Raw genomic sequence first — 144,179 nt, 5'->3', positions numbered from 1 at the left:
GTACCTGAAGTCACCGTAGCTCAGGTGCGAAGGCGGCCTGCGTTACCAATTCCGCCAAAGCACAGATCTCTGTGGAACACTTCAGGGTTTCGGTAGATGCACAGGACCCTGCGAGACCTAGGGCACTCTGTGGTCCCGGCAGTTCGCTACACGCAGAACGTCCTGTGTAGGAAAGTTGAATCAGGGAAGAGCCAAGTATGTCGCTAGGTCTCTTTTGACTGGACAGAAACCACAGACACGTACGCTGCGTGTCTTCCTGGAGCTGCGGCCTGATGGGACTGGCCTTGTTTTGGCACCTTGAAAGGTCCTGTTATGCGCCTTGCAGCTCCCTGGAAAACACTGCTGTTGTCGGGCCTCCTCTCACGGCAGGCATGGCTGCGAGAGGGAAAAGACGGTTTCACGAGGAACCGGGGCATTCCAGTTTCTCGGTCAGAGCTCATCCTGTCCTGTTCGGTAGCTAAGGGGAAGCTCCAAGTGAGGCCTAGCTTCGAAGGAGGGCCCTGATATGCCGTGCAGCAGGGTAGGAGTGCAGCAGCTCCCAGGAGGCCTTAGCTCTCTCTTCTGCTTTAGTGGAACGGTAGTAAGCTTTTCGGGTCTCCTGGACTCCTGGCGGCAGCACCCGTTTCCGTACAAGGACACTGAGGACCCCCGGGCTCTCCTGAGCTCAAGAGCCACATTCACACCCCTAGACGCTTCGGAATACCCGTGTGCGTGCCGAGTGAAGGGCAGCAGCTTTCACGCTGCCTCTGGGGAGCCAGATCGCCTCAGCTCACCAACAGCCTCAGGAACGTATTTGTAGCTCTAGTTGCAGAAGGCCATGGAAGTGTGCCTCATTACCGTAGTCAGAGCTGTACTGAGAGAAGCACTTTGCTTACAGTTCCCTCCAGGACCTCATACCTGAAGTCAACCTAACTCAAGGAGACTGTCGGCTTGGGGAGGGCGCGGGGGGTGGGGGGGTGGGGAGGATTCCAAGTGCAACCAGAGCACAGTTTCTGGTGTAAAGCCGCAGGCTTTGGGACGATTCGCAGGACCCAAGAAACCTAGCGCATTCTTTCGTTCAGGCCGTTCACCTCAGGAAGAATACCCTGCATAGAAAAGTTGATTGTGGAAGGACTCCGTGAGAAGCTAGGTCTCTTTGACTTGGTAGAAACCACGGAAGAGTCTGCCCCATGTCAACCTGGAAATGGCCGTTTGAGACAAGCCTTGCTTTCCCGCCTTGAAAGCTGCATTTATGCGGCCTCGAAGCTACCTGGAAAGCACTGATGTGGCCCGGATTCTCATCCGTGCAGGCGTGGCTCTGAGAAGAGAAAGAGTTTCCATGAAAGAAACAGGGTGCCTTCCCGTTCCTGTTTGGGAGCTCATCCTCCCTGCCCTGTAGTTACCATAAAACTCCACTGAGCAGAAGCCTCAAATGAAGGCCCTGAATTGCATGCAGAATGGTAGGCGCGCAGCAGTTTCCATGAGGCAGTCGTCGGTGCCCTTCCTTAGTGTAACGCTGCTACGTGATTCAAACCAATAAGATGCAAAAATCTTTCCCATAAGAGGATGGGGGAGAATGCCTCCTTTATAAGAAAGCTTACTCCCAAAAATTGATCTCCCAGAGATCAATTTTCCAAACACATACAGACACAAACAGAACACTCTAGGAAGATCATCATGTAGAACATTTACATCTCAAAGACACAGAAAGAGAAATGTAAGTTCCCCCTTGAAGGCCTTCGTTTAAAATCAGAATTTTGCAAAGATATTTTTATCAAGCCAGCTTATTAAACTTGATTTAATTTAACTTAACTGTGTATGAAATAAAAGAGGCCCCTCATTTTTAGAGTGAGGTTTCCTTTAATTTCCAACTAAGTAAGTACTTGTAAGTGTAAGTTTTGTACATACATAAACCTGACTGGGGTGTTAGTCGGAGGCTGGCAATCTGTTCTTTCTTTTTGTTTTTCTCTGAAAACTTTTATACCCCATTCAGAGGTTGGTTTGTTGAATTACCATCACTAGTATAGCCAATTCAAGGAAAAACAACAGGCCAGTCTTCCCACTAATTACCCAGTTCAACACCACTCAGCCTTTAACTGAGCAAAGTCTTCCCAGTCTTTCAACTGAGGATAAACCACTCAGTGTCTAAACTGAGTAAAACCTTCCCAGTGCCTTTCACTGAGGATAACCCACTCAGTGTCTAAACTAAGCAAAAATCTTCCCGTTGTCTCTTACACTGAGGATAATCCAGGTACCTCTTCTTGACACTAAGTTTCAAGGAAGACCTACTCCTCCAGAGAGGAGTTTAACATAACTGAATAAAACTTAAGATCATCACCTAGATCTAGGAGATCCTAGAACCCGGAAAGATTCACCCAAATTCGTGGAAGGAAGTGGATGGGCCTAAGAGGCCTCTGCTGGTACCAAGGCTCTGGATCCTCATAGAGTTCAGGCAAAGGAGAGAAGTCTGCTCTGGTCCCTTCATGGTTGCCAAAATACCAGAACTGTCAACTGAAAAAAAAAGCACAACCTAAAAGTTGAGGGTTATGTTTTATTCAGGAGACATTCTTAGGACTTCAAGCCCTGAAGAGAGCCTCTCAGATAAATGCTGAGAAAACTGTTCTGAAGAGGAAGGCGGGGAGGCCAGAATATATAGGAGTTTTTGCAACAATACCACATAGAACAAAATGTTACTGTTAATAAAACAAAACTAGATATCTCAAGTTAAAGAATTTTTTGCTTTTCTATGTATGAGAAGATGCAAGAGTCTAGATTCACTGAAGTCATTCCCTTGATATGCACCTCAGCTATCTGGGGCCAGTATCCTGAGTTTTCTCATCCTGAGTTTCCTCAGGCTGCACTATCAGGGGTGGCTGCAGTCTGATGACTGCAAGATGGTGGGCATTCCTTTTTGCCATCCTGAACTCCCTCAGAGCCCACTGTTTTGGGTGGTTGCAATTGCTGCAACATCCTTTGTTTACTGATATGGCAGGCAATATTTCATTTATCATTTTTATTAGATGAGATTAAGAATATTAATGATTTCCTTTCAAAACTTCAGCATTGTCATTTCTTTTTTCCACTGCATAATAGAATTCCTTGTAACAAGTGACCCACTTTTGTTGAAAAGATGTTTCCATACCCCATTTCTGGTCATAACTGCAGTGCTATGTGGGAAGAACAGTTCTGCTTAGAAGCCACTTACAGTTTGTAACTCAGACAGTTTTACTTCCTCAGAAACTTCACAGAATCAATAAGCAGCTTATCTAAGAATGACTTTTAGTGATCTGCATATGAAATTGCGACCAGGATTGATTGCAGCATCAGGAAGAAGTTTCCCTGCCTCTGCAGAGTTAGGCAATGCAAAGGGTGTGGAGAGGCTAGTGTCTTGGGCCTCCAACTCAACAGGTTTCTCTGGGTCCCAGTTCTGTGAGCTTCACCAGTATCTAAGGTAACAAAGGCTGTAACAGAGGACAATATGATACAGTCTAAAATATATTTGGAGTTGGCTTTGTTTCCCTAGTAATCAGGCTCATTATCCAGGATTGTGGGCTTACCATCTAGCTAATATTTGTGGATGGTTAGACTGTATTTCCTAGCCACTCTCAGAAGAAGTCAGGGCAACCAAGACTTCTGTGGAAAAGGAGGGGGACTCTACTAAGACTCTGTCTTGTCTTAAGATTTTATGAATGAAAGGAAAATTTTTCTCCTTTTATCAGACCTTGTGGAGACACTTGGAAAGTCTGGACTCCTGAGGAGGAACATGCGGTTGAAGATCTCCTTTAAATTAAAGGGAGATCCTGGGTCTAGTATGCAGAATATATAAAGAACTCTTACAGGACAGAACAGTGGCTGCCAGGGTCAAGGGGTGTGGGAAATGGGGAGAGTTTGTCAAAATGCATAAACTTCCATTTATAAGATGAGTAAATTCTGGGGATGTAATATAAAGCATGATGATACAGTTAATAATACCACTTTATGTACATGAAGTTGCTAATAGAGTAAATTTTAAATGCTCTCACCAAAAAAAGGTAATTATGTGAGGTGATGGAGATGTTAACTAATCCAGTAAAATGGCAATTATTTTGCAGTACATACAGGCATCAAATCATCACCTTAAATTTACACAATATATATGTCAATTCTGGAAAAATCATATTTTAAGAATTAGAAAAAGAAAACTTTTACAACTCAACAACAAAAAGACAAGCAACTTAATCAAAATATGGGCCAAGGACTTGGATAGATATTTCTCCAAAGAAGATTACAGCCAATAAACACTAAAAGATGCTCAACATCATTAGTTGTTAAGGAAACTCAAGTCAAAACCTCAATGAGGTACCATCTCACACCCAAGATGATAACTATGACAAAACAAAGCAAAAATAGAAAATAAGTGTTGGCAAGGATGTGGAGAAATTGAAACCTTCCTACATTGCTGGTGGAAATGTAAAAATGGTCTCACCACTGGGGAAAACAGTATGAGAGTTTCTCAAAAAGTTACACATAGAATTATGATGCAGCAATTGAACTCCTAGGTATAAAGTCAAAAGAATTGAAAAGTGTTCCAATAATTTGTACACAAATATTCATAGCAGCATTATTTATAACAATCAAAAGGTAGAAACAACCCAAATGCCCATCAAATGATGAACAGATAAATAAATGTAGGGTATACATACAATATTATTCAGTTAAAAAAAGAAGAAAATTCTGCAATATGCTACAGCACAGATGAATCTTGAGGATATTAAGCTAAGTGAAATAAACCAGTCACACAAAAAAAAATACTGTATGATTCCACTTACGTGAGGTTCCTAGAGTAGTCAAATTGATAGAGACAGAAAGTAGAATGGTGGTTGTCAGGGACTGGGGTGAGGAAGAAGTAAGGAGTTATTGTTTAGTGGATTCAGAGTTTCAGTTTCATCTTTCATTGGGAAGATGAAAAAGTTCTGGAGATGGATGGTGGTGATGGTTGTACAGAAATGCTAAAATACTTAATGGTGCAGAACTGTAAACATAGTTAAAATGATAAAATTTTATTTCATGTATCTTTTATCACAGTTTAAAAAAAAGAAATGAAGTATGCTACATACTACAATGTTGATGAACCTCGAAAATGTTATGACAAGTGAAAGAAGTCAATCATAAAAGGTCATATGTTGCATAATTCCATTTATATGCAATATCAAGTCGGTATAGCCACAGAAACAGAAAGCAGATTTGTGATTGCCAGAAGCTGGGGAGGAGGGATTGGGGAGTGACTGCTTGATGGATATGGGGGTCTCCTTTGGTGTGATAAACAATGTTTTTGAAATAGATAGAGATGATGGTTGCACAACCTTGTGAATGTTCTAAATGCCACTGAACTGTATGCTTTAAAATTGTTAATTTATGTTACGTGAATTTCACCTCAATTTTTTTTTAAATGCAGGTGAGGCACCTTCAGGGTTAGCAAAGCCCTGTAGACCAGTGTGCAGATCATGAAAAAGAGGGAAAAAAAGAGACTTTCAATGCAATGCAAGTGATGCAGGTGTACAGGCTAGGAGCTTGACCGGCCAGCCTCCCTTAATAGCACAGTTATTGACCATGTCATCCTTATCCGAAACCCTGGTTTTATTTTGTTATTTTCTTATCATAAGTACCGGTGTTACCTGCAAGCCTATACTAATGTTTTCTTAAATACTGCAACCAATATATTACCTTCAGAACCAAAATCCTTAGAAAACCACAGCAAGGAACTGTGTGTTGCAAACAGCATCAGACTGGAGAATAGGGAGCAAGAAGTGATATGCAGCAAATGGAGCAAGAGTTGAGAGAAAGAATGCAGAGCAAAAGAGAGCTTAGGCAACCTTCAGGAAAGACCTGTGGGACAAGCACAATTTCAGAGGCCTGATAAAGGGCTAGACTTCCAGCATTCACTCAAGGGGGCTAGACTCTTCTTATATAGAAATTAAAGACTAGAGAAGCTTAGGTAATCTGGTTTATACTGAAAAACATATACAATGCCGAGGACCAGCCAGAGAAAGAGGATTTCACCGCCCAGGGTCAGAAGAGAAGGGGTAAGGAACTGAAATAGCACCGACAAGTGGGGTCAGAAGGACCAAGACAACTGATGGTTGCAAGGCAAATTTTATTATGCTACAGTTGCAGATTATATAGACTAGAAAAAGGAGGGTTGCCAGATGGTGGTTTACATTATCTACAGACTGTCTCGGCTCAAGGTTAACTTCCCTGGGAGAAAACCCATAAACCCAGAATCATTCAAAATAACCTGCACGTGCAGGGGGGAGACAGCTTTGCTTGTCTCATTTTACATTCTTTCTGATCTCTGGGCCCTGGTAATTTATCTCCCATGGAATGAAACAAGGAGAGGAACAAGTAGGCACAGTCCCTTCGAGCAGCGGTGGTATGCCTGGCATGTCCACAGCTTGCTCTCAAGGCTGACCGTTTCCCACAATACAGAAGTTTTCCTGTGAAGTGGAATTCTGGAAAAGATCATGGCCCAAAACATAATGCATGCTCCCAGGCACAGCACCTGCCAATCCTGAAAGAGTGTCAATTCTCTATCTAGGCAAGGACTCTCCCATAACACCCAGGGAAGGGAATTCACATAAAGGTCAGACCAACTTCTCCAAATCTGCCTTAACCATCCTTGTCTATTGATGGTACTTGTGGGTACAAGGTGAAATCCTAAAAGTTGCAGGGAAAATGGTACAAAAAGTGTCACAACAGGAGTTTCCTGGGAAGGTTGGGGCTTGGTATAAACTGTCATTTGTTCTGGTTGGAGGCAAGTATGGGATGACAGCTTGTCCCAGCACCAGGCACATGAAACTCTCCAGTGCCTGAAACCAAGCAGGACCCTGTGGGTCCCTCATGGATACAAAAGCCTTTATGTTTCCCCCATTTCTTGTTTGTAGCAAAAGGTCTGTCAGCCTCCTAGACCTTCCCTGAGTTCCAAAGGGCAGATTCAAACAGTTACCAATTAGCGAAGTTTGGGCTTTTTGAGCATGAGCTGCCTGTTCTCTTTGCTTGGCCCTTGAAATAAAACTTTTTCTGCTCCAAATGTCGGTGTTTCCGTTTGGTATCACTCCACGTGGGGCACACAATCTTGGGTTTGACAACATGTCCAGGACTTCTGATGATGACTCCAAAGCACAGTTGGGGAGGCACATGAAATGCAGACCCCATGTGGATAGGTCATTGGCTTTGTTCATGGCAGTGTTCCTAGTGCTGAGAACACTATCTGGCACATAGTAGCTGAAAAAAATAATTGTATGTACCTGAATGAGTGAGAGGTAGGGAAGAGGAATTGATCCCAGCTAGAAACTAAAAGACCTCATTTAAAAAAAAAAAAAAACCTCCTGTGTAGAAACACTAAAAAGAAAGCTCCTAAGTCAGAAAGAACCCAACTCCATCTCAACACAAAATGGGGATCATCACTGCAGTCCCTTCACTTAAGTTGTTTTGGATTGCTTTGTATGTAATACCTCTGTTTTAAGATAGAAATCTCTCAAAATTCAGATTCAGTTTGTCATTTAAGTCCATAAAAATTCCTCTCACACAAAAAATATAGGAATCAGAAAAATATGGCTTAAGGAGTTTTACTTTGTGTGTCCCCTTCTAGCAGTTTCTAGTATACTCCACAAGGTGCAAAAACAGTTTACTTTAAATGTTGGATAAATTCCAGCTGTGGGATTGACTGGCCACACACCATGAAGGCGAAAGTGTGACAGAATGTTCTCAGTAGGTACCAAGTGCTATGAGCATAGTACAACCCCATAGGATTAGCCCTAATTTTCACATGAAGGGGATCTTCAAGGAGGTTGAGAAATTCCTTTAAATAGTATGAAGGAGCTAAGTCCTCTTTGATGTCAAAGGTGAAACTCATGCACCAGGCAGTGTGGTGTGTCAGCTTCTAGTATCCAAAGATATGGGATTCTGTGTCATACTCTGCTCCAAAACATCCTCTGCTCCCTTCTCAGCCAAAATATCTATATTTTTATTATTAAACATTGTACATAGAATATTGGTAAGTCCATAAGATTTCCATGACTATATTTTTGGAAGGTAACTTGACACTGTTAATTAATTATAACTGATAACATAACCTTATACTCAGCCATCCATTTCAGGCACTCTAAAAATGTATGTGCAGCCTTACTGATTATGTCCTTCCCCCTCCACAAAAAAAAACCAAAAATAAAAATGAAAAACAAATTGAAAATAAGTTAATGCCTACCCACAGGAGAAAGATGAGTCAGTCATGATTTATGCAGACTATGAGATATGTGGAGGCTCCCAAGAATGGGTTGGGGCCATGTTGGCTGCCCAACGCTTGCTGTTGAAAGTGTAATGACTTCACCAGGCTTTCAGATGACTTGGTGCTTGCTTCCTTGCTGAGACCATCCTGCTCTGACCTCCAGACTGTCCCTCATGTCCTGCTCACCTTTGTCATATCACAGGATCCCAGTATCCTCATACAACCCATATCCACATGCTCTGTTCATGTACTCTGCTTTGTTCTGTCTCAGCCTTATATCCCATCCATCAAACTTTTCTTCCACAACACTTCAGAATTCAGCCACTCACAATCCCCATTACCACTTCTCATCTGGACTCTGGCAACAGCCTCCTAAGTGGTCTCAGTGTGTCCACTCTGGCCCCTACACTCTATTCACTATACTAGAATTGGAGAAATCATTGCAAAACAAAAATCATTGTGTCGCTCTTGAAACATTTGATGGCCTCCAGCACATTTGGACATTGACATTGCCTCATGGAGGCTACACCTCTTGGCTTCATCTTTCTCTCTATTGCTCTTAGTTATGATGCTCCAGTCACACTGGCCTTTGTCTCTCAACCACCATAAACTCATTTCATTTCTGGGCCTTTTACACAGGCTGTTTCTCCTGTTCTGACTGCTTGCCTCTCAGATCTCCCCATTGCTGCTTCCTCATCATCATTCAGATCTTAACTAAAATGTCTGCTTTTCAGAGAGGATACCTCAAACATCAGGCAAAACCACGCTCATAAATTCTCTACTTTATCTTTTCCATGGTAATTATCAATATCCTTAATGATCTTATTTGTTTGTTAAAATGTTTATTCCCTATCTTTTTGGCACAATATAGGCAGGACTCTGGCTTATGATTAGAACAATACCCAGCTCACAATAGGGAATCAATACACGGAGGAAGAAAAAAAGATAACACACCAAAGTGATCAAATTGGTCTCCCTGAGCACAGAGTGGGCAGGAGAGATAAGGGGGGAAAAGGACTGTAAAATAAAAAGAAAAATGTCCATTATAAGAATGCACACATAGTGAAAAATGTTTTTCACATGCATAAAACTGAGCATGTGTGAGTTTGCGTGTGTGCGTGTGTGTGTGTTATTAAAGAAAAAAATATTTATGACACTTGTTAAAGATAGTAGGGAAGACTTTATTCAAGGGGTCTACTACAATGAGGTTTTTTTTTATACATCTTTATTGGAGTATAATTGCTTTACAATGGTGTGTTAGTTTCTGCTTTATAACAACGTGAATCAGTTATACATATACATATGTTCTCATATCTCTTCCCTCTTGCATCTCCCTCCCTCCCACCCTCCCTATTACACCTCTCCAGGTGGTCACAAAGCACCAAGCTGATCTCCCTGCGCTATGCGGCTGATTCCCACTAGCTATCTACCTTATGTTTGGTAGTGTATATATGTCCATGACACTCTCTCACTTTGTCACAGCTTACCCTTCCCCCTCCCTATATCCTCAAGTCCATTCTCTAGTAGGTCTGTGTCTTTATTCCTGTCTTATCCCTAGGTTCTTCAAGACATTTTTTTCCTTATATTCCATATATATGTGTTAGCATATGGTATTTGTCTTTCTCTTTCTGACTTACTTCACTCTGTATGACAGACTAGGTCAATCTACCTCATTACAAATAGCTCAATTTCGTTTCTTTCTATGGCTGAGTAATATTCCATTGTATATATGTGCCACATCTTCTTTATCCATTCATCCAATGATGGACCCTTAGGTTGTTTCCATCTCTGGGCTATTGTAAGTAGACCTGCAATGAACATTTTGGTACCTGATTCTTTATGAATTATGGTTTTCTCAGGGTATATGCTCAGTAGTGGGATTGCTGGGTCATATGGTAGTTCTATTTGTAGTTCTTTAAGGAACCTCCATACTGTTCTCCATAGTGGCTGTACCAATTCACATTCCCACCAGCAGTGCAAGAGTGTTCCCTTTACTCCACACCCTCTCCAGCATTTATTTTTTCTAGATTTTTTGATGATGGCCATTCTGACCGGTGTGAGATGATATCTCATTGTAGTTTTGATTTGCATTTCTCTAATGATTAATGATGTTGAGCATTCTTTCACGTGTTTGTTGGCAGTCTGTATATCTTCTGTGGAGAAATGTCTATTTAGGTCTTCTTCCATTTTTGGATTGGATTGTTTATTTTTTTGTTATTGAGCTGCATGAACTGCTTATAAATTTTGGAGATTAATCCTTTGTCAGTTGCTTCATTTGCAAATATTTTTTCCCATTCTGAGGGTTGTCTTTAGGTCTTGTTTATGGTTTCCTTTGCTGTGCAAAAGCTTTGAAGTTTCATTAGGTCCCGTTTGTTTATTTTTGTTTGTTTGTTTTTTAACATCTTTATTGGGGTATAATTGCTTTACAATGGTGTGTTAGTTTCTGCTTTATAACAAAGTGAATCAGTTATACATATGTTCCCATATCTCTTCCCTCTTGCATCTCCCTCCCTCCCACCCTCCCTATCCCACCTCTCCAGGTGGTCACAAAGCGCCGAGCTGATACCCCTGTGCTATGCGGCTGCTTCCCACTAGCTATCTACCTTACTTTTGGTAGTGTATATATGTCCATGCCTCTCTCTTGCCTTGTCACAGCTCACCCTTCCCCCTCCCCATATCCTCAAGTCCGTTCTCCAGTAGGTCTGTGTTTTTATTCCTGTCTTACCCCTAGGTTCTTCATGACATTTTATTTTCTTAAATTCCATATATATGTGTTAGCATACGGTATTTGTCTTTCTCTTTCTGACTTACTTCACTCTGTATGACAGACTCTAGGTCCATCCATCTCATTACAAAGAGCTCAATTTCGTTTCTTTCTATGGCTGAGTAATATTCCATTGTATATATGTGCCACATCTTCTTTATCCATTCATCTGATGATGGGCACGTAGGTTGTCTCCATCTCCGGGCTATCGTAAATAGAGCTGCGATGAACATTTTGGTACATGACTCTTTATGAATTATGGTTTTCTCAGGGTATATGCCCAGTAGTGGGATTGCTGGGTCATATGGTAGTTCTATTTGTAGTTTTTTAAGGAACCTCCATATTGTTCTCCATAGTGGCTGTACCAATTCACATTCCCACCAGTAGTGCAAGAGTGTTCCCTTTTCTCCACACCCTCTCCAGCATTTATTGTTTCTAGATTTTTTTTATGGTGGCCATTCTGACCGGTGTGAGATGATATCTCATTGTGGTTTTGATTTGCATTTCTCTAGTGATTAATGATGTTGAGCATTCTTTCATGTGTTTGTTCACACTCTATATATCTTCTTTGGAGAAATGTCTATTTAGATCTTCTGCCCATTTTTGGATTGGGTTGTTTGATTTTTTGTTATTGAGCTGCATGAGCTGCTTGTAAATTTTGAAAATTAATCTTTTGTCAGTTGCTTCATTTGCAAATATTTTCTCCATTCTGAGGTTGTTTTTGGTCTCATTTATGGCTTCCTTTGCTGTGCAAAGCTTTGAAGTTTCATTTGGTCCCATTTGGGGTTTTTTTGTTTGTTTTTATTTCCATTTCTCTACGAGGTGGGTCAAAAAGCGTCTTGCTGTGATTTATGTCATAGAGTGTTCTGTCTATGTTTTCCTCTAAGAGTTTGATAGTTTCTGGCCTTACATTTAGGTCTTTAATCCATTTTGAGCTTATTTTTTTGTATGGTGTTGGGGAGTGCTCTACTCCCATACTTTTACATGTAGCTGTCCAGTTTTCCCAGCACCACTTATTGAAGAGGCTGTCCTTTCTCCATTGTGCATTCCTAACTCCTTTATCAAAGATAAGGTGACCATATGTGCGTGGGTTTATCTCTGAGCTTTCTATCCTGTTCCATTGAGCTATCTTTCTGTTTTTGTGCCAGTACCATACTGTCTTGATTACTGCAGCTTTGTAGTATAGTCTGAAGTCAGGGAGCCTGCTTCCTCCAGCTGCGTTTTTCATTCTCAAGATTGCTTTGGCTATTCAGGGTCTTTTGTGTTTCCATACAAATTGTGAAATTTTTTGTTCTAATTCTGTGAAAAATGCCAGTGGTAGTTTGATAGGGATTGCATTCAATCTGTAGATAGCTTTGGGTAGTAGAGCCATTTTCACAATGTTGATTCTTCCAATCCAAGAACATGGTATATCTCGCCATCTATTTGTATCATCTTTAATTTCTTTCATCAGTGTCTTATAATTTTCTGCATACAGGTCTTTGGTCTCTTTAGGTGGGTTTATTCCTAGATATTTTATTCTTTTTGTTGCAATGGTAAATGGGAGTGTTTTCTTGATTTCACTTTCAGATTTTTCATCATTAGTGTATAGGAATGCGAGAGATTTCTGTGCATTAATTTTGTATCCTGCAACTTTGCCAAATTCATTGATTAGCTCTAGTAGTTTTCTGGTAGCATCTTTAGGATACTCTATGTATACTATCATGTCATCTGCAAATAGTGACAGGTTTACTTCTTCTTTTCTGATTTGGATTCCTTTAATTTCCTTTTCTTCTCTGATTGCTGTGGCTAAAACTTCCAAAATTATATTGAATAAGAGTGGTGAGAGTGGGCAACCTTGTCTTGTTCCTGAGCTTAGTGGAAATGCTTTCAGTTTTTCACCATTGAGGATGATGTTGGTTGTGTGTTTGTCATATATGGCCTTTATTATGTTGAGGAAAGTTCCCTCTATGCCTACTTTCTGCAGGGTTTTTATCATAAATGGGTGTTGAATTTTGTAAAAAGCTTTCTCTGCATCTACTGAGATGATCATATGGTTTTTCTCCTTCAATTTGTTAATATGGTGTATCACATTGATTGATTTGCATATATTGAAGAATCCTTGCATTCCTGGAATAAACCCCACTTGATCATGGTGTATGATCCTTTCAATATGCTGTTGGATTCTGTTTGCTAGTATTTTGTTGAGGATTTTTGCATCTATGTTCATCAGTGATATTGGCCTGTAGTTTTCTTTCTTTGTGACATCCTTGTCTGGTTTTGGTATCAAGGTGATGGTGGCCTCGTAGAATGAATTTGGGAGTGTTCCTCGCTCTGCTATATTTTGGAAGAGTTTGAGAAGGATAGGTGTTAGCTCTTCTCTAAATGTTTGATAGAATTCACCTGTGAAGCCATCTGATCCTGGACTTTTGTTTTGTTGGAAGATTTTTAATCACAGTTTCAATTTCAGTGCTTGTGATTGGTCTGTTCATATTTTCTATTTCTTCCTGATTCAGTCTTGGCAGGTTGTGCATTTCTAAGAACTTGTCCATTTCTTCCAGGTTGTCCATTTTGTTGGCATAGAGTTGCTTGTAGTAATCTCTCATGATCTTTTGTATTTCTGCAGTGTCAGTTTTTACTTCTCCTTTTTCATTTCTAATTCTATTGATTTGAGACTTCTTCCTTTTTTTCTTGATGAGTCTGGCTAATGGTTTATCTATTTTGTTTATCTTCTCAAAGAACCAGCTTTTAGTTTTATTGATCTTTGCTATTATTTCCTTCATTTCATTTTCATTTATTTCTGATCTGATCTTTAAATTTCTTTCCTTCTGCTAACTTGGGGTTTTTTGTTCTTCTTTCTCTTATTGCTTTAGGTGCAAGGTTAGGTTGTTTATTCAAAATGTTTCCTGTTTCTTAAGGTAGGATTGTATTGCTATAAACTTCCCTCTAAGAACTGCTTTTGCTGTAACCCATAGGTTTTGGATCGTCGTGTTTTCATTGTCATTTGTTTCTAGGTATCTTTTATTTCCTCTTTGATTTCTTCAGTGATCACTTCGTTATTAAGTAGTGTATTGTTTAGCCTCCATGTGTTTGTATTTTTTTTACAGATATTTTCCTGTAATGGATATCTAGTCTCATAGTGTTTTGGTCAGAAAAGATACTTGATAAAATTTCAATTTTCTTAAATTTACCAAGACTTGATTTGTGACCCAAGATATGATATATCCTGGAGAATGTTCCATGAGCATTTGAGAAAATTGTGTATTCTGTTGTTTTTGGATGGAATGTCCTATAAATATCAATTAAGTCCATCTTGTTTAATGTATCATTTAAAGCTTGTGTTTCCTTATTTATTTTCATTTTAGATGATTTGTCCATTCATGAAAGTGGGGTGTTAATGTCCCCTACTAGGAATGTGTTACTGTCGATTTCCCCTTTTATGGGTGTTACTATTTGCCTTATGTATTGTGGTGCTCCTATGTTGGGTGCATAAATATTTACAATTGTTATATCTTCTTCTTGGATCGATCCCTTGATCATTATGTAGTGTTCTTCTTGGTGTTTTGTAATAGTCTTTATTTTAAAGTCTATTTTGTCTGACCTGAGAATTGCAACTCCAGCTTTCTTTTGGTTTCCATTTGCATGGAATATCTTTTTCCATCCCCTCACTTTCTGTGTGTATGTGTCTCTAGGTCTGAAGTGGGTCTCTTGTAGACAGCATATATATGGGTTTTGTTTTTGTATCCATTCAGCCAATCTGTGTCTTTTGGTGGGAGCATTTAGTCCATTTACATTTAAGGTAATTATCGATATGTATGTTCCTATTCCCCTTTTCTTAATTGTTTTGGGTTCGTTATTGTAGGTCTTTTCCTTCTCTTGTGTTTCTTGCCTAGAAAAGTTCCTTTAGCATTTGTTGTAAAGCTGGTTTGGTGGTGCTGAACTCTCTCAGCTTTTGCTTGTCTGTAAAGGTTTTAATTTCTCCATCAAATCTGAATGATATCCTTGCTGGGTAGAGTAATCTTGGTTGTAGGTTTTTCTCCTTCATCACTTTAAATATGTCCTGCCAGTCCCTTCTGGCTTGCAGAGTTTCTGCTGAAAGATCAGCTGTTAACCTGATGGGGATTCCCTTGTCTGTTTGTTATTTTTCCCTTGCTGCTTTTAATATGTTTACTTTGTATTTAATTTTTGACAGTTTGTTTAATATGTGTCTTGGCGTATTTCTCCTTGTACTTATCCTGTATGGGACTCTCTGTGCTTCCTGAACTTCATTAACTATTTCCTTTCCCATATTAGGGAAGTTTTCAACTATAATCTCTTCAAATATTTTCTCAGTCCCTTTCTTTTTCTCTTCTTCTTCTGGAACCCCTATAATTCGAATGTTGGTGCGTTTAATGTTGTCCCAGAGGTCTCTGAGACTGTCCTCAGTTCTTTTCATTCTTTTTTCTTTATTCTGCTCTGCAGTAGTTACTTCCACTATTTTATCTTCCAGGTCACTTATCCATTCTTCTGCCTCAGTTATTCTGCTATTGATCCCATCTAGAGTATTTTAAATTTCATTTATTGTGTTGTTCATCGTTGCTTGTTTCCTCTTTAGTTCTTCTAGGTCCTTGTTAAATGTTTCTTGCATTTTCTCTATTCTATTTCCAAGATTTTGGATCATCTTTACTATCATTATTCTGAATTCTTTTTCAGGTAGACTGCCTATTTCCTCTTCATTTTTTAAGTCTGGTGCATCTTTATCTTGCTCCTTCATCTGCTGTGTGTTTTTCTGTCTTCTCATTTTGCTTATCTTACTGTGTTTGGAGTCTCCTTTTTGCACGCTGCAGGTTTGTAGTTCCAATTGTTTTTGGTGTCTGTCCCCAGTGGCTAAAGTTGGTTTAGTGTGTTGTGTAGGCTTCCTGTTGGAGGGGACTAGTGCCTGTGTTCTGGTGGATGAGGCTGGATCTTGTCTTTCTGGTGGGCAGGTCCATGTCTGGTGGTATGTTTTGGGGTGTCTGTGGACTTACTTTGATTTTAGGCAGCCTCTCTGCTAATGGGTGGGGTTGTGTTGCTGTCATGCTAGTTGTTTGGCATAGGGTGTCCAGCACTGTAGCTTACTGGTTGTTGAGTGAAGCTGGGTGTTGGTGTTGAGATGGAGATCTCTGGGAGATTTTCACCATTTTATATTACGTGGAGCTGTGATGTCTCTTGTGGACCAGTGTCCTGAAGTTGGCTCTCCCACCTCAGAGGCAGAGCACTGACTCCTGGCTGCAGCACTATGAGCCTTTCATCCACACAGTTCAGAATAAAAGTGAGGAAAAAGTAAAAAGAAAGAAAGAAAGAAAAAACGGAAGAAAGAAAGAGGATAAAGAAACTAAATAAAGTAAGGTAAAATATAATAAAGTTATTAAAATAAAAAATAATTAAGAAAAAAATTTTTTTTAAAGTTAAAAAAAAAATAACAGACGGATAGAACCCTAGGACAAATGGTGAAAGCAAAGCTATACAGACAAAATCTCACACAGAAGCATACACATACACACTCACAAAAAGAGGAAAAGGGGAAAAAATGATAAATCTTGCTCTCAAAGTCCACCTCCTAAATTTGGGATGATTCGTTGTCTATGCAGGTTTTCAACAGATGCAGGGTACATCAAGTTGATTGCGGAGATTTAATCCACTGCTCCTGAGGCTGCTGCGAGAGATTTCCCTTTCTCTTCTTTGTTCCCACAGCTCCCGGGGTTCAGCTTTGGATGTGGCCCTGCCTCTGCCTGTAGGTCACCGGAGGGCGTCTGTTTTTTGCTCAGACAGGATGGGGTTAAAGGAGCCGCTGATTCGGGGGCTCTGGCTCACTCTGGCTGGGGGGAGGGAGGGGTATGGAATGCGGGGCGAGCCTGCAGCGGCAGAGGTCAGCATGACGTTGCACCAGCCTGAGGCATGCCTTGCCTTCTCCTGAGGAAGTTGTCCCTGGATCCTGGGACCGTAGCAGTGGCGGGCTGCACAGGCTCCTGGGAGGGGATGTGTGGATAGCGCCCTGTGCTCGCACACAGGCTTCTTGGTGGCAGCAGCAGCAGCCTTAGCGTCTCATGCCCATCTCTGGGGTCCATGTTTTTAGCTGCGGCTTGTGCCTGTCTCTGGAACTCCTTTAAGCAGTGCTCTTAATTCCGTCTCATTGTGCACCAGGATACAAAGAGGGAAGAAAAAGTCTCTTGCCTCTTCGGCAGGTCCAGACTTTTTCCTGGACTCCCTTCCAGCTAGCCCTGGTGCACCCACCCCTTCAGGCTGTGTTTACACTGCCAGTTGTCTCCCTGGGCTCTGAGCCTCAGCTCCCAGCCCCACCTGACCCGGCGGATGAGCAGACAAGCCTCTTGGGCTGGTGAGTGCTGGTCAGCACCAATCCTCTGTGCAGGAATCTCTCCGCTTTGCCGTCCGCACCACTGTGGCTGCACTCACCTCCACGGCTGCGAAGCTCCCCCCCTTTGCCACCCGCAGTCTCCTCCCGTGAAGGGGCTTCTAGTGTGTGGAAACATTTCCTCCTTCATGGCTCCCTCCCACTGGTGCAGGTCCCATCCCTATTCTTTTGTCTCTGTTTATTCTTTTGCGCTACCCAGGTACGTGGGGAGTTTCTTGCCTTTTGGGAGGTCTGAGGTCTTCTGCCAGCGTTCAGTAGGTGTTCTGTAGGAGTTGTTCCACGTGTAGATGCATTTCTGATGTATCTGTGGGGAGGAAAGTGATCTCCACGTCTTATTCTTCCGCCATCTTCCCCCTCTCAACACAAAGTATTTTTTTCAAAAATATAAAAGTCTACAAAGAAAGAGAGGCTGTTTGGTACAAAAATAATTGTAATAAGGATAATAAAAAAGAAGTGTGCACAAGGAAAAAGGTAGCAGACACAGGGAAATTGGCCAGGAAATCTAAATTTTATGTCAATAGTAATATAATCCAAGCTACCTTGGTTGACCTGCACTTCCCAAACACATACCACAGGAAGCCAGGATGAGATCAGGTTTTAGGACCTTTCCACCCATTCAACTAGAGGCGTTAAGTAATGGGGACAGATATGTGAGTTTTGAGCGAACTTTCAGAGTGCTAAAATCAAATCAGTGGAAAAAAGATCAGCTGACCAGGCTGAAGGGAGAGGCAACACAAAACTAGTGAGGCACCACAATGCTCAGCATGTCAACAACAAAAAGATGAGGGTGTTGACTGTGGCTTCAACTGGAGTTCAGATGTCCAGAATTTTCTTCCTAGGCAGTTGTCTTCATTTTTTTGCTTGTTGCCTCTTAAAGCAATATTAAACAAACAAACAAATAAAACCTATTCAACCTCACATACATTTTTAGGTTGACATTTCAATTGCTTTATCATTAGTTTACGGATACAAAGGATGTATTTTCCAGGATATTGCAGACAGGATTTTAAAATTTTTTGTAAAATTCTTGGGGTCAATTTGGCTTTTTCACTTTATGGAAAATAAACACCCTTTGACTTATTTGCCAAAACTAATCATCATTGTCAAATAAGTCAGCCAAATCCAACTCACATTCTGACAGAAATGTTCTCATTTTATTGTTTAATCCAAATAAACATGGTGTTAGTAGTCTCTGTGACTGGAGACTTGGCAAGAGCCTGTTGCTTAAATGAAATGTCACTCTCAGGGATGAAGCTTTCTCAAACTGTCCCCTTGTTTGGCCCTTGGAAGTATTTAAAACCAGGGTCTGTGATCAGATTTGGAATGGGTGGAGAGGCTTTAGTGAAGTGGGTGAAGGATGACTATGGAAGGGGATGTGGGAAAGAAGAATATGCAAAGCAGTGACACTTTTTGGAGCAAGGTATCTGTAGTAACGAGTACCTGCCTAAGGTGAGAATCTGGAAATTAGGTATTTAAAACTATCAATGGCCATATAACCCCTGGAAAGTCTTCTCATATCCCAAGGGGTACACATATCCTAGTCTGAATAACAATAATCTAAGTTCCCTCAAGTTCAGTGTGTGCCAGGATTGAATGAACTAAAAAGTACACTATCAAGGTAGTCAATAACAGTACTAATAAAAATTACTCCAATCTTGGAAATAAAGCAAGGAGATGCCATATCAATACATCATGCTAGAAGACAATTGTTGAAAAAGTCCATCTAAGGGTCATCTGACTCTTTAGGGAAAAGTTTGATTATTTATTTTTAACTATGTATTATTGACTAAGCCCAGATGTTTTACAGCCCTGAAAAGTTAGAAGTTATCCCATAAGAAACTGATGAGATGATTTTCTTTATAATGGTGGGAAAATAAGCCCAAATGTTACATTTAATTACCCTATAGGACATAAAGTAGGGCTGCATCTAATTTAGCAGTCTTAATTCATTATTCCTTTTTGTTCTCATTCATTGTAACAATCAGTTTTTCAAATTCTCTTTGAACTCATTTTATGGGTTCCCTTAATAATGAGATAATGAAACATTGGCATGAGAATTATGTTTTAACATTTAGAGAATTACATGTTGACAGAAAAAGTATACACAAAGTACAAACAAGTTGCAAGGAAAGTGTATGTGATACAGAAGAAGACATATGAGGAAGACCTGGTAGAGATGATACCTGAGTTGAGGGAGAAAAGGAGGCTCTTCTACACAGGAAGAGCCTCAGGTTTGGGAGCACAGTGGCATGGTTGTAGGATGTACTAGAGGCTGAGAGGTGGGAAAAAGTTATCCTGGCATATCATGCTAATGTGTTGGAGACTTGTCTTGCATAAAAACAGGAGACCTTGAATAATTTTTAGCAACAAAGTGACATAAGATGGATTTGTATTATAAAGACCAATTCTGTTTGAGGAGAGCATGCATAGGTGGAAATAAACCCAAAGATAAAGACACTAAACTACTGAGAGATGAGAAGTTTATGAACTATGGCAGTGTCAGTAGGAATGAGCAGGTACAGAATAAATAGGACACAATCGTTGCTTCAATGTGGGGATGGGGAAAGAGAGATAGGAGGTGAGAAAATGCATAAGTATAAGTAACATTTGATAATTGATTATGAGGGGGTGCCAAGGAGCAGGAGGAGCTGACATATCCTGACATATCCATATCAGCAATAATTACTGCTTGAGGCATAGAATTGTATCAGGTGGCAGGAACACAAATATCTAGCATGTGAAACATATAGAAGTAGGGCAAGGGGAAAAGGCTTTAAATTTCTAACTTTTTGCATAGTTCATATACATTGTAGAATAAACTCTTTTTCTGCCTGGATTACTCAAAATTCCATCCCTCCTTATGGAATGTTTGCTTAATTGATGTGATTCTGAATCATCTCAGTATGCATAACAGTATAACTTTTTTTTTTTCAGAAGGTAAGTCACATTTGCCTTTTAGCCAAATTTGTCAAATAGAATGCTTTGCTGGATGGAATGTAAGGAATTGAAAAGATTAAGTAAGTATAGTCCTCCATGAGAAAAAAAGCCAACTAAAGTGAATCCTTTCAAACAAATATAAAAATATAGATTTGTGTATAAATTAAATGACCTAAAAGGATTGACACCTCAGTGACAATGAGCACACCCACCACCCAAATCTTGGTTTCTAAGAATCATTCTGTAATAAAAGAAACCAGAAATGGCTGATCCTAAGGCTGGGCTGAGAAAATACTAAATGAACCTGGAGCATCCTGTAGTGTCAGAAAGTAACAAAGTTCTAAAGAAAAAAAAAATTCTCAAAAGGACACAGGAGAAAAACTGAAAGAGCTCCCAATGGCCAAAGATGGAACAATTTGAACAACAAAATAAATAATGATAGAATTCTAGGGTGAGGTTGACTTTTTTTCTTCTTTCAGTACTCTACAGATGTTGCTCCACTGTCTTCTACCTTGCATTGTTCCCAGTGAAAAATATGGTCTCTTTCTTAACTTTGTTCCTCTGTACATAATTGTACATAATGTGTTTCTTTACTTGGCCTGATTTTAAGATTTTCTGTTTACAATTAATTTTAAACAATTTGATTATGACATACTTTGGTGTTTTCTTCATGTTACTTGTGCTTATGTATTATTGAGCTTCTTGGATCTATGGGTTTATAGGTTCATTAAATTTATACAATTTTGGTCATTATTTTTTCAAATACTTTCTATGCCCCTCCCTATTCTCCTTTGGGGACTCAAACTATAAATTAGACCAGTGTGTGTGAAGTTGTCACACAGTGAGGCACTCTTTATTTATTTCCAATCTTTTTTTCACATGGTATTTCATTTTGCATAGCTTCTATTGCTGTTTTCAAGTTCACTAATCTTTTCTGCCAGGTCTAAACTGTCATTAATCCCATACAGTGTACTTTTTATCTTAGATATTGTATTATATTACTAACTCCATTAAAAACCACACCAGCATCCCTATCAAATTACCAATGGTATATTTTACAGAACTAGAACAAAAAATCTTAAAATTTGTATGGAGACACAAAAGACACAAATAGCCAAAGCAATCTTGAGGGAAAAAAATGGAGCTGGAGGAATCAGACTCAAATATAGACTTCAAACTACACTACAAAGCTACAGTAATCAAAGCTATGGTACTGGCACAAAAACAGAAATATAGATCAATGGAACAGGATAGAAACCCAGAGATAAACCCACGGATCTATGGTCAACTAATCTATGACAAAGGAGGCAAGGACATAGAATGGAGAAAAGACAGTCTCTTCAATAAGTGGTGCTAGGAAAACTGAACAGCTACATGTAAAAGAATGAAATTAGAACACTCTCTAACACCATACACAAAAACAAACTCCAAATGGATCAAAGACCTAAATGTAAGATCAGACACTATAAAACTCTTAGAGGAAAACATAATTTGACATAAATCACAGCAAGATCTTTTTTGACCCACCTCCTAGAGAAATGGAAATAAAAACAGAAATAAACAAATGGGACCTAATGAAACGTCAAAGCTTTTGCACAGCCAAGGAAACCATAAACAAGACAAAAAGACAACCCTCAGAATGGGAGAAAATATTTGCAAATGAATCAACGGACAAAGGATTAATCTCCACAATATACAAGCAGCTCATGCAGCTCAATATCACAAAAACAAACAATGCAATCCAAAAATGGACAGAACACTGCAATAGACATTTCTCCAAAGAAGACATACAGATGGCCAAGAGGCACATGAAAAGCTGCTCAACAACACTAATTATTAGAGAAATGCAAATCAAAACTACAATGAGGTATCATCTCACACCAGTTAGAATGGGCATCATCAGAAATTCTACAAACAACAAATGCTGGAGAGGGTGTGGAGAAACGGGACCCCTCTTGCACTGTTGGTGAGAATGTAAACTGATACAGCCACTATGGAGAACAGTATGGAAGCTCCTTAAAAAAACTAAGAATTATCATATGACCCAGCAATCCCACTACTGGGCATATATCCAGAGAAAACCATAATTCAAAAAGACACATGCACCCCAATGTTCATTGCAACACTATTTACAATAGCCAGGTCATGGACTCAACCTAAATGTCCACTGACAGACAAATGGATAAAGAAGATATGGTACATACATACAGTGGAATATTACTCAGCCATAAAAGGGAAGGAAATTGGATCATTTGTAGAGACATGGATGGACTTAGAGACTGTCATACAGAGTGAAGTAAGTCAGAAGGAGAAAAACAAATATCATATATTAACTAATATACGTGGAATCTAGAAAAATGGTACAGATGAACTGGTTTGCAAGGCAGAAATAGACACAGATGTAGAGACCAAATGTATGGACACCAAGGAGGGGAAGTGGGGGGGGGGTTGGTGGGATGAACTGGGAGATTGGGATTGACATACATACACTAATATGTATAAAATAGATAACTAAGAACCTGCAGTATAAAAAATAAATAAAATAAAATTCAAATAAAAAGAGAGCTATTAAGCCACAAAAAAATAAAATGTTACTGCTACTTGCAAACCAACCAATGTTTGAAGTTTGAGGAATGTTAATTCTGTATGAGAATAGATCTATATTCAATAATAATCCTTTGTACCTCTAAAAAAAAAAAAAAACCAAAGCAGGATTTCTTTGTGTAACTTGGATGGCTGATTCTATAATTCTTCTTAGAAGAGATGTGGTAGATATGACAAATTTCTTTACCACTGGTGTTTTACCGGGATCCTTGTCTTTGAATAGCTCTTCTAGGAGCTGCCTAGAAGGAATACTGCAGGTCTGTGTATGTGGTTGAAGAAGTTCTTTTGGACATATGTATATTTATGTGTGTGTTAAGGGGAATGTAATGGGGAGTGGGAAGGAATGCTGGGATATCAAAGTAAGTAAGGCTTACACTGGTAGTGGAATCCTAGTATGTTTCACTCCTGCACTTCAAAGTACAGTTCCTTTTACTTTTTGTTTTCTTAGTGTCTGCCATGGCACTTCACTCACAGAACTTCCACAGTTTCTCTATTTCTCTTTCAAGCCCCATGAATCTACCAGGAGCACCAGTGTTTTTAGTAAACAGTTCACAGACTTTAGCCTCAGTGAAAATTTCACCATTCTAGGTGTTCCACTTCTACATAGAGAGCTGAGCAATCTGACTGTTTTAAGTGCACTTTATTAACTGCTCCCACATCCAGTCCATAAGCAAGGCCTTTTGGTCCTGTTTCCAATCCATCCTTTTCTCTCCATCCCCATTGCCATCACCCTATTCAAGTCACCACCATATATTACCTGGACTATTGAAGTAGCCCTGTACCTGGTTCTCTTCCTTCTGTTTTTGCCTACAAAGCTACCAAAAGATTTTTTATCCATTTGTTTAATTATTGACTTTTGGCAGATTCTACAAATTGTTAAACTTGTAGAATAGGTAGGTCAAAGGAATATTTATGTAAAAATTTGCTCATATTGTCTAATTCATTACCTCCAAAAAGTTGAACTAATTTACACTTCACCAGTATTTACACATTCACCAACTTTGAATATTATTATTCTGTTTAATCTTTGCTGTTCTTAAAATGGAAAGTGATGTTTCATTATTCTAATTTACATTTCTTTGGTTACTAATCAGAATGAATATATCTTTTTATGTTTTTTAACAGTTTGTATTTCTTATTTTGAAATTGCCCTGTTCATGATTCTTTGCTCATTTGGGGGGAAGAGAAGATTATGTGTCTTTTTAAAATTGATATATAGAACTCTTAGTAAAATACAGATACTAACCTTTTCACTGCCCTCTATGTTACATATTTTCTCCCCCAAATATATTTTATTGCTGCCTTTATTTATTATTTTTTAAACTAAGGATCCAATAAAGGTTGTTTATATTTGGTTGTTAGGTACCTTTAGTTTCTTTTTAATATAGAAGAGTCTCTCAAAAATTTTTGTATGCATATAGTCTCTTACTTCTCTCTGTTGCATAGTGTTCTATAGTATGCATCTGTCACATTAAATTTATCCAGCCATGGAGGCCTAGATTTTCTCCAACACCCTCATCCCACAAATAATGGTACAATAAAAATTCCTGCCACTATCCTTTTATGTGTTGATGTGAGAATTTCTCTGAGATACACAAGTATGGTTTGTTTGGTTGCTGAGCAATGCATATTAACATCAATAAGAATTACCTGATTTCTTTCCAGAAAGGCCTTACCAGCCTAAATTCCCACCAGCATTAGACTACCAAGACTTGTATCTTGTTTAACCATTTACTGGCAGCAAAGCAAAGGTAAATTTCTAAATATATCTCATTTGGTTTTATCCATATGTAAATGAAGATTAAAATGCCTACCTTATAAAGTTAAGATGAAGATGAAAGGTAATATATAAATCACTTATCACCAATCACTCACTAAATGGTAGCCAGTGTTATTATCACGTCTCTTCTGTTAGACTGTCCGCTCTTTGATAGCATGCATAAGTCTTCAGCTATTTCTGCCTGTCTCTCTTCCCCCATTCCAAATTCTCTGAGTTACAAATTGTGATGGGGGTATCCTTATTAACCTGACAATTTACTTCTAGAAGTCACAAATTGAGTAGCAAGAGTCTAGGCTCTAGCACACATTATAAAACATTTTGCTTTGGAGAAATCACATTTAAGTTGTTTATTTTATTAGATTGTGTTCAGTGAAGGACTAACTCAGCAGGCCTGGCTCACCTAAAGCCTACATATTCCAAACAAAGGTTTGGCCTGGAGGAGCTTCAAGATGGCAGAAGAGTAAGACATGGAGATCACCTTCATCTCCACAAATACATCAGAAATACATCTACATGTGGAACAACCCCTATAAAACACCTACTGAATGTTGGCAGAAGAACTCAGACCTCTCAAAAGGCAAGAAGCTCCCCACATACCTGGGTAGGGCAAAAGAAAAAGAAAAAACAGAGACAAAAGAATAGGGACGGGACCTGCACCAGTGGGAGGGAGCTGTGAAGGAGGAAAAGTTTCCACACACTAGGTAGCTGTGGGTGGCAGAGGGAGGAAACTTCAGAGCCATGGAGGACAGCATAGCAACAGGGGTGCGGAGGGCAAAGCGGAGAGATTCCCGCACAGAGGATTGGTGCGGACCAGCACTCACCAGCTTGAGAGACTTGTCTGCTCACCCACTGGGGTGGGCGGTGGCTGGGAGCTGAGGTTCGGGCTTCGGAGGTCAGATGCCAGGGAGAGGACTGGGGTTGGCTGCATGAACATGGCCTGAAGGGGGCTAGTGTGCCACAGCTAGCCGGGAGGGAGTCCGGGAAAAGGTCTGGAGCTGCCGATGAGACAAGAGACTTTTTCTTGCCTCTTTGTTTCCTGATGCGTGAGGAGACAGGAATAAGAACACCACTCAAAGGAGCTCCAGAGACGGGCGTGAGCCACGGCTATCAGCGTGGACCCCAGAGACGGGCATGAGACACTAAGGCTGCTGCTGCAGCGACCAAGAAGCCTGTGTGCAAGCACAGGTCACTATCCACACCTCCACTCCCGGGAGCCTGTGCAGCCTGCCACTGCCAGGGTGCCGTGATCCAGGGACAACTTCCCTGGGAGAACACACGGTGCGCCTCAGGCTGGCAAGGTCATGCCAGCCTCTGCCTCTGCAGACTCATCCTGAACTCCGTATCCCTCCCTCCCCCCAGCCAGAGTGAGCCAGAGCCCCCGAATCAGCGGCTCTTTTAACCTGAAGAACAGACGTCCTCTGGCAACCTACATGCAGAGGCGGGGCCAAATCCAAAGCTGAACCCCAGGAGCTGCGCGAACAAAGAAGAGAAAGGGAAATTTCTCCAAGCAGCCTCAGGGGCAGCGGATTAAATCTCCACAGACAACTTGATGTACACTGCATCTGTGGAATACCTGAATAGACAACGAATCATCTCAAATTGAGGAGGTGGACTTTGAGAGCAAGATTTATTATTTTTCCCCCTTTTCCTCTTTTTGTGAGTGTGTATGTGTATGCTTCTGTGTGAGATTTTGTCTGAGATAGCTTTGCTTTCACCATTTGTCCCAGGGTTCTGTCTATCCATTTTATTTTTTATTTTCCTATTATAATTTTTAGCACTTGTTATCATTGGTGGATTTGTTTTTTGGTTTGGTTGTTCTCTTCTTTCTTTCATTTTTTCTTTTTTTAATTACTTGAAAATTTTTTTAATAATTATTTTTTATTTTAATAACTTTGTTTCATTTTATTTTACTTTACCTTATTTTATCTTCGTTCGTTCTTTCTTTCTTTTCTTCCTTTATTGTGAGCCGTGTGGATGACAGGCTCTTTGTACTCCAGCCAGGTGTCAGGGCTGAGCCTCTGAGGTGGGAGAGCCAAATTCAAGACACTGGTCCACAAGAGACCTCCCAGCTCCACATAATATCAAACGGTGAAAATCTTCCAGATATCTCCATCTCAATGCCAAGACTCAGCTCCACTCAACGACCAGCAAGCTACAGTACTGGACACCCTATGACAAACAACTAGCAAGACAGGAACACAACCCAATCCATTAGCACAGAGGCTGCCTAAAATCATAATAAGGACACAGACACCCCAAAAGCTACCACAAGAAGTGGACCTGTCCACTGGAAAGGCAAGATCCAGCCTCATCCACCAGAACACAGGCACTAGTCCCCTCTACCAGGAACCCAGCACAACCCACTGAACCAACCTTAGCCACTGGGGACAGACACCAAAAACAATGGGAACTACGAACCTGCAGCCTGTGAAAAGCAGACCCCACATGCAGTAAGTTAAGCAAACTGAGATGACAGAGAAACACACAGTGGATGAAGGAGCAAGGAAAAAACTGACCAGATCTAACAAATGAAGAGGGAATAGGCAGTCTACCTGAAAAAGAATTCAGAATAATGATAGTAAAGATGATCCAAAATCTTGGAAATAGAATGGACAAAATACAAGAAACGTTTAACAAGGAACTAGAAGAACTAAAGTGCAAAGAAACAGTGATGAACAACACAATAAATGAAACTAAAAATTCTCTAGAAGGAATCAATAGCAGAATAACTGAGGCAGAACGGGTAAGTGACCTGGAAGATAAAATAGTGGAAATAACTACTGCAGAGCAGAATAAAGAAAAAAGAATGAAAAGAATTGAGGACAGTCTTAGATATCTCTGGGACAACATTAAATGCACCAACATTCGCATTATAGGGGTCCCAGAAGAAGAAGAGAAAAAGAAAGGGACTGAGAAAATATTTGAAGAGATCATAGTTGAAAACTTCCTAATGTGGGAAGGGAAATAGTTAACGAAGTCCAGGAAGCACAGAGAGCCCCATACAGGATAAATCCAAGGAGAAACATGCCAAGACACATATTAATCAAAGTATCAAAAATTAAATACAAAGAAAAAATATTAAAAGCAGCAAGGGAAAAATAAATAAATACACCCAGGAATCCCCATAAGGTTAACAGGTGATCTTTCAGCAGAAACTCTGTAAGGCAGAAGGGAATGGCAGGACATATTTAAAGTGATGAAGGAGAAAAACCTAAAACCAAGATTACTCTACCCAGCAAGGATCTCATTCAGATTTGACAGAGAAATGAAAACCTTTACAGACAAGCAAAAGCTAAGACAATTCAGCACCACGAATCCAACTTAACAACAAATGCTAAGGGAACTGCTCTAGGCAGGAAAAACAAGAGAAGGAAAAGACCTACAATAACAAACACAAAACAATTAAGAAAATGGCAATAGGAACATACATATCAATAATTACCTTAAATGTAAATGGATTAAATGTTCCAACCGAAAGACATAGACTGGCTGAATGGATACAAAAACAAGAGCCGTATATACGCTGTCTACAGGTGACCCACTTCAGACCTAGGGACACATAAAGACTGAAAGTGAGGGGATGTAAAAAAATATTCCATGCAAATGGAAATCAAAAGAAAGCTGGAGTAGCAATTCTCATATCAGACACAATGTACTTTAAAACAAAGACTATTACAAGAAACAAAGAAGGACACTACACAATGATTAAGGGATCAATCCAAGAAAAAGATATAACAATTGTAAATATTTATGCACCCAAGATAGGAGCACCTCAATACATAAGGCAAATAGTAACACCCATAAAAGGTGTAACGACAGTAACACAATCACAGTAGGGGACTTTAACACCACACTTTCACAAATGGACAGACCATCCAAAATGAAAATAAATGAAAATAAATAAGGAAACACAAGCTTTAAATGATACATTAAATAAGATGGACTTAATTGCCATTTACAGGACATTGCATCAAAAAACAACAGAGTACACATTCTTCTCAGGTGCTCATGTAACATTCTCTAGGATAGATCATATCTTGGGTCACAAATCAAGCCTTGGTAAATTTAACAAAACTGAAATTGTGAGAGGCCCGTGTACCACAAAAAAAAGAAAAAAATTCAACATGCATTTATGACAAAAAAAAAAAAAACACTCCAGACAGTAGGCATTAGAGGGAACCTACCTCAACATAATAAAGCCCACATATGACAAACCCACAATCAACATTGTCCTCAATGGTGAAAAACTAAAACCATTTCCACTAAGATCAGGAACAAGACAATGTTGCCCACTCTAACCGCTATTATTTACATTGTTTTGGAAGTTTTAGCCACAGCAATCAGAGAAGAAAAAGAAATAAAAGGAATCCAAATGGGAAAAGAAGAAGTAAAACTGTCACTGTTTGCAGATGACATGATACTCTACATAGAGAATCCTAAAGATGCTACCAGAAAACTACTAGAGCTAATCAATGAATTTGGTAAAGTAGTAGGATAGAAAATTAATGCACAGAAATCTCTAGTATTCCTATACACTAATGATGAAAAATCTGAAAGTGAAATTAAGGAAAGACTTGCATTTACCTTTGCAACAAAAAGAATAAAATACCTAGGAATAAACCTACTAAGGAGACAAAAGACTTGTATGCAGAAAACTATAAGACACTGATGAAAGAAATTAAAGATGATACAAATAGATGGAGAGATATACCATGTTCTTGTATTGGGAGAATCAACATTGTGAAAATGACTATACTACCCAAGACAATCTGCAGATTAAATGCAATACCTATCAAACTACCACTGGCATTTTTCATAGAAGTAGAACAAAATAGTTCACAATTTGTATGGAAACACAAAAGACCCCGAATAGCCAAAGCAATCTTGAGAAGGAGCTGGAGGAATCAGCCTCCCTGACTTCCAACTATACTACAATGCTACAGTAATCAAGACAGCATGGTACTGGCACAAAAACAGAAATATAGATCAATGGAACAGGAATGAAAGCCCAGAGATAAACCCATGCCCATATGGCCAACTTATCATTGATAAAGGAGGCAAGAATATACAGTGGAGAAAAGAGAGCCTCTTCAATAAGTGGTGCTGGGAAAACTGGACAGCTACATCTAAAAGAATGAAATTAGAACACTCCCTAACACCATACACAAAATAAAGTCAAAATGGATTAAAGACCTAAATGTAAGGCCAGACATTATAAAATTCTTAGAGGAAAACAGAGACAGAACACTCTATGACATAAATCACAGCAAGATCCTTTTTGACCCACCTCCTAGAGTAATGGAAATAAAAACAAAAAGAAACAAATGGGACCTAATGAAACTTAAAAGCTTTGCACAGCAAAGGAAACAATAAAGAATACAAAAAGACAACCCTCAGCATGGGAGAAAATATTTGCAAATGAAGCTACTGACAAAGGATTAATCTCCAAAACATACAAGCAGCTCATGCAGCTCAGTATCAAAAAAACAAACAACCCAATCGAAAAATGGGCAGAATACCTAAATAGACATTTCTCCAAAGAAGATATACAGATTGCCAACAAACACATGAAAGAATGCTCAACATCATTAATCATTAGAGAAATGCAAATCAAAACTACAATGAAAAAAAAAATAAAAAATAAAAAAAAATTAAAAAATAAAAAAAAAACTACAATGAGATATCATCTCACACCAGTCAGAATGGCCATCATCAAAAATGCTGGAGAGGGTTTGGAGAAAATGGAACCCTCTTGCACTGTTGGTGGGAATGTACATTGATATAGCCACTGTGCAGGACAGTATGGAGGTTCCTTGAAAACCTAAAAATAGAACTACCATACGACCCGGCAATCCCACTACTGGGCATATACCCTGAGAAAACCATAATTCAAAAAGAGTCATGTACCACAATGTTCATTGTAGCTCTATTTACAATAGCCAGGACATGGTAGCAACCTAAGTGTCCACCGGCAGATGAATGGATCAAGATGTGGCACATCTTGTTACAATGGAATATTACTCAGCCATAAAAAGAAACGAAATTGAGTTATTTGTAGTGATGTGGATGGACCTAGAATTTGTTATACATAGTGAAGTAAGTCAGAAAGAGAAAAACAAATACCGTACGCTAACACATTTATATGGAATCTAGAAAAAAAGGTCATAAAGAATCTAGGGGAAGGATGGAAATAAAGATACAAACCTACTAGAGAATGGACTTGAGGACATGGGGAGGGGGAAGGTTAAGCTGAGACAAAGTGAGAGAGTGGCATGGACATAGATACACTACCATATGTAAAACCGATAGCTAGTGGGACGCAGCCGCATAGCACAGGGAGTTCAGCTGGGTGCTTTGCGACCACCTAGAGGGGTGGGATGGTGGGGCAAGGGAGATGCAAGAGGGAAGAGATATGGGGATATATTTATATGCATAGCTGATTCACTTTGTTATAAGGCAGAAACTAACACACCCTTGTAAAGCAATTATACTCCAATATAGATGAAAAAAAACACCCCAAGAAACAAAGGTTTGGCCCGTGACTGTCTTCTGGGAGATAACCTCTAAGCCCTTGGAATTTCCCTATAAGCCTGATAATAATGGCTTTGTTTACCTGGGGCCTTGGAGTATGCTAGGAAGCTTATGCTAACCATGTGATTTATGATGGGGTCTTTGGGCCACTTGGTATCAATATCATCTCTGGAGGGGCTGAGGACTGAGTACCTAAGGTCAGTCACTTGGTGCTCCATGCTATGTGACTGACCCCCAATAAACACCTTGGATACCAAGGCTTAGGTAAGCTTCTTGGGCTTCATGCATATTGTCACACATCATTGCTGGGGTAATTAAACGATATCCATAGCCTCCACTCAGAGAAGACAACTGGAAACTTGTTGCATGGTCTCTCCTGGACTCTGCCCTATGTGCCCTTTAACTTTTCTGATTTCAATCTGCATCCTTTCACTGTAATAAACCATACCATGAGTTTAAAGGCTTTTCCTTTTCTTAATTAAAATGTTTATTAAATTATTTTTTATTAATTATTGCTCCAGCTTTATTGAGGTATAATCAATAAAAACTGAAAAAATTTATGGTGTTCAGTTGATGTTTTGATATTCATATAGACTATGAAATAGTCACTCCAACCAAGCTATTAACATATCTGTCACTTCACAGTTGCCATTTTCTTTCGTTTTTCTTTTTGTAATGAGAACACTTAGGATCAACCCTCTTAGCAAATTTCAAGAACACAATACAGTACTGATAATGACAGTCACACTGCTGTACATTAGGTCTTCAGAACTTATTTTGCATAACTGAAATTATATACTCATTGACAAACATCTCCCATTTCTCTCTTCCTCAAACCCCTGGAAACCACCATTCTACTCCACTGCTTCTAGGAGTTTGGCTATTTTAGATTCCACATGTAAGTGACATCATGCAATACTTGTCTTTCTGTATTTGGCTTATTTCATTTAGCATAATGTCCTCCAGGCTCATCCATGTTGTCACAAATGGCCATATTTACATCGTTTAAAATGATGAATTATATAATATTGCAATATACATATATATATATCACATTTTCTTTAAACAATCATCTGAAGATAAATATTTATGTTGTTTCCATATCTTGCCAACTGTGAATAATGCTGCAATAAACATGGGAGTGCAGATATCTCTTTGAGATTCTGATTTTATTTCTTCTGGATATATACCCAGAAGTGGGATCGCTGGATCATACGGTAATTTTGTTTTTTTACATTTGGGGAGAAGCTCTATACTGTTTTCCACATTGTCTGTACCAATTTACATTCCCACCAGCAGTGTACACATGTTCACTTTTATCAAAATTCTTGCAACACTTGTTATTTTTTGTCTTTTTTATAACAGCCATTCTAACAGATTTGAGGTGGTATCTCACTGTGGTTTTGATTTGCATTTCCTTGATGATTAGTGAAGTTGAGCATCTTTTCATATACCTGTTGGTCATTTGCACGTCTTCTTTTGAGAAATGTCTATTTAGGTCTTTTGCCCATGTGGTTTTTTTGGGTTTCTTTGCGGTACGCGGGCCTCTCACTGTTGTGGCCTCTCCCTTTGCGGAGCACAGGTTCCGGACGCGCAGGCTCAGTGGCCATAGCTCACGGACCCAGCCACTCCGCGGGACGTGGGATCTTCCCGGACCTGGGCACGAACCCGTGTCCCCTGCATCGGCAGGCGGACTCTCAACCACTGTGCCACCAGGGAAGCCCTTGCCCATGTTTTAATCAGGCTATTTATTTATCTATTTGCTATTAAGTTGCATGAGTTCCATATATATTTTAGATATTAACCCCTTATTGGATATATAATTTGAAAATATTTTCTCCCATTCAGTAGGTTGCTTTTTCATTTTGTTGATTATTTCCTTTGCTGTACAAAAGCTTTATATGCAATCTCACTTGTCTAATTTTGCTTTGTAGCCTGTGCTTTTGGTGTCATATCAAAAAAATATTTGTCCAGTCAGATTTTTTCCGTTTTCCTTCAGTAGTTTTAGAGTTTCAGGTCTTATGTTTGAGAATTTCATCCACTTTGAGTGATGTATGGTGTAAGACAAGGGTCCAAGTTCATGGATTGCATATGGATGTCCAATTTTCCAAATACCATAACACACGTATCCTTCAGTGAGTGCCATTATTTTCCTAGAGCCTAGGATGTTGAATTAAATTATGTGGAATCCCAGGTCTTTGACATTGATTAGTGCAGAATTAATTAGAAGGTAAGAATAAGGGTCTATTTAATTCCTATGGTATAACTATCAACACAATGCAATAAATAATTCATCTCCTAAAATTTACTTTTATGACTCTGCAAATCAAGGGACCAGACCTCACAGTGCCATCATCAAATATTACTTCCAGTGTTACATTTCTGGCAATGCATTTTAATTGGGATTTTCACAAACTGGTATGTATTTAGAATATAATCAAGAAAGATGACAAGTTCATTTTGGCATTTCAAACAAATGGAATTAGACATGTTTGTACAGATATAGAAGGCAGAACCAGAATCAAAGTATGGATGAAATAGTTTTTGGCTTAATAAAAAGGACATAATTCCAAAATATGATAGCTATCCATAAATGGATTGGGCCTATTTAACATATCTTCTTTTCTGGCTATATTTAAGAATAGGATAGGGGACAACTGGTCTGAGGTATCGTTGGGGGAATTTCCTACTCACAGTTCAAGGCTGGTGGCTTCTAAAATCCTGTCAGTTTCCTAGTGCCGACTAAAAAGCCTTCAGTCAAGGATAAGTAGCAGTAAAGTCCCTGATAGAAGGGGCAGTCTAGGTAGATGACCGGAGCTCAATACAAGAATTTCTATGTTCTTTCAGGAAAAACTGATTTTGGACATCAATATGCTTTGGGAAGCAATGTCTGATCAGTGAGTGTAAATGAAGCTATAACTCAGTACACCAAGTGCTATGGACTCAAGCCCTGGAAGGGACCTAAGCCAATGGATACACAATAGCAAATCAAACAAAAATCTTTAGGATTGTACAAGACCCATTTAAAACAACAACAATAATACAAGATGCAAATCAATAGTGAAATGACTGGACTTACTCCATTTTTCAGTTAAGTCCACCTGGGTCTCTTTAATAAGGAGGAAGACATAAGTTCTTCAGAGTTTCAGTGTTTGTCTTCTTTCAAATAGGCATCGAATTCTCAAACACCTAATAAAAAATATTCTGACTATATTTGTTCCCCAAATTCGTGGAGCAGGTCCTATCTATCACATTAACTCTTTAACTAGCCAAGCCACTTTACTTTTGGAGCTTAGGTTGGCATCTGCAAAGTAGGAATATCTCACAAGGTCCTTTCCAGACAGTAATCATAACATTTATAGAGCCACAATTAGTGTTAGCTGATTTCTGTACATCAGCACTTTACCCAAACATGATCTGAGACTTTGAGTAATCAGTTCATATACACCACGTTGGTACCATCAAGTAGCTCTGGATTGGAACAGGAATCTGTATGTTTCCTAAGACTGTCCTTCTCATGAATCCCACAGCCCAGGTAAGCTCTCTGTCAGCTTCTTTATAGACTTTGAAGAGGAACAGAATATCGTAGTTATAGCATACGGCACTTCCCCGGTTCGGGATTCCAGATCCCGGGGCTCTGTATCCGTGTCTGAACGTGCCCATCCATATACTTGTTGGCGGCACCAAACCAAGACCAGAAGTGCAGTCACTAACAAAACCCCCTGCACCTGACACCCTCAGCTCGCCAGGTCCGGTTCTGTCTCAGGAAAAAGAAACTACTCTTGGGGACCTTGGGAGATGACGCATTTCCGGCGTGCTGCGGAGTCCTGACGCCAAGGAGGCCCGGAAACGTGGAGGCGGGGCCTGAGGTGGGCGGGCGCTGCTGAGGCTTTGGGCGCAGGCGACGAACTTGTGGCGGGAGCTGAGATCCGGGGCGGGGCTTCCTGCCCCTCCCGGCTTGTGGGGAAGCGGAGCGGGGCTACCTCGGCCGCTGGAGACGCTGTTGGCAGCTCTCTGAGTTGAGTTCTGTTCGTGGCTGTGGCTTGTGCCCGCTTTTAGCTGCTCTTCTCGCCTCGTTTCTCTTGCTGCTCCGGCCTCGGCAGCGCTCACAGCCCTCGGAGTCGCCACTGGCGCCGCCGCCTGAACCGCAGGCCGCTTTGGGCCGCGGAGCCCATGAGAGCGCGGGCCCCGCCGCCGCATTTGCGGCGTAGCTGTAGTCCCGGAACACCCCTAGCCGGCGCGGGCATGGCAGCGGCATGAACGCGGAATCTCCACTGGAGAGGGAGGAGAAGGCGGCGTCGGAGCCCGAGGCGGGAGCCATGGTGGAGAAGCGCGCGAGCGCGCGGGCCGCGAGTGGCAGCTCGGTGAGCGCGGGCTCGGAGTTCGGACGCTTTACTCAGCCCGAAGCCCCAAGCCAGGGGAGGTTGGGCGGCGTCGCGGCCGGAGTCCGGGGACGCCTGATGCGGGGCTGGGGCCTGGGTCGCCTGGGGATGAGGATATACTGATCCTCCGCGTCGGCTCGAGGGGCTCTGGCTGTCGGAAAGCCTGTCCTTTTCCGTGTCAGCCAGCCGAATTCATCACTGCTAGGCTTTCCTAGCACTGCTCATCGCTAGACAAAAATGTAGGCGACTTGGTTATTGATTTAAAAGACACCCGACGTGGGACCGTGAATATAAGTAATTTGGTTCTTTCAGAGTTCTCCATACACGTGACAGTGGATACTATTTTCATGGTGCACTTTCTGGCTTGAGCCTACTTAGAAGATGTATGGAGAACCTTTAGAACCGGCATTGGGCCCTGGACCGGGAAGCTGGCGGTGGAGGCTGGGCAGCGCCTTCCTGTTCCTTCATGGTTCTCTAGGCGGTCGCAGAAGCGGTTGGTGAGCAGGATTTCAGAGGAAGCTGCCTATCCCAGGGCCCAACTGAGGAGCGTATTCAGGCTAATCTCTTTTAACAGTTTCACATGAGATTCAGATGGCTTCCGAAGCACTGGTTTAATTGGCCTGGATTCAGCAGAACAGGCTGTCAGTGGCGCTTAAGTGTCTGACGTTGGAACTCTAAGCATAGAGTGTCATTTCTCAAAGATATATTTTTTTCTATTTAGGACAGGAAATATAGAAACAGTACAATGAATAGAAACTAATGCCAAGGAGACTTTTCCCAAAGAAAATAGAAATTTTAGGGAAATTAAATTATATGCAGTCGGCTTCAGATTTAATTTGCTTTTAAAGAATGCTAAATGATGTTGAAGGCCCCTTCCTGCCCAAGTGTCTTCTTATTTTTGAGAAAAAAAATTAGGAGTTCTTCATTTCGAAGATAAGATTTCTGGAAAGTGGGAAAGTGTTTTTGGTAGGAGGAGGGAAATTCTATAGAATTGGTTTTTCTCGTTTTGTTTTTGATTACATAAAATGTAGACTTATCTTCCTGCCGACTAAGGGAAATGAAACTGCCAGCTCCTCCTCCTGTCTTTGAATTGATAGACCATAATTACCAGTGGCCAAGCTAGTAACCTGAGAGGTAGACTCCATCCTTTCCCATCCCTTCATCCAATAAGTTAGTAAGTCTAGCTAAGTTTACCAGGTAAAGATTTTAGGTTTTTTATCCTTTCTGCATTCCTGTGGTTCAGTTCCTTAGCATTTTTGACCTAGATTTTGACTATCTCTTGAGACCCTTGCTTACTTCATCATCATGCTGCTCTCCATAGTATTGATTAGTGTAATCTAACGTGTAAATATGATCATTACTGCTGTCCTTAAATATTTTCATTGGCTCTCTTTGGCTTATAGGATAAAAAAAATAACCTGGCAGGTTGAAGCATTAAAGCATAGTGATTAGGTGAGCATGCTTGGAATCCCAGTTCCCACTTTTTATTACCTGTATAACTTTGGGCAAGTTATATAACCTCTCCACATTAATGATAGTGTTTACCTCAGAGAATTGTGAGGGTTACTACAACCTGGCACCTGGTAAGTCCTCAATAAATATTAGCTTTTATTATTATTATTTCTCAATATTTTAAGCATGAATGATTGGTCAGAATGTATGGTGATCCTTGTCTGATAAAAAGCATTCATTTCTCTCCCATTTACTAATCTATAGAGGAACTAGACCCCAACCTAAAAGTTAAAGTTGCTGATTTTATATGCTTAGAACAGGAGTTTTTGAGGAATGTGTACTCAAAGAAACTGAGACAGTTTATTCCCTGATTGCTTTCCCTGTGAGTTGATGCTAATTTAGGCACAAACAGATGCCTGTCCAGTCTTTCCTTACCTCTTAGGGTGTGTCTAGTCAGTATTGATAAATTGCAGTGAATTCTGACAGTGAGTTTTGGTGCTTGCTCTACTTAGATGACTATAGCATGGGTAGGTAGCAGGGTTCAGCCACTGGTGCTTTTTGTAATGTGTGTTGCCTGGGAAAGCAGTGAATGTCTTTAATCATATATGTTCGTGTCATATGCCAGTACCCCCAAATTATACATCTTTCCTGTTTGCAGTTTCTTTCTAGTATTGCTTCCAGGTGCTACATTCTTTGGCCTCCAAGACTTGACTTCATTTTAATGTGTTGGAATTTCCTTATAGCTTGATTCTAGTGTATTCATGGTTTCAGTTTCGATGCCAGAAGCACAAGCAAGACTGCCCACATACAGGAAATCAGCTGAAACTTTTCTACCTTGTTTGGCAAAGAGATGTATTGACCTGAATAATAGAAGGGAATCACATATTTATTCTAAGAGACGATTGCAATCTAGAAAAGGGAGTTTTGTATAGTAAATAAGTTCTTGTTTTATTGTCCTTTCTTTGCCCTATCCCTTCCTAATTGTGCGTGTACATACACCTTGAAATGTTGTGTCAGAATTATTTGCATTATCATTGAATGCATATCCTTTTGGAATCATTTACCTTTGAGCATCTGAAGAGAATTAAGGATTTTCTGCAAAGAAAACACAACTGAGTTTAGCATACTGTGTATTTCAGAATGTTCATTGACTCCAAAAAGCCAGTACTTAGATACCAGTTAAGATCTCTGATGTAGGGCCTCTCAGGATCAATGCCATTCAGGTGACATTTGATGTGTTTTTAGTTGATTTTCCTCAGACCGTTTCAGAGGGGCTCCTGTAAAGACTAATTTTGATTTATAAGGACAAGAATATTATATACTTTATAGGCAAAATGGAAATAGTACTCAAGGGCAGTTTGTTACCCCACAAAAAAAGGCTAAAATGACTAGATATGTTTTGTTTGTAAAGAGGTGAAAGAGGGGACTTCCCTGGCGGTCCAGTGGTTAAGACTCCACGCTTCCACTGCAGCAGGGCACGGGTTCCATCCCTGGTCAGGGAACTAAGATCCCACATCCCATGGGTGGCACGGCCAAAAAAAAAAAAAAAAAAAAAAAAGTGAGAGCAGACCTAGGGACATTTTAGGGGAATTTTTTTTTAATTAGCTTTCAATTCTTAACACTGTTAGGAATCAGTATGATCATTTTAGTAATAAAATAGTACTGGGACATTAGCACAACCAAACTCTGTTAAGTAAATTATAGCAGATAAAAGAAATGAAAAGCATTTGTGAGCGGTTGATCTATCGCAATTCATAAAAGTAAATGCATTGTGCTTTCATAGCAGAAACATTTATATTTCATATTAAGAATTATGCAGATCTCTAGTCAACTTTCAAGCCTTTATCAGAACACAGACGTTGTTGCTGCTGTTATGTTGTTCTTAGGCCTAGTATAGGCAGGATTTTGTAAAACTTGCTTCTTAGGATATCTGAGCATCCTTTCCCACTGGTTTTCTTACTAGATTAAGTCTTTGAAGACAGGAACTACAGCTGTGTATATTTTAATCTAAAATAGTCCTTTAATCTAAAATAGTCTAAAATGAATGTGTGTTAGAGAAGTAAATTAGTCTAGTTTAAACCAGTAATTATGCTTATCAATGAAATTAGCTTGTTGCTTTTATATAAGTTTTGGTTGGACTTATAAAACAGATTGGAGAGTCTGTTTTATTCTCTGAAGAGTTTGTGTAAGATGGTAATACAGTTGTAGAACTTTGTGGTTCTTCAGTTTTTTTGGCTAATGTAGTTCTAGAACAATGTAGATTTTCCGTTTGATTTTCTGTTTCTTTCTGTCAATTTTAGTAAGTTGTATTTTCCTAGGAATTTGTCCACTTCATCTAAAATTTCAAATTAATTGGCATAAAGTTGTTCCTAACAGCCTCTTAGGCTCTTTTTAATTACTGTAGGATCTTTAGTCTATTTTTTTTTTATTGCTGACATTGGTAATTTTTACCTTATCTTTAAAAAATATTCTTTAGGGTCTTCTGGATAAATATTCACGAATTTTTCAAGTGGCATTAATTTCATGTCTTATTTCTGTATTATATGAACTATATCCAGGAAAATGTTCAGTAGTAATTGTAAAAGTGCACAGCCTTCTCTGCATACCAGGAATATATACTTTTTCCACTGTCAAGAATGATGTTAGCTATACAGGTGAGATAAACATGCTTTATTACACTATGGAAGCGTCTTTTTATTCCTCATTCTCCTTCTTGCTGGTGTTTTCTCTCTCCTTTCCCCCTTCTTTCTCTTTCCTTCCTTCCCTCTCTCCCTCCTTCTAGTGTAGTGTCTCATAGAACCTTCACAAGTGGTTTATGAAATCTGAGATGTGCCCTGGGGAAAGAGGTTGTGGCGTAGCAAGGGCATTGTTATATGAAAATTGGAAGAGAAATTTGTCCTTAGTATCTGTAATCAATTATAAAAAATAAGAGTTTTTAACCCTGCAAAAAACATCATATTTGTGAAGTTTGGTCAATTTCCTATCTAGATGCCTGACTTTTTTATATGTAGCTTTGTATTTGCTTGTCTTTTAAAAACAGCTTTATTGAAATGTAATTATAAAAACTATATATGTTTACAGTGTACAGATTTGTGTTTTGACACTTGTGAAATCGTTACTGCAATCAACATAGTGAACATATCCATCACCCCTAAAAGTTTCCTTGTGCCCATTTGTACATCCTCTATCCACCTCCACCTTCCCAGGCAAGCATTTATCTACTTTCTGTTACTATATATTAGTTTTAATTATTTTAAGTTTTATATAAATGGGCTCATACAGAATATATTCTTTTTGGTCTGGCTTTTTTCAACTCAGATAAATTATTTTGAGATTTATTCATGTTGTTGTATAAATCAGTAGTGCATTCCTTTTTGTTGCTGAGTAGTGTTCAGTTGTATGGATGTATCAGTTTGTTTATCCATTCATCTCTTGGTGAACATTTGGTTTATCACCAGTTTTTGGCGGTTACAAATAAAGCGGCGATGAGCATTCATGAACCAGTCTTTGTATGGAGTATACTTTATTTTCTTTTAAGTAAATAAGTGGAATGGCTGGATCATATGGTAGGTGTATTGTTTAACTTTTTAAGAAACTGCCCAGCTGTTTTGAAAATTTTTAAATTTTAATTTTGCATTGGCACTAGCACTATGAGAGTTCATCTACATCCTCATCAACACTTGGTCAGTCAATTTTAGCCCTACCTACTAGAAGTAGGTCTGTAGTGGTATCTTACCATGCTTTTATTTTGCATCTCCCTATGGCTAATTATGTTCAACATCTTTCCGTAAACTTACTTGCCATTTGTATATCCTCTTGGTGAAGTGTCTGTTCACATCTTTTGCCTATTTATTTGTTGTTGTTGGGTCGTTTATTATCTTATAATTGAGTTTTAAGAGTTCTTTATATATTGGGGTTGTAAGTCTTTTATCAGATATATGTTTGCAAATATTTTCTTCTCAGCAGAAGTTTTAATGAAATTTAATTTTATCAATATGCTCTTTAGGGATTGTGTTTTTGGTTTCATATCCAAGAAATCCTAACTCAGTATCACAATAATTTCCTTTTATATTTTTAGAATGTTTTTAAATTTTACAATTAGGTTTATGACCCATTTTGAATTAATTTTTTATATGGTGTACAGTATTAGTGGCAGTTCTTTTTTTGCATATGGTAACGTGAATTGTTGCCTCTTCTGTTGAAAAGACTTATTCACTGAATTGCCTTTGCACCTTTGTCAAAATTCAGTTATCCATGTATGTGTCAGTCTATTCTGGATTCTTTATTTTGTTTCATTGATCTGTTTGTTTATCTTTACATCAGTACCATTCAATCGCTATTACTGGAGATTCATAGTAAGATTTGGAACGAATAGAGTTTGTCCTACAACCTTGTTCTTCTCTTTTAAAACTGTTTTGGCTATTCTGGGTCCTTTGCATTTTAGAATTATAGAATCAGCTTGTCAATTTCTACAAAAAAGCCTGCTGATACTTTCATTGGGCTTTTGTTGATCCAGAAGATCAGTTTAGGAAGAATTGAAAACAGTATAGTCTTCTGATCCATAAATGAGGTATTTCTCCATTTATTTTAGATCTTTAATTTCTTTCAACTGTGCTTTATAAGTTTCAACAGGTCTTTTGTGTCATTTGTCACATTTTCCCTATATCACATGTTTTAGGTGCTATTGAACATGTAAATGTAATATAAATGTAAATTATTAAGAAATTTTAAATTCACAACTGTTTGTTGCCAATATATAGAAATACAGTTGATTTAAGAAAAAATTTTAATTGTGATATAATATACAAAATCGTAAATTGTAACAAAATTTACAATTTAATTATTTTTATGTGTATAGTTCAGTAGTGTTAAGTATATTCACATTGTTGTGCAACCAATCTCCAGAACTTTTTCATCTTCTAAAACTGAAACTCTATATCCATTAAAGAGCAACTTCCCATTTACTCCAGCTCCTGGTAACCACCATTCTGCCTTCAGTTTCTGAGTATTGACTACTCTAGATACCTCATATAAGTGGAGTCATATACATAATTTGTCATTTTCTGACTGGCTTATTTCACTTAGCATAATGTCCTCAAGACATGTTGTCTTCAAGATTGTTGAAGGCATGTATGGCATGTGTCAGGATTTCCATTTTTTTAAAAAATAAATTATTTATTTATTTATTTTTGTTGCTCCGTGCTTTTGGCTGCGTTGGGTCCTCATTTCTGCTCACGGGCTTTCTTTAGTTGAGGCAAGTGGGGGCTACTCTTCTTTGCGGCACATGGCTTCTCATTACTGTGACTTCTCTTGTTGCAGAGCACGGGCTCTAGGCACGCGGTATTCAGTAGTTGTGGCACACAAGCTCTAGAGTGCAGACTCAGTAGTTGTGGTGCATGGGCTTAGTTGCTCCTCGGCATGTGGGATCTTCTTGGACCAGGGCTCGAACCCATGTCCCCTGTGTTGGCAGGTAGATTCTTAACCACTGTGCCACCAGGGAAGGCCTTTCCTTCCTTTAAGGCTGAATAATATTCCATTTTCTGTATGTGCCACATTTTCTCTATTTATCTTTTGATGAGCACTTAGGTTGTTTCTATCTTTTGGCTATTGTGAATAATGCCACTGAACATGAATGTACAAATATTGGGTTGACCAAATTGTTAACATATTATGGAAAAACCCGAACAAACTTTTTTGCCAACCCAATATTTCTTTGAGATCCAACTTTCAGTTCTTTTGCATATCTACCCAGAAGTGGAATTGCTAGATCATTGGATAATTCTATTTTTATTTATTTATTTTTTTTTGGCAGTACGCGGGCCTCTCACTGTTGTGGCCTCTCCCGTTGTGGAGCACAGGCTCCGGACGCGCAGGCTCAGCGGCCATGGCTCACGGGCCCAGCCGCTCCGCAGCATGCGGGATCCTCCCGAGCTGGGGCATGAACCCGTGTCCCCTGCATCGGCAGGCGGACTCTCAACCACTGCGCCACCAGGGAAGCCCTATTTTTAATTTTTTAAGGAACCATTATACTGTTTCCCATAGTGGCTGCACCATTTTACATTCCCACCAACAGTGCACAAGGGTTCTAGTTTCTCAGGTGGAGAAACTCCTCATCAACACTTGTCATTTTCTTTCTTTCTTTTTTTTTACAATACAGAATACAGTTAACTTTTATTTTTTTAATAAATTTATTTATTTATTTTTTACTGCATTGGGTCTTCGTTGCTGCACATGGGCCTCCTCCACTTGTGGCGAGCAGGGGCTACTCTTCATTGCAGTGTGTGGGCCTCTCACTGCGGTGGCCTCTCCTGTTGCGGAGCACGGGCTCTAGGCACGTGGGCTTCAGTAGTTGTGGTGCATGGGCTTAGTTGCTCCACGGCATGTGGGATCTTCGTGGACCAGAGCTCGAACCCGTGTCCCCTGCATTGGCAGGAGAATTCTTAACCACTGTGCCACCAGGGAAGCCCAACACTTGTCATTTTCTGTTTTGTTTTTGTTGTGGATAGTAGCCATCCTGATGTGTATGAAGTGATATCTCATTTTGATTTTGCATTTTCCTAATGATTAGCATGTTGAACATCTTCTCATGTGCTTGTTTGGCCATTTGTATATTTTCATTAGATTTTGAATTGGATTATTTGGATTAACTCCTTATCAGATACATGTTTTGCAGATATTTTCTCCATAGGTTGCCTTTTCACTCTGTTGATTCTGTCCGTTGATGCACAAGTTTTAAATTTTTATAAAGTCCAGTTTATCTATTTTTACTTTTGTTGCCTGTGTGTTTTGGTGTCATTGCCAAGAAATCATTGTCAAATCTAATGTTGTGAAGCTTTTCCCCTATGTTGTCATCTAAGAGTTTTAGAGTTTTAGGTCTTATGTTTAGGTCTATTTTTTTCCCCGCTAATCCCAAACTCTTAATTTATCCCTCCCCATAGGTCTTTGGTTTATTTTAAAAGTTTGTAATTTTGTTGAAGCTCGATATATGTTGTTTCTTTTGTTGCTTGTCATTTTGGAGTCATGTCTAAGAATCCATTACTAAATCTAAGATTTATCTCTGTGTTTTCTTCTAGGAGTTTTATGGCTTTTAGCTTAGTTCATTCATCTGTTTTGAGTTAATTTTTGTGTGTGGTGTGAGGTAGGGTTCCACCTTCATTCTTTATATGTGGAAATTGAGTTGTCTTAGCATCATTTGTTGGAGAGACTGTTGTTTGCTCATTGATTGAATGGGTTTGGCACTGTTGGCAAAAATCAGTTGGACATAGATATATGGATTTCTTTGTGGGCTTTCAGTTTTATTCAGTTGGTATATATGATAGACTCTCTCTTGCTTCTATGTCGACAAGTCACTGGTGTTTACTGTGTACTGTCATCCTTGAGTTGGGGGTTATGTGGGGGACAAAGGGAGTAGCTTTCAACCTTATCTTTTTCCAGTTGGCAGCAGATGACCTGATTGACAAAAGCCAGATGTCCTAGTTCATCTGGACTTTTCAGGTCATGTTGAGAAAGCAGGTGAAGGGGTTGGTGAAGATTGTCCTTTGCCTAGATACACACTATCCAGGCCAGACTTCTTAGTGTGGGTAAGGGATAGGTGGGTAAGTAAAGGTCTGTGCTTTACTTTGCCTGAGACTCCTATTACCACTTAACTCAGGTTGCTGCAGTCCAGGCTACCTACCATATGTATGTGCTGATTCTATTTGTGGAGAAATTCGGGCTCTCTAAGAAAGGCATTGTAAGTAATACAAGTGGTTAGTAGCACATACTCTGGAGGTATGTGACTCCCTGGATGTAATACCAGCTTTGCCACTTACTAATCACTTGAATCAGGCAAGTACTTAAGCTCTGTGCATCTGAGTTTTGTCATCTATAAAGTGGGGATAATAATAGTTCCTGTGTCAAAAGATTGTAGTGAGGATAAAATGATAGTAATGTGCTTTGATCAGGGCTTGGCATGGTGTCTATTGCTGCTGCTGTAAAAGGATAATTTTTGCCTGTGTGTATCTCAGAATCCTTTGTAATAAACTGTCCCTCACCTGTGTCCTTGTCCTTCAGAGTGTTTATTTCCATATTAAATTTTACATTTCATGAAGTGGGAGCCGGGATAGTTTCTTCTATTGCTGCCATGGTTCCCAGCATCTAGCTGACATATGGTAGAGCTCAACAAATATGTGTTGAATGAATTGATCCCTTGGAGTTTAATTTTTTTTTTTTTTTTTTGGGCTGCGCCACATAGCTTGCGGGATCCTAATTCCCAGACCAGGGATTGAACCCGGGCCACAGCAGTGAAAGCGCCAAGTCCTAACCACAGGACCACCAGGGAACGCCCTGGAGTTGAGTATTTTTATTGTTAAAGAATGTTGATAGAAATAGGAATATTTACAAAGACAGTTCTTGGGATCTTAGTTTGCTTTAAGATGGTTGGTAGTTGATAAATTAAGTTTGAAAACTTGAGTGAGGGAAAAGCATTTCTTTTACAAATATTTAATGAATGCTTGGTCTGTCCTACATGATAGCCATGTCATTTATTCAGCTATTTAATGTGAGACTGACAAATTTTTTTTTTTTTTTTTTGCGGTACGCGGGCCTCTCACTGTTGTGGCCTCTCCCGTTGTGGAGCACAGGCTCCAGACGCGCAGGCTTAGCGGCCATGGCTCACGGGTCCAGCCGCTCCGCGGTATGTGGGATCCTCCCGGACCGGAGCACGAACCTGTGTCCCCTGCATCGGCAGGTGAACTCTCAACCACTGCGCCACCAGGAAAGCCCGAGACTGACAATTTTTTTTAAAGTTTTGCGAAAAAGTCATTTCATCTGGAGAAATAAGCAGTAAAATTGTTTTTCTGACTTGCATTCCAATATTATTAGGTAGGAGGAAGAAAAGCAAAGCCTTTAGGTATAGTCATTTATTCGCTTTTTAAAACCATTTGTGTTCTCCTCGTGTTTATATTTAAAAGCTTTCTAGTAAAAAATTTATTTTTGATGGAGCATTTTACTAACCAGGTATATATGATATAAGCAGAAAGTACCATAAGTATGAATTATTAAAATATTGAGGGCTAATAGTGAAACATACTTTTCCTACATGTCTTTTATAGTAAAGCAGAGATGACTGACTGAATCTTGTGGCAGTACTTTCCAACTATGGAGTACCAATTTTCAATTAGAATGTATTTTAAAATAATTTTTTTTCTGTCCAGAAGTATGATGGAGCCAACAGTTTACATAGTTATAGACTTGGTTCCTTAAAATATCAAACTCAAATATTTCATTTTAACGTTGTGCATGACATAATAATGTATTTGATAAAGAGATTTATTATTGTACATAAGAAATCTAGAAATAGTGTGCTGTGCTTAGCAGTTTAATATTACCAAGGACCTGGTGGGCTCATTACATTCATAAGCTTCACTCTTCTCAATATGTTGGCTTTTGGTCTTTAGGATTGATCCCTTGTGGTCTCTTAAGTTCAAGTGCATTTTAACAACCCTGCATTTTTAGTCCTGCCACCCCACATTTACTGTTTTTGACATTCTATTTTACATCTTTTTGTTTTGCGTATCCCTTAACTGCTTATTGCAGATATAGATGATTTTGCTACTTCTTTCTTTACACTTTCCCTACTAGCTTTATACATGGCTGATTTATTACCTTTACTGTATATTTGCCTTTACCAATGAGATTTTTCCTTTTATAATTTTCATGTTTCTAGTTGTGGCCCTTTTCTTTTTTTTTCCTCTTAGAAAAGTTCCTTTTAACATTTCTTGTAAAGTTGGTTTGATGGTGCTGAACTCTTAGCTTGCTTGTCTGTGAAACTTTTGATCTCTCCATCAAATCTGAATGAAATTCTTTGTTGTAGGTTTTCCCCTTTCATCACTTTAAATATCATGTCCCTTCCTTCTGGTCTGCTGAGTTTATGCTGAAAAGTCAGCTGATATTCATGGGAATTCCCTTGAATGTAACTTGTTGCTTTTATTCTCTCTTTATCTTTTATTTTTGCCATTTTAATTACTGTTTATCTCGGTGTGGTTCTCTTTAGGTTGATTCTGTTTGGGATATCTGTGATTCCTGGACCTGGAGGTCTGTGTTTCCTTTCCCCAGTTAAGGAAATTTTCAGCTATTATGTCTTAAAATATGTTTTCTCTCTCTTCTCCTTCTGGGACCCCTATAATGCAAATGTAGTATGCTTGATGTTGTTCTAAAGGTCTCTTAGGCTGTCCTCCTTTCTTTCTTTTCCTTTTGTCTGTTCTGCTACAGTGATTTCTACTCTGTCTTCCAGCTTGCTGATCCATTCCCTTGTATCATTCAGTTTGTTGTTGATTCCTTCTAGTGTATTTTTCATTTCACTTATTGTATTCTTTGTCTCTGTTTGGTTCTTCTTTATATTTGCTTGTTATATGTATTATATACGCACAAAAGTTTAACTCTTTGTTAAACACGAGTTTTTAACTGTAATAGAGTCCAACATAACTTTTTCTTGCATAGGTGGTGACAATAGTGTTGTGTATACAAACTCATCATGAAACTAAGGGACCTAATTTTGGGGTCTGTGATCTGTTTTGAGTTGCTTGTTTTTTAGTGTAGCAATATATACATAACATAAAATTTATCATCTTAGACATTTTTAAGTTCATAGTTCAGTGGCATTTAAGTATATTAAAGTTGTTGTGCAACCATTACCATTGTCCATCTCCAGAACTTATTCATTATCCCAAACTGAATTCGGTACCCATTAAACTATAACTCCCCAATTCCCTCTCCTCCCAGCCCCTGGCAACCACCATCTACAATCTATCTCTATGAGTCTGACTACTCTAGGTACCTCGTATAAATTGAATTATACAGCAACTGTCCTTTTATGACTGGCTTATTTCACTTAGCATATTGTCTTCAAGGTTTATCTGTGTTGTAACATGTCAGAATGTCCTGTCTTTTGTACTGCTGAAAACTATTCCCTTGCATGCATATACCATATTTTGTTCATACATTCTCCACCAATGGACACTTGGGTGGCTTCTACCTTTTGGCTGTTGTGAATAATGCTGCTGTGAACGTGGGTGTAGATACCTCTTGGAGACCCTGCATTCAATTCTTTTGGGTATATACCCAAAAGCAGAATTGCTGGACCTCTAGGTAATTCTATTTTTAATTTTTTTTTAGGAACCCCATACTGTTTTTCACAGTGGTTGTAGCATATTACATTCCCATTAACGGTGCACCAGGGTTCCAGTTTCTCTAAATCTTTGTTAACACTTGTTTTTTCTGATTTTAATTTTTTTTTTAGTCATGGCCATCCTAATGAGCACAGGTAATATCTCATTTTGCTTTTGATTTTCATTCCCCTAATGCTTAGTGATGTTCAGTGTCTTTTCATGTATTTATTTGTTCTTTGCCCAATTTTTTTTTGTCCTTGAGTTGTAGGACTTTTAAAAAATATACTCTGTATGTTAATTTCTTATCAGATATGTGATTTGCAAATGTTTTCTTCTATGCGTTGTCTTTTTACTCTGTTGGTAATGTCCTTTAATGCACAAAAGCTTTCTATTTTGATCAAGTCCAATTTATCTATTTTTTTATTTTGTTGCTTTTTCTTTTGGTGTTATATCCAAGAAATCGTTGCCAAGTCCAGTGTCATGAAGCTTTTCCCCTATGTTGTCATCTAAGAGTTTTATAGTTTTAGCTCTTATGTTCAGGGCTTTAATCCATTCTGAGTTAATTTTTTGTGCATGATGTAAGGTAGAAAAGGTCTACATGTGAATATCCAACTTCCCCAGCACGTTTGTTGAAGAGACTGTCCTTTCTTCATTAAATGGCCTTAGCACCCTTGTTGCAAATGATTTGACCATTATGCAAGTGTTCATTTCTGGATTCTATTATACTCCTTAGGTCTATATGTCTGTCTTTATGCCAGTACCACACTGTTTTGATTAGCTTTGTACTATGTTTTGAAATCAGGAAGTGTGAGAACTACAGTTTTGTTCTTCTTTTTCAAGATTGTTTTGGCTATTCAGGATTCCTTGAGATTCCATGTAAGATCATGATATCCTCAAACAAATAATTTTACTTCTTCCTTTCCAGTTTGGATGTCTTTTATTTCTTTTTTTCCCTAATTAGTCTGGCTAGAACTTCCACTACTGTGTTGAATAGAAACTGAAAGCGGGCATCTTTTTCTTCTTCCTGGTCTTAGAGGAAAAGTTTTTTCAGCCATTGACTATTTTGACATTAGGTGTGGATTTTTCATATGTGGCCTTTATATTGAGATAAGATAATTTCCTTCAATGCTAGTTTTTTGGAACTTTTTTTTTATCATAAAAGGGTGTTAATTTTCTCAAATGCTTTTTCTGCATCAGTTGAGATGGAGCAGGGTTTTTATCCCCCTTCATTTTAATGTGGTGTATTCCATTGGTTGATATTTATATGTGAACTATTCTTAACATTCCATGAATAAATCTCACTTGGTCATGGTGTATAACCCTTTTCATATACTGCTGCATTTGGTTTGCTGGCGTATTGTTAAGAACTGTTGCATCAACAGCATAAGGAAAATTAGTCTCTAGTTGTCTTTTCTGGTAGGGTCTTTGTCTGGCTTTATACAGGTAATGCGGTTTTCATAGAGAATGTTGATAAAATGTGGTCAGTTGTGAGAAGAGTTTGAGAGGGATTGGTGTTCTTTAAATGTTTGCTTTAAAGTGAAGCCATCAGGTTCAGGGCTTTTCTTTGTCAGGAGGTTTTTGATCACTGATTCAATCTCTTTATTAGTTCTAGGTCTGTTCATATGTTCTGCTTCTTTATGATTCAGCCTTAGTAGATTTCTAGGAATTTGTCTCTTTCATCCAGTTAATCCAACTTATTGGCTTACACATGTCCAAGTACTGCCTTATAACCTTTCTTTCATTTCTGATTTTAGCAATTTAAGTCTTCCTCTAGTTTTTTTTGGTTTTCCAAAGATTTGTCAATTTTTTCATATTTTCATAAATATCAACTTCATTTTGTTGATTTTCTGTGTTGCTTTTCTGTATTGCATTTATTTCTGCTTTAATCTACTGTTTCCTTTTTCTTGCTTTGTGTTTAGTTTTCTCTTTTCTAGTTTCTTACAGGGAAAAGTTAGATTGTTGATGTCAGATCTTCTGTAATAATCAGGCATTTACAGCTGTAAGTTTCTCTCTAAGCACTGCTTTAGCTGCATTTAACAAGCTTTGATATGCTGTGTTTTCCTTTTCCTTCATCTGAAAGTTTTGTAACTTTCTGTGTGGTTTCTTTTTTGACACATGGCTATTTAGGAGTATGTTGAATAATGTTCATATTTATGAATTTTCCAAATTTTCTTATGTTACTGATTCCTAGCTGCATTGTGTTCAAGAACATAGTGTGATTTTTAATTCTTTTTTCTTTTTTTTTTTTTTTTTTTTTGCGGTACGCGGGCCTCTCACTGTTGTGGCCTCCTGCATTGCGGAACACAGGCCCCGGACGAGCAGGCTCAGTGGCCATGGCTCACGGGCCCAGCCACTCCGCGGCCTGTGGGATCTTCCTGGACCAGGGCACGAGCCTGTGTCCCCTGCATCGGCAGGCGGACTCTCAACCACTGTGCCACCAGGGAAGCCCCACCTCATTGTGGTTTTGATTTGCATTTCTCTAATGATTAATGATGTTGAGCATCCGTTCATGTGTTTGTTGGCAATCTGTATATCTTTGAAGAAATGTCTGTTTAGGTGTGCTGCCCATTTTTGGATTGCGTTGTTTGTTTTTTAGATATTGAGCTGCATGAACTGCTTGTACATTTTGGAGATTAATCCTTTGTCAGTTGCTTCATTTGCAAATATTTTCTCCCATTCTGAGGGTTGTCTTTTCATCTTGTTTATGGTTTCCTTTGCTGTGCAAAGGCTTTTAAGTTTTCTTAGGTCCCACTTGTTTATTTTTGTTTTTATTTCCATTACTCTAGGAGGTGGGTCAAAAAGGATCTTACTGTGATTTATGTCATAGAGTGTTCTGCCTATGTTTTCCTCTAAGAGTTTTATAGCATCTGGCCTTATATTTAGGTCTTTGATCCGTTTTGAGTTTATTTTTGTGTATGGTGTTAGGAAGTGTTCAAATTGCATTCTTTTCCATGTAGTTGTCCAGTTTTCCCAGCACGATTTATTGAAGAGACTGTCTTTTCTCCATCGCATATTCTTGCCTACTTTGTCAAAGCTAAGGTGACCATGTGTGCATGGGTTTATCTCTGGGCATTCTATCCTGTTCCATTGATCTATATTTCTCTGTACCAGTACCATACTGTCTTGATTACTGTAGTTCTGTAGCATAACTTGAAGTCAGGGAGGCTGATTCCTCCAGCTCTGTTTTTCTTAAGATTACATTAGCTCTTTGGGGTCTTTTCTGTTTCCATACAAATTGTGAAATTTTTTGTTCTAGTTCTGTGAAAAATGCCATTTTTAGTTTGATAGGGATTGCATTGAATCTGTAGTTTGCTTTGGGTAGTATAGTCATTTTCACAGTGTTGATTCTTCCAATTTAAAAACATGGTGTATCTCTCCATCTGTTTGTATCATCTTTAATTTCTTTCATCAGTGTCTTATAGTTCTCTGCATACAGGTCTTTTGTCTGCTTAGGTAGGTTTATTCCTAGGTATTTAATTCTTTTTGTTGCAGTGGTAATGGGAGTGTTTCCTTAATTTCTCTTTCAGATTTTTCGTCGTTAGTGTATAGGAATGCAAGAGATTTCTGTGCATTAATATTGTATTTTGCTACTCTACCAAATTCACTGATTAGCTCTAGTAGTTTTCTTGTAGCATCTTTAGGATTCTCTATGTATAGTGTCATGTCATCTGTAACAGTGACAGTTTTACTTCTTCTTTTCCAATTTGGATTCTTTTTATTTCTTTTTCTTCTCTGATTGCTGTGGCTAAAACTTCCAAAACAATGTTGAATAATAGTGGTGAGACTGGTCAACCTTGTCTTGTTCCTGATCTTAGAGGAAATGGTTTCAGTTTTTCACCATGGAGAATGATGTTGGCTCTGGGTTTGTCATATATGGCCTTTATTATGTTGAGGTAGGTTCCCTCTGTGCCTACTTTCTGGAGGGTTTTTATCATAAATAGGTATTGAATTTTGTCAAAAGCTTTTTCTGAATCTATTGAGATGATCATATGGTTTTTCTCTTTGAATTTGTTAATATGGTTTATTACATTGAATGATTTGTGTATATTGAAGAATCCTTGCATTCCTGGGATAAAACTCGCTTGATCATGGTGTATGATCCTTTTAATGTGCTGCTGGATTCTGTTTGCTAGTATTTTGTTGAGGATTTTTGCATCTGTGTTCATCAGTGATATTGGCCTGTAGTTTTCTTTCTTTGTGACATCTTTGTCTGGTTTTGGTATCAGGGTGATGGTGGCCTTGTAGAATAAGTTTGGGAGTGCTTCTCCCTCTGCAGTATTTTGGAAGAGTTTGAGAGGGTTTGGTGTTAGCTTTTCTCTAAATGTTTAATAGAATTTGCCTGTGAAGCCATCTGATCCTGGGCTTTTGTTTGTTGGAAGATTTTTAATCAGTTTCAATTTCAGTGCTTGTTCTGTTTATACTTTCTATTTCTTCCTGGTTCTGTCTTGGAAGGTTGTGCTTTTCTAAGAAGTTGTCGATTTTTGTCCATTTTATTGGCATATAGTTGCTTGTAGTAATCTCTCATGATCCTTTGTATTTCTGCAGTGTCAGTTGTTACTTCTCCTTTTCATTTCTAATTCTGTTGATTTGAGTCTTCTCCCTGCTTTTCTTGATGAGTCTGGCTAATGGTTTAACAATTTTGCATATCTTCTCAAAGAACCAGCTTTTAGTTTTATTGATCTTTGGTATCCTTTCCTTCATTTCTGATCTGATATTTATGATTTCTTTCCTTCTGCTAAATTTGAGTTTTGTTTGTTCTTCTTTCTCAAATTGCTTTAGGTGTAAGGTCAGGTTGTTTATTTGAGATTTTTCTTGTTTCTTGAGGTAGGCTTTTATAGCTATCAACTTCTCTCTTAGAACTGCTTTTGCTGCATCCCATAGGTTTTGGGTCATCGTGTTTTCATTGTCATTTGTTTCTAGGTATCTTTTGATTTCTTCTTTGATTTTTTTCGGTGATCTCTTGGTTACTTAGTACGAATTGTTTAGCCCCCATGTGTTTGTATTTTTTACAATTTTTTTCCTGTAATTGATATCTAGTCTCATAGTTTTCTGGTCGGAAAATATACTTGATACGATTTCAATTTTCTTAAGTTTACCAAGGCTTGATTTGTGACCCAAGATATGATCTATTCTGGAGAATGTTCCATGAGCACTTGAGAAGAAAGTGTATTTTGTTGTTTTTGGATGGAATATCCCATAAATATCAATTAAGTTCATCTTGTATAATGTGTCATTTAAAGTCTGTGTTCCCTTTTTTATTTTGTTTTGGATGATCTGTCCATTGGTGAAAGTGGGGTGTTAAAGTACCCTACTATTATTGTGTTGCTGTCAATTTCCCCTTTAATGGCTGTTAGCATTTGACTTATGTATTGTGGTGCTCCTATGTTGGGTGCATAAATATTTACAATCGTTATATCTCCCTATTGGATTGACCCCTTGATTATCATGTAGTGCCCTTTTCTGTCTCTTGAAATAATCTTTATTTTAAAGTCTATTTTGTCTGATATGAGAATTGCTACTCCAACTTTCTTTGATTTCCATTTGCATGGAATATCTTTTTCCATCCCCTCACTTTTAGTCTTTATGTGTCCCTAGGTCTGAAGTGGATCTCTTATAGACAGCATATGTACAGGTCTTGTTTTTGTATCCATTCTGCTAGTCTGTGTCTTTTGGTTGGAGCATTTAATCCATTTACTTCTAAGGTAATTATCGATATGTGTGTTCCTATTACCATTTTCTTAATTGTTTTGGGTTTGTTTTTGTAGTTCTTTTCCTTCGTGTTTCCTGCCTAGAGAAGTTCCTTTAACATTTGTTGTAAAGCTGGTTTGGTGGTGCTGAATTCTTTTAGCTTTTGCTTGTCTGTAAAAGTTTTAATTTCTCTGTAGAATCTGAATGAGACCCTTGCTGGGTACAGTAATCTTGGTTGTAGGTTTTTCCCTTTCGTCACTTTAAATATGTCCTGCCACTCCCTCTGGCTTGCAGAGTTCCTGCTGAAAGATCACCTGTTAACCTTATGGAGATTTCCTTGTATGTAGTTTTTTGCTTTTCCCTTGCTGCTTTTAATATTTTCTCTTTGTACTTAATTTTTTTTTTTTTTGCGGGCCTCTCACTGTTGTGGCCTCTCCCATTGCGGAGCACAGGCTCCGGATGCACAGGCTCAGCGGCCATGGCTCACGGGCCCAGCCACTCCACGGCATGTGGGATATTCCCAGACCGGGGCACGAACACGTGTCCCCTGCATCGGCAGGCGGACTCTCAACCACTGCACCACCTGGGAAGCCCCTGGATCATCTTTACTGTCATTACTCTGAATTCTTATTCAGGTAGACTGCCTATTTTCTCTTCATTTGTTTGGTCTGGTGGCTTTTTTACCTTGCTTCTTCACCTGCTGCATACTTCTCTGTCTTCTCATTTTGTTTAACTTACTGTGTTTGGGGTTGGGGTCTCCTTTTTGCAGGCTGCAGGTTCATAGTTACCGCTGTTTTTTGTGTCTGCCCCCAATGGGTGAGTTTGGTTCCGTGGCTTGTGTAGGCTTCCTGGTGGAGGGAACTGGTACCTGTGTTCTGGTGGGTGGGACTGGATATTGTCTTTCTGGTGGGCAGGGCTGTGTCTGGTGGTCTGTTTTGGGGTGTCTGTGAACTTCTTACAATTTTAGGCAGCCTCTCTGCTTATGGGTGGGGTTGTGTTCCTGTCTTGCTAGTTGTTTGGCATGGGGCATCAAGAACTGGGGCTTGCTGTCCATTGGGTGGAGCTGGGTCTTAGTATTGAGACAGAGGTCTCTAGGTGAGCTCTCACCAACTGACATTACATGAGGCCAGGAGGTCGCTGGTGGTCCAATGTCCTGGTCTTGACCTGCCACCTTGGAGGCTCAGGCCTGACACGTGGCCGGAGCACCAGGACCTCTCAACCACACTGTACTCTTGTTTCCAACACACCCTGCAGGCAGAGATCCAGGAGACTGAATGATGTGGTAGGAATTCTCACCTTCTTCTGGCTTCTGTCCGGTGTCCCAGCATCTCTTACTGCAACAGCTTTGGGGCAAGTAGTATCCAGCCACTAAAGTTGCATCCCATTCTCATCCCAGCTGTTTGGTAGGAAGAAATTGCCCTCTACCCTTCTAGGTTATTCTGGCTGGTCAAAATGGCTGAAACTCTCACCTTAAATACCATCTTCTACTAAAGATAAAAGAGGGTGTATCTTTTATTTTTAAAGGGTATGGGTGCTAGTGGATGAGAGAGAATGATTTAATGTTGCACAATATAAATATCTTTGATATTGATTGTAAACAGGTCCTATAAATGAATATGAAAGATTATACTCTTTATGAAAAAAAGTGTGCAAAGAATGAACAGACAATTCATAGAAAAATAAATATAAATTCCTAATAATCATAGGAAAGAAGCTCAACTTCACTTGTAATCAGAGAAATGCAAAATAAAATGATAATCATTTTAAAAATCTAACAAATTTTAAAATTATTTGTAGTCTTAGAATATGGGGAAACAGGTATTTTCAAACACTGTTAATGAGACCGGTTCTTTTTAAAATTTTTGGTAACTTTTAAAAAGTTTTTTTTGTTTTTTATTTATATTCAGTTATGAATACACTCATATATTCATCCCCCTACTCCACCAGTTGAAATACAGTCTTATTTCATCTGCATTTTGTGTAAACTGGTCCTTAAGTATCAGCTGAGTTGAATCCAAGCTTTTGTTTGTTTTATTTTATTTTGGCAAGAATAAGTTATAAATGGTGTTATTTCTTGTTGTAGCACATGATGCAAGAAATAATCTTTGACTCTCTTAGTGATGTTATGAATGATCAGGTTTCAGGTGTTAGTCTGATTATTCCTTCATGAAGTACCTTGTTCACTTTTACCTAATGACTTTCACGGCCATTAATAGTTATTGCCTAGATTTACTATTTAAGTGAGCTTATTACAAAGTGTGAGGATTATATGTTAATCATTCCTTCTTCATTCATTATTGAAATTCTTAAAAAGGAGAACTTTAGCTAATCAGTATTGGGTTACCCTGAGATATGGAAAAGCAGAATAAATGCTTCTCTCTTTCTCTCTTTTTTTTTTTTTTACTCCACATTTACCAATTTTCAGAATAATGGCTTAGTTTTCTAGCATCCACCAAAGATTGATGGACTTACAAATTTGAATATATATATGTTTCAATCTGTGGCAGACATTACTCTTTTTACTCAGTCTTTGCCCAGTGCCGTTTCCTTCAGGTTGGCTCCTGAATCCTTTTGATATGACTGTAGTCTGTGATAGCATCTTTGCTTTTGGAAAGATATGTTCCAGGATCATGTACATATTTTGCCCCAAACCTGGAATCAGCTCATTGTCTAAAAAGTTCAATTTTCTTTTAGTGGGAAATGATATTTCAAGACCACAGTCTGGGCTCTAGGAGATGTTCGCTTCTGTTGGGTTTGCTCATTTTTTTCTAGGTCTTTTCAGTGAATAGAATTAGGAAATCGTAACTATTTTCCTTTAAGGTAATGTGTATCATAATCTATACTGATATTTTTAAACCAGATTTAGGATTTCAAGTATTTACTTCTTTGATTTTATATTTGTATCTTTTTCTCTTACAAAGAAAATCTTGGTTCCTAGAGACAATAGCATAGTACCTTATTTACTCTGTTCTACTAGTTACATTTGAAAGTTTCAGGAAATAAAAACAATGTTATTAGTACCAACATGATTACTTTAAAACAGTTCAAGATTTTTTTGACCCTTAGAATGTAGCCTCTAAGGATGTGCGTTCAAATTCTGTGTTTTAAAGCAACTAAACAACATCTTGATACACAGGTTGATTTATTTCATTTGGATTTAATTTTGTTTTAGAATTAGGTAACGCATTTACATGGTTCCAAAGTCAAGTATATAAAACAAGGTATGAAATCTTGCTACCATCTCTGTGGCCTCCATTTCTCTCCCTCCTTCCTTCTGTATGTAACTGCTTTTCTTTGGTTGCTTATTTTTCTTTCCACCTGTGTTTTGTTTTTTAATATAAGCAAATATATGTGTGTGCATAGGTATTCATATTATTTGATCATCTCTTAGATTAAAAAGTACTGTACATTGCACAGTATTGTGTGCCTTGCTTTTTTTTACTTAACAACATATTCTGATCATTGCTCCAAAGCAATATGTAGACATCTCCTTTTATTACTGTATAATACTCCAATGTGTGGATTTACTATAGTCTACTCTGTCAGTACTTTACTGAATGAACCGAGTCCCTTGTGAAGGCAGAAGCACTATCAGAGTGTTCCCAAAGCCTTGTGTGTATGGCACCTCATATTTTGGCCGTTTTGTCTTTGGGACAAATCCCTAAAGTGGGATTGTTTCTTTGGAGGATAAATATGTAAGTAATTTTGCTAGATGTTGCCACATTGTACCATTTTTCATCCCATTAGCAGTGTAAGAGAATATTGTGAAACTTTGGAAGTTTTGCTATTCTGATAGTGAGAAATTATCTGAGTAAACCTCAATTTTGCATTTTTCTTATTATGAATGAAGTTGTTGAAGTGCTATTTGATATCTTATTCTATGAACTGTTTGTGCTTACCTTTTGCCCATCTTACTATTGCGTTGTTAGTCTTTTTCTTCTTGATTTTTTAGAAGAATTTTATGTTAGAGGTATTAGTTGATTAGCTGATGTAAGTTGAAGTGTATTTTTTTTTACCCACAGTTTGTACAGCTTTTTGATTATAATTGGTTCTTATTATAATTTAAAGTGTGTATATAACCTTTGGCGCAATTCTACTTCCAGGAATTTATCCTAGAATGCTGTACATTTGTATATATGAAAGGATATTAATTGTCCCAACAATTCCATTCCTTGGTTATAGCCAAGGGAATTGGAAATCTATGTTTCTACAAAAACTTGTACATCAGTGTTTATAGCAGCACTATTCATAATAGCCAAAGGTAGAAAAAACTCAAGTGTCAATTAAACTGATGAATGAATACACAAAATGCAGTATATCTATACAATGGAATATTGTTTGGCCATAGAACTGAAAAATGAACATGGATGAACTTTGAAAATATTGTGCCGAATGGAAGCAGCAAGACACAATAAGCCACACGTTTTATGATTACGTTTGTGAATTCTATTTATATATGATTCTAGAATAGGCAAATCCACAGAGACAGAAGGTAGATTAGCAGTTACCAGGGGATGGGGTGAGGAGAAAATGGGGAGTGAGTGCTAATGGATATGAGATTTCTTTTTAGGTGATGGTTTTAGAACTTTGTGAATATATGAAAAACCACTGAATTGTATATTTGAAAGTGGTGAATTTCATGGGATATGAATTATATCCCAATAAAAAAATTTTAATGAGTATCTCCAACCTAATCATGAGAGAACATTAGACATATTCAAACTGAAGGGCATTCTACAAAATAACTGGTGAAGTATATACCAGAACTCCTCAAAAGTGTCAAGATCATGAAAAATAAAAATCTTAGGAATCATCTCAGATTGGAAAAGCTTAAGGAAACATGAGACCTAAATGCAGTGTGAAATCCTGGATTAGGTCCTAAACTAGGAAAAAGAAAAAATTAGTGGGGAAAATAGTGAATTCAAATAAGATTTGTAGATTAGCTAAAGTAGTGTAGTAATGTTAGTTTCCAGGTTTGAATAATTGTACCATAGTTATTTAAGATGTTAACATTTGGGGAAGCTGGTAAGGGGTATACAAGGACTCTACTGGTTTTACAGCTTTCTATAAGTTTAAAATTATCTCAGAAAGTTTTAAAATGAAAATTATTAATTGCAACAACATTGAAAAAGTGGAAACTCCATTGATAACGATCAATATGGAATGGTTAAAATAATGCTATATTCATACAGTGGAATACCATGTAGCTATTTGTATACAGTGACATGGAAAGATATAGAATAAGGTAAAAAAAAAAAAAGGTAATATGTATATTCTGTTACCATTTATATAAAAGGATGTTTTTACCTGTGAATGTACATTCATAAAAATATATGACATTTCTAGCATTGTGATTGCCTATGGAGAGTAGAACATGTATATTCCCTTACTTTAAGGTTTTATGACTTTCATTTGTTCATGTAACAGTTGTAATATTTTTAAGTGTATATATTCCATAAAAAGGAATGCAGAAAGATAATAAACTCATTAGTCTCTACTGTTATATAAAACATTAGGTGGAAGAGAAGTGCTAAGTCCAAGTATGTAGTTCCCTTAATACTGCCTTTCATGTATTTGATATTTTGGTTCTTTGTATTAAAGCTCATCAGCTAACTTTTAGAAGTATATGTGCAGTGATTCATTGGTTTGTTGCTGTGTCCTACTTTGAATGAAATCCATGGAGTACTTGTTTTGCACCATGTCTTGTTTTGATGACTAGTTACAAGCTTCTATACTATAGCCAGAGTGATGTTAAACCCCTTGTCATGTCTCCTTAGGGGAGAATCACAGTAGGCTTAAGAGAGCTGAGACTAGGGGCTTCCCTGGTGGCGCAGTGGTTGAGAGTCCACCTGCCGATGCAGGGGACACGGGTTCGTGCCCTGGTCTGGGAAGATCCCACATGCCGCGGAGCGGCTGGGCCCGTGAGCCATGGCCACTGAGCCTGCGCGTCCAGCGCCTGTGTCCGCAACGGGAGAGGCCACAACAGTGAGAGGCCCGCGTACACACACACACACACACACACACACAAAAGAGAGCTGAGACTAGAAGTTGTTTTCCTTCTTAAGCAATACAATGTTAATTCCTCATATTAAAAAAATAAAATCAGTGCTTACTGTTTCCTATGACGGGTAGTATACAGTCTTTTAAACAGAATGCTATGGACAATGCCTTTTATTTACCTATAAGCTAACTTTCAATATGCTAGGAAAATCATCACTGAGTTAAAAACTTCCTGCATTTAGCACCCTGGAGTACCCTACATGTGAGAGAAAGCTCAAAGACAAGTCTAGACCTACAACTGCTCTTGGCTTTTTCTATTTGAAGTTTATGTTTGAAAGAAATAGGTCTTAATCCATATGGATGCCTCATCATTAATCACACAGGCTTCCTTTCCTTCTATTGAAGAATGCCCTTTTGGGGTCCCTTACATGATTTCGAATATTCCACATGCTTATATATGTAAATGTATGTATATATACATTTTTCTTTAATTGTGGTAAAATACACATAATATAAAAATGGATAAAATGGTAAATTTTAAGTGTACAGTTCAGTAGTATTAACTATATTTGCATTGTTAATCGACAGAACATTTTCATCTTGCAAACCAAACTTATACCCATTAAACAACAATTTCCTCTTTCCTCCTACCCTGGCCTGTGGCTTTGGCATCCATCATTCTACCTTTTGTTTTTGTTTTTTTAAAAAAAATTATTTATTTTTTGGCTGCGTTGGGTCTTCACTGCTGCACACGGGCTTTCTCTAGTTGCAGCAAGCAGGGGCTACTCTTTGTTGCAGTGAGCGGGCTTCATTGCGGTGGCTTCACTTATTGCGGAGCACGGGCTCTAGGCACGTGGGCTTCAGTAGTGGTGGCTCACGGGCTTAGTTGCTCCGCAGCATGTGGGATCTTCCTGGACAAGGGCTTGAACCCGTGTCCCCTGCATTGACAGGTGGTTTCTTAACCACTGCGCCACCAGGGAAGTCTCATACCTTTTGTTTCTATGTGTTCTTCTACTTTAGATACCACATATTAGTGGAATCAAAAAGTATTTGTTTTTTTTTTGTGACTGGTTTATTTCACTTAGCATAGTGTCCTCAAGGTTCATTCATGTTGTAACATGTTTCACATGCTTATATTTTAAGTCATTTGTCACCCACATTCCCCTGCTTCCGAACACCACTGATACTGTGAAGTGTTGTGTGTTTTTTTGTAGTCTAGCGTTCAAAAAATGATTTCTCAGACATTTGTGTTTGCTCTTTCTAATCACAAATGTCTATAACATATAGTGACTACACAATCTACTCTTTTAAATAAGATAGTAAAAAATGATGTTTGTGATGAAGGGTAATCTCACACATTTTTCACTGAGTTATGTTTGGACTAAGGATGATATTGGAGAGTTACAAAAGAGACTCAAAAATAATCTTAAGAGTTTAAAATTAATCATGAGGGCAACGGGGTGGGGAGTTGTATCAGTTACTATTTGCTACATAAGAAACTACCCCAAAATTTAGTGGCTTAAAACAAATATTCTTTGGGTTAGCAGTTTGGGCTAGGCTCAGTGTGGGGTTCTTCACTGGATTTTTTTGGAGTTACTCATACTTCTTTAGTCATCTGCAGGCTTGATTGGAGTTGGATGATCTCAACTGGCCTTGCCCCTGTATCAGGCAGTTGGCAATGGCTATTCACTGGTTGGTCTGGAGGGCCTCATATGCTCTCATTCTCCTATGCCTAGATGGTATTTCTTCATGTGGTCTAGAAGGCCTCTGGAGGCCTATGTCAGAAGTCCGTGTTGTTACTTTACCTATCTGTTGGTTAGATCAAGTTATTAAACCACCCCAGATCTAGGGAAGTGGAGAAATAGACTGTGCCTTTTGATGGAACTGACAGCACAGTCATGTTGTAGAAAGGTTTTGTGTACAGGAATGGGAGGAACCTATAGCTCATTTTTTGCAGTCTTCTACAGGAGTAATAGAATAAGATTTGTATTTTAGAATGATCACTCTGAGTGTAGTGTCAAGAAAGATTTGGAGGGGGCAGTGAAGAGGAGTCAAGGCAGGATCATCTGTGGGAGAGATGGTAATGTGAGTGTGTAAAAACATCATCACACACTTTTCATCCTCTGCTTCTAAACATCTCAAGATGTTCCATACTGATTTATAAAGAGGCAAAATGGAGAGGGGAGACATTGAACTGATCCAGAGAGGCTGCACTAGATAATGTTCAACAAGAAATAATCAGTTAAGCGTTGATAAATACTTTATAATTAGCTCATAATTTAAAGGAGAAGCCTGTGTCACTTTTTTCTTTAGCATACTAGCCACCAAGAGCTTAGGAAGAATTGGAAGGAAAGCAGATTTATTTTTGTCACCATTTCATATCCAGTTGCCCACACAAAGTTCCCACCATACCAGGGCCCGGCTGTCATGCCACATTGGTATTTGCTAGGGATGAATGATAATTCAATTAAAGTAGTTTATGTAGAGGTGAAAGAAAGTGTTTGCATTTTAGAAGAGGTGTTTGTTAATTTAAACAATTTCTCACTGACAGATGTAAGCTTTTAATGTTTGAACAAAAGGTGGGTTGTCTATTTTTTGCAAGGTGTTAAAAATAGCATAATTATATAATGATATGTGCACACAGACAAAAGTGTGTACCTGTTTTTATATTTAATCAGCATTGCAGCCACATGGATCTCTTTTCCAGTGGTCTCCATAAATAGAGCTTGCCTGGGAAAGAAGCACTAAATCACAGAAATTGCAAATGAGAAATAGGGTGGCCCGCCTATGCTTTCTACTGTGGGTGGTTTTCAGAGGGTTTTTTTGTTTTGTTTTTAATTCTTGTGTGCATGATGCTTGATAAACAAAATGATTTAAAAGGAATAGTTAGGCTATTTGTTGACATATTCACTCGCAGTTTGAGAGTAGTTTCTTTGCAGTGTGGGGTGGGTAACTATCAGAATTTCCACCCAAATAATTTGGAAATTATTAGTAAATGCATATAACCCATTTACTTTTTTAAAAGTTATTTTTGCCACCACTTCTGCTTTTGTTTTCATGCTGTGGATTTTAAAACAGATTACAGATATCTTCTTATTTCAAAATTTAATACATTAGCATGTGGCTCTAAGGTGTGAGGATATTTTAAAAAATCTTACTTCAGTACCATTATTACAATGAGTATAAGTCTTGAGTATCATTTAATATTCCATTTTCAAATTTCCCTGACTGTGTTGATGAAAAATTAATCAGTCGATCTAAGAAAGAAATGGAAAATTTTGAGCCAAATTTGAGGATTATAACTGGGAAGAGCATCTCAGAAAACTCTGAGAACTGTTTGGCCCATCAGAAGTCAAGACACAGTTATATTAAGCTTTTTTGAGACAGAGCGTTGTCCATCAAATGACATATTATTGACAGTTCACACAATCCAGATCTGAGTGCCATGTGACACCTTATCAAGAAAAGAATGTTATCTTTAAGGAGTTGACTTGGGAGAATGTTGTTCTTCATGGTTGAGGGGAAATTTCTGCTGATGGGGAAGGTTTGGTTGATGCATAATGCAGATACACAATCCACAGTGGGGAGAGAGGGGGTGCCAAATGGCAGAGAAAATTTTTTATGTTTAAATTTTTCTTGTCTTGGCATAAAATACGAATTTTATTTCACAGTTGACTCAGTTTTTTTCCAGTTAGTTTGAGTCAAAACCCAAAGTGCACATATTGCTTTTGGTTAATATTTCTTAAATTTGTTTTAATCTATATACTGATGTAGTATATGGTTCCTCCCCCCCACCCCATACTGTTTCTTTGAGGAATATGGGTCATTTTTTTCTACATTCTGGGGTTTGCTGTTTAAAAGACCAGAGAAAAGACATCAGTCTCAGAAGAGCTCCTTCTTCTATATCATGTGTATTTTGTCGAGTGCTTGTTATATAGAGAGAAGAGCTATTTGGGATACATCTCTGAACAAAACAGACAAAAAATCCTTTTCCTTCATGGCATTTACATTCCCATTCCAGGGGAGGTAGACAATAAACAGAATGAAGTTTGTTAGACATCTTCTAGAAAACAATAGAGCATAACAAGGGAATAGGGACGTGTAGGACCAGTTGGATGTGTTAGATGTGTGGCCAAGTGCAGTAGGAGCTAGGGAGGGTGGAGCAGAGGAGTAACATCTGATTTACATTTAAATGGTTGCTCTGGCTGCCCTGCAGAGGGTGAAGGAGCTAGGATGGAAAGCTACTCTGTTATTGGCACAATTACAATGGCAGAGTTTCTGACTCCAGGGGCTGGAACAACTGATGCAGAAGGTCTCCTCACAGGCAGAGGCTGATGAGTTGCTACCATTTCCATTCACTATTCTATTGATAAAGAACTGATGAAACTGAAACCTCACAGCTCAGATGGGATTTGAACCCACAGGCTGGGATTCGAACCCAGACTTGAACCCACTGTCTTTTAATTGAGGTCACACACCTGGTCTCAGGATTTAATGATGCTCAGGTTCTTTATGTCTTGTCACAGAAAGAATTCAGTGAGAGACAAAGTGATAGGTAAGTAGATTTATTTAGAGAGATAACACATTCCATAGACAGAATGCAGTTGTCTTGGAAAGTCACAGCGGCCTAGGGAGAAACACTGCACAGACAGAGTGTGGGCCATCTAAGAAGGCAAGAGGCCCTGAAATATGGGGTGGCTAGTTGTTAAGGGCTGGGTAATTTCATAGGCTAACGAGTGGGAGGATTATTCCAACTATTTCGGGAAAGTGATGGGGATTTCCAGGAATTGGGCCACGACCCACTTTTTGGCCTTTTGTGATTGGCCTCGGAACTGTCATGGCGCCTGTGGGTATGTCATTTAGCATGCTCATGTATTACAATGAGTGTATACTGAGATTCAAGGTCTAGTGGAAGTCGAATCTACCACCATCTTGGACCTAGTTGGTTCTAACTAGTTTATGCTGTATCCAAGGCTATGTCATTCTTTTAAAGGTTGTGCTCTACCCCCTTCCCTCCTTGTTTCAAAACATGGTTTGAAGGCTGGGTTATATTAAAGATCTTTTTTTTAGTTGTTTGATGCTTAATTGCTTCTTTTTCTTTTAAATTTTGTAAAATGCTTTCTGTTTTTCAAATGTCTTATTTAGTGACATTTAAAACTACTTATTATTAGACATTGCAAAAATCTAGAAATTTACAAGTTTGGATTTTTAATAACAATTGTTCTTGGCCCGTTTTGAAAATTTTCAAAACTACAAAAATTAAAAGAATAGTAAAATGAATAGTCATTCCCTTCATCTAAATTCAACAATTTAACAAAATTAAATTTTGTGACATTTGCTTTAGAAAGTATATATGTTCCTTTTTTTTTTTTTTTTGCCAAATCATTTGACAACAAGTTGCAGTAACATTAAGGCTGTTGCAGGAAAGATAGCGGGAGTGAGAGGATGGTCACCTCCTATCTCAGGCGAATCCCTGGGACAGCCACCAAGTGTGGGTTCTTGGCTTTGCACAGGAAAGAATTCAAGAGCAAGCCATAGTAAAGTGAAAGAAAGTTTATTCAGGTAGAAACACACTCCATATACAGAGTGTGGACCATCTCAGAAGGTGAGAGAGGCACCAGGGTACGGGGTTGTCAGTTTTTATAGGGGTAGGTAATTTCATAGCCTAATGAGTGGGAGGAGTATTCCAGCTATTTTGGGGAAGGGATGGGGATTTCCAGGAATTGGGCCATTTCCCACTTGTTGACCTTTTATGGTCAGCCTTGGAACTGTTATGGCACCTGTGGGTGTGTCATTTAGTGTGCTGATGTGTTACAGTGAGCATATACTGAGGCTCAAGGTCTAGTGGAAGTCGACTTGTGCGCCATCTTGAACCTAGTTGGTTCTAACCAGTTTATCGTGTCCTCAGGCCATGTCATTCTTTTAAAGGTTGTGCCCTGCCCCCTTCCTGTCTCAATGCCAAATGATTATCTAATATATAGTACATATTGAAATTTTTTCCTCTTGTCTCCTTTTTATCCAGGATCCAGTTCAGTATCCCCCATTTGTTTTCTATGACTCTTGTTTCCTTTAATTTGTACAAGTCTCCTACCTTTACTTTGGTCTTTTATGACATTGACTTTTGTGTGTGTGTGTGTGGTACGTGGGCCTCTCACTGTTGTGGCCTCTCGCGTTGCGGAGCACAGGCTCCGGACGCGCAGACTCAGTGGCCATGGCTCACGGGTCCAGCCACTCCGCGGCATGTGGGATCTTCCCGGACCAGGGCACGAACCCATGTCCCCTGCATCGGCAGGCGGACTCTCAACCACTGCGCCACCAGGGAAGCCCCGACATTGACATTTTTAAGGAGACCAGGCCAGTTGTCTTGTAGAATGTCTCACAATCTGAATTTGATCATTTCCTCATGATTAGATTCTAATTAAACCATGCAGATATGCTTTTACCTTTTGAAGTCTTAAAAATATAAGCTTAGGAATAATGGGGATTTTGCAAAGTCTTTTGTAAGTATCACTTCCAGTTATTACAAAATGCTAGTACAGCACTTGATTTTGTAAAAACCATTGGCACAGAGTCAAAGAACATTAAATTGAGTGGACTTTTAGGTTTTATCTCCAGAAGTCATAAACTGCAGAAAACTAGCAGAATAGGCACAGTTTTTCAAACAAAACAGAAACAGAAAGCTGGATTTTGACACCTTGAGGTATCAAAGTGTGTTTTCAGATTTGACCTAGTCCTTATTGTTCTTCCCCACCTCCTATAATTTTACGTCATCTGTGCTGCCCCTGAAGCTTTTGAGCATATCCCCTGCCTACCACTCTTGTGTAGCAAGGGAAACTTCAGGCTTAGGCCAAATTGCTAAGGAACACATAATTAATGTGTTCAGACAGAATATTCAGGTCCTGGAACTCCAGTCTCTTGAAGAAGCAGTTGATTTCCTACCAAAGTTCCAGTGATTTGCATTGATGGGACAAGTAGAAAGTCTCATCAATGGCACCTTCCATGATTAGGGAAGATGAAGAAATCAGAGATACCACAGAATTAAGTTTTATCTTAAATAATATAGGTAGGTCCTAAATTTATTTTATACAGTTTGTGTGTGTGTGTGTGTGTGTGTGTATGTTAGATACCATTTTAGGATAATGAGTTTTTTATAGCTGTTTACTATTTTTCATAATAATTTCCTTCCTTTTTTAGCTACAAGGCTTTGGCCGACCAAGTGTACACCATGCTGCTCTTGTCATCTTCCTTGAATTCTTTGCATGGGGCCTATTGACAACTCCAATGTTAACTGTAAGTATTGCTGAACTAGGTCCTTGTTTATGAGAGCAGAGACATTGTTAAGCATATGTCCCCAGAGCTATATGTCTAGGTATGTATTTGAGAGTAGCTCTTGACAATAATTTAAGACTGTTTACCATTGGGTTGTTTCCACTGTGTAGACTGTGAACCACCTGCAACTAAATACCTGCTTATTAAATATTCCTGGGTAGCAGGGCCACTCCCAGAATCTCGGGAGTGCTGTGAATGAACTACAGTCTGTATATCTAGGAAAATCTTTAAGAAGTCTTTAAGAAATTATTGCAAAGCTTTGTTGAAGTTTGTAACTTCCTTTGTATGGGTGTAATGACCTTTGACTTAAGAACATAGTAACAGGAGATTAGTAAGTACCGTTTAACAATGACAGTGATGAATGTAAGAATGCCCCGATTTCCGTTTTTGATAGCTGACCTACAGCCATTTCTTTGTAGAAGCCATTGAATTTCTTAGTAAGAACTTGGATGTTTGATATATAGTGTGGTTAGAGGGAAGGGAGATGCTGAAGAAAAGATTGGGGTGCAGATTTTAGGTGCCTAGTAACTACTTAACACTTAGTTTTAGTAAAGGTATTTTTTAATTGGCCTTACAGTTCAGTTGACTTAAATTGTTTTTTAAAAATCGTTGGTTAGGGCTTCCCTGGTGGCACTGTGGTTGAGAGTCCGCTTGCCGATGCAGGGGACACGGGTTCGTGCCCCGGTCCGGGAAGATCCCACATGCCGCAGAGCGGCTGGGCCCGTGAGCCGTGGCCGCTGAGCCTGCACGTCCGGAGCCTGTGCTCCGCAACGGGAGAGGCCACAACAGTGAGGGGCCTGCGTACTGCAAAAAAAAAAAAAAAAAATCTTTGGTTAACCCTTCCCAATCACCAGCCTTACCAGAGAATCCCTTTGGGTTCAGATAAACTTTGTTCCCAAGTTAGGTTTAGAAAATAGAGAACTTTAGAGGATGACTATTAGCCTTACATATGACTTTGCTATACCCTTTTTAAAGTTTTTAATTCTTTTGGCACAGTTAAAATTACATTTTGGATGGAACAGGTTAAAAAACTGCCTGTGTTTTTATCCTCTATTTATTCTTTTTCATTGCATTTCCTTTTTCTTCATAATGCTTTACTGCAGGAGGTAACTGGTTATTAGTTAATGGGGGATAAGTGGTCTCCATTTTAAGTTTCACGAAATCCTGCGTGCTGTGTGAATCACAGTCTCTAGTGCCTAGGGCTGCCTGGAACACAGTTGATGCTCAACGTGTATTTTCTTTGAACAAATGTATGTGTTGTGGGCACACACATAATGTGTTGTCAAGTTATTGCTTCTCCAAGACATATTTTTAGTGTAAATATAGACACACCATGCTGCTCATTTTAATAAACTGTTATAATAATTTTTTTTTTTTTCCCCCGGTACGCGGGCCTCTCACTGTTGTGGCCTCTCCCATTGCGGAGCACAGGCTCCGGACGCGTAGGCTCAGCAGCCATGGCTCACGGGCCCAGCCGCTCCGCAGCATGTGGGATCTTCCCGGACCGGGGCACAAACCTGTGTCCCCTGCATCGGCAGGCGGACTCTCAACCACTGCGCCACCAGGGAAGCCCATATAAAAATAATTTTTCATTAATTTTTAATTTTTGGCCCTAGTTCTCTGAATTTTTCCCCACAGTTTCTTTAGCTTACAAAGTTAAGAGTTTCAAACTAGTATTTTTCTGATGCAACCCGTTGCCTATAATTGCTAAATGTAGAAGTAATTCTGTAATCATTCTTCATTTGGTAAGAATTCAAATTGAAATGAAGAATGTTGTAGTGTTTTTGATACCATGTGAGAAATTCTAAAACCTCCTTCCAGATGGTTAAAATTCTTGGGCCTTTTTAACCCTAGACCAGATTATCAGATCCCTTTTAAATTTAATTAATAAGTTAATGGACTAATTAATGTACCTTCTTCCTTCTTACTGCCCAAAGCAGATAATTTTCTTAGGGTTACTGTGTCCCTGTTAGACCCTGCAGTGCAGTCTTAGAAACCAGCTTAAGTGCTGCTTTACTGCCTCTTTGCAGTTTCTGAGCAATTTTGCTTCTTGCAAAGATTTGGTTAAAAAGAACATTTATGTGAGGAATACAGAGTTACTAGCTTCACTCTACAGTGTCATAGAAGAAGTGTTGTTGAGTTAATAGATGTGCTTATTCTCTTTCTCTAAGCTCTTGGTGTTGCTAAATTAAGCTAAATGTCCTTTACTTTCCTATCTCCCCCAGATTTTACACCACAATTTAACTCTCTTTCTTTTTTGACATGGGGGGACTGGTTCACTCCTCCTTTTGAAAAGAAAGATCTCTTTTTTTCCCCCCTTGCTGTAGCTAGTGGGCAGCACTCTGTCCTGTTTCCAAAGCAAGAAAATACAGTCTTGAGATGAGGATTTGGAAATATAAAACAGTACATACATATTCATATATTGTCCAATCTGACTATCTCTGCATCCTAGCATTCATTAGGACCCTCTGTTTGAAGTAGTGTAGAACAATTTCTTCTTCTTAGTCATTTTCTCTGAGATTTGTTGCCTGTCTCATGTGGCCATGTCATAGATTACAACTTTAGTTTGCTAATTAAGCACCATCAGAAAGGTCTCCACCCCTAATACACTGAAGCAAAACCACAAAGTTGGCCTTACACAGTGACCTTAACCTTCTAGTAGTACTATTAGTTCTTCGTACATAAAAATGACCTTTCTCTTGTCTTACATCCCTGCCTGACATTCTACCCTCTACTCAAAATGTGCATCCTTTTAGAGGGCCTGATCTCATTTTAATATAAATAAAGTAATCTGATTAAATTTATTTAAAAGTCTTTAGGTATATTTAAATAGAACACTTATTTCAATAAAGATATACTTAATATTCTTGTGAGTGAAGAATTTTAGTTTTGCAATTTGCAGATTTTCTTTTATAAGCTCACCTTCCTGGAATCCTGATAGAGATTCAAGGACTCAGTATTCCTTACTATACCATCTTCTGTCTGTATGGTGATCTAATAATCCAAAGAATTCTCTTTAAACACTTCCCTGCTACATTCAGTTTTCCTATCCCTTCTTACTTACTCTCAAAATATGTTTTCATTTAACAAACATATATTCTATCTCATCAGCCCCTTATTTGCTCCACAGTCCAGCGCTTCTGCTTCCTTTGCTTTAATCAGTGTTTCCTCTTGGGAGTTGAGGTGGATGGAATGGATAGAGCTGTTTGTCAGGCATTTTGGGCATAATACACAGGCACTTTGAGGCATGATTTGCTCTGCACATGAAAAGGAAGTAAGTTCTAACTATAGTCACATGGACACTGTTTGCTTTCTGGATTCATAAGATTTTCCAGGCTCATTTTTATGGTTTTGACAGGTTCCTAATAGTGTTTTGACCAAAGTACCCAGAACCTACCCTCTTGTGTGTCATATAATTATTAAAATAAGTAGCATTCACTAAAGGTATCCATAATATATGATGACAGTGTGTTAAATCTTTGCCTTCTTTTGCCAAGCTGACCGTTATGATATCATGAGTATTAATTAGACACAGTGACCTTTGTTTGGCATTTATTTCTGACCTATTTTTGTGTGTTGTATGTTGTAATCTGTAGCATGCTTTTATATCTATAAACTTGTGAATGCTTAAAAAAAAACAATGCTGATTTCCAACTTACCTAATTAATACAGTTATAAGAAGAGTTGACATGGAAATACAAGGAAACTGTTGGTGGGTCTCTTCGGCTTAAAATTTGGTATATAAAATATTTAGTGTGCATTCTGTTTTTTTCATAGATTTTTTTCAGCATTTTAATATGTCATTATATTGTCTGGCATCCATTGTATCTGACAGGAAGTCAGCTGTTAATAAGTATTATTGTTCTCTTGATGTCAGGGGGTCTGCAAACTATGGCCCACAGGCCTAATCTGGCCTACTGCGTGTTTTTATGTGGTCTGTATACTAAGAATGTTTTTTACATTTTTAAAAGGTTGGAAAATATCAAAAGAAGGTATTTGGTGACACATGAAAATTATATGAAATTCAAATATAAAATTCTGTTGGACCATGACAATGCCCATTGAATGTGACAGCTTTTGTTCTACAATGGCAGAGTTGAGTAGTTGCACCACAGACAACCTTACCTGAAATATTTACTATGTACTGTATGTTCCTTTATGGAATAAGTCTGTCAGTCCCTGATGTAAACGGTAATTCATTCCCTTTTTCTTGCCGCTTTAGAGATTTTCTCTTTGTCTTTCAACAGTTTGACTATGCTATAATGTGTCTAGGTGTGGATCTTTCTGTGTTACATTTTTTTTGGCCATGCCCTGCAGTTTGTGGGATCTTAGTTCCCTGACCAGGGATTGAACTTGCCCCCTCGGCAATGAATGCTGAGTCCTAACCACTGGACTGCTAGGGAATTCCCTTTTTGTGTTACTTTTACTTGGGGTTTGTTTGGCTTCCGGGGTCTGTAGATTAACATTTTTAATCAAATTTGGGAAGTTTTTGGCCATTATATTTTTTAATATTTTTGCTCCCCTTTCTCTCCTTCTCTTTTGGGACTCTCATTATACTTCATAATGTTTCACAGGTCTTGGAAGCAAAGTTCATCTTTTTTTTTCCCTCAAAAATTACTGTCAGACTTTTGACTTTTGATATTACAGGAGGTCAACAAATTCTGTCCTAATAAAGCTGGACAAAACAGTCAAAAACAACCATTTCAGTGCTCTGGGATTCAAAGGCACACAACAAACTGAGAAGCATTTATTTATTAAGCTACTGAACTTCAGGCAAGAATAGTGAGTTTGCAGTTCTGAGCTATATCCTTTTGCTATAATTATAACTGTGAGTATAACAGTTTCTGAGTCCTGTGAATCCTTTTAGCAAATCTCTGAAATCCGTTCTATCGTTGATGGACATTTGGGTTTACTGTGTTTGCCTATTACAAATACTGCTTTTGTGATATTTCTTGTATATGTCTTATCAGTTAAGGTGTAAACATTTTTTCTTGTTTCTTGTAATACATACTTAGGAGAAAAATTGGAGGGTTTTGTTCAATTTAGGTATATACTGCCAAAAGTTTTCCAGAGTGGTTGAATCAATTTACCCTCCAACAAGCCAGGCTCTACATCTTCACTCACAGTTGGTATTTCATTTTAGTCATTCTGATGGGTACAGTGTGGCCTTAATTTGCATCTTCCTAATGATCAATGAAGTTAACCCCCTTTATGTATATTTATTTGCCATGTGAATATCTGATCATATTTCTTTTCCCTCCTTGGATTGCCTTTTCACTCTCTTAATAATGTCTTTTTATGAACAGTAGTTCATAATCTTTACATAGTTCAGTTAACTGATGTTTTTCTTATGTTTGGTTGCTTTCTTAAAATCTTGCTAAAGAAACTTTCTTCTTCCCCAGAGCTTTATTGGTTTATTTTACACACACAGATCTACCATACATCTAGAAAAAAATCACTGTATTTTATAGTGGTCAAGATTCATTTTGGTTCATATATAGTTGAACCAGCATCATTTATTTAAAAAATCTTTCTTTCCCCACTGTATGTGTCAACTTTGTCATAAAGCAGGCAGCCATATTCATGTGGATTTGTTTCTAGGTTTTGTATTCTATTTGTGTATGTATCCTGTGTCGATACTATGCTGTGTTGATTTCCATAGCAATATCTTGATATCTTATATAACTTTCATAACTTGGTTCTTCTTTCTCAAGATTGCCTTGGCTATTGTAGGTCTTTTCTATATCCATATACATTTTGTAGTCAGCTCTTCAATATTCACAAAATATCTTGCTGGGAATTTTGATTGTGATTGCATTACTACAGATTAATTGAGGGAGAACTGACATCTTTACACTATTGAGTCTTCTAATCTACATGGTATATTCTCCTTTTATCCAGTCTTTAAAACTTTCTCTGAATAATGTTTTACATTTCTCAGTGCATGAATTTTTCACGAGATTTATTCCTAGGTATTTGGGTTTTGATGCTATAGTAAATAATGTAGTTTTAAAGGTTAATTTTCTAATTGTTGATGGTACATAAAACAATTTGTTTTTGTGTCCTGACCTTGTGTTTAGTAATTTTTCTAGATTCACTTATTAATCCTTATAGTTTATCTGTAGGTTTTATACACATTCATATCTTTTGTAAATAATGACAGTTTTTAACTCATTCCAATCCTTTTTATTTTTATTTCTTTTTCTTTCTTTGTTGTATTGATTATGACATCCAGTGTAAGGTTGAATAGAAGCAGTCATAGCGGGTGTCCTTATCTCATAAATGATTTGATATTCTAAAATTCACCACTAAGTATGATGTTTGCTGTAGATTGTTTTTATAGACACTCGTTATCAGAGAAAGGAAGTTCCCTTCTGTTTCTGTTTTGCTTATTGTTATAATGAATGGGTGTTAACTTTTATCAGATGAAGTTTCTGCATATAACCAGACAATTAGATTTTCCCCTTTATTCTGGTAATGTGGTCAGTTATATTGATTTTTGAATATTAAGCCACCCTTGTATTCTTGTAGTAAATTCCACTCAGTTATGAGAAATATATAATTTTAAAAACCATCACTGGATATGATTTACTAGTATTTTGTTCGTGTCTTTGTAATTATGGGCACAATAGAGATTGGAGTGTAATTTTCTTTTCTTGTAATGTCCTCATCATGTTTTAGTATTAAGGTTTTGTTGGCCTTATAAAAATTAATTTGGAAAGGGTCTCCTCATTCTCTGGGAAAGTTTGAGTGAGATTGCTGATATTTCTTCTTTAAATGTTTGGAAGAATTTGGTGAGGCTGAAGTTTTTTGTTCTTTTGTTTATTTTAGCAAAGATTTTTAATAACATTTCATTTTTTTAATGAGATGTGACTATTCAGATTATGTATATTTTCTAGTGTCTGTTTTGGTAAGTTCTGTTTTTCAAAGAATTTTTTCACTAAACATATAAGAGTCTAGTTTATTAGCAAAAAGTTCATAATATCTTCTTTCCTTTTTTTTTTTGCGGTACGTGGGCTTCTCACCGTTGTGGCCTCTCCCGTTGCGGAGCACAGGCTTCAGACGCTCAGGCTCAGCGGTCATGGCTCACGGACCCAGCCGCTCCGCGGCATGTGGGATCTTCCCAGACCAGGGCACGAACCCGTGTCCCCTGCATCGGCAGGTGGACTCAACCACTGCGTCACCAGGGAAGCCCCTACTTTTTTTTAAAATTGAGGTCTAATTGATGTATAACATTAGTTTCAGGTTTACAACATAATGATTTGATGTTTGTATATATTGCAGAATGATCACCACAGTAAATCTAGTCAACTTCCATCACCATACATAGTTATAAATTTTGTGTGTGATGAGAACTTAATTTTAAGATATACCTGCTTAGCACTTTTCAAATATGCAATACAGTATTATTAACTAAAATCAGCATGCTGTACACTACATCTCTATGACTTATTTGTTTAGGGTTTTTTTTGTCTTTTTTATTATTAATTTTTATCCGAGTATAGTTGATTTACAATGTTGCATTAGTTTCTGCTGCACAGCAAAGTGAATCAGCTCAATGTATACATATATCCCTTCTTTTTTGGATTTCCTTCCCATTTAGGTCACCACAGAGCACGGAGTAGAGTTCCCTGTGCTATACAGTAGGTTCTCACTAGTTATCCATTTTATACATAGTAGTGTATATATGTCAATCCCAAGCTCCCAGTTCATCCCCCCTCCCCCCTTGGTATCCATACATTTGTTCTCTACATCTGTTTCTGCTTTTCAATTAGGTCCATCTGTGCCATTTATCTAGATTCCACATATAAGCAATATCATACGATATTTGTCTTTCTCTTTCCGACTTACTTTACTCTGTATGACGGTCTCTAGGTCCATGACTTATGTGTTTTATAATTGGAAGTTTGTACCTTTTGACCCCCTTCATTAATTTGCCTACTCCCTGCCCCCTTGCCTCTGGCAGCCACAAATCTATGAGCTTGGTTTTTTGCTTTTGTTTTTTTAGATTCTACATATAGGTGAAATTATACAGTATTTGTCTTTCTCTGTCTGACTTATTTCACTTAGCATAATGCCCTCAAGTTCCTTCCATGTTGTCACCAAGATTCCATTCTTTTTTTTTTTTTTTTTTGGCGGTACGCGGGCCTCTCACTGTTGTGGCCTCTCCCGTTGCGGAGCATAGGCTCCAGACGCGCAGGCTCAGCGGCCATGGCTCACGGGCCTAGCCGCTCCGCGGCATGTGGGATCTTCCTGGACTGGGGCACGAACCCGTGTCCCCTGCATCAGCAGGCAGACTCTCAACCACTGCGCCACCAAGGAAGCCCTCCATTCTTTTTTTATAGCCGACTAATTAATGTTCATATATATGTGTGTATATATACACACATACATACACAGCACATCTTCTTCATCCATTGATGACCATTTCAGTTGCTTCCATATCTTGCCTACTGTAAATAATGACGTGATGAACACAGAGGTGCATAAATCTTTTCAAATTAGTGTTTTTGTTTTCTTCAGCTAAATACCCAGAAGTGGAACTCCTGGATCATATGGTAGTCCAATTTTTTGAGGAACCTCCATACTGTCCTCCAGTAGTTGCTGCACCAATTTACATTCTCACCAACAGTGCACAAGGGTTCCCCTTTTCCCACATCCTCGCCAGCACTTGTTATTTCTTGTCTTTTTGATAATAGCCATTCTAACAGGTGTTAGATGATATATCTCATTGTGGTTTTGATTTGCATTTCCCTGGTGATTAGTGATATTAAGCATCTTTCATGTACCTGTTGGCCATCAGTATGTCTTCTTTGGAAAAATGTCTGTTCAGATCTTCTGCCCATTTTTTAGTCACACTGTTCTGTTTTTTGCTATTGAGTTGTATGAGTTATTTATATATTTTGGATATTAACCTATTATTGGTACATGATTTGCACATATTTTCTCCTAGTTAGTAGGTTGCCTTTTCATTTTGTTGATGGTTTCCTTTGCTGTACGTAATCTTCATTCTTGTTATTAGTAATTTGTGTTTTTTCCCTTGGTTAATCTTATTGATAGTTTATCACTTTTACTAAGCTTTCAAAGAAGTTATTTTTGGCTTTGTTGATTTCCATTATTGAATGTTTGGATTTTATTTCATCGATTTCTCTTTTTTATTTTATTTATTTATTTATTTATTTTGGCAGTACACGGCCCTCTCACTGTTGTGGCCTTTCCCGTTGCGGAGCACAGGCGCTGGACGCGCAGGCTCAGCGGCCATGGCTTACGGGCCCAGCCACTCCACGGCATGTGGGATCTTCCTGGACCGGGGCACGAACCCATGTCCCCTGCATCGGCAGGTGGACTCTCAACCATTGCGCCACCAGGGAAGCCCCTGATTTCTCTTTTTTAAAACATTACCTCATTTCCTTATTTCTTTGGGTTGGATTTGCTGTTCTTTTCCTAGCTTCTTCATAAAGAAGCTTAGAACATTGATTTCAGCCCTTTTTTGGTTTTCAGTTACATGTATTTAAAACTAAATTCCTTTCAAGCATTAATATTGATATACATATAACTCATGAGGTTTAATTTATATCTTTATTATCATTTTGTTCATTCTTTTTTCTAATATTTCTTATAACTTCTTTGAATCATGGATTATTGGAAGTGTATTTTCTAATTTCTAAACATTTGGGATTTTTCTAGCTTGCGTTATTAGAGAACATATTGTGATGAATTGTTTCGGTTCTTTGAAATTTGTTGAAGTTTGCTTTATATTCTAGTATATGGTTAATTCTGATAAATGTTCCATGTGATCTAAAGAGAGCAAGTATTTTGTGGTTGGAATAGTGTTTTAAGTGTTAACTATTTTGAGTTAATTATGTTTGATGCCTTTTATATAATCACTGAAGTTTTTGTCTACCTGTTCTGCCATATGTTGAGAGAGATGTGTTTCTCTTCTACCTCCATTATTGTTGTGCAGCTAAATTATATATTTTTTAAACAATATAATACATTGTTATATTTTATACAGTCAGTATTCAGTTAGATTTACCCTATTATATTTCCATTCTGGTGCTCTTCTTCCTCTTTCTATATTATCTTCTAATCAATTCTTGAAGACTTTCCTTACTTGTTTTGCTTTGTTTGGTGCTGGTCCTTGTGTAACACATTGTTTTTAATGCATGTGGCATCCTCTTGAAACTTTTGGAGGACACTTATACTTATTTTAAAGCTTTCTTCTGTTTCCTACCATGATTTGGTTATTTGGCAGTGAGGTAGATTATCTTTTCCTTTCTATGTTCTTTTTTGTGCCTTCCAGTGTTTTTTTTCAACTTCTTTTGTTGAATTTTATACATATTTATATTTACAGATGAGGGGGTAGGTCAGGGATTGTGAAAACAAATGTCTTCTGGGGCTATGCAAGTGTAGTAAACGTGAGAAGTGGGGGTAAGAATGGGTTGGTGTTATCGGTGGAATACATGCTCTTTCTACTGCAGCAGCCACTATCTACTTAGCCAGTCGATGACATGGCAGTTCAGGCCCCATGTTTTGAAATCTTCTGACTTCCTATGAAGTACTAGAAAACCATATGGAGTTTGGTGAAATTTCCTGAAATCTACACATGACAGCCAGCTCACTTTGGAAAATATGAGTCAGAAAGCATATCATTTTACCAATTTGCCACCCATGTTCTAGACACCTCAGGTAGCTTATAGAGTGTCATTCTCCAGCCCAGGTGGAAATCCCTGTTCTGTAGTACCGAATACAAGCACTGCTTGTAGGAGTTCTGGAAGTCTGGGTGCTCTGGGATTTCCTCTGCAGTGCTGAAGTAGTTTCTCAAGTGATTGTAAGGCTTTGTGGCACTCTTGGCAGCCATAAGTGACCTGGGAAACTAAGTTTTGAATCCCACCCCCATTCAATTCTGCACGTATCCCACTTACAAGCCCCACTTCAGAGAACTATGCTTGTGATTGTTATCTTGGGGACAAATATAGAGGTCAGCAGCTTTGAGAGCAAGATAGCAGGGGCTTATTTTGTAACCTTTTAATGACCTATTCAGTTATGGATGTTCTTCCTCCTCCTCCAGTTCTGTTTTTTTGTTTTTTCCTTGGATTCTGAAAAATTTACTTCAAAGATCTTTTTCACCTTAACATGTGACTATTTTCTTCAACTCGTTTAGGGTTCATTTTCAGCGTTTTCCTATCTGCTCTGTATCATCCAGAAGTGTTTCACTATTCTTCCAAGTAAATAGTGAATGCTATAAATTGATTTCATATTTTTTCTGTCATATCAGTGATACTTTAGGTAGAAGTGGAGAAGAGCAGCTGTATATGTGTGTATGTTTGAATGTAATATATATACACACACAGATATTTATTAGCTTCATTGTACTGGAAGTCAATTCAGTTCTCTGAAGTTTCTAAATTTCTTTTTTAAGTGATAAGCAAATGCCATTGTATTTTATGTTTACTGTATTCCTTCTCAAGAAAAAAGATAATATCTTTCTTGAAGTTTTTAGTATAGAAAGATATTTAAAATGAAAGCTTTGATCTTATCTGAGATATTTAATATACTTTTTATCATTAGGTTTACTTTATTATGGTAACAGTTATTGTCTTTTGTAGTAAAATTATATACTTTATTTTAATTTTTTTGAATTTATCATAAGTTTGGAACGTTGCTGTTTTCAGCTGCTTTATTTTGTGAAGGTTTAGTCCTTAGCTTTGTAAAAAAAAATTTATTGACTTGTTTTGTTTTACGTACTTGTTTAATAAAACTTTACTATTTCTTTTTTTTTAAATAGGAAAAAGTAGGAAAGTTTTAAAAAGCACAGATTGAAAATTTTTAGAGGAACTTCCTGCATCATGGCTCTATTACCCAGAAACAGTCTCTCGTACTGCCAGAAATTCCATTAGATCTTTATTTTAATGTGCAGTTCAGTAAATCCAAGTTCTGTCATTCATACATGGATATGGTTTTGCCAAATTAAAGAAGTTATCTCTTATTCCTAGATTGCATCACCTGCATAAGTGAATGCATGTTTGGGTCATGTTGAGTGTAGAATTGTTTTAGGGGAGGTCAGAGGTCTGGAGGGTGAGGACGAAGCAGGGAGCAGCAGAGGAGAAGCATTGCTGCCCCTTTGACAGAATGAAGACAGCTCTGAAGTTATTGGTGTAGTGTTCACCAGCACTACCCCAACCCTATTGTTTCCCACTGGCAAAAACTGTGAAGAAATCCATGGGCAAAGGGGAGTTAGAAAAATATCTGTAAGCTCTCAGCCTTGGTCTGACAGAGTATAATAGGGAAAAAGTGGGGCTAAGACAATGGATAAATAACTGGCACACCCAGGATCAGAGAAACTTTATTTAAAATATACTGACTCTGGTGTTTTGCTATTGTACCATATTTCGGTGGTACATATGACAAATTATTAAACAGTTCTAATATTGATTTGTATTCCTTTTTCTTTAAAGAAAATTTCTGTATCTCTGTATCCTGTGAAATTTGTTATTTAAGGAAGATTTTTCTGAAAACTTTGATGATTTTCTGCTTGAGATATTTGGTGTCCTTCATTTACTTTTCTGTTTTTTCAGTACAGGAAGTAGAGTTCAAATGCCACTAGCTTAGATGACACATTTTTTCTAAACCTTAAAAATTATGTGTTAGGAGATAGATTGGAAGTAATTTTTCTATGGATACATTTTAATTTCATTTTTTGAAGAACCTGTGGAGATAAACTGTCTAAAGTTAGAATACAGTTGCTCTATCCTGCCCCCCTTTTTTATAATTCATAGGACTTCAGGTGCATAGAATTAGATTAATCATAACTCTTTTTTCATGATACATAGATTTCATTGTTTCACTCATGGAATGAAACATTCATCCCCCCTTATTTTATGTTTTATCCTTCTTTGTTTTTAAAATTTATTTCTATAACATATTTTTTAAGGATGTTTGGAACACCTGTGAACCCATGCTTAACCCAACAACAATTTATTTCTATCTGTGTCCTCTTTGCCTACTCTTTCCCTGCCTCCCCCACAAAGACAACCACAATTCTGAATTTATTTATTTATCATTTACTTGATTATTTTCTAGTTCTAGCTCACATTATTATATGTATACACACACAAAGATATATCTATGTTATTTAATTCTGACTATTTTTGAACTTCTAAAAAAGAGTATATAACATGTATAATGTTCTGTTGTCTTCTGGGACTTCAAGCTTTTTTTTCTATTATGTACTTTTAACACAAGTTATTTTTCTGTTCTCCTGGTAGTGAACATTTGTTTCCAGTTGTTCCATTGTCTATACAGTGCTGCTATAAACATTCTTGTACATGTCCTGGCGTTCACATGCTTGATTTTCTTTGGTGGTTAAACACTGCTGGATCATAGGTATTCAAAAGTTCAGTTTAACCAGATTTTGCTAAATTGTTTTGCAAAGTGATTATACTAATTTAGATTTCTACCAGCAATGTATAAGAGATCCTGTGGTTCCAAATGCTGTGGTTCAGTTTCTGTCTAAAATTTGGTTTTAGAGTGGTGTACTTTTTGCCTTTTAACTGGTGTATTAAGTCTACGTGAATTCAGTTACCTCATTATTTTGTTCTGTGTACCACAGTTCTCAATTGTCATTTTATTCCTTTTTGCCTTCTTTTGCATTGAATAGTTAGGTTAATTTTTCTCCTATTATATTAGAAGTATTCTACTCTATTCCTGTCATTTTTGGTTACCATGGCATTACATGCAAACTTATCAAAGTCTAATAATATCTTTACTCTCATCTAGGATAATATTAGCATAAATGAGGTAAATGAATTTAACGCTTTATAGTCATTTACCTCATTTATGCTAATATTATTAAGTATTTTAATTCTGTATAATTGAAAATAAAACCTATAAGACCCATTATTTTTGTTTTGTAGCATCCCTGTTCATTTATATTTACCATTTTCTTTGCTCTTTATTCTGTTTTGCATCTTGAACCTTAATTACATCTGGATTATTTTCCTTCTCCTGGAAGTATATTTTTTATATTTTATTAATTGGGGTCTATAAGTTAGTAAACTCATTACTGTAAGTTAGTAACCTAGTTTTTGCTAGGTCAAAAATGTTATATTTGCCTTTGTCCTCAAAGGACATTTTAACTGGGTATAGAATTTTAGATTGGCATTTGTTTTGTTTTTCTCATTATATTGATGATAGAATAGCATGCTCCTTGTCTGGGTTCAGTTGTTACAATTATGAAACAGTCTAACTGTTGTTCTTTTGAAAGCAATCTGTATTTCTCTGGCTGTTTATAGGTATTTTTCTTTGGTTCTCTATAATTTTAATTGTGAATGTGGATTTCTTTTTATACTGCTTAAAAGTTGTTAGGCTGCTTTAATCTCTGCATTGATGTCTGTCATTGGTTCTAGTACATTCTCAGCCATTGGCTCCTGAAATATTGTCTCTGCCTCATTCTCATTACTGGACAAGTTTAATTGTCAGACTTTCTTACTGGACCCTCTGTGTTTCTTACTTTTTCTCTTATATTCTGTCTTTTTGTCTCTCTATGCTGCATTCTGGATGACTTCTTTTGACCAACTTTTCGGTTCAGTTATTCTCTTTAAGCTGTGTCTAATCTTGTTAAACATATCCATTGAGTTTCTAATTTAAAGTTAATGCATTTTTTCTCTTCTAGGATTTCTTTTTGTTCTTTTAATCTGCTACAAAGTTTCAAGCTTGTTTTATATATCTTGCAACAAAGTAATAAACATGCTAATTTTAAAGTCTGTTGAGTAATCCCAAAATGTGAGGTCTTTGAGAGTCTGTTTCTGTTTTGTAGTTTTGTTTGCTTGTTGCTGTTCATGATGTCTTATTTACTTTTGTATCTGATTACCTTTGATTATGTGCTTGTCATTATATTTGAAAAATACACATACGGTTGATTTGAAGCCGAGGTGATGACCTTTTCAGAAATGATTTTAGATATTTTTCTTCCTAGACATCTGGAGGTGCTACCAGTCTGGATCACTGTAATCCAAATTTAAAGGTTTGAGGTTTCCTGGACTTCGTAGGTGACATGAAGCTGGGCTGCAGGTTCATACCTGAGTTTGTATAGCTGCTTGTAGTACATACTTAAAATTGTAGGTGGTTGAGGGGGTAGCCAATTTAACAGTTTATTTTTGCTACAAATGCTTTTGTAGCAAAAGCAGCTGAATGTTGGGCATAACCTTTTTAGGTTACTGCTTTATTTAGATTTCTGCCTCACTATCTTGTTACCTTTTCATTAGTCATTGTTACCTAAATTTTTTTCATTCCAGGGTTTATTTTGTTTACCTAGTCTGCCATTAACAGAGGCAGAAATCATTTCCTTTAATTTGCTTTTGAATTTTTCTTGATGTTTGTTTGCTTTTTGTAGGTTCTGCATGAAACATTTCCTCAACACACATTCCTCATGAATGGTCTCATTCAAGGTGTAAAGGTAAGAACAATTTCTGTGTGGTTCACAGTGAACCAAAGCCAGGAACCCTTAGTAGTTTAACTCTGGAAGTTTAAACGGAACATAGGGAAATGGTTACCATTAGTAAATTCTATAAATCAAAATTTTAGCTGGATTATCAAAGTCAAAATAAAATATAACCCAAATCCATAAGACACTGGTAAGAACAGTACTTTATTTTTATTAGCATGTACAGAGCAGTATATGAAGGGTATAATTATGTGAACTTTTTTGTTTGTTTGTTTGTTTTTGTTTTTGTTTTTGCGGTACGCGGGCCTCTCACTGCTGTGGCCTCTCCCGTTGTGGAGCACAGGCTCCGGACGCGCAGGCTCAGCGGCCATGGCTCACGGGCCCAGCTGCTCCATGGCATGTGGGATCTTCCCGGACCGGGGCACGAACCCGTGTCCCCTGCATCAGCAGGCGGACTCTCAACCACTGCGCCATCAGGGAAGCCCTATGTGAACTTTTAATTGCTGTATCAACCGAATAAAATGGGCAAGTATTAATATCTTCTTTTGAGATAGACTTTGAGATTGAAGAAGAGGAGCAATCAGGATTTAGTTGTATATATAGTCTTTCGGCAAGGCTGGTGTTCTAGCCATAACTTTCTGAGCTCTCAACTACTTGACTTAATTAGGCTTAATTCATTGTTTAAATTTAATGTGATATTTGTCAGAAAAGCTTATAAATAAGGGTTAAAATATGATGGTATGTTCCGGTCGCAATTTGTAGTAAAGTATATGGGTATAGCATGTAATTTGTCCTTTTCAACTTAGATAGTATCAACCTACTTAATTTTACTTTGTGCTGAACAGCACACTTAAAATTATACCCTAGTAATTTGCTGAATTCATAGCTTTGAGCAGCATTAATTGTCATTAATACTATTTATTCTCTGCCTAGTAATTTGCTGAATTCATAGCTTTGAGCAGCATTAATTTCATTAATACTATTTATTCTCTGCCTATTTTCAAAAAGCATTTTGAGAATGCTTACAATAATCACATAAGTAAACCAGGGCAATTTAAACAAAGTAAAACAAGAACTTTTTAATACTCATTGAGCGGAGGAATATTATCAAGAATCTGATGTGTGTTCATTTAAGCACCAGTTTGTGAGCAGTTTTTAACTACATGATAAAAAGAAAAACTAAATAAATGAGAGAGGGCATTGATTAAAAATACAACATAAACTTATCCTTACAGTAGATTCTTGTGGAAGTTACCATGAATCTTTTTCTTTTGTCTTGTGGAGCTAATAAAATGTGTTTTAGTCTGGTTCTGCTAAATAAAACCAGTTAGGTCTGCACCCTAAAGTCAAGTGGCATGCTTATTACACTTTCACTTAGAGACATCCACAATATTATTCTAAAAAACCATAGAACAAAAAGTATTTGATTCAAGGGTGTGGACAAGAATTTATTTAACCTTCAATGACTATTGAACTTCAATTTATTGAACTTAAGTAAGGAGTTATATACTTTAATAATTGGCTATTGTTTCTGGGGTGGGGATATAATAAGAGAACCCAACAGCAAAGCACAGCTCTATTAAGATATCCTAATATGGATATGCGCACAGTGGCATGAATATGGCTTTGGATTGCTTTAACATTAAATCTCTGTCTACATCTTATTAACTGTTACCTTAGTCATATAATTTAATCTCCCCTTCATTATGAAGTAATGAGAAAAACAAAAAAAACCTCTAGTAGGGTGATTATGAGGATTAAATGAGCTAGTAGATGTAAAGCTATTAGCATAGTACATTCATTCATGTGCTAAATACTCAGTAAATTTTGCAAAGAAGAGTACATAAAAAGCAAAAACTATTAGAAGGAAATCTTGGTGACCATTTTTCTTACCAGTTTGGGGAAAGATTTTCTTTTTTTAGAAAAAGAATTCATAAAGGAAAAAATTGAGTCATTTACATCAATATTTTAACTTTAGTAAGTCAAAGCCACCATCATCAAACTGAAAATACAAATGACAAAATGTTATTGGTAATAGAAGGAGGAATACATAAAAGCACTCACAAAGTAAAACCATAGGAAAATGACTGATGTCCCAGAAGGGCAAAGAAGGGTGTAACTTGGCAGTTTACAAAAGATGTCAGTGTGAAAATAAGTTTATCACTAATAAGCAGTAAGTCCCAAATTAAATGAGATAATATTTTTACATACTGGAAGAAATTTTAAACTGACAAGAACTACTTCAGTTTGTGGTAAATTGGGTCCCCGTGGACTGTTGATGACAGGATAAATATAGCTCTTCTGTAAGGCAGTATTTTAAGAGTTAAAAATATTCACATATTTTAACAAAGTAATTCCATTTCTAGAAAGTTGTTCTTATCAAATAGAGTTATTCAGAGGTTCAGGTAAAGGGCTATTTGTAATAGTAAACATAGAAACTTTTTAAATGCCTTAAAATTAAAAGAATAAATATGTTGTGGGGGCTTCCCTGGTGGTGCAGTGGTTGAGAGTCCGCCTGCCGATGCAGGGGACACGGGTTTGTGCCCTGGTCCGGGAAGATCCCACATGCCGCAGAGCGGCTGGGCCCATGATCCATGGCTGCTGAGCCTGCGCGTCCGGAGCCTGTGCTCCGCAATGGGAGAGGCCACAACAGTGAGAGGCCCACGTACCGCAAAAACAAAAACAAAAAAAAAGTTGTGGTATAGCCATATAATGTAATACAGGCATATAAAGAACATGTTTTTGAAGAACACCATGTAATGTGTGAAACAAAAAGAATATACAACTATACAGTATGGTTTCAAGTGTGTTTTGACCAAAATAAATGTAAATAAGCAGGGGGAAAAAATGATTTCAAACCTGAAATTTGAAAGTATGTGGATTTATGGATGATTTTTAATTTTCTTCTTTATGTATTTTGTTTATCTTTGTAGATTTTCTACAGTTAACTTTTACTTTTTAAGTTTACTGTCATAATGCATGGAAGAGAAGGTTTAGATTTGGGGTGAGCATCAATTAAGGATGCAAGAGTAACCAGTTCTGTTTTGTGAATTCTCCAGTTTTAGTTTTGGAGTTGTTTGTTTGTTTTTGTTTTTGGTTATTTCAGAAGCTTTATTGAGATATAATTCACCTATCATGCAAGTCACCCACTTAAAATGTACATTCAGTGGTTTTTAATGTATTCACAAAGTTGTGCAGCCATCAGCACACAATTTTAGAACATTTTCATTGCCCCTGAAAGAAATCCTGTACTGATTAGTAGTCATTTCTCATTTCCCCTTAACCTCTTCAGTGTTAAGCAAGCACAAGTCTACCTTCTGTCTCTATAGATTTGTCTCTTCTGAACATTTCATGTAAATAGAGTCATACAGTATGTTCTTTTGTGACTGGCTTCCCTCACTTATAATGTTTTCAAGGTTCACCTGTGTTGTAGCACATAGTAGTACTTCATTCTTTTTATGGCCAAATAATATTTTACTGTATGGATATACCACAGTTTATCCATTTATCAGTTGATAGACATTTGGGGTTGTTTCTAGTTTTTTGTTTGTTTGTTTGTTTTTGCGGTATGCGGGCCTCTCACTGCTGTGGCCTCTCCCGTTGCGGAGCACAGGCTCCGGACGCACAGGCTCAGCGGCCATGGCTTACGGGCCCAGCCACTCCGTGGCATGTGGGATCTTCCCAGACCGGGGCACGAACCTGTGTCCCCTGCATCGGCAGGCGGACTCTCAACCACTGCGCCACCAGGGAAGTCCTGTTTCTAGTTTTTGATTATTGTGACTAATGCTGCTGTGAACATTTGTGTACAGGTTTTCATGTGGACATATGTTTTCACTTCATCCTAGGTACATGCTTAGGAGTAGAAATGCTGGGTTATATGGTAACTTGAGTTTTTTTTAAATTATGTTTTGAAATTAACTTCTTTCTTAACCCTGTTTCTGGCAAGTAATATATGTTCCTCATCTCCTAGACTTCTGACAGATGGGTGGCTGAAGCCATGGACAACAATTTCTTTTATCTCTACACTTACTCCCTTGGTGGTATCGTCAGACTTACTCACTTTCAACTCTCAAATAAATATCTTCCTCGACCTTGGGCCAGAACTTCAGACTTGTCTATCCAGTTGCCTAATTGACATCTCTATTTCCTTGCCTAATAAGTATCTCAAAGTTAACAGCTCCAAAACTAAGATCCTGGTCTTCCCCTCCAGCCTGACCAACCCACAAGTCTTCCTCATATCAGTTACTGGTCATGCCATTCTTGCTCATGCCAAAATTCCTGGAATCAGTCTTCTTTCTCTTCCATATCCCAAACCCAATCCATCAGCAAGTTCTGTGATTCTACCTTCAAAATAGAACTATAATCAAAACAGTACCTGGTCTCCTTTCAGTAGAGATCATGATAAAATATAAGCCAGTTTGTGGCACTCTTCTTAATCAACCCCACCCACAGCCTGTTTTCTCCTTTGGTGTCATCCCTGTTCTTTCCTCCACTTCCTGCTGACCTTGCGCAGCCACAGCTTCCTCAGCCAGTGCTTGCCTGAGGGCTTTGCAGGTACTGTTTTTTCTGCTTGCTTTTCCCAGATTTTGGCAGGCTTCACTCCTTAACCCCTCAGCTCTTCACCCAGATGTCATTTTTCAGTGAAGCCTTCAATGACTACCATCTTGAATAATGTGTCCAGTTCTCATCACTCCCAATCCCCCTTCTTTGCTTTTTCTTCAAAGCATTATCTTACCTCTGACATGCTGTATATTTTGCTTTATCTTAATCTTGTTATTATGTGTTCTCATCACCCCTCCTCTTTTAGACTGGAAGTTTCTTAAAGACATGAATTTTTGTCCACTTTGCTCATTGCTGTCCCCAGCACCTAGAACAGTTCTTGGCACATGGTAGGCACTAAGTAAATACTGTTGAAATAACATTTCTTTCCAGTCTTTTTCTATGCATTTTTATATAGTCAAGATCCAGCTTACTCAGAGACTTTAACTGTGTATCTTTTTTTTCTTGTATCAGCGGTAACTAATTATATCATAGTAATTTCCCCATAACATTAAAACTACATAAAATACAGGCAGCCCCCTCTTGCATGTTCCAATATGCACAAATTTCAGTTACCACAGTTCGGTTATATAACATGAGTCTCCCAATTCAGCACGATGCAGAATTCCGTTACCTGGTGTATTAACTGAGAAGCTGCATGAAATACAAACTGCTGCTAACTCCTCAGTCCACAAAACACTACATAAATAACAGATGCACATCATAACCAGTCACGCATTTCAAAGTGTTGGTGACCAGTCACTGTGCATCTTAGTTCATGCACGTACAGCAAAACATGCCATTGTGTTGCCTCCTTGATCCAGTGAGAAACCCACATGACAGTTTACAAAAATGGATCATTGAAAGAAGGAATTGGCCAACAAGGATGAGAATGCAATAAAGAAATAAATAATGATAATGCTGGAAGTGGGATTCATATAGAACCTCAGAGGAATTATAGAAGAACCAGCTGGTTGGAGAGACTCTAGATGTGTAGCCAAAGGAACTTAGTGAAGATAAATTTATCAGCATAAATGAGGAAAATGGTTGTGATGAAAAGGATAAAGATGTCCCAGAGGAAGTGATGCCAGCAAAAAGCTTGGACTTATATACACTACCAAACGTAAAATAGCTAGCTAGTGGGAAGCAGCCACATAGCACAGGGAGATCAGCTTGGTGCTTTGTGACCACCTGGAGGGGTGGGATAGGGAGGGTGGGAGGGAGGGAGACGCGGGAGGGAAGAGATATGGGGCCATATGTATATGTATAACTGATTCACTTTGTTATAAAGCAGAAGCTAACACACTATTGTAAAGCAAGTATACTCCAATAAAGATGTTTAAAAAAATAAAAGAGCTCTCAGAGATGATATTGCATGACACTGAAAGCACAAAGGATAAATGTTGGAAGCTGATCCAAACTTAAAAAGGCGTGTGACAGTTTTCCAAAGCAAAGAAGATACTGTGCATCATACATTATATGCCTTACAAAGAAGACAAGCACTGTTCAAATGACTCTTGATAAGTTTTTTACAAAGAAATAAAACACTTTAATTCTTTAAATTACAGTGTACTAAATACATACTATTGATAGTTTTACTATTTTTTTCATTTCACTAAATATGTATAACTGATAGTAAAAGTTTTCAGTGTTCTGACAAAAATTTCTAAATGTCGTAGAATAAATCAGTTTTTCCCATTGATTAAAATCACTTTACATGGTTTCAGCTTGCACATTTTTTTTCAGTCCTGTACTACCATGCAAAGCAAAAACTGCCTGTATTTGAAGTGGTTATACGTATACTATTCTATTGTATGAATATGCTATAATTTATCCATTTCCTTGTATAAGTGGTTTCTAATTTCAAACTACTGAAGATAATTCTGTAACAAATTATTTTTTATTTTTATTTTTTTGCGGTATGCGGGCCTCTCACTGTTGTAGCCTCTCCCGTTGTGGAGCACAGGCTCTGGACACGCAGACTCTGCGGCCATGGCTCACGGGCCCAGCTGCTCCGCGGCATGTGGGATCTTCCCGGACCGGGGCACGAACCCGTGTCCCCTGCATCGGCAGGCGGACTCTCAACCACTGCGCCACCAGGGAAGCCCCTGTAACAAATTTTTTTAAATAAATCTTTACATTTTTTATTGTTTCCCAAAAAGTTAGAGTTGTAAAGGTATAACTAGTGGGTAGAAAAGTTTGGGCATTTTAAAAGATCTTGAATATATAGTACCACATTATCTCCTAGAGCAGTTGTGCCATTTCACACGTCCATCAACAGTGTATCTGTTTCACCATGCTCTAATACAAGTATTACTTTTCAGATCTTCACTAATCTGATAAGCTTGAAAATGATGTCTCAATGTAATTTTATTTCTTTGATTTCAAGTGAGGTTGGATATTTTTACATTATTTGCTGGCTACTTTTATGAAGTGCCTTCAAGTTCTTTGTTTATTGTTTATTTTTCTAATGAGGATTGTTCAGTTCTTTATTTTTAAATGATGTACTTCATTTTATGATAATCCCCTCATTTTAATGATTATTAGTTTAAGTACCTGTTCATCTTAACAATTATAAAGGGAAAAACTCACACTTGATCCCTCTTCTCAGATTTTGAAAGTCCTATTCTCCAAACATTTTTCAATAGCAGTTTTTATTTTTATGGAATTGAAACATATGGTAGACATTGTTATGTGACTAGCAATAAGAAGTTTTGTTAGCGTTCTCCAGAGAAATAAGACCAATAGAATATATATAAAGAGGGTTATTTTAAGGAATTGGCTCACATGATTGTGAGGCTGGCAAGTCTGATATATGTACGGCAGGTTGGCAGGCTGGAAACTCAAGCAGGAGTTAATGCTACAGTCCTGAGGCAGAATTCTTTCTTCTACTGGAAACCTCAGATTTTGCTCTTAAGCCCTTCAGCTGATTAAACAAGACTTTCATATTATTGAGGGTAATACCCTTTACTTTAAAGCCAACTGATTGTAGATGTTAGACCACATCTACAAAATACTGTCACAGCAACACCCACACTAGTATTTGATTAAATAACTCGGTACTATAGCCTAGCCAAACTGACACACAAAATTAACCACTAAAGTATTATAGTTTTGGCTACACTTCATTGGAAGTATAACCAGACTGAGATGCTGTGGTTTGACTTAGTAGATGAAGTCTAGGTATTACTGCTGGTTAACATGAGCAGATAGAGTGACTGTAATCATTTTTTCATGAAGACCAGCTGGTCTGATTGCCCAATGTCTACCTTGAAACTTCTTGAAGCTTCCTTCTTTAGCATGTTTTATATTTAATACAAAACTAGATATCTTCATCAGTGTCCCAAACTAAAACTAAGTGGGCCAGATGCCCAGGGTTGATTTACACCTGGATCAATTGATATGAAGAAGATGCCTCTGTAGCATGCAGCTTTAATCTTGTCTAGCTTTGACTTCACAGCAAGGGGTGGGAAAGGCAAAAAAGTAGAAGACCCAGCAGTCCATCCCAGGGCTTGGCCACAGAAGTTCACATGCATTGCTTCTTAGTCTAGACTTGATGGTCAAGTCTGATCAAGGAGATGGCCATGTAGATCTACCAGGACACTCATCCGGGGACATTTAATATGTCAAGAGTTTCTCTAATCCTGGGAATTGCTGCTGAGCTGTCTCATCCTGCTATTTAATGAATTAAATTATGAAGCAGCGCATAGCATAAGCACACAGAGAAACTGTTGGCTGATGTTTCTAAGAATTAAAAATAAAAAACAAGATACCTTTAAAGTCCTCTTATAGCTACTCTTTAGGATTACTAAGTACCGAAGTGCTTTGCGCGCGCACACACACACACACACACACACACACACAGTAATTCTTGCTTTCTTAATTTGGACAGGAACTTGTCCTTTTAATATCCTTTTAATTATCTGTAAATAAAATTGTTAAAACAACCTACTTGAGACAGATGACTTCATAAATTTTAAATAGTTTTTTATAACAAGCTGCTAATTTATCCATTTATTAAAACATGTTTAAGAGAATTCACAAGTAGATAAGTCTAGTACTTTATATGCTTCAGGATAGAGCCACTAAAATGTCAGTAAAAAAAAAAAGTGTAATAATTGGTTTGAATTATGGGCTTATGGGTTAGTCTCAGGTCCTAGAGCCACCTCACACCTGAGCTGAATCCCTCTTCTACTGCTTATGAGCCGTGAGCCTTAGGCTACTTACCCTAATAGTACCCATCTCAGAAGGTAAGACATTTGTGTGAAAGGCATAGAACAGTTTGGCATATAGGAATGCTAGCTGTTATTCTTTCTTGTAATCAATTTGAAGTAATGGCCCTACTACTTCTAAGATTAAGGGAAAGCCTGTGACAGTCTGTTTCTTTATATTTTAATTAAATTTAATTGCACTTTCATATGCTTTTCTTTCTGCTTTCAGTGGATCTTCCCTACATCCATCCCCTTTTCTCCCCTTATCAAAAGAAAACACTCCAGCCCTCTTGCCCATATTGTTCTTTCCTTGAAGTCTCAGGATTACCAGCTGTTCTTAGACCTTCATGCTTCACAAATTCCCTTTCCCGGACTTCAGTTGAACTAAAGTCATTTTGTGGATCATATTTCTCATTTGCCCTGTTAAACTGATTGTTATGCACCCTGGGAAGGGAAGCTGTGTACTGTACAGGGTCTTACTGGGTCCTAGGTCTGAAAGGTGACCCCTGTTTTAGTACAGTTATTTTATGTGAAAGGATTTGCATTTGTCAGTTATGTAAATAAAAACCACAATTCCATTAGTGTGAAATTTTCTCTTTGATGTCCTTTTAAGAAGTGAAAGAAATGAAAGTCATTATTAGTAAAATACTGCATGAAAAATCAAAGTGAATGAATATAATTTTGGGATAAACTATGTCTATATGTTGCAGGTTCCTTGCGGCTTATAAAGGATACTTATAAAAGGATACTTGTTATAAGATGCGAACTTTTTCATGGAAAAATGAAAATTTTCAGAAGTAGTTAAATAACTGTACTTTATTCTTCATTGGTGGTACCATTGCCCCCTCAAACTCAGTTGTAAAGTTAATTAAAATATTTGAAGGAAAAAAAATTTTAGTTTTAAAACTTGTTAAGGGTTTTGACCTAATTATTTTAGTCAAATGTTTGCCAACTGCATATGTTAAGGAAAACTTATGCTTAAAACTTTTATGATGGCTATATAAAGTATAAAATTCATGTACTTTTGCTTCAGATGAGTTGTATTTGCTATTCTTTGTATGCTCTAAAAAGTTTATTGGATAATTGTATTTAATTGAACAATAAGCTTTAATTGCTGTTTTGTCAAATTAGAGCCTGTAAGGCCATGTCAGAATTACTGGCCAATTAATTATGCCACCTTAAAAACCTGTTGGACTGGGAAGCTAATTTACAAAAGTGACGTATTAACTGTTGGTTAATTTTGCCATCCACACCTAGGCTCCTACACACCATGTTTTATCCAGTATTCGTTGGGCCACGATAGCATGGCTTAGTACATTCAGTCCTCATTTTTCCCGGATTTCATATTTGCAGATCTGCCTACTCGCTAAATTTATTTGTAACCCCCAAATCAATACGGTGCTTCCATGTTCATTTATGTATGGCATAAGGAGGGAATTTGAGTTGCCCAACTGCGAGTTTCCAGCTGAGGTTGAACAAGGGGACATTTTCTCTTCTTGTTTCAGGTCTCATACTATAAACATGTTCTTTTTGCAGTCCATGTAATGCCATATATTTTGCATTTTTGTTCCTTTTGTTGACAATTTCTCTGTTTAAAATGGCCCCAAGTGTAGTGCCAAAGTGTTGTCAAGTATTTCTAAATGCAGGAGGGCCTTGATGTACCTTATGGAGAAAATACTGTGTTAGATAAGCCTCATTCAGACATGAGTCATAGGGCTGTCAGCTGAAACTTCATTGTTAATAAATCAACAATATACATATTAAATAAGGCATCTTTAAACAGAAACACACATTAATCAATGTTATGTATTGATCAGTTAATGAAACTATGTGACCAGAGGCTTGCAAGAACCCAACCTTGTGTTTCCTCTATCAACAATGGTTCCATGTTCTCTAATTCTGTGAATAATGAGAATCAACTGTATTTGTGTTAAAGGCTAGGGCCTTGATGTCAGTCTCGTTTTAATTTTTAAACATTTTGTTCTCATTTGCAAATTATGCTCTGCATCTTTAGGACTGATGAAGTACTTGCCTAATCAAGGTACCGATATCCTTCTTAATCTACTGTTGTAATAATGTGGTCTGATAGGATCTAGGGCTAGATTGGGTAGTGAAGAAATAACTCTGGGACAGAAAAAAGTCTTTGATTTTTAAGAAATACAAGTTTTCCAAAGAGGCAAGTATTTATTAGATTGAATTTTAGCATCTTAATAAAAATGTAGGTTCTCCCAGAGGGTATTTTCAACATCTGTTGTCACTGAGAATTTTATTTAAATAATAATTATTTAATGAATAGATTAAATTACAACTTAAATCCAGAATCTAGATAGCAGTATCTTTTATCTGTAAAAACTACATTATTTTAAATAAAACTTCAGTGCTTGGCCTTCTCATATCCTTTGTTTTAATGGCATGCATTCTATAGCTTAAAGCATTGTATGAAATCTAAAATCAGAACTGTCCAAAAAGTTTTCCAGGGTTCTTTGTGTTTAGAGTTTTTATTACTGTTTTTGTGGTGGTTGTTACTTCAACTGCCTTGTCCTCTTAAATTTCTTTACGTATTTTTCTTGACCAGTTCTATACTGAACTGGTATTTGATATGCCAAGAACTCAGGCATTTGATATTTTTAAATTTTATTTATTTATTTATTTATTTATTTATGGCTGTGTTAGGTCTTCGTTTCTGTGCGAGGGCTTTCTCTAGTTGCGGCAAATGGGAGCCACTCTTCATCGCAGTGCACGGGCCTCTCACTCTCGTGGCCTCTCTTGTTGCGGAACGCAGGCTCCAGACGCGCAGGCTCAGTAATTTTGGCTCACGGGCCTAGTTGCTCCGCGGCATGTGGGATCTTCCCAGACCAGGGCTCGAACCCGTGTCCCCTGCATTGGCAGGCAGATTCTCAACCACTGCGCCACCAGGGAAGCCCTGATATTTTTAGAGAATTTTAAAGCAACGTAAAAGATTTTCGTTTCTAAAATTTATGAAACTGATAGTTGCAAGTCGTGAATTTAAGCCCTGCTTCTGCAGTCGTTTAGCTCTTAGTTAAAAAGGAGATCATTTAACTGTCTTGATGCAAGAACAGACCAAATGCCCTGGAAATCCACTGTGGCTTATAAATTACAAGGTTTGATGCCTGGGTAGGGTTAATATTTTATTTCAGAGGAGCCAAAATGCTTTTCTCCTCAACTTGCCTGCCCTCCATTGAGTCTTCTCTCACCTCCCCTTACATCAGTTTACTGGTGACTGATAAGGGATTAGAATCCTATTCTTCTTCTCAGCCATGTGACCTTGGAAACTACTGTGAGTTGATTTGCTCTTAAAAGTTCTATTCAGTTTACCAAACCTCTTTGAAAGCCCTTATTACCAGACCCTGTGATAGGCATCAAGCGTACAGAGAAGGAAAGAAACCATTCCTCTGACCTTAATCTCAATTTCTAATCCAATAGAGAAGATAGACAAATAACAAGTAATTGTAATAGAGTGTTACAGTTATAATAGAAGCAATATGTACCAGGTTGGGGGGGAGGGTTGTTTGTTTTGCACCCCTCAAAAACCAGTGTGATTAATTCTGTTTGAGTAGCTAAGAAAATAGAGGAAGAGGTGCTTCTTGCTCGGAGTTGAGAAGAATGACTAGTAGTTTACCAGGTCCAAGTGTGGGAAGCATACAGGCACAACAAGGGCCTTTGCAATGCCTTTTGGCACAAAGGAACACAATGTTGTATATGTTCAGAAAACTAAGAAGTATTGTATATAGACAAAACATAGAGGATGTGTGTTAGGTGATAGATGTTGGAGTGTTCTACCTGTATGCTATGCTGAGGAATTTTTTTAATGTATTATGAAATTCAAATACACAAAAGGAGAGAATAATGTAATAAACGCCCATGTACTTATCACCTAGTTTCTATTTGTAGTATTTAAAAGCAAAGTTCAGACACTCATTATTTCACCTATTAAATACCTGCTAAAGAATTTCAACTCTGCACAGTGGAGAGTTTTAAACAAAGGATCAAAGAACGGAAGTCTGCAGCTCATCAAGGTTCTCTTGGGGGTATGTGGAGGACAGATTGGAGGGAACTAGGACCAGGGGCGGGAAGCAGTTAGAAAGCAGTTTTATTTAAATCCAGGCAAGAAATGCTGAACAGTGTCACACAGCAGGGGATGGATAAAGAGAAATCATTACAAGAGAATGGTCTGAAAAATCGCCTTGGGGAGTGGAGGGATGATGGGAAAGCTTTGGACAGCTTCTTAGCAAAGATGGGAAGTGTGGGTGTTTGGTCAGGTTTATAGGGAACAGTGTGCATGTTAAATGTCGAAATAGGGAAGTCCATTTGGCTGTAGGCACAGAGCTCAGAAGAGATATTGCAAAGCTGTTCATAATGTAGGTGGTGGTGGCCATGTGTGCAGACAGAGCATGTAAAGGGAGGATGATAGCACCAACAGGGTCTGAGAGGCAAGCCTGTGGCCACCTCAAAGGGCCCTGATTTCAAAAAGGAAATAGATACGGAAGTGGCCAGCCAGCAGAGTGACTGGCAAATTGTGAGGAAGTGGTAAATGTGAGTTTCTTCCTTTGCTTATGTGTGGTGTTCTTGCTTCCCCTTAGCCTCAACTCTTTTTTCAAATCTTATGCAACTTGCATTATCTCTGTCCTAAGTTCACCAGGCAAATGGAACTTTAAATTTGATGCCAAGAAAATTTGCTTTTCTTATGGACATTTAGTATATGCATACTTATCCTGCTATCCCTATTAGTTTATCCCTTTGAGAGCAGAAGGTGTGTATTCATTTGAGTGTCTTCACTTCGGTTAATTCAGAGCTTTGCACGTGATAGATATGGTATACATATTTATTAAAATGAATTAAGTGTCTGGCTTCTTTCCATACACTTGGTGTGTGTTCACGTTATGGGCCAACTGTGGGTGTATATATTTTACATCACCTCTCTTTTCCAGTTTCTCCCAGAAAACGAGCTCTTATCCCTTTCTTCCCTCTCAAACAGCACGCTTAAAAATTTTGTTAGTTTTTTTTTTTTAATGACAGGTTATATTTAATGTTTCAAATTACTCTGTTTTGGAGCCACTGAAATGAATTGGAGCATTTAGAAATACATTTAGAAAATAAGAATTACAAGTAGTTGGGGGATCACATTATAAATCTGACCTTTGCTTCTGCTTTCTTCTCCAGGGCCTGCTCTCTTTTCTGAGCGCCCCACTCATAGGTGCGCTGTCTGATGTGTGGGGAAGGAAGCCCTTTCTCCTCGGCACCGTCTTCTTCACCTGCTTCCCAATTCCACTGATGAGGATTAGTCCATGGTGAGTGGCTAGGTCCTCCATCATGACTGTCTGTTTTGGGTCACATGTGGACAGTACACCTGCAGTGTGCTTTTTAACCTTTGCAAAACAGTTGTACCTGTGTTTTCATTTGAACTCTTCGGTAATACTGAAAGCTAGTAGGCAGTTGCCATCATGCCCACCTAAGTTCTTCACTTAGGTGAAGAAATAGAAAGAAAAGATGTCTCTAAGGGCAGCTATTGTTGCCATGAGGTAAGTTACAAGATTGGGTCCTGGGAGGGGGCAGACAATCCCTGTACTCACTCAATTGTGGCTCATTTGACTTTGAAAATATGTTGTTTTTGTCAACTCATTGCTCTAGGGCACTGACATGAACATAGTTTATATCAAAAGGCAGGAGTCACTTTTGTGTGTACTGTATTAAGACCAATAACCTATTCTAAATCATAATGTGAATTTTAATTTGATCTCATTTTTTCATGATAAATAAGGAGAGAATAGTTAGCATGTAACCAAGGCTATTTAGTTAATAAAAATGGGTTGGAATTTGCACCTGAGCAGTAACTTAGTTTTTCTGGAGTACAGAGGATGGTATTTTGGCCAAAATTCCTGTTGCTGAGATGCTATTCCTATGTGAAGAACATACTTTAGAATGGAGGGTTTTTGTGTTTCAGTTTTTTGGGTTTTTTTAAAAAATTCAATTAATAGTTTTGGAGGGGGGTGCTCATGTGAAAATACTCTCATTTGATAGAAATTTTAGGTCAACATTTGTCATGTTCCAAATGTGTTGGCTATCTATAATGAATCATTTTATTTCCTACCAGATAAATTTTTATAAAATACTTTTTGGTATTGAGTCTTTCTGTCCAAGAGCAAGTCATGCTTTTCTGATGAATTAGGGTTTTTTTTTAATGTTCTCTCAATACCTTAAAATTATTTTCTTCAGATCTTTAAATGATTTTACCTCTTCTCTTCCAGTTTTTGTTGTTGTTTTTTTTTTTTTTTTTTTTGCGGTATGCGGGCCTCTCACTGCTTTGGCCCCTCCCACCGTGGAGCACAGGCCCTGGACGTGCAGCCCCAGCGGCCACAGCTCATGGGCCCAGCTGCTCCACAGCATGTGGGATCCTCCCGGACCGGGGCACGAACCCGTGTCCCCTGCATCGGCAGGCAGACTCTCAACCACTGCGCCACCAGGGAAGCCCTCTTCCAGTTTTCATGCTGCTGCTTCTGCTACTTGTGTAGACTAATGAATAATGTTAAATAAAAGTAATGATTATGGACCTATCTAGGACCTATCTACCTCATATATATGAAGGAAATATAATGTTTCATCATTGAGTATTAAAATGCCTTTTGGGTTTAAAAATACTTGTTCCTATTTTATTTAGAGATTTTCTTTTTTAAAATCAAGGTTGAATGTCAAATTTTATTTGATGCCTTTTGCATCAGTTGAGATCATTTGAATTTTCTTCTTAGATCTACCAGCATGATGAAGCATATTAATAGATTTCTAATATTGAAACATCCTTACCTCCTAGGATTAAACCCTACTTTTCTGTGAGATTCTGTTTGCTAATATTTTAACTAGATTTTTTAAGCATCTATGCATATGATAGAAATTTTTTGTCTTAATTACATTAATTTTTAAAATGCTTCCTGCTTTTGTGTATATGTATTATTCTTAGCTAAAGCTAGGAAGTTTAGAAAGTTTTAATTTCTGTTCTGGCTACCTTTAAAAGTATAACTTTACTGCATACCCTTACTCTTTCATTTTTATAAACTGCATTTACTGAAACCCGTTGAACAATGACAAAATTAGTATGTTTCTCCTTCCTCTCCATCTTGATTATAATTTTATTAGTTGTCCTCTATATCTTTAAATATACATGTATTTTTTAAATTTATTTGTTGGTTTATAGTCTTTACATGGTATCTTTGGCTTTGGTTATAAAAGTGTGTATACACTACCTCTCTCATGGGTGTTTAAAATAATCTTTTTATAGGTGGTATTTTGCAATGATTTCCATGTCTGGAGTCTTCTCAGTCACGTTCTCTGTGATATTTGCCTATGTAGCTGATGTTACTCAGGAGCATGAGCGAAGTACTGCTTATGGATGGGTAAGATAATAGATTGTTTTTTAATCAGAGAAATAATGAACATTCTACTAAAAATTCACTGGAAAGTGAGATTTTATTAAAATAGTGTTAAATATTGACTTATGTAAAAGAAAATCCAAAGCAATTGAAATGAAAAAGGAGACTTATGAGAAGTTAAAAATAGCAAGATAGAAATTGCTAGTAATTTATTTTCTGGTTTTAGTGTTGTAAGATTGGCAGGATGTGTTGAGTTGTCAGTTGCAAAGTTTTTCTAAAGTTGGTTTGATTTGTTTCTTGTTAGCTAATCTCTTGAGGAAACATAACAGTAAACAAGTGCTACGATCATAGGTCTCTGTGTACCTAATAAGAATTGGAAAGATGATAAAACCTCAGCCATGTTAATCCATTGTTACTGTATTGCTAGTTGTGTGACTCGGGCACTTATTTGGGACATGGTACTACAGAAAAAGGACTACATTCATTCAGCAAATAATTGCTGAGTGTAAAACAAAAGTTATAGGAGAACTTTTTTGGGTAATTGACAATCATTTCTAATTTTCTTAGGCAAGGTAATGGCACTGTGGTTACATAGGGGAAGAAAGACCTGTAGAAGATGGCAGGCTGAAGCCATTTAGGTCAGAGTGTCACAACTCTGAAAATTACTTAAGTGGTTCAAGGGGAAAAGATGACAGGCGAGCATTTGTGGGTATGTGTTCAGTGTGTGAACCTCTTGGGGTAATTGGGTGTGGACAGGAAAAATTTTCCCTTCTTCCCTTTTAGGTTCTTTGGCCAGCATAATAATTAAATTGACGTAAGACAGATTAACAGGAGAAAAACAAATTTAATTTCATTTGTATGGGAGTCCCACAAAGATGTGAGATACTCAAGGAAAGTCAGGCAATTGAGGCTTATATACCATCCTGAGCTAAGGAGAAAGAGGGTAGGGGTCTGGGGCTTCAAAGGGAAGGAAGACAATTCACAGGAAGATGAGAGCAAATATCTGGTAAACAAATGTTTGCCATTCCATGCAGATAAGTCTGATATAAAAAGTTATCTTTACTATTTGCTCTCTTCCTGGCATAGGCCTCCTGTCTAAATTCTTTTAGGCTGTTAAGGGAAAGGTAAAAAGCTTTTCCTGAGTCTCCTGGGTCTTAATTGCCTTCAGCTAAAAACAATCTACATGCCAAAGTGGCACATTTTGGGGTGGCTTATTCTGCTCCCCTTCAGTGTGCAGTGTGCACTTCTCTCCACTTTCCTGTGTTTGAAATGTTTATAGTAAGAAGATGGAAGAAGAAAGATGATCTGGCTGGGTTGTTGAATGTTTGGAGGGGGATTGAATGCCAGAAACTCAGGTGACTTCTCTCCTGAGTCTTACTTTTTCTTTTAAATCCCACTTCCTAGAAGACAGTAAGTAGTCATTCAGTGTTGACTGAATGAATAATTGTATGGATCAATGATGGACATATAAGTCAGTCACTGCTGTTCCACAGAACACAACAGCAATTTTTACTTTGTTGACTTTAGACATCAGTAGTTTAAAAACTTCTCCTTCGACCCCACTTACCCTGTAGCTATTACTTGCTCTCTCCTTTCCTTCTTCCCACCTTCCCTGAACGTTTCTCATGTCATGTCCTAAAACAGGGGCATCTCCAGAGTGCTGCGGAGGAGGATAGAGGGAGAAGCAGATAGGAAGGCTTCAAAGAAGGCAGGGTGTTCAAGGTGGGCTCTCAGGGTCGGTCAGCAGATTTGAGGGGTGCCAGAAGCCTCATCTATCACACTTGTGCAGCTTTTCTCAACATCACAGAGAACACTCATTTCCCTCCAATTTTGTTCGATTTTTGTTCCTTGCTTCCACCAGAAAAACCCCTCATGAAGCTGTTGTGCTAAGCAGTCGTACTTAGGAAAGATTTCAGAGAGAGAGAGAGTTCTGGAACCAAAGTGATCATGACTTAGTTCCCCTGTCTCCAGCTCAGTTCTTCATCTGTAAAATGGCAATTATAATAATGGCTGTTCGTAGGTATGTTGAGAGAAGTTAGTGAGAGGAGCGCCCTACTGAAGTGTGCCCTCAGCCAGCATGTAAGGCTTCCTGGACTTGGTCACAGGACCCAGGATTTGGCCAGTGGCTAACCTTTACATTTACCTCTACATGTCAGATGTTGAGATGACAAACCTGAAAAAAGTAAAAGAAAAAAAGCTTGCAGGCTACCTTACAGATATAGGAGGATTTATTGCCAGTTAATTATAGGATTGTCAATCAAGTCTAGCTGAAATTCTAAGAAGCATTTTGAGATCTGTTAAAGAATATATATGTATATCTTCCTTACTGAAACTCCTCCAGTAAACAAAGAAAAGTGGTAATTTCTTTCAATGGCTGCAATAATGAATTTAAGTTAATGCTCATTGAGAGACTGTTGTGGTGAAGTCATCCTTTAGATTTATTCACTCGTGTCGTATTGAGTGTTAAAGAGGGATTTTAGATAAATACACAAACTAAGCAAGTAGGCTGCTTTAAGTTTTAAGAAAGATGCAACATTTTACATAGAATTTCATGGGGCCATAGATTCTCAGAAACTCATTCAACAAATATTTATTGAGCAATGTAACTAATCAAATAAAACAATTAGGAAACCACTGCTGCTCCCTGTCCCCTTCTGATATTTGAAATTTGGTGACTAACCTTTTTATTTTCATTTCCATATTCCACATGATTAAATTGGCTCTCAGAGTATTCATTATTAAATATTTTAATAACAGATTTTTTCCCACTAAATTCCTGTTGTTTCTCACTATTACTACATGTATATAATAATTATGTTTTACTTTTTGCATACTTGAAGAAATTAAACTGATCTTTAAGTGTTATACCTGCTTCAGTGGACCGCTAAGGGAATGGAGGGAGGAAGATTAGGGTATTATAGGTGGGCATTAGTAGACAGAGAGATGGGAGGAGGAAATCCTGAGCACTGTAGGACCTAAACAAATTGGGCTGTGTTAGGAGGAGGGGATAGGCCTGCCCCTCTGTGTCTGAGAGAATTTGCCTTGCGGTACCATCTAAGTCAAGTTATGAAGCTTTCAAGTCTTCAGATACATAGACTTGTAAATAATAATGCTCATGTCTTTTTCGTGGTTTGCAAGACTTAAAGATTCTCATTAAGATTTCTGCCTTTGGTAATTTCTCCATGGCAGTGTACAAATGTTTGAATTATGGAAATACCAGAAAATAGAGCACTTCTCCCTTAGAGCAGTGTTGCAGGATACATCACATGGATGGGAAAGATGAATTTAAAAGTTTACCGTGGTTTGGAGTGCATCATTTACTGATAATGAGCATTAATCTCATAATCAATCATTATTTATCCCTCTTGTTTATATCTGAAGTAGTTACTGTATCCCCTTCAAATTTGTGGGGGAGCTTAGTAAAGAAGGCAGTCATTTTCTATTCAAAACTGATGTATCGTGTATTCTTATATATTAAATTATTGTTATATAGATAATAATTTAATTCCATTGTTCTTTTTTTTTTGCGGTATGTGGGCCTCTCACTGTTGTGGTCTCTCCCGTTGCGGAGCACAGGCTCCGGACGCGCAGGCTCAATGGCCATGGCTCATGGGCCCAGCCGCTCCGCGGCATGTGGGATCCTCCCGGACCGGGGCACGAACCCGTGTCCCCTGCATCGGCAGGTGGACTCTCAACCACTGCACCACAAGGGAAGCCCAATTCCATTGTTCTTAATGACCAAATCTTGAGTTATTGAACAGTCTTTATCTTAGAAAATGTCCAATTGGCTAGAATAGAATTATGATAGTAGAATTAGAAATGTCTTTGACAAATAACGAAATAAATGATTGAGTGTTTTCTTCTGTATACTCCATGATCTTTAGATTCTTTACACTTGGAATGCTGTGGAATTATAGAAGCACTTTTAGCTGAAATTTAGGTCTAAGTCTGTGCATTTTAGTGAGAAAGATTAATTTGAGAAATTGGAAAATGGCTTCCAGTTCTTGCTCATCTATGTGAACTTAAGACATATATTGTTTCTTTATTTGTACATTGAGTTGTAGAATATCTTCTCAATTTACATACAGTAATTTGATAAGGATTAAGTAATGGAAAACTGTTATGAATAAATGAATGAATGACCCATTTTGTGCAGGTATGATGTTGTTAGTATTAGCACCTGAGGACCCTGCAGCAGTGCTTCCGTAGCACGTGAGGATGCTGCAGGAGTGCTCCCATAGCTGTTTGCATGTCATTGCAATTTATAATATAAAGTTACATGATTGCCTTGATCTTCTAAAATAAAATGAAAAACCCTGAAGGGCAGGAGCTCTGTCTTCTTATTTATCTGGCACATAGTAGATGCTCAATAAATATTGAACCAGGGAATTCCTGTTCCCCAAATTAGAATTCTCTATACTCCCTTTTTTTCTCCAGAAATTTTTTTACTTTTGGCTTTTATAATATTTTTAGTATAATACTAATTTCCAATACGTTGTATTATCACATTCAGTTGGGGGGTGATGGATGAAGAAAAAATGTTATTGGCTACCCAGGAGTCATAATTTCAATCATAGATAATGATTTCTGTAGTTTCTGTTAAAATCCATTAGAAGTTTAAATAACCAACTTATTATAAATGTGCTTTTGACACTCAGTCTGGTTATAATTTGGAGACTGCCCATTTAAGCTTCTGAACATTCAGATTACATTTCAGAATAAAGGGAGCTTTCTACGTGCTTGTAGGAAAGCAGTGTGAAGAAGCTTCACATGGATTCAAGTTGCAAGGGTGATCAGTTGAGTCAGTGGTCTCTGGTATTAGGTGGAGGTTGGGGATGACAGCATGACAAAAGTCCCTAGCCTGGGGATTTCTCCATTTAAAAAGCTTTGACATCTCCCTCAACAAATCTTTTCGGATTTTTTGTTGTTGTTATAGCTTTTTCTAAGATTACCAGAGATTTTTCCCCCTCTCAGTGCTAATGAAATGGTGAAACAGTACATGTTTTTGGAAGATGAAATCAAGCCTAGTCTCTGAGTAATTTGTAGATTTTATCATCAACCCTGCAGAAATTTTTTTCATACCTTTCTCTCTACATCCCCATTCCCCAAATAAAGAAGATTAAAACATGTATATTTTATTTATGGGGAAGGTTTTACAATTTTTATTTCTAACAAATCATTATTTTGTATTCTTGTAGCTTTCTAGAATAACTCCAATTAGTTAATAGCTTATGAACAAGTCCTTAAAACAAAATTACTTTCATTCTTTTTCATTCTTAAAAGTTGTGTGCAGCACAATCCTTTTGTCTTTTTAAAGCCAGGGATGGATGACTTTAGGTATGTACCTGTGGGAACCTGGATGAGAACAGGAATATAGCTGTGCACCTGCAGCAGATGGGACCCTGGGTGAGAGTGTGCTTTTTCCATAGGTCTCAGCCACATTTGCAGCCAGTCTGGTCAGCAGCCCAGCCATTGGAGCATACCTGTCCGCCAGTTATGGAGACAGCCTTGTTGTGCTGGTGGCCACAGTGGTGGCTCTTCTGGACATCTGCTTCATCTTATTGGCTGTTCCAGAATCTTTGCCAGAGAAAATGAGACCTCTTTCCTGGGGAGCTCAGATTTCTTGGAAACAAGCAGACCCTTTTGCGGTAAATAAAAACATGAAAACATTTACTTTCCTGAATATCTTTCTAAGCCATGCAAATAAAAGAACATTCCTGCAGCCTCAAGCATCCTAGCAGTTGTTGATCTTTTTTTTTTTTCCCAGTAAAAATAGAAAAAATGTATTTGCAAGTAAGGGAATGAGGTAGACTGTATACCAAGGAATATATAGAATTGCTACTTCTTAAGTCAAACGTGGTTATCCTGTGGGAAGAGACAAGAAATGTCCAGTTTATCCCTGATGAAGACTTGGGAAGGAAGGTTTTTTTCTTTTTGCATAGTTGTTTTCATCCTTCTTTTAACAAAATAAATGAAAGTGGCCATTTGAAGAGGTTGTTTCGATTCACTTAAATTCAAAAAGGTTAAATACATTTGGACCGACTAAAGTAGTTATTATCTAAGTTGTTAACATACACCCACGTTGAACAGAGGCTTTGAACTTGTCTTTTGCAGATTGAGTAGAGTCTTTGTTTTCTCTTTTGTCATGGGGGAATCCCATTAACAACTAGAAAAAGTACTGAGAAGAAGAATCTTCTCTCCCCACCTTCTCTGGTTTGAAATTGTTCTTGAAGAAAATATGTACGGAAAAATATAACCAGAGATTTGATATTTGCATTTTTCCCTTAAGTTTACCTTTTAGGAAAAATACATATAAAAAAACTAACTCATGAGAAATTCTTTTCTAAAAAGCTCCCTCATTATATGACCTGGGGACCCTGCTCATTCTGTTTGTGCTGTAATGTCAGATATCAAGAAGTAGGTGTGGAGAAAAGGAAACCAGGAGTGGAGCCAGTCAGACCTCCCACCTTGTCAAGCTACACAGAGAAATTCCTCTGTGAAGTGGAACTATTGTGGCTTACTTTTCAGGGCTGTTACGAGGATTGCAGTGAATGTATATAAATTAACCAGTCTAGTGTCTGGTATATAGCAGGGTCCCAATAGACATTAGCTACTTTTGCTTTTAATTATGTGAAGGTTACAGTTATGATCACCTAGAATGCACTGCAGAATTCTACACTCTGTAGACAACTTTTGGTGCACCTTTTGGTCTACTCAAACATCCTGTGTAGAGAGGAGTATAGGATTTTGGACAAGGTTGTAACATTCAAAAAGTTGTTACTGGTCAGAGAATCTTGTCGTCACTGACCCCATGGCTGGAGCATACTTTTTTGTCTACCAATTTTAAAGGCAAATTTAATGCTAACATTTAAAAAAATAGAGTAAATTTATGTGTAATGAAAACACTGTACTGTTTATGGCTTTAAAGGAGTTGTATTATGAATGAAAGAGAGAGAGGAGATTTTCTTAAAAGGTTCTGGAGCAATGTTTTTTCAGGGTCTGTTCATAGGACGTTCAGGGTCTGTTTCAGGATGTGAACCAGTATTGTTAACAAAGAGAGAAAGCTGTAATATTTGAAACATACCTCTGAAATTAGGACTTGTAACCTCCTTAAAGAGATGGTGATAGATTTAATGTTAAGGCTCAATTCCTTTTATAATCCATTCATCTTTTGTTATCCACCTTAATAGATCAAAACAGTGCAGCCAATATCCCAGAATATCAGTGACATCAGTATCTATTTGCTTTTAATATGTTTCTGTTTCTGCTTATTCCTAGTCACTGAAGAAAGTTGGAAAAGATTCTACTGTCTTACTAATCTGCATCACCGTTTTTCTTTCATACCTTCCTGAGGCTGGACAGTATTCAAGTTTTTTCCTCTATCTCAGGCAGGTGAGTAGTGAGTGCCTAGTAGCTTTTGAACATGAGGAAAACCAGAGATTGGGATCTGGCTAGAGGTGTTTTGTGGGAAAACACTGTAGAGAAAAAAAATGTGTTAACTTGCTTCTAGTTATAAATGTAGGTGCTGACATATAATTAGTAGTCAGGAGACCTTTAGTGCAATAATTTTAAAAACACAATAAAATGTTTACTGTGGAAAAAATTTCTTTGAGAGTTATACAGAAAGAGAATTAGTAGAAACAGAATTTATTAAATCTTTAATAATACCCATTAAATTTCACAGAGAGGTAAAGTTTATTTCAGAAGTGCCCTGACCCCTGGGTCTGATCACAGCCAGCTTGCTTAGCCATCTGTAGTAGGCCATAGCTCAACACCACTGTAGACTTCAAGGTGGCTCACAAACAATAACCAAAATAATCTTTTCTCCCTTCTGATTTTTCTCTTTAAAAATTTACACTTTGGGCTTCCCTGGTGGCGCAGTGGTTGAGAGTCCGCCTGCCGATGCAGGGTACGCGGGTTCGTGCCCCGGTCTGGGAAGATCCCACATGCCGCGGAGCAGCTGGGCCCGTGAACCATGGCCGCTGAGCCTGCGTGTTCGGAGCCTGTGCTCCACAACGGGACAGGCCACAACAGTGAGAGGCCCGCGTACCGCACACAGAAAAATTACACTTTGTCCTCCCCAAAAGGCAATTGACTTACAGCAATTAAAAAAAAAAGTTCCCTTTTCCAACTGTTGTTTTAGGTCTCTGGGATTGCTAAGACCTGAGTTGCCTTCCATTGCAATCCTGTCTTGGTCTTTTACTGATTTCACTAGAAGTCCTCCTGCTAATGGTTTACTTCACTTTGTCAGAGCAAGCCTCCTCCTAAGATAAATTCCTCTATTTTTAGAGATATTTTTAAATAAAATTTGTTAAATTCTCCATTCTCATAGTTTTCCTGAGAGTATGAGACTATAATATTTTATATGGTGGCACGTTTAAGTAAAACTTTTTTCAAGCAGTTTTATTTTTGCTTTTGCTCATTATGGTGGGTGGATGCTGGAGATTCGGACGGAAGAGTGGTGAGATAGTGTGGTTAATGTAGAAAATTATATATGCATATATTAAATTACATTAAATTTGCATTTAATATAGAAAATAATGTAGGAAAAATGGGAAAGTCCAAGGAAGAAAGTGAAAAAACATGTCTCCTTTTCAAAGTGTTCAACATAGAGTTCCCAGCAAATCTATTTCTAGGTATATAGCCAAGAGAATTGAAAACACATACCTATACAAAAACTCTTACACAAATTATTATTCATAGTAGCCAAAAAGTAGAAACAACCCATATGCCTATTAACTGATGAAATGGATCAACAAATGTGAAATATCTATACAATGGAATGTTATTATTTGGCAGTAAAAAGCAATGAAGCACTGATACACGCTACAACATGGGTGAACTTTGAAAACATTATAAGTGAAAGAAGCCAGACCATATATAGTATGATTCCATTTGTATGAAATGCTCAGAATAAATAAATCCATAGAGATAGAAAGTAGATTACTGGCTAGGTGGTAGAGTAGGCTGGGGGAATGGGAATCCTAATGGGGTACGATGTTTCTTTGAGGAGTGATGAGAGCTTTTAAAATTGATCATGGTGATGATTTCCCAACTCTGTGAATATAAAACTAAAACCATTGAATTGTACACTTGTAATGGGTGAATTGTATGGTATTTTAATTCTGTCTCAATAAAGCTGTTTTAAAAAGTATATTTACGGGGGGTGTGGGGAGGGATGGACTGGGAGTTTGGGGTTAGTAGATGCAAACTATTACATATAGAATGGATGGACAACAGGGTCCTACTGTATAGCACAAAGAACTATATATTCAGTGTCCTGGGATAAACCGTAATGGAAAAGAATATAAAAGAGAATGTATATTATGCATAACTGAGTCACTTTGCTGTACAGCAGAAACTGATGCATTTTAAATCAACAATACTTCAATTAAAAATATATATATATTTACAAATTAGACTGAGAAATAGATTCCAATTTTTAAAAATTGCATTTGATTAGAGAGTAATAGGATATTATTAATGTCAGCAGCACTGGTTTGGGAACCAGAGGTTCTAACTCTAACTCTTTTTATTAGCTAGTTGTGTAACTTGAAGCAACACGGTCATTTATGAAATGTGAAGATTGTATACAATAATTTTTAAAGCTTTTTTGGAATTTTATAAAGTTTCAATAGATAGGGCAAATAAAAACTTGATATTTAAAACTTAAAAGTTTTAGTAGGCATTTCGGAGCTGCTGTTAAGATTAAGAGGCTTAGAAATCATTACCAGCTAACTTTGGCTGCCTATTAGAATTAGAATCACCATGGAAGCTTTTTAAAACATACCTGTGTCTGGGCCCAGAGAGTCTGATTTAATTGGTCTCAAGTGGATTCCAGCATCTCATTTCTCCTCTCTCCCTTCTTCTCTTCTCCCCTTCTCTGTTGCCCACATGATTTTAATGTGCAGCCAAAGTTGAGAGCCACTGACTTTGCCAGTGAGCATACTCTGTGTTGGCAGCATCAAAAATCGAATCATTTTCTTCATGTTCTCTCCAACGCTTGATAATGTTATGTTTGTCTCTTGGTGGGTTGCAGATGGGGATGGATATGAAAAAAATAGGTAGGCCTACAATAGAAAATATTATCTTAATATTTAATATTTGTTAAATTAAGTTGTGCCACTTATAATGATTTCTTATGACAGATTTAGATATAAATTATTGGTTAAATAGGTTCAACTTTGAGCACTGCCTAATTTGCCATTGTCAAGGTTTTATGAACTTTCCTCAACTATTTTATTTTATGGCTTTAATGGAACATAACATTCCTTATTTTTATAATATCTGTATTACAAAGTGTTTTCATTTCCACAGGTCATAGGTTTTGGATCTGTTAAAATTGCAGCATTCATAGCTATGGTAGGAATTCTTTCTATTGTGGCTCAGGTGAGTGTTATTTTACCCATCCTTTTTTTTTTTTTTTAGTGTTTTTAATCTGAAGTAACTGTAGATTCATAGGAAGCTGCAAAGAAATATTCATGGAGATCTCCTGCATCACTACCTCAGTTCCCCTCCTCCTCTGCCATGGTAACATCTTGTGTCCTGTGGTACAATATCAAACCCAGTAAACTGACAATGGATACAGACCATAGAGTTATTCCATTTTTAATAGAATCTTAAGGTTATGATTTAGGAGGAATTTAACACAACTTTTCAATACTTTGTGGAGCATGTGTTGTTACCTCTAATGGATCAATTCAGCAAATAAAAATTTGCTTTTACAACCACCAGCCACAATCTAACTCCAGTATTGCAAAATTAACCAGAAAAATGTTTCAATGTTATTTTAATATTGAAAAGTAATGAAGGTGAAAAGCAGAAATGAAATTTTGTAACTATTACAATCCTTGCTATCCCCAGGACTGAAGAAATGGTGGTAAGTCAGTATGTTAGGATATATGTAATGAGTAAAGAGTATTTATTAAACGTTTCCCCATCTATTATAGGACCACAAAAGGCAGGGCATATGTGCTTTAAATTAATTCATTGATATGCTTAGGTGCATTCACTATATCATATGGGACTATTATGAGGCTATTTTCCTGGAACCGCTATATGCTGCTTTAAAGCATGGTAGGCCAGGTGGAGCATTCTTCTGTGATAACTCTTTCAAAGAGAAATGAGAAGCCTGCAAAACTGCTTTGCCCAAATATTAGAATTGACAAGGCTTATAGGAATGCATCAAACCAAGGGCCTTTTATTTTTTTTAACTGTATCAGCAAATGTAAATTATGTTAAACTTTCAAGTTGCTTATGGTTTTGGCTTGTTTTTTATATTAACTCTGGTTAGTCAGTTAGCCCAGATTCACCTTTTATCCTATGCCTTTTCAGGCTATATCACCTAAGTTTTTAGTAGAGTATATATTTGTTAAAATCACATTTGTATCAGTCCAACTTTGTGAAACTGTTAACCCCCACCAAAATCCCACATACTCTGTAAATGTTCATCAGGGGTTTGCTATTCACTGGTAGTTAAATTATTGGCATTTCTCCAAAGAGACAGAGGCATTTTCTTCTCAATCACAGTAACTGTTGAACAGCTGTGATGACCTTTTGGGAAGTGATAAGCACCAGATAAACAGGTTTCTGGGGAGGAGGCCGAAGGCCCTGAGCCCAGGTTAGTCTGGGAAGGCCCCAAAGTTTCACCCCTTTTGAGCTACATCAGTACTGCATGGCCTCCAAGGTCTTAGGTCAGGTGGTCTGCTATTTTGAGATTCTTGGTCACCATTAATGGGCTTCCCCACAGAACTTGCATCAGATCTTGTGCTTGTATTCATATGATTACTCAGGATTATCCCCTTTGCTTTGCAGACGGTCTTTCTTACCATCTTGATGAGGTCATTGGGGAATAAGAACACCGTTCTCCTTGGTTTGGGTTTTCAGATGTTCCAGTTAGCCTGGTACGGTTTTGGATCTCAGGCATGGTAAGCCTCTCCCATAGATTCTTATGAACTAATAGACAGATGTATCTTTTAGAGGAGCTCGAATTAGTTGAGTGTGATGTGAAGGAAGCAGGAGTTATTTTACTGGCATAGTGTATTCAACATTTCAAAAACTGTTTAGACTTAATTTGGGAAAGGGTAGAGCTGGTAATTTAGGATTATTTGGATAGATTGCCTTCACCTCAGCAGGCTTTCAGTGAGTTGTTACTTCCTCCGACCCTCCAAAAAAAAGTTTTATGCCTAATTTTTAAACACATTTGTCAGTTTTTGGAGACAACACATTATAGGCAAAAACAAAACAAGAAGACAAGGAAAAATGACTGATTATGGTGGGATTTATTACTATCATTAGCTGAGTGACTTTGGACAGTGACATAACCTTTATAATACAAAGCATATGAGTTAGATGAACACTGAGATCTCCTCCAGAATCTTGTATATCCTGATCAGTTATTACTCCTAATGTATTAGATTCCCATTAAGAGGAAGGAAGGTCAAATTAAGCCCTGTGGAATAAGAAGAAATAAAAAGAATTTTGAGTGCTATTTTGTTGTGTGGCAAGTTTCCCTATGTGCCTGGCTACCAAATACTAGAGTCCATATCTCCGTTTTAGATATTTGAATTGGTCCCCATTTTGCAGTCATAAATGGATGACACAATTTAGAAGAACTCGAAATGCTTTAGGTGGTCAGTGGTTGATTCTTTTTGTTCTTGGAAATCTTAATTTCATCCCATGAACTTTGATTCAGTAGCTGATTCAGTCAAACTCATGCTACCTTAGAAAGATTCTGTCAACCTAAAGGGTTTTTCCTTTTAAGTAAGGACGTGCATGTCATCCCCCAGAGAGTCTGGCCAAGCAGGTTTTAAGCCCAGTTGGGGCCTCACTTTGCTCACACTCAACGCCTAATACTGACACACATGTAGGTCCCTTTCATTGAGAAAAAAACAAAGGTCTAAAGGAAGCACACTTGGAAGTCTGCAGGATGTCATCCTGAACTTCAGGTCTCTGAAGTGTTATGTGCCACCAACTTTTTCTGTAGGTGACACACAACACTTTATTGAGGGGTAGAAAACTGAGCAGCTCAAAGACAGTATGGAGGTGAGCCTTTGAGAAGTACAAAGAAAAAAGTGGAAAATTGGTAGTGAAAATGTGGTATTTATAGGAACAAGAAATCCTTCTGCATTTCATTGAGCTTGCATCTAAATACGGTAATAGGGAAACTAGGAAGAAGAACAGATTCGACAGAGGTAAAATAAAGAAATGAAACTTTCCCAGCCCGTGAAGTGATCAGTATAAACAGATGCATAACCTTCTAGGTTAAAAAAAAAAATCCATTTTTAAAGAGGAAAAAAATAAATGCAACTTAACACAAGAAAACAGAAAGCATTTAGTGCTTTTGCCATTGATTGTACTCTGAACAGCAAGCTCATTGGGGCTGGCCTGCTCCCTGACCGCAGCCTGTCCTGTCATTGCAGGATGATGTGGGCAGCAGGGACCGTGGCCGCCATGTCCAGCATCACATTTCCAGCAGTCAGTGCCCTCGTCTCTCGGAATGCAGAGTCAGATCAGCAAGGTGAGGTCACTGTTTTCCTCCTTCAACGGAGACGTACCTGCCATAAGCATGAGCAACTCTGAATCTCTCTTCACATTAACAAAGCAAGAGGTTACAGCCATGTGGTCCTGCTCAACAATCATACCTATTTACTTTGGCAAATAGGAAAATTCTGTTTTCCTTCCTACTTTGATCTTTGATCATATTTTTGAAATCTGGACTCAGCAGGTCAGAATACTAAGATAGTTATCCATTTTCTCTTTTCAGTTTTGACTCCTCTTTTATTTGTCACTGTTAGAATTTACTAGACTTTAATCATATTTTAACAGACTAGTTAGTAAAACAATGAGGTCTTTATTTAATCACTGAAATTTCTTTAATTTGGAATCACTCAAAGTCCATTACTCAATTTAGGAAATGATTCTTTGAGTGGACAAAGAAAAATAAATCTGAGTAGTTCTTGATAATTGGATGCAGAGTGAGAGACAAAATTAAGATGACTGTGTAGAGTAGCACTCTGTCTAGACTCTTCATCCTTCTTGTGCCTCTGGCTTCCCTATCAAGCAGTTCCTACTGCCAAAATTAGTCCTTTTCTTTCACCATCACTTAATGGCTTACCTGACTGTAGTCAGGAAGTAGTGAATTTTAGAAGAAAAAAATTTTAATGCCTTAGAGATATTTCTGAAGTTTCAATTAAAAACTAGATTGGAAAAGCTAGTTTATTCATTGGAACTATTTTTCCGCATCAGAAATTAGCCATCTTATTCATATCTACTTTTTTTAATTTTTTTTTTTTTTTTAACAGTAGGTCCTTGTTGGTTATCTATTTTAAACATAGCAGTATCATTTGAAGACCACAAATTCTGTGTGTTACCCTGGTTATGTTAACTTAGCTGACTGCATCCTTGGGGAGGTGTTGTGCTTAAAGTAAAGGCATGAGCTATCTGTGAAGGATGGGCATTGCTTTGGCATCTAAGAGACACTATCCTATCTCTCAGGGCATGAATTTTCTTTGGCTTTTTTTATGCTTACATGTATTAATACAGATGTTTCTAAATGTCAGCATATAAACTTATTAGAACACACTGTATTAGGGTGAATTATATTTGACCATTTTTGATTTACAGAAATATTCATCTCATGATTCAAGCTAATTTTTGACCTGCCACATTAGATACCAGAGATATCTAGAAATTAGCACTTGGATTTTTCAGTAGAGGTGTACAGGGAGATGGACCTGGAATATGGAGGTCACTGTGAGGAACAGAATCTGTCTGAAGGTGCTGGGAGCACACAGCATCAGGACCTCTGTGGACTCACACATGGGCAGGGATACAAGAGGCAAAGGGCAGATTTTTATTGTAAAAGTGCCATTAAGTGAGTAGAAAAGGAAAATCTCAATCCACAGAAAAGTGTAAATTGCCTATAAATGGAGAATATTAAAACTTTTTTATTATTCCCTGATTATAGGAAGATCTGCTGTTAGGGAATTCAGCCTCAAAAGGATTTTAGAAACATCACTGTCATTTCATACCCTATAGATCTTAGGACATTGAGTGAGGACAACATTAAAAGGACATAGAAAACCAAGGAAACATTTGTGCAATGAATGAAAATATGATGGGTAAAGTCCCTAAAATATCCTTTCCACAGCCCAGACTACTCAGTCCAGCAGAAGCAGTATTTCATATTAGTAAGAAAGTACTGTTAAGTCTCCAGTCTTGAGATGCTTATCTGAGAAGACTGGCTCCCTTCTCTTTTTTCTGACTTAGGAGTTGCCCAAGGTATCATAACTGGAATAAGAGGACTGTGTAATGGCCTGGGGCCAGCCCTGTATGGCTTCATATTCTACATGTTCCACGTGGAACTGACTGAGTTGGAACTGGAATTGAATTCTAACAATGCTGCCCTGCAGGTAATTTGGTAATAAGTCTAGGTTTACAATAGCAGTTGTGTCTGATTATAGCAAAATCTTCTGACCTTAAATTTGGAAAGTGTTCTTATTTTTATAATACTATTGTATTTGACAGTAGTAAGTGCTATGTTCATTGCTTCCTGGGACTAGGGAGGGATCATTTCAGTGATTTAATATCTTATATAAAAGATTTGTCTTAACTTTGTTCAGATTCTGTTTTCACCTATATAATTACTCTGATCAGAATGCTGTCCTCTGGTGAAGCTCAGGCCAAATAAAAGATGAAATGACCTAAAATTCCAGCTAGAATTTGAGCTAGAGTGCTTTTTCTACTATTTATTTGCTATTACTTCCCTCCTTCCAAGCTATATTTAATATAGATTTCTATACAAAATTGGAATTACTGTTCATGTACATAGTTAATGATCTCAGGTCACAGGGCAGGATTAGAGATAAATAACTGTTGTTTACATGTTTGGTTAAGCTGTTGGAAAGTTTGGTTAAGCTGTTGGAAAGTGGTGCACAAAGCAGTGATTAGTTGCCCTCCATCATATTCCAGACACCAGGCTCTGTTAGAATTTGCTATGACACTTAATGAACATTTGCTTATGAGAAAATAACTCACTTCTCAGTGGTGTGCTTTTTTGGGGTCGTCCAGGACTAATTTTGATTGGAAGGACTAACCAGATTCTTCATTTGTTTCCCACACCCATCAGGGAGCTGTCATCCCAGGCCCACCGTTTTTATTTGGGGCATGTATAGTTCTTATGTCTTTTCTGGTTGCCTTATTCATCCCTGAATACAGTAAAGGCAGTGGAATTAAAAAACATAACAACAGCATCAGCGGCAGCCTGACCAACACAATAGAACGAGGCAGTGATGAAGACATTGAGCCACTACTGCAGGACAGCAGCATCTGGGAGCTCTCTTCCTTCGAGGAGCCTGGGAATCAGTGCACTGAACTATAAACTGCAGAAACTAGAATTCTGTAGACTCCATCTCTGAGAGCCATGGAGGAGCCACACCACACTGGAGACTTCATGGTGCTGGAGGAGAGATACTAGTGGCATGCTTCAGGGCTGAGTTTGAGAAGTAACCACCTCCATCCCTCGTCTCCCGCCCCTTCCTCCTCCTGTTCCTTTTCTACCATTCTCTTTCTTTCTGTTTATATGTTAGAACAAGTTAAGGTTTGAAATACTTTTCTGCAAATAATATGCAACTCTCAAAGTTATCTGGAGTCCACACTTCGAAACTCAGAAAAAGTCATCTCTGGTAGAAAGGATGACTTTCCTTTAATAACTCCAGAGTAAGAGTGACCATGTCCTTTTCAGTAGAAGGTGCAGGATTATAGTACAACTGCCTTCTCTGGCAAAATTTGAGATAAAGAATCCCATATTTTCTTCCCTCCTGTTTCTCTGAACTGTGCCCGTTTAGCCCATAGGTGTTTATGAGTGGCTGCTCAGTATCGGGGATCTATTGCCTTTGTTCAAAGGTCAAGCAAATAACTAGTCTTACTCTCCTTTCCTTATCTCTACTTCCTATTCTTGGCTAGAATGAAATTCAGTATATACACATCTGGACAGTAATAATATTGATTAGTGATAACCTTTACCAGATGAAGGAAATTTTTTAAATAAATTTAAATCATGAAGAACTAGCAATTCAGATTCCTGGGCCTAATGTTTTGGTTAGATCCAAGGTGATTTTACAGAAGAAAAACATACATCAGCCATTCTGGCAACATAGAAATTGGAGGGTGCTTGTAAGAAAGTTTTCAACAATGTAAACATTCCTAGGTGAGAATGAGAGTTAGTAACTGGATACCAGTGGAGTTTATATCCAAGTTTAGACTCATGTAATGCATTCTTACTATATTTGCTCCCACCTACATCTCCTGTGTCTTACTTTTCAATGTTTTTCATTCATCACACCCCTGCCTTAACTGCTCTATGTAGGCATTTGTTTTCAGTCAGTCTTTATTTTCATCTATGTATCTGCCACTTGAATCTCATGGGAATATGCACAGTAAATTCCTTTCTAAAATATGATGGTTTAAGAAGCTCAGTTTCAAAATAAGTGTCTTGCTAATTTTTCGAGATGTTTTATGGACAAAGAAAACTTTAGATTATATGTGTTTTCCTGCACCAGTAGGTGGACCATTAACTAGGGCCCATCTTTAACACAGCACTCCTTTGAAAGTTTTATAGGTATGAAATATATGTAGATATTCATAAGGAGTTTTAATTTTTTTTGATGGGGTGCTATGTAAATCTTGTATTTATAAATGTAATGAAGGTATTGACAGAAAAAAATATATACAACTTTTATAAAGGATTGTGTACTGACTGAATACATTTAAAAGAAAATATATTTTGAAACTTGTTCTGCTGCGAACAAAGATAACATATCTTTTTACTATGCTGTTGGTTTTTAAGTTAAGCTTCCTAATGCATAATAAATTTGCAATGGATACTTTTATGTCTTTTGTGTTTCTTTACAGCGAACAGTACCATTGATCTTTGCGTTCTCCTTTGGGTGACTTTCAACTGAAATAAGTTTTTAGTCCTTAAGCTAATGAAGAAGATGTGTGTATTTTCAAAATAAGTTTCATTTCAAAATCTCCCTTCAAAAAGTTGTGATCTTCAAAAAGAGATCACAACTTTTTTTTTTTTTTTTTAAAAAGCAGGGATACAAACATACTTGTACACCCATATTTATTAGCAGCATCATTCACAGCAACCAAAAGGTGGAAGCAACCCAAGTGTCCATTGTTGGATGAATGGATAAAGAAAATATGGTATATATTATACATAAATGGAATATTATTTGGCCTTTAAAAGGAACGAAATTCTGACATACACTACAATGTGGATGAACCTTGAAGATATTATGCTAAGTGAAATAAGGCAGTCACAAGATGACAAATACTATATGGTTCAATTTATATGAAATATCTAGTCAAATTCATACAGAAAGTAGAATAGTGGTTGTAGGACTAAGGGGAAAGGGAAGTGGGAAGTTATTATTTAATGGGTAGAGTTTCAGTTTTGCAGGTAAAGTTCTGGAGATGGATGGTGAGGATGGTTACACAACAATGTAAATGTACTTAATGCCACTGAACTACTTAAAAATGGTTTAAATGATCCATTTTATGTTAGGTATATTTTGCCACAATTTTTAAAAGATGCTCTCATGGAGTCTTTGTTCTTTACCACTGCTTATCAAAATTGTAGTTTCGTTTCTTTTTTTTAATTGTAGTTTCTTTACCCAGTATAACAAATGTCATTTTTTAAAATTAGGTAGGTTTTTAAAATTGAGATAAAATTAACCATTTTAACCATTCCAAAGTGTACAATTCAGTGGTTTTTAGTTTATTCACAAGGTTGTACAGCTATTAGCACTATCTAATTCCAGAACATTTCCATCATCCCAAAAGAGAAACCCCATACCCATTAGCAATCACTACCAATTCCCCCTATCCCCATCCCCTGGAAACCAGTAATATACTTTATGTCTATAGATTTGCCTATTTTGGACATTTCATATAAATGGAATCATACAGTATGTGACCTTTTGTGTCTGGCTTCTTTCACATAGCATGTTTTCAAGGTTCATCTATGTTGTAGCATGTGTCAATTTTTATTCCTTTTTAAGGCTGAATATTCCATTGTGTGGCATATACCACATTTTCTTTATTTAGTTAATTGATAATGTATCAATCAAATGTCAGTTGGCATTTGGATTGTTTTCACTTTTAGGTTATTATGAATAATGCTGCTATAAACATTCTTGTCTAAGTTTTTGTGTGAACATGTCCTCCTAGGTGTATGTCAGGGAGTAGAGTTGCTAGGTCATGTAGTAACTATGATTAGCCATCTGAGCAACTGACATAGAGCTGCACATTTTACATTCCCATCAGTAATGTAAGAGGGCTTCAATTTCTCTGTATCCTTGCCAACATTTATTATTTTCTGTTTTGTTGTTGTTTATAGACATCCTAGTGAGTTTAGAGTGGTATCTCACTGTGGTTTTGATTTGCATTTCCCTTATGATGATGATGTTGAGCATCTTTTTGTGCTTATTTGCCATTTATATCTTTTCTTTGGAGAAATGTCTATTCAAGTCCTTTGCCTATTTTTGAATCAAGATGTTTGTTCTCGTTGAGTTGTAAGAGTTCTTTATATATTCTGGACACCAGACTCTTACCAGATGTATGATTTGCAAATATTTTCTCCCATTCTGTGGGTTGGCTTTTCTGTTTCTTTATGGTGTCCTTTGATGCACAAAAGTTTGTGTTAATTAGGTCCGATTTATCAGCTTTTTTTCTTTTTGGTGTTTTGTATGGTGTCATATCTAAGAATCTGTTATCAAATCCAAAGTAATGAATTTATCCATTTGTTTTCTTTTTTCACACATCTTAAAAGTTACCATTTTAACCACTTTAAAAGTACAATTCAGTGTTTTTTAGTATAGTCATAATATTGTTTAGCCATCTGTACTATCTAACTCCAAAATCTTTTTGTGTGCTTGCTGGCCATTTGAATATTCTCTTTGCAGAAATGTGTATTCAAATCCTTTGCCCATTTTTAAAATGGATTATCTTTTGTTGTTGGCTTGTAAGTGATCTTTATATATTCTGGATGTAGACTCTTATCAGATATACTGTTTATAAATACTTTCTCTCATTCTGTGGTTTTTCTTTTTACTTTCTTGATAGTGTCCTCTCATGCACAGATTTTGATAAAGTCCAGTTTATTTATTTTTTTCTTTTGTCAGTTTTGCTTTTGGTGGCATATTTGAGAAACCATTGACTAATCCAAGGTCATGAAGGTTTACAACTATTTTTCCCTTCTAAGTGTTATATAGTTGTATCTCTTACATTTAGGTCTTTAATCCATTTGGGTAAATTTTTTGTTTATGGTGTGAGATAGAAGTCCTAATTTATCCTTTTTCATGTAGTTATCCAGTGCCCTGTACCATTTGTGGTTGTCTTTTTTTAAAAAATCTTTATTGGAGTATAATTGCTTTACAATGGTGTGTTAGTTTCTGCTTTATAACAAAGTGAATCAGCTATACATATACATATATCCCCATATCTCCTCCCTCTTGCGTCTCCCTCCCTCCCACCCTCCTTATCCCACCCTCCCTATCCCACCCCTCTAGGTGGACACAAAGCACTGAGCTGATCTCCCTGTGCTATGTAGCTGCTTCCCACTAGCTATTTTACATTTGGTAGTATATATAAGTCCATGCCACTCTCTCACTTCGTCCCAACTTACCCTTACCCCTCCCTGTGTCCTCAAGTCCATTCTCTACGTCTGCGTCTTTATTCCTGTCCTGCCCCTAGGTTCTTAAGAACTTTTTTTTTTTTTAGATTCCATATATATCTGTTAGCATACGGTATTTGTTTTTCTCTTTCTGACTTACTTCACTCTGTATGACAGACTAGGTCCATCCACCTCACTCAATTTCGTTTCTTTTTATAGCCGAGTAATATTCCATTGTATATATGTGCCACATCGTCTGTCGATGGAAACTTAGGTCACTGCCATGACCTGGCTATTGTAAATAGTGCTACAATGAATATTGGGGTGCATATGTCTTTTTGAATTATGGTTTTCTCTGGGTTTATGCCCAGTAGTGGGATTGCTGGCTCATATAGTAATTCTATTTTTTGTTTTTCAAGGAACCTCCATACTGTTCTCCATAGTGGCTGTATCAATTTACATTCCCACCAACAGTGCAAGAGGGTTCCCTTTTCTCCACACCCTCTCCAGCATTCGTTGTTTGTAGATTTTCTGATGATGCCCATTCTAACTAAGTGTGAGGAGGTGATACCTCATTGTAGTTTTGATTTGCATTTCTCTAATGATTAAGGATATTGAGCAGCTTTTCATGTGCTTCTTGGCCATCTGTATGTCTTCTTCAGAGAAATGTCTATTTAGGTCTGCCCATTTTTGGATTGTGTTGTTTGTTTTTTTGATATTGAGCTGTATGAGCTGCTTGAAAATTTTGGAGATTAATCCTTTGTCAGTTGATTCGTTAGTAAATATTTTCTCCCAGTCTGAGGATTGTCTTTTCGTCTTGTTTGTAGTTTCCTTTGCTTTGCAAAAGATTTCAAGTTTCATTAGGTCCCATTTGTTTATTTTTTATTTTATTTCCATTACTCTAGAAAGTGGATCAAACAAGATCTTGCTGTGATGTATGTCAGAATGTTCTTCTTATGTTTTCCTCTAAGAGGTTTATAGTGTCTGGTCTTACACTTAGGTCTCTAATCCATTTTGAGTTTATTTTTGTATATGGTGTTAGGGAGTGTTCTAATTTCATTCTTTTACATATACCTGGCCAGTTTTCCCAGCACCACTTATTGAAGAGACTTTATTTTCTCCACTGTATATCCTTGCCTCCTTTGTCATAGATTAGTTGAACAGAGGTGCGTGGGTTTCTCTCTGGGCTTTCTATCCTGTTCCATTGATCTATATTTCTGTTTTTGTGCCAGTACCACATTGTCTTGATTACTGTAGCTTTGTAGTATAGTCTGAAGTCAGGGAGTCTGATTCCTCCAGTTCCATTTTTTTTCCTCATTACTGCTTTGACTATTCGGGGTCTTTTGTGTTTCCATACAAATTGTGAATTTTTTTCTTCTAGTTCTATGAAAAATACCATTGGTAGTTTGATAGGGATTGCATTCAATCTGTGGATTGCTTTGGGTAGTAGAGTCATTTTCACAATGTTGATTCTTCCGATCCAAGAAACGTGGTATATCTCTCCATCTATTTGTATCATCTTTAATTTCTTTCATCAGTGTCATATAGTTTTCTGCATACAGGTCTTTTGTCTCTTTAGGTAGGTTTATTCCTAGGTATTTTATTCTTTTTGTTGCATTGGTAAATGGGAGTGTTTCCTTAATTTCTCTTTCAGATTTTCCATCATTAGTGTATAGGAATGCAGGAGATTTCTGTGCATTAATTTTGTATCCTGCTACTTTACCAAATTCATTGATTACCTCTAGTAGATTTCTGGTAGCATCTTTAGGACTCTCTATGTATGGTATCATGTCATCTGCAAACAACCACAACTTTACTTCTCCTTTTCTGATTTGTATTCCTTTTATTTCTTTTTCTTCTCTGATTGCTGTGGCTAAAACTTCCAAAACTATTTTGAATTAGAGTGGTGAGAGTGGACAACCTTGTCTTGTTCCTGATCTTAGAGGACATGGTATCACACCATTGAGAACGATGTTGGCTGTTGGTTTGTAATGTATGGCCTTTATTATGTTGAGGTAAGTTCCCTCTATGCCTACTTTCTGGAGGGTTTTTATCATAAATAGGTGTTGAATTTTGTTGAAAGTTTTTTCTGCATCTATTGAGATGATCGTATGGTTTTTCTGTCTCAATTTGTTAAAATGGTTTATCACATTGATTAATTTGCGTATATTGAAGAATCCTTGCATTCTTAGGATAAACCCCACTGAATCATGGTGTATGGTCCTTTAAATGTGCTGCTAGATTCTGTTTGCTAGTATTTTGTTGAGGAATTTTGCATCTGTGTTCATCAGTGATACTGGCCTGTAGTTTTCTTTCTTTGTGACATCTTTGTCTGGTTTTGGTATCAGGGTGATGGTGGCCTTGTCGAATGAGTTTGGGAGTGTTCCTCCCACTGCTATATTTTGGATGAATTTGAGAAGGATAGGTGTTAGCTCTTCTCTAAATGTTTGATAGAATTTGCCTGTGAAGCCATCTGGTCCTGGGCTTTTGTTTGTTGGAAGATTTTTAATCACAGTTTCAATTTCACTGCTTATGATTCGTCTGTTTATATTTTCTATTTCTTCCTGGTTCAGTCTCGGGAAGTTGTGCTTTTCTAAGAATTTGTCCATTTCTTCCCATGTTGTGGGAAGTTCCCCTCTATTCCTAGTTTGTTGAGTGTTGTTTTTTTTTGTTTGTTTTATAATAAAACGATGTTGGATTCTGTCACATGCTTTTTCTGCATTGAGATGATTGTGGGGGTGGTTTCCCTCATTCTATTTTGTAGTGTATTGCATTGGTTGATTTTCACATGTTGATCTACCCTTGCATTACTGGGATAATTCCCACTTGGTCATGTTACACAAACCCTTTAATATGTTGCTGGATTCAATGAAATTTTTTTCTTTTTAAGGATTTTTGCATCTATATTCATAAGAAATATAGGTCTTGTGACGTCTCTGGCTGGCTTTGGTAATGGTGGCCTCATATAAATGAGTTGGGAAATGTTCCCTTTTCTTCTATTTTTTGGAAGAGTTTAAGAAGGATTAGTGTTGATAACTACTTTAAACATTTGTTAGAATGCTACAGTATTAGGGTATCACACACCAGTTATTTAAACAGAGAGTTTAATATAACGAATAGTTAACTATACTGTTAACTAGGCAACCAAAAGAGTGAAATGAGAACTCTGAGGCAGTGGGAAGTGATTCCCAAATTTCAGCATGCATCAGGGTCAGCTGGAGTGCTAAACAGATTCCTGCTCACACCATCTGAGCCACTGACTCAGTAGGTTGGGTGGTGCATGGGAATCTGCATTTCTAACCAGTTCCCAGGAGATGCTGATGTTGCTGATCCTGGCACCACAGTTTTGAGAACTGCTGTTTCAAGTATCATGAGGGTAACGACTGTAGTTTCCCCAGGCTGAGGGAACAAAGAGTACAAGTTTGAATTATTAAAACATAGAATCTTAGGGAAGGGTCCCTGTGTGGTTTGATCTCAGATTTCTGAACAGGGATTGCCAAATGGTCAATGGTGGTGTTTCTAGGCCTGGAGGTAAGGTCTGTGGGGGTGGTGTATGGAGCTGGCACAGTGTACCTGGGGTTCTGCTTGTGTTGGGAAAACTGCAAACTGGGTTTAGCTGCTGCTATGGGAAGGAACCACCGCTGTCAGGGTAAAGAAATTGTTGGAATGTGGGTGTGAGAAATGAGAACATAAGAAGGAGTAGTCAGTCACTCACTCTTCCTCTTCAGTTTGCAGTTTCCTTCTAGCATCCTTTATTGGCAGAGCTAACAGCCAGCTGGCAAAAGCAGAATGGGTATGCCAGCTAAAGGACAAGTTGGAACTGAGAGACAATAATTGAACCACTGGCACCATCAACATACCTGCTACACCTGTGTGAGCTCCTATGTGGCCACCAACCAACTCCATTTTTCTATTTAATGGCGTGTAACTATCTTATTTGCAATTGATGCACCCACCCTCTCCACAAAATCAGAGACACAAAGTCTTAGCAGTCAGTTATCTGTCACTGGACTATGTAGATTACTCCCCCCAAATCAATCATAGTACCATTTGAAAATTCTCTTACAAAAAGGTATAATTAACCTCCAATAAAACTTGTATAAAATAAGGAGGAAAGAAAAGAAAATGCTTACTCTCTATATATAAACACATACCAGCAAAAGGAAGGAGATGATATATTTAGCTGCTCTGTCCTCTTTTCTGTGACTGGTCACATGGCCTTAGCTAGTATTTGTAACTTCTGCTTTTACCCATTCCATATTTCTTTGGCCTTCACTAGCACTTCATCTCGTTGGGGTTTTCTACCTGACCGGTGACCAAGATCTTCATCGCGGAAGGATCTGCACCCTCAGCAGTCGTGCCATTTTTCTTGGTAGCTGTAATTTTCTACTGACCTTTCTACTAAGCATGGAGTACTATGAGACACCTCAGAGAATCCCCTGGGTTCCAGACATAGCTCTCCTTTCCCCATTGTCAGTACAACCCATTTGTCTCCTGCCTCAGTGACATGAGGAAGCCAAGTGGCAATCTCATCTTCCAGTGCAATAGAGGGGAGAGGGGGAAGATGGCGGAAGGGTAAGACGCGGAGATCATCTTCCTCCCCACAGATACATCAGAAATACATCTACACGTGGAACAACTCCTACAGAACACGTACTGAACGCTGGCAGAAGACCTCAGACCTCCCCAAAGGCAAGAAACTCCCCATGTACCTGGGTAGGGCAAAAGAAAAAAGAATAAACAGATAAAAGAATAGGGACGGGACCTGCACCAGTGGGAGGGAGCCGTGAAGGAGGAAATGTTTCCACACACTAGGAAGCCCCTTCAAGCGTGTAGACTGCAGGTGGCGGAGAGGGGGGAGCTTCAGAGCCGCGGAGGAGAGCGCAGCAACAGGGGTGCAGAGGGCAAAATGGAGAGATTTCCGCACAGAGGATCGGTGCCGACCAGCACTCACCAGCCCGAAAGGCTTCTCTGCTCATCCCCCGGGGCAGGCAGGACTGGGAGCTGAGGCTCAGGCGTAGGTCCGAGTGCAGGGAGAGGAATGGCGGCATGAACAGAGCCTGAAGGGGTTAGTGCACCACGGCTAGCCGGGAGGGAGTCCGGGAAAAAGTCTGGACCTGCCGAAGAGGCAAGAGACTTTTACTTCCCTCTTTGTTTCCTGGTGTGCAAGGAGAGGGGATTAAGAGAGCTGCTTAAAGGAGCTCCAGAGACCCGTGCGAACCACGGCTAACAGCACGGACCCCAGAGACGGGCATGAGACGCTAAGGCTGCTGTGCCACTTGCAGCACAAGTCACTCTCCACACCTCCCTTCCAGGGATCCTGTGCAGCCCACCACTGCTAGGGTCCCGGGATCCAGGAACAACTTCCCTGGGAGAACGCACGGCGCACCTCAGGCTGGGGCAACGTCATGCTGGCCTCTGCCACGGCAGGCTCGCCCCGCACTCTGTACCCCTCCCTCCCCCAAGCCTGAGTGAGCCAGAGCCCCCTAATCAGTGGCTCCTTTAACCCCGTCCTGTCTGAGCGAAGAACAGACGCCCTCTGGTGACCTACATGCAGAGGCAGGGCCAAATCCAAAGCTGAGTCCCAGGAGCTGTGCGAACAAAGAAAAGAAAGGGAAATCTCTCCCAGCAGCCTCAGGAGCAGCAGATTAAATCTCCACAATCAACTTGATGTACCCTGCATCTGTGGAATACCTGAATAGACAACAAATCATCCCAAATTGAGGAGGTGGACTTTGAGAGCAAGATTTATGATTTTTTTCCCCTTTTCCTCTTTTTGTGAGTATGTGTATGCTTCTGTGTGAGATTTTGTCTGTATAGCTTTGCTTTCACCATTTGTCCTAGGGTTCTATCCGTCCATTGTTTTTGTTTTTATTACTTAAAATTTTTTTCTTAATAATTATTTTTCCATATTAATAACTTTATTTTACCTTACTTTATTTTATTCTCTTTCTTTCTTCCTTTCTAATTTCTCTCCCTTTTATTCTGAGTCGTGTGGATGAAAGGCTCTTGGTGCTGCAGGCAGAGGCTTGCTGTGCCTCTGAGGTGTGAGAGCCAACTTCAGGACGCTGGTCCACAAGAGACCTCCCAGCTCCACGTAATATCAGATGGCAAAAATCTCCCAGAGCTCTCCATCTCAACACCAACACACCCAGCTTCACTCAACGACCAGCAAGCTATAGTGCTGGACACCCTACGCCAAACAACTAGGAAGACAGGAACAAAACCCCACCCATTAGCAGAGAGGCTGTCTAAAATCATAATAAGTCCACAGACACCCCAAAACACACCACCAGACGTGGACCTGCCCACCAGAAAGACAAGATCCAGCCTCATCCACCAGAACACAGGCACTAGTCCCCTCCAACAGGAAGCCTACACAACACACTAAACCAACTTTAGCCACTGGGGACAGACACCAAAAACAATTGGAACTACAAACCTGCAGCGTGCAAAAAGGAGACTCCAAACACAGTAAGATAAGCAAAATGAGAAGACAGAAAAACACACAGCAGATGAAGGAGCAAGATAAAGATGCACCAGACTTAAAAAATGAAGAGGAAATAGGCAGTCTACCTGAAAAAGAATTCAGAATAATGATAGTAAAGATGATCCAAAATCTTGGAAATAGAATAGAGAAAATGCAAGAAACATTTAACAAGGACCTAGAAGAACTAAAGAGGAAACAAGCAACGATGAACAACACAATAAATGAAATTTAAAATACTCTAGATGGGATCAATAGCAGAATAACTGAGGCAGAAGAATGGATAAGTGACCTGGAAGATAAAATAGTGGAAGTAACTACTGCAGAGCAGAATAAAGAAAAAAGAATGAAAAGAACTGAGGACAGTCTCAGAGACCTCTGGGACAACATTAAACGCACCAACATTCGAATTATAGGGGTTCCAGAAGAAGAAGAGAAAAAGAAAGGGACTGAGAAAATATTTGAAGAGATTATAGTTGAAAACTTCCCTAATATGGGAAAGGAAATAGTTAATGAAGTTCAGGAAGCACAGAGAGTCCCATACAGGATAAGTACAAGGAGAAATACGCCAAGACACATATTAAACAAACTGTCAAAAATTAAATACAAAGTAAACATATTAAAAGCAGCAAGGGAAAAATAACAAACAGACAAGGGAATCCCCATCAGGTTAACAGCTGATCTTTCAGCAGAAACTCTGCAAGCCAGAAGGGACTGGCAGGACATATTTAAAGTGATGAAGGAGAAAAACCTACAACCAAGATTACTCTACCCAGCAAGGATATCATTCAGATTTGATGGAGAAATTAAAACCTTTACAGACAAGCAAAAGCTGAGAGAGTTCAGCACCACCAAACCAGCTTTACAACAAATGCTAAAGGAACTTCTCTAGGCAAGAAACACAAGAGAAGGAAAAGACCTACAATAACAAACCCAAAACAATTAAGAAAATGGGAATAGGAACATACATATCGATAATTACCTTAAAAGTAAATGGATTAAATGCTCCCACCAAAAGACAGAGTGGCTGAATGGATACAAAAACAAGACCCATATATATGCTGTCTACAAGAGACCCACTTCAGAACTAGAGACAGATACAGACTGAAAGTGAGGGGATGGAAAAAATATTCCATGCAAATGGAAACCAAAAGAAACCTGGCGTTGCAATTCTCAGGTCAGACAAAATAGACTTTAAAATAAAGACTATTACAAAAGACAAAGAAGGACACTACATAATGATCAAGGGATTGATCAAAGAAGAAGCTATAACAATTGTAAATATTTATGCACCCAACACAGGAGCACCTCAATATATAAGGCAAATACTAACAGCCATAAAAGGGGAAATCAACAGTAACACATTCATAGTAGGGGACTTTAACACCCCACTTTCACCAGTGCAATGGAATCATAGTTGTGTCACCTTGTGGCAGCATTATCCACTTATCTCCCCCTGGCAGCTCTCAGAGTTGCAAAGATGGGTTAATGTTGGTACGTGTGATGGTAAGAGGAGCCAACCCACTTCCTCCCTTGAGTCCTACCTAAATCCTTGTATTCTGGCTCTGAGAGACAATACCCTATATTGTTTCTCATACAAAACTATGGAGTTTGGATTTTATTCTTTTTATGCTTTTTTTTTCTTTCTCAGTTCTTTAAGGCAGAGGGAGTGAGCCTCTTGACTAGATCTCCTTGTCTCTTTCTGGCTTGCTTGTGTTTGAAAGCTTCTTTTTCCTCCTTTCTTTTTATTTTTAATTTTTATGTGTTTGCCTGATCTTCCTTGATGTTGGGCCCAGAAATCTATCTCACAATTCCTCCGATTAGCAGTGCAGCTCCACTGCTGTGGCCTGAGCTATGACCTTCTCTGCAATGACTCTCACATGGCCTCATGTGCCAGCTGGGAATCATCGCACATTTAGGTCTTTGGAATACTGAAATACATGGATATCTAATACTGATTGTTACCATTTTAGTTCCAATAACTTGATTTTATATTTTGGTCATTTGGGGTAAGAAGAATAAAAAGGCTTACATTAAAGGAACATAACTTGAAAAAAACGTTATGAAAAACCCCATGATATTTGGGGGACCGGGATGAGTGATGTGAAGGTTATTAGACCCTTCGTACTTAAGTATGAATTGTTTCTTTTCAACTCTGCGTGAGATTAACTTCACTAAATTGAGTCATTTAGAATGCTCAAGAATGTGAATGTGTAAAGATAAACGTATTACAAAATATTAACATGCATTAGATGTATTAAAGTACTTTGGTATATTAGCTATTTTGGTTTTGTTTATGGGTTATACAATTAAAGTTGCTTTAACAGTCATGACCATTTTCTTTTTTGAAGCTATTACTTGTCTTAGAAAGAGCATAATGATCATTAGAGTCATTGTGTTCTAAAGTACACTGACCACTAGATGACAGAAGCTAGACAGTGATTTTCAATGTTAGGCCCAATGCAGAGCATTGCTAGGTTCTGTTAGAACCTTTACTAAAATAAATAAATAAATAAATGGAATTTTGTGAAAATGGACATTTTTAAATATCTGCATACCAAAATTCTTGAGCAGTAATATCAAGACACTACAAAGTTGTACTTCTAAATTTTCATTGTTCTTACCTGTGTTTGGCATCAGTCATGATTTCATATTAAATGTATATAGTACATAAAAAGAGTATTAAAAGGAAGAGTGGTAATAACATATAAAGTATGCTCATCTATTTTTTTTTCTGACCATAGTGATTCTAGAAGAAAGCATTGTCCTCTTCTGTCATGTAAGAGTACTTGAATCTTCCATTTTCTCATCTGGCTTTTCTACCAGTGTGACAAGCTGTGAAAAGTCTACTTAGGGGAGTTCTAAGTCTGGCCAATTGCTGGTTTCAAAACTGTGAGTTTAGGATATCAGCAAAGATAATTACATACCAAAATTTCTTGTGGATTTTCTGTTGTATGCCTATTGCTTTGTAATTATATAAGAATAAAAAAACCTTTTGTCTAAATAGATTTAGAATCTACTTTCCTGCAGTTAAGAAAAGAAATATTCTTTCCCTCAGAGTTTTCAAGTGACCAAAATTCAGCTAATTTATTATAATTTTTTTAAAAATTAGTTTCAATTAGGTTCTCAGATGCCATTTCCTTGAATACTGAATGAATGAATATACTTCATCTTTCAGTTGGATGTGGGTCCAGTGTTCTCAATGAGTGTTATGACCCTTATTCTTGGTGTAGCACTGAGAAGCTCTCATAATTTTGTGGCGGAAAGTGAACAACAACAGCTATTCAAGGAAAAATTAGATTATTCCCATACTAAAGCAGGGGACTAGGGAGAAACTGACTTCAACCCATTGCATTGCCTAGGAAGTATGGGGACCCCAGGGGGGAAATATATATATATATACATATATATATATAATCTTTGGAGGAGAAAAAAGTCAATTCCCCAATCCCAGAAAGACAAACACTTTCATAATCATTCCACGGAGGCCAACAGGTTGCAAAACCAACTGAATAGCCCTGCAAACATAAATCTCCACCAGACTCCTAAACTCTTTTTTTTTTTTTTTTTTTTTTTTTTGCGTTACGCGGGACTGTCACTGTTGTGGCCCCTCCCGTTGCGGAGCACAGGCTCCGTACACGCAGGCTCAGCTGCCATGGCTCACGGGACTAGCTGCTCCGCGGCATGTGGGATCTTTCCGGACCGGGGCATGAACCCATGTCTCCTGCATCGGCAGGCGGACTCTCAGCCACTGCGCCACCAGGGAAGCCCCAGACTACTTAACTCTCATCAAAGTAAGTGGGCTCCCAAGAAACTACCCAGAATGCTAGAGTGATTCAATCCTTCCCAGGGAACTCATTCAGTTGTTTACTCATTTGACACTGTTATTGAGGGTTCAGTATGTATTACACATTGCTGTAAGGAATAGGGACACAGGATGACTAGGACAGGGACCCTAATAGGAAACAACAACAACAAAACCTCCAGATGTTCTGTCTCTGTGCATCACTCCTGACTGTTCCAATATCTTCTGAAATACCTGTCATTGAACTGACCCAAGCTTAGTTTAATTTTGATGGGTATAGTGAGTGATGATGATGATTACAAAAGTTCCCATTTGGCATTTTGTACATTTAGTCATTATTTCACTTAATCTTCACAGAAGTTCTGTGAAAGTCTTGGAGCAAACAAAGCTGAAATATATTTGTTCCAACACGCTCCTGAACAGCCAGTGGATTAAAGAAGAAATCAAAAGAGAAATCAAAAAACATCTTGAGATAAATAAAATGGAAACACTACCAAAACTTATGGGTTACAGCAAAAGCGCTTCTAGAGGAAAGTTTATAGCTATAAACATACACATCGAGGGGAGAAAAAAATCTCAAGAAAACAACAAAACATCTCAAAGAACTGGAAAAAAATAAGAAATTAAGCTCAAGGTTAGCAGAAGAGAGGAAATAATAAAGATTAGAGTATAAGTAAATGAAATAGAGAACAGAAAAACAATAGAAAATATTAACCATAGTTTTTTCTTTGAAAAGATAAACAAAACTGACAAACGCCTAGCTAGACTAACCAAGGAAAAAAGAGAGGAGACCCAAATCAGATATAAATGAAAAAGGAGACATTACAACTGATACCACAGAAATACAAAAAATCATAAGAGTCTACTCTGAAAAATTATTTGTCAACAAACCGGGCAACCTAGAAAAAAACGGAAATATTCTTAGAAATATACAACTTACCAAGACTGAATCAGAAAGAAATAGAAAGTCTGAATAGGCCAAGTACTAGAAGGATATTGAATCAGAAATCAAAACTCTACCAATGAAGAAAAGCCCAGGACCAGATAACTGGTGAATTTTATCAAACACTTAAAGAATTAACACCAATGCTTCACAAACTCTACCAAAATATCAAAGAGGAGAGAACACTTCCAACACTTCCTTATTTTACAAGGCCAACATCCTGATACCAAAGCCAAATAAGGATACTACTAGAAAAGAAAACTAGAGGTCAATATCCCTGATAAATATAGATGCAAAAAATTTCAACAAGATACCAGCAAACCAAATTCAGCAGCACATTAAAAGGATCATTCACCATGATCAAGTGGGATTTATCCCTGTGACAAAAGGATGTTTCAACATATACAAATCAATGTGATATATAAATAGAATAAAAGATAAAGTCATATGATCATTTCAATAGGCACAGAAAAAGAGCTTGAGAAAATTCAACATCTTTTCATAAAATTTTTTTTAAAAGCTCAAAAAATTGGGTATAGGAAGAATGAACCTCAAGACAACAAAAGCCATATATGACAAGCCCAAACCCACAGCAAACATTATCCAATGATAAAAGGTTGACAGCTTTTCTTCTAAGGTCAGAAAGAGCACAAGTGTGCCCACTCTCACCACTCCTATTGAACACTGTACTGAAAGTCCTAGCTAGAGCAATCAGAAAAGACAAAAAAAGAACAGACATCCATATTGGAAAGGAAGAAGTAAAACTGTCTTTGCAAATGACATGATCTTAATATAGAAAACCCCAAAGACTCCACCCCCCAAAAAAAACTAACAACAAATTCAGTAAAGTTGCAGGATATAAAATCAATGCATAAATTTAGTTGTATTTCTATACAATAGCAACATACTATCTGAAAAAAAGTCCCATTCACAATAGCATCAAAAACAATAAAGTAGTTAGGAACAAATTTTACAAATGAATTGACATCTGCACAATGAAAACTATAAGACTTAGATGAAAGAAACTGAAGAAAACAAAAACAAATGGAAAGCTATCCCATACTCATGGATCAGAAGAATTAATATTGTTAATATCTCCATACTACCTAAAGCAATCTACAAATTTGATGCAATCTCCATCAAAATTCTAAGCCATTTTTCACAATGGTAGGACAAACAATCCTAAAATTTGTATGTAGCCAAAGTAATCTTGAGAAAGAACAAATAGCCAAAGTAATCTTTAGAAAGAACAAAGCTGGAGGCACTATAATTACTGATTTCAAACTATACTACAAAGCTATTGTAATTTTAAAAAAGCAGTATGATATTAGCATAAAAGATGACACATAGACCAATGGAACAGATTCAAGAGCCCAGAAATAAAGGAGCCAGGAATATACAATGGGGAAATGATAGTCTCTTCAATAAATGGTGTTGGGAAAACTGGATATTCACACGCAAAAGAATGAAACCAGACCCTTCCCTTACACCACTCATAAAATATTACATTAAAGATTTAAATACAAAACATGAAACCATAAAACCCCTAGAAGGAAATGGGAAAGCTCCTTGTTATTAGTCTTGGGAATGAATGTTTTGGGTATGACAACAAAAGCAAAAATCAACAAGTGGGTCTACATCAAACTAAAAAAACCTAAATCTGATTTAAAAACGGGCAGAGGATCTGAATAGACATTTTTTCCAAAGAAGACACACAGATATCTTGGCCAGAAAGTACATGAAAATGTGGTTGACATCACTAATCATCAGGGAAATGCAAATCAAAACCACGATAAGGTTTTTCTCCATGTCCCTCACAGTGGGCAGCAGATCTGAGGGGAGCTATCTGCTGAAGGTTCTGGGCCAATTGCTTTTTTGGGGCCCCACTGCCACCCACCCCACTCCTCCGTGGAGAGAATATGGTGGGCCAGAACAGCACCATCTTGGGTGGAACACTTTTCATCAGGTACTACATTTACTTTGACCTCGAGACAGAGTGACCCCAAATTCAAGAACAGGCTGTGAGAATGAAGAAAGAAACAAAAGCTTGACAAAGAGAGAGTTGGCTTTCCAAGTTACCTGACCTTAAAGATGCTGAAGCTATTCAGAATTTCTTTTTCCAATAACTATGGCTTGGTGAAGAGTTACTAGCCCAGGGTGAATATTGAGAAGGGTATAGACCACCTGACAAATGCAGTTGCTGTGTGTGGACAGTCATAGCAGTTATTGCAAGTGTTAGGGCTAACAATTCAACAACCAGTGTTCCAGATGCTTTTGACTAAGCTTCCAACAATTAGAGAATTAATTATAAATGCTCAGAGCTTGACTGAAGGTGATGTGGAATGAGAAAAAATGTCAACATAATTATCTCCATTTAAAATATTTTAAAAATCTTAACTCAGAAGATGAGCAGCTCTGGGGGTGTGGTGGGGGACATAAGGGCAAATATGCTTGTTTTTGACTGTCCTACACTGAAATCTACCAAAGTTAATTTTTACTTTGTGTAGAGCCATTTGTCTGTTTTATTTATTTTTCCCAGTAAAAAGCATATTTTGAGAGAGATTTTCATTTTATAAATACACTGTGTGTTACTGAAATTTAGATTTTGTTTATTCCTAAAACATGCAATTAAAATATACATATCACATTGTTTACATTACAAATACTCAGTGCTCAGTTTTGAAAGATGGCCAAAAAAGTGTAGAAGAAAGCTGAAGAATGCACATTTTTTTTAAGCAAGTACATTTTGCTTTACATCAGAAAACTGGATGGAAACTTGATTGTGTTTATCAAAGGTGAACATTAAAATCTTTGATTCTTTCCGTTTAATCTTTTTCCTCCCGGACCGGGGCACGAACCCACGTCCCCTGCATCGGCAGGCAGACTCTCAACCACTGCGCCACCAGGGAAGCCCTGTTTAATCTTTTATACATGTGAGATGTGCTGCTGTACTGTAGTAACAATTTCACCCTCCACTATGTATATTAATCTTGACATGTTTTGGTTAAATCAGTGGGCTTAATGTGTTCTGGATAGTTATCTCCTTAATAACTATCTAACTCATTTAGATATATGTAGTTGCAAATAGCACTGGAAATTAGATCTATGTGCATCCCTAATCTAGATGAATGAGCTTCAGCAGTTAATGTCTGCCCACTTACCTCATTTATAAAATGAGAGAATTGGTCTGCTTATTCAGAGAAGCCTCCCTTTCAGCTTCTAATTTCTTTGGTTCTGTTCAGCATCTTCAAATCCACCTTCTTCTGAGGGATATATCTGTTTGGGCAACCACACTTGCATTTTTTAATATTCTGAATTTTACATGCTTGCCTGACTTGGTATTTCTGAACTGTTTTTTTAAGATATAAATTGTGTTGATTTTCACTGAAATTATGGTTCTATCACTACTTCTTTAAATTAATCTGAAACTTAACCTTCAAGTTAAAAACAAAACAAAACAAAAAAACCATGAGATATCACCCCACACCTGTTAGAATGTCTATAATCAAAAAGACAAGAGATTACAAATGTTGACAAGGATGTGGAGAAAAGAGAACTCTTGTACACTGTTGCTGGGAATGTAAATTGGTACAGCCACTATGGAAAACCACATGAAGCTTCCTTTAAAAATTAAAAATAGGGCTTCCCTGGTGGTGCAGTTGTTGGGAGTCCGCCTGCCGATGCAGGGGACGCGGGTTCGTGCCCTGGGTCCGGGAGGATCCCGCATGCCGCGGAGCGGCTGGGCCCGTGAGCCGTGGCCGCTGAGCCTGCGTATCCGGAGCCTGTGCTCTGCAACGGGAGAGGCCGCGGCAGTGACAGGCCCGCATACTGCAAAAAAAATAAATAAATAAAAAATAGAGCTACCATATGATCCAGCAATCTCCCTCTGAGGTATATATCTGAAGGAAATGAGATCACTATCTTGAAGAGATAGCTGCATCCTCATGTTCATTGCAGCACTAACCTAAGTGTCTGTCAACAGATAAATGGATAAAGAAGTTGTGGTATATATGTACAATAGAATTGTACAATTCAGCCATAAAAAAGAAGGAAATTCTACCATTTAAGACAACATGGGGCTTCCCTGGCGGCACAGTGGTTAAGAATCCACCTGCCAATACAGGGGACATGGGTTCAAGCCCTGGGCCAGGAAGATACCACATGCCATGGAGCAACTAAGCCCTTGCACCACAACTACTGAGCCTGCCCTCTAGAACCAGTAAGCAACAACTACTGAATCTCCTACACCTAGAGCCCATGCTCCACAACAAGAGAAGCCACCACAATGAATAACCTGTGCACCACAATAAAGAGTAGCCCCTGCTAGCCGCAACTAGAGAAAGCCCACGCGCAGCAACAAAGACCTAACACAGCCAAAAATAAATAAATAAATATTTTTAAAAAGACAATATGGATGGACCTTGAGGGCATTATGCTTAGTGAAGTAAGTCACACAGAAAGACAAATACTGTATGACAGCATTTATATGTGGAATCTAAAAAAAAAAAAATCTAAAAAACCCCCAAAAAACTAAAAAGCAGATTGTGGTTACCAGGATTGGAGGGGTTTGGGGAAGGGAGATGGAATATGTGAAGATAGTAAGAGGGTGCAAACTTTCCATTATAAGATGAATAAATTCTGGGGATCTAATTTATAGCATGGTGATTATACTTAACAATACTTTATTGTGTGATTGAAAGTTGCTAAGAGAGTAGATCTTAAAAGTTCTCACCACGCACATAAATTAACTATGTGAGGTGATGGATGTGTTAACTGACTTTAGCATGGTAATAATACCACAATATTTATATATATCAAGTCATCATGTTATACAATGTTATATGTCAATTATACAATGTTATATGTTAAACTTATACAATGTTATATGTCAATTATATGTCAATAAAGCTGGGAAAAATAAATGTCAAAAAAGATATTTGTTCAGTAGAGCAAGGCTGAATAGAGTGATATCCACTTGCTCTTTAATAGATTTTTCCAGAGGCCTCAGGCAAAGACACTTGATCTTCTCTAAGAGGTGTTTTTCTCTTATAGAAAGGACTATTTTAATGTTTTGATTGATCTTTCTGACCTAAGGTCTTAGTTTTGCTCATCCATTGGAATAGAATTTTTTTTTTTTGGCTGCGTTGGGTCTTCGTTGCTGCGCGCGGGCTTTTCCCTGGTTGCGGAGAGTGGGGCCACATCTCATTGCAGTGCACGGGCTTCTCATTACGGTGGCTTCTCTTGTTTTGGAGCACAGGCTCTAGGCACGCGGGCTTCAGTAGTTGTGGCTCGCAGGCTCTAGAGCACAGGCTCAGTAGTTGTGGCGCACGGGATTAGTTGCTCCGTGGCATGGGGGATCTTCCCAGACCAGGGATCGAACCCCTGTCCCCTGCATTGGCAGGCGGATTCTTAACCACTGCGCCACCAGGGAAGCCCTGGAATAGAATTTTTAAAGTATTTTAAAACTCTATCTTCAGTATACTTTAATGTCTTCTGCTTCAGATATTTGAAACTAATAATGTCATGTGAGACTGTCAGCCAGGGTGACTACCAATGTCTTTTCCAGCATAGTCAGCTTATGTGGCTGCTCAAGACTTAAGAAAGAGTGTTCCCAGGAAAAAGGCCAATGGCCTTTTAAGACCTAGCCTTTAAAACACAAGGCATTACTTCTGCCATATATATTGTTTGAAGTAGTTACAAGCCCACCTAGATTCAAGGGAGGGGTCATGAGAGATGTATCAAAAAATTTGCAACTGGGTTTGAAAACCACCATGGGTGGTAATGAGAAGGTTTTAAGATGGGAACACTTTAACCAGATTTGCATTTTAATTAGATCCACCTGGCTGGAATGAGAATAGATGTGGTGAGACCAGTTGAGAGAAAGAAATGGTAGTAGTGGAGATGTGAATGGATACAGAGGTGTGAATGGATTCAGGAAATATTTAAGAGCTAAAATCTATGGGATATAAAACAATAACTGTAACACTACCATTTGGCTTATAACATATATGAATGTAATATACTGACAATAGCACAAAGGAGGAGGACAGAAATGAAGTTAGGATGGAATAAAGTTTCTACATTTTATTGAAATTAAGTTAGAATTAACATGAAGTGGATTGTGGTATAAATTAAGATGCATATTGTAATCCACAGAGCAACCAGCCACTAAGAAAATAACAAAAATTGTTTAAAAATCAACACTTGAATTAAAATGGTACAGTATAGAATTTTATTTTGAAAAATAGTAAAGAAAGAAGAATAAAAGAGACATGAGGCATATAGAAAATAAATAGCAAAGTGGAAAACATAACTTCCACCATATCAGTTACATGAAGTGTGAATGTATTAAACACTCCAAATATAGAGATTACACAACAAACAAAAATCCAGGACAAGATGACTTCACTGGTGAATTCTACAAAACATTTAAAGAATACCAATCCTTCTCAAACTCTTCCAAAAAAATAGAAGAGGAGGGAACATTTCCATACACATTTTACAAGACCAACATTACCCTGTTACCAAAACCAGAAAAGAATGCCACAAGAAAACAAAATTACAAGCCAATAGCCCTGTTGATGAACATAGATGCAAAAATCCTCAACAAAATATTAGCAAACTGAATTTAGCAATACATTAAAAGGATCATATACGATCATCAAGTGGGATTTATTCCAAGGATGCAGCATGGTTCAACATCTGCCAGTCAATCAGTGTGATTCATCACATTAACAAAATGAAGAATAAAAAATGATATGATTATCTCAATAGATGCAGAAAAAGCATTTGAAAATTTTCAACATCGATTTATGATAAAATCTCTCAACACACTTGGTATAGAGGGAATGTACCTCAACATGATAAAGCCCATATATAACAAACCTACAGCTTACATCATACTCAGTGGTGAAAATCTTAGAGCTTTTTCTCTAAGATCAGGAATAAGACAAGGATGCCCACTCTCACCAGTTTTATTCAAAATAACATTGAAAGTCCTAGCCAGAGCAATTGTGGTGGTGGGGGGAAGGCATCCTAATCAGAAAGAAAGAAGTAAAACTGTCACTATTTGCAGATGACATGATATTACATATAGAAAACCCTAAAGATTCCACAAAAAACTATTGGAACTAATAAACAAATTCAGTAAAGTTCCAGAACACAAAATCATTGAACAGTTGACCCTCTGTCCATATCCCTGGGTTCTGCATCTGTGGACTCAACCAACTGCAGACTGAAACCGTTCATTAAAAAATTCCAGAAATTTTCAAAAAGCAAAATGCAAATTTGCTGCATGCCAGCAACTATTTACATAACATTTACATTGTATTAAGTATTATAAGTAATCTAGAAATTATTTAAAGTATATAGGAGAAAGTGTGTAGGTTATATGCAAATACTGTGCCATTTTATATAAGGGACTTCAGCATCCGTGGATTTGGGTATTTACAGGGGTCCTGGAACCAGATGCCTGAGGATACCAAGGGATAATTGTACAAAAATCAGTTGCATTTCTGTACACCAATAACAAACTATCAGAAAGATAAATTAAAGAAACAATCCCATTTACAATTGCATCAAAAAGAATAAAATATCTAGGAATAAATTTAACCAAAGAGGTGAAAGACCTGTACACTGAAAACTATAAGCCATTGATGAAAGAAACTGAAAAAGACACAAATATATGGAAAGATATTCCATGTTCATGGATTGGAAGAATTAATATTGCCAAAATGTCCATACTACACAAAGCAACCTATAGATTCAATGCAATCCTGATCAACGTTCCAATGGCATTTTCCACAATAATAGAACAATCCTAAAATTTGTATGGAACCACAGAAGACCCTGAGCAGCCAAAGCAATCTTGAGAAAGGACAAAGCTAGGGCATCACATTCCCTGATTTCAAACTATATACAAAGATATTATAATCAAAATAGTATGATATTGGCATTAAAACAGACACACAGAACAATGGAACAGAGTAAAGAGCCCAGAAATAAACTCACACAATTAATTTACAACAAAGGAGCCAAGAATATACAATTGGAAATGGACCATTCTTCAATAAGTGGGAAAACTGAACAGCCAGATATATGTGTGTATACACACACACACACACACACACACACACACAAAAGAATGTTATTCAGCCATTAAAAAAGGTAATCTTGCCATTTGTAACAACATGACTGAAGCACATTTATGCTAAGTGAATAAATCAGACAGAAAAACAAATACTGTATGATCTCACTTATATGTGGAATCTAAAAAGCTAAAAAAGAAAAATCAAACTCATAAATAAGAGAACAGAGAGAAAGATTGGTGGTTTTCAGAGGTGGGGGTGGCAAAACTGGGTGAGGGTGGTCAAAGGTACAAACACCGGTTATAAAATAAATAAATCATGGGGATGCAATGTACAGCATGGTGACTATTGTTAATAATACTTTGTTGTCTATTTGAAAGTTGCTGAGAGTAAATCTTAAAAGTTCTCATCACAAGAAAAAAATTACTGCGTGGTGATGGATGTTAAGTAGCTGATCATTTCACAGTAAACACACACACACACACACATATTAAAGATTACAGTCACTCTGGAAAACAGTTGACACTTTCTTATAAAATTGAACATGCAATTACCATATGACGCAGCAACTGCACTCTGGGACATTTATCCCAGAGAAATGAGAACTTATGTTCACACAAACCCCTGTACATGAATGTTCATAGCAGTTTTATTTGTAAGAGCCAAACCTGGAATCAATCTAAATGTTCTTCAATTAGTGAATTGTTAAACTCTATATCAGAAGCACTAGTCATAAGTAAAGGGAACAAACAAAAATTCCAGTTTCTAGTTCTGCATATAAGGAGCTCCATCCTAATAACAAGTAAAAAGCTGGAGACTGAAAACTCAAAAGCTATTCTTGTGTCCATAAGAGATGGGAGAACAAATTGCTGCCCTCAAGATTGGAGACACAGACAGATGAATATATGAAGTCACAGCTTATGGGAGCAGAGACTCATGAACAGAAACTACCTTAGGAACCAGTGCTGGGGTAGGAAACACTGAATCATAATTGATGAATTGCTGGAGGCTCAGTGTGAACAACTTTGAGAGTTAAAAACTGCAGGAAGACCCAGTCTTAGGAGGGTCCCCACAGTTTCATGAGATTTACCACCAGGAGCTTGACCAGGTTCTCATGGTAAATACTGGGGGGAAATCTTATGTTTCTAGCCCAGAGAGTGGGGGGAGGGGTGGAGGAGGAACCATTTCAAAATACACCAGAACATTCTCTTCTTAACAAGACCTGCCCTTAGAATAAACTAGTTAACCATAGCCTAAACTTCTGGGGTATTAACAGCCTGACTGATCCAGGGGGAAGGGAAATAACCCTATTCCAACTCACTCTATTTATCCTGTCCTAGCTAAGGAGGAGAAAAAGACCTGAGAAACACTTGTGAACTTCATAGCAGAAGCATAGGCTCAGAAAAAGACTGAGACCTCATCATAAGACTATAGAACTTCCCCCTACACCTTACAACTACATTACTAAAGGCCTATTTACAACAGTTCCTTTTACCCACCATTTCACATCCAGCTATCAAGAAAAAATATTAAAGGGCATATTAAAAGGCAAAAATTAAAATTTGAAGAGAAAGAGCAAGCATTAAACCAGACATGGCAAGATGTTGGAACTATCAAACCAAGAATTTAAAATCAATATGATTAATATGGCAAGGACTGTAGTGCATAAAGTAGACAACATGCAAGAACAGATGGGTAATGTAAGCAAAGAGATGGAAGAACTAGAAAGAAATGATAAAAGACCAAAAACACTGTAACAGCAACAAAGAATGCCTTTGATAGGCTTATTAGTAGACTGGACATGGCTGGAAAAGAATCTCTGAGCTTGAGAATATCTCAATCAGAAACATATAAAACAAAAATCGAAGAGAATAAAGACTGAAGGGGGGAGAAAAAATATCCAAGGAAAATGGGACAAAAAAAGAAGTTGCAACATACATGTGGTAGAAATACTAGAAGGAGAAGAAAGAAGAAAGAAAGAAAGAAAGGAAGGAAGGAAGGAAGAGAAAGAAAGAAAGAAAGAAAGAAAGAAAGAAAGAAAGAAAGAAAGAAAGAAAGAAAGAAGGAAAGAAAGAAAGAAGGAGGGAGGTAGGGAGGAAGGAAGGAAGAAGAAGAAATATTTGAAAAAATAATGACTAAGTATTTCCCCAAATTAATGTCAGGCACAAAATTACAGATCCAGGAAGTTCAGAGAACACCAGGATAAATTCTGAAATCATTACACCCAGACATATCTTCAAACTAGAAAATCAGAGATAAAGAAAAAATCCTGAAGAAGCCAGAGGAAATAAAACACACCCCTATAGAAGAGCAAAGATAAGAATTACATATCATGAAAGAAGGGAGTAGAGTGAAATATTTACAGTGTTGAACCAACCCAGAATTCTGTACTCTGAAGTTATCCTTCAAAAGTGAAGGAGAAATAAAGACTTTCTCAGACAAACAAAAATTGAGAAAATTTGTTGCCAGTAGACCTACCTTGCAAGAAATATTAAAAGAAGTTCTCTAGAGATAATGAAATTAAGTCAGAAGCTCAGATCTACACAAAACAGAAAGTGTTGAAGAAGAAATGTGAAGGTAAAATTAAGTTTTTCATTTTTCTTATTCTTAATTGATCTGATAGACAAAAGTTTGTTCAAAATAATAATATCAACACAATGTATTTGATTATGTATGATTATATATCTTATGTAATGTATAAACATACATAATGCTCATGTATATATGCTTATATATAAATGAAACGAATGGCAGCAATGACAAAAGGGACATGAAGGAAGAATTAGGATTATTGCTTTTATTACAAGGTACATGTGAAGTGGTGTAGTGTTATTTGAAAGTGGACCTTGATTAATTGTAAATGTATACTGCAAATTCCAGGGCAACCAGTAAACAAACAAGCAAAAAAGTAATTCTTTAAAAAGTGTAACTCACGTACTAAAGAGAGAAAATAGAATCATATGAAATAAACTGTGAATGGAAGAAGAATAGTGTAAGACAAAAATACAAAGAATGAGGGTGACAAAAACAGTAACAAATATGGTATATATTAATCTGACTATATCAATAATCACTTTAAATGTCAATGGTCTAAATGCACCAATTAAAATACAGAGATTGTCAGAGTGAATCAAAAAATAAGACCTAACTATATGGTGTCTATTTAAAGAAACCTACTTTAAATGTAAAGACACATGTAGATTAAAAGTAAATAGATGGAGAAAATGATAACAAAAGAAAGAGTAATCAAAAGAAAGCAGGAATAGCTATATGAATCTCAGAGCAAGGAAAGTTAACAGGAATTTTAAAAAATCATTTCGTAATGATAAAGGGATCCATTCTCCAAGAAGACATGCAACTTTTAATGTGTATGTACCTAACAACAGAGCCTTAAAGTACATGAGGCAGAAATTGATAGAACTGCAAGGAGAAATAGATGAATCTACTATCATAGTTGGAGACTTCAACATTCCTCTTACAGAAATGGACTGATCCAGCAGGCAGAAAATCAGTAAGGACATTGCTGAACTCAACAGTACCATGAATCAACTAGTTGACACTTGTAAACTACTTCAACAGCAGAATTCACACTCTTCTCAAATTCATGTGGAACATTCACCAATATAACCACATTCTGGGCCATAAAGTACACCTTAAAAAATTTAAAAGAATAGAAATCATACAGTGTCTGCTCTCAGAACACAATGGATTAAACTAGAAGTAAATAATAGAAATATAACTGGAAAATCACCAAATACATGGAGATTAAACAACACAGTTCTAAATACACGAGTCAAGGAAGAAATCTAAAGAAAAAAAATTTAAATAATTGGAACTAAATAAAAATGAAAACAGAGCTCATCAAAATGTGTGGAATGCAGTGAAAGTCGTGCTTAAAAGGAAATTTATAGCATTGAATGCATAGAACAGAAAAGAAAAAATATGTAGAAAGCAATTTTTATTTTATTCATTTTTTTCTTCTTTTATTGAGATATATTGACATACAACAATGTATAAATTTAAGGTATACAGCATAATGATTTGATTTTTATACATCATGAAGTGATTATTCCAAGTTTAGTGAACATCTATCATATAAGTACAAAATTAAAGAACTAGAAAAAAAGAAAACTCTAAAATCAATAACTTATCAGTTTAGGAAATAGAAAAAGAAGAGCAAATGAAATCTAAAGTAAAGAGAAGAAAAGAAATAATGAACAGAACAGAAGTCAATGAAATTAAAAAAACAAGTCCCAGTAGAGAAAATCAATGAAACCAAAAGCTGGTTCTTTGGAAAGATCAATAAAATCAATAAACCTCTAGCCAGGCTAAGGGAAAAAAAGAGAGAAAGAAGATACGAATTACTAATATCAGGAATGAAAAAGGGGACATTACTACAGATCCCAAGGACATTAAAAGAACATTATGAACAACTATGTACCAATTCCTTGAAAGACACAGCCTTCCAAATCTCACACAAGAAGAAATAAACAATCTGATTAGGCCTATATCTATTAAAGAAATTGAATAAATAATAACATTCCAAAAAAACCACCAGACTTAACTGGTGTATTCTAACAAACATTTAAAGAAGAAATTGTACCAATTCTCTACAATCCTTTTCAGAAGATAGAAGCAAAGGGAATACTTCCTAACTCATTCTATGAGGCCAGCATTACCCCAATACCAAAACCAGACTAAGACATTACAAGAAAGGAAAACTAAACACTAATATCTTTTATGAACATAGATGCAATATTTCTCAACAAAATAATAGCATATCAAAAAAATAATAGCATATCAAATACAACAATGTATTTTAAAAATATACACGTGACCAAATGGGATTTATACCATACACGTAAGGTTGTTTCAACATGCAAAAATAAATTCATGAAACCGTCACATCAGCTGGCTATAGAAGAAAAATTCTATGATCATATCATTTTGGACCTACACCAGGATTCTAAACTTAACTTAGAACTTTTCTTTGGACTCAGGATCTTGGATATGGATTTAGACCTGACCTGGACATTGGAACTAGAATTTGAAAAGGGACCTACTCTTAGATCCAGATCTTGAACCTCAAAACTTGAGGTTCAGCTAACCCTAGCTCTATCCCTTGTCCTAGCCCTAGCAATAACCCTAATATTAACCTTAACTCTAACATTGGCATTAATCCTAGCCTTAGCTTTAGCCTCAGATCTAATCTTAACCATAATCATAGCTTTAACTTCAACCACAAACCTAACTCTAAGCCTAAGGCTAGCCCTAAGCCTAATTGTACGTATGTCACAATAAGATGGTTAGAGCTCAATGTGTGAGAAGGGACACATTTTCCTTAAAAAAGAATTCCAAATAATGGGTGGATATT

At 37.7% G+C, this 144,179-nt stretch overlaps 1 protein-coding gene and 1 pseudogene across 3 annotated transcripts; both read left to right on the top strand.

Moving 5' to 3' along the window:
• The first annotated feature begins 35,116 nt into the window (after nucleotides 1-35,116).
• LOC115849909 (hippocampus abundant transcript-like protein 1) lies at nucleotides 35,117-116,694 on the top strand. Of its 3 annotated transcripts, XM_030851525.3 has the most exons (12): nucleotides 35,120-35,592; nucleotides 67,092-67,187; nucleotides 82,621-82,683; nucleotides 96,603-96,730; nucleotides 98,713-98,827; nucleotides 104,233-104,451; nucleotides 106,082-106,195; nucleotides 109,121-109,192; nucleotides 110,618-110,730; nucleotides 112,225-112,322; nucleotides 114,074-114,216; nucleotides 114,933-116,694. In XM_030851525.3, the coding sequence occupies exons 1-12, from the start codon at nucleotides 35,485-35,487 to the stop codon at nucleotides 115,182-115,184; spliced, it is 1,521 nt and encodes a 506-aa protein (XP_030707385.1). In that variant the 5' UTR covers nucleotides 35,120-35,484; the 3' UTR covers nucleotides 115,185-116,694. The 3 variants fall into 3 exon arrangements, with proteins under 3 accessions (XP_060157174.1, XP_030707385.1, XP_060157175.1); XM_060301191.1 differs by lacking the exon at nucleotides 82,621-82,683 and having other exon boundaries at nucleotides 35,117-35,592; XM_060301192.2 differs by lacking the exons at nucleotides 35,120-35,592; nucleotides 67,092-67,187 and adding an exon at nucleotides 81,580-82,298.
• Nucleotides 116,695-132,637: 15,943 nt separating this feature from the next.
• On the top strand, nucleotides 132,638-133,064 carry LOC132597424 (mitochondrial import receptor subunit TOM20 homolog; annotated as a pseudogene).
• Nucleotides 133,065-144,179: the final 11,115 nt, after the last annotated feature.

This window comes from Globicephala melas, chromosome 6 (assembly GCF_963455315.2).
Source record: "Globicephala melas chromosome 6, mGloMel1.2, whole genome shotgun sequence".
NCBI lineage: Eukaryota > Metazoa > Chordata > Mammalia > Artiodactyla > Delphinidae > Globicephala > Globicephala melas.
The sequence above is the reverse complement of the archived record's forward strand: the minus strand, read 5'-3'. Positions and strand labels throughout refer to the sequence as shown.

Excerpts from the sequence above, each read along its gene's own strand:
- LOC115849909 (XM_030851525.3), top strand. The coding sequence starts at position 35,485 with ATGAACGCGGAATCTCCACTGGAGAGGGAGGAGAAGGCGGCGTCGGAG. Across the intron at positions 104,452-106,081 it reads AACAAGCAGACCCTTTTGCG|TCACTGAAGAAAGTTGGAAA; the intron begins GTAAATAAAAAC and ends GCTTATTCCTAG. Across the intron at positions 110,731-112,224 it reads GGTTTTGGATCTCAGGCATG|GATGATGTGGGCAGCAGGGA; the intron begins GTAAGCCTCTCC and ends CTGTCATTGCAG.